Below are 140,909 nucleotides of genomic sequence, written 5' to 3'. Positions count from 1 at the left end.
GGATCTGGACAGGCTGGATCCATGGGCCAAGGCCAATTGTATGAGGTTCAACGAGGCTAAGTGCAAAGTCCTGCACTTGGGTCACACCAACCCCATGCAGCGCTACAGGCTTGGGGTAGAGGGGCTGGAAAGCTGCCTGGTGGAAAAGGACCTGGGAGTGATGGTTGACAGCCAGCTGAATATGAGGTGGCAGTGTGCCCAGGTGGCCAAGAAAGCCAATAGCATCCTGGCTTGTATCAAAAATAGTGTGGCCAGCAGGACTAGGGAAGTGGTTGTCCTCCCGTACTCAGCACTGGTGAGGCTGCACCTCGAATACTGTGTTCAGTTTTGGGCCCCTCACTCCAAGAGAGACATTGAGGTGCTGGAGCGTGTCCAGAGGAGGGCAACAAAGCTGGGGAAGGGTCTGGAGCACAAGTCTGATGAGGAGCGGCTGAGGGACCTGGGGATGTTTAGGCTGGAGAAAAGGAGGCTGAGGGGAGACCTCATCACTCTCTACAAATACCTGAAAGGAGGTTGTAAAGAGGTGGGGGTCGGTCTCTTCTCCCAGGTAACAAGCGATAGGACGAGAGGAAATGGCCTCAAGTTGTGCCAGGGGAGGTTTAGACTGGATATTAGGAAATTTTACTTCACTGAAAGGGTTGTCAAGCATTGGAACAGGCTGCCCAGGGAAGTGGTTGAGTCACCATCCCTGGAGGTATTTAAAAGACGTTTGGATGTGGTGCTCAGGGCCATGGTGTAGTGGTGGTCTTGGCAGTGTTAGGTTTACGGTTGGACTCGATGATCTTAAAGGTCTTTTCCAGCCTATACGATTCTGTGATTCTGTGATTAATGTCTCCATTTTTCATCAAAACCTTCCATTTGCCTAAAACTACAGCCCTCATGTCTGGGTTAATTCTATAGCAGTGGATCTCATTCGTACGTAAAAATATATCAAATGATGTACCACTGTTTTCAAAGAATCTTACTCTGTTTTCATCCTAACAATTTTTTCCTCCTACTGTCAGGCATCTATTATTGTAACAGTTGTTTAATGTAAGAATAAGAAGTACTGATAAATGGAAGAAAACCTGTGAAACGGCACCCTGCCAAAACCAAAACTTTGATTTTTTCCCTTCTTCTCAAACCGTTGCAAACCCAATAGTTTCTCACATACTGCCAAGCCACTACTCTAAAGGGTTTGGTGGAACACCATTACTGGTTTCTCCTGGTGTAAAAGAGCAGCTGGCCAGCACAAGAACAGGCTTTTTCAGAGTCAGGCACCAAAAGGAAGTTGTGTCGTCGAACTCTGGACATCTGTGGTACGTGTCTGAGCGTTGAGTGACTTGTCTAGTCTCCCCTTTGCAGTACCATGGAGATAAGCGGGCATTTGTAGAGCACGTGTCCTTTTTTTGAAGTCTACCTTCAGGTGAGGTGAATTGTGCCCTAGAAACATTTGACAGGAGTCACTACAAGGGGATTCACGTGTGCTTTGTGAATGTTTCATTCCCACCCTGACATCTCATTTAGGCACCTGCCTTAAGCATCTCCATCCTTGCATAACAGATGTTGGCCCAGACAGGTGAGCTGGACACACGCTGTGAAGCACCCAGAGTCGTCCTCCACTCAGTGGAGAGGTCACTGCCCACAGAGTTTCAGAAACATAAATAAGGTCTCCACTGGCTGTGCAGAAAGCTCAAGCATTTGAGTGCTCGCTAATGCCAAGGGAGGAAAGGAATAGAGGCCATAGATAGGGAAACGCCAGGGACAAATGTGAGATGGAAAAGGGCCCCTCAAGATGCAGTGCGCTGGTCTGGAAGTCACCGCTCACCAGCAATCACAGACAAAGTGTATCTGAAACCCTGCCCCTTTTCTCTAAATTCAGCACCTAAGTCCTGCCAAAACTTCTTCAGTGATCCATCCCTTGAATTTTGAATGATCTTTTAAGGCAAAATATGAGAATTTTCTCTGAAAGCAGCTGGTTAATGTTTTGCCATCCTCTTACATGAGTGTTATCTCAACTTTCCCATTAAGCAGCTAATCCTAAAATTATACTCACTATGTCTTTTTTTCTGAATCAGAGAAAATTGTTTCCCAAATGAAATAGTTCCCTAACAAATAACCACATTAAATAATGTCTTCTAATATTAATTATAAATTGGGTTGTTTGCTGAGGAGAACAGCACATACACATTTAACTGGAGACTCTTACAACCTGCATACAACAGTAAATATCCCCATAATTCAGATGAATTCACTCGTTCAACTCTTTCTGTGTGTTTGTGAGCTGAAATGATTGACCCTCTCTGCAAACATCACTGCCTGGATAGACACAACCTGGCAACCTACTGAAGTTGTCAATTGGCTCCTGTTGTGTTCACTGTCTGGGGATCTTGCAGACAAAACCTGCCAAAGTGGACAGTTTTCTGTCTTATCATAATGCCAAGATCCCACAAGGTTTTTGTGAAAGCAAAGGTTTGACTTCCATGCTTTCCCCCTCCTGTATTCTATGGTATAACTACTTCATGTTTTGGGAACTCAGCTCCTCCTTTGGAGATTTTTGAATTTGGTAGTGGTAAAAATCTAGTAAATGGTGTACCTGCTACCACGGGCCACACATCTTGGCTGATGTCAAGGCCATGATGCTTCAACTGCTTTTGGTAGAGGACAGCTGGGATGTGGAAGTTTTCAGGTATTTACATGGAAATCATACTGTGATTTCCTGATGCTAATTATAAATGCATCTTTTAAATTTGCAGATTAAATTGTTACATTTGAGCATCAGTCTTAGGCATTCAAAGGGCACAATTCTGAAGCAAGGTTTTATTAAGTCCTTACATGAAATCTTGAGACTGAGCCTGTGCAGTCCAATGGATGACTGGGAAAAAAGGATAGCTAATAATGTGGTTTTGATTGTTTGGGGAGAGGGGTTGAAGGTTATGTCTTTCTCTGGTTTATGCAACTGCCATGGGTGATTGCAAGGCAGATGGGATGACTGTAATTTCTGGAATGGATGGGTGTAAAACTTGATAAAAAGCTGACTGATTAGAGGCACTTCTCAGCTAATGACCATCAATTAATTCTAATCTCCAGTGAGCGGCAAAGAAAATAATGGATTCCTGCTGGCTACACCGTGCTGTCTGCATAGATCAAATGACTTTCCCCTCTGCATTGCTGAATAAAGCAAAGAGTGAAGAGCATCAGAGCATAATTCAGAGACAAGGCTGCTGAATCTGGAGCATCCTATTTGTGTTTACCATGAGACACTTTGTGCATACCTGGTCCTTCCACTTGCTCACCCTCTGGCAATTAGGACCCAATACTTCAGTCTTCCCAAATCACTGGTTACTACGGAAAAAAAGTCTTGGTGATACCTTCTTCCCTGCAGCATGTAACATTAGCTATGACATTGTCATCTCCTGGGATGGTGGACTTCAGATTTGCCTTTGGCCAAAGCTACTACTTTTCTTAGTAAGCCTCAGACTCCCATCAGACACTCACAGGACAACCACTTCCAAATACCTTCCAGGGGGATGGCTCTGGCACAGCAGAACAGGTCTCTACTAGACTGAGGAACAGATATTCATCTGTTTCATGGCTCTTCTGCATCCCCTTTGAAAGACAGGCAAAGCTTCAGATAAGCAATACTATCTGCCCTTGGGGCAGGCAATGGCAGGACCCTTCTGAGAAGGGGACCACAGCACTGATACCTACTTGGCATCAGTCATGCAGGGTTGACACTGCTGGGATGCCTCAGAGGTGGCTCCAGAGACTCCCAACAGACCCTAAAGCTGGACACTGGCAGGAGACTCCAATATCCAATCTCCAATACCCAGTGCAAGGGCAAAAAATGAGTCCAGGAGCTGCCCTCCTCAACTTGAGTTACTATGGGCAAACCTTTCCACAAATGGACCTTTGCTCTCACGCTATCCGGGCTTTAAGACGGGAGGAGACAAGTGTTTGGCATGTTTTCCCTAAAAAGCTCCCCTCTCTGTAGAAATGATATCTCTAGCGCTGAGAAATTTCCTTAGAGGTTTCCAGGTGAACCTCTGGAGATTTGTTGGCTGTGAGCTCAGGGAGCCTGTAAATAATAATGTCTGCACCGTCACCTCAGACGGCCCAGGCTTGACTCACCGGGGCAGAGCACCATGCAGCATCACCCTGCTCCCGCTGGTGGCTCTGGGTGGGCCAGCTGTGCCACCTGCCCAGCTGTGCCACCTTTTCAGGAGCCAGCTTGCTCCAGGATCGGTTATCGGCTGCCTTATCAGCTTCTGGGGAAAAAACCAATGTGCTATTCCCAACTGGGATCAGAGGAAATGTCAGTGCATGTGCTGTCTAGTTAGGAAGTAATTGTTCCTAACAGGGAATGTTATGTTGAGCATGTCAGCTGTGTTCATCACCCTTTTGGAGCATGGATCATGAACCCACAAAGTTTAACAAACAGCCTTTTCTCATACAAACTGGCTGGCACATGCCATTTGAAATGAGAAGGACAGAGCTGAGTAGGGATCTCTTTCTGAGAGCACCTTAGGTATATAAGGGAGGCCAGACGGAATTAAATAACTCAGAAGAGCTGGGATGTCACATACTTGGGAGTTTCTTAATTTAATTTCTTTTAGTACCATGGAAAAGTGTTTTTCAAGGCCCTTTGCTACTAATGTCTCCTTGTTGATCACACATCCTCCCAGCAGACAGTGAAAAGAATGGGGAAAAGCTTTACATTTCTTGGTCATCAGCAAACAAGCGCAGATAACCAGAATAGCTCATCTAAAAAGATTAGCACTGTACACCCCTCCCTGTATTTTCAGCCTACTAATTATCAGCTTTTTTCTCCCTGTCAGCTTACAAAAACATTCATTACCATGGGACATGGCTTTTGTTGAATGTATTAGTACGTGAATGCAGTCCAAGACAATGCAGAAAAAGTAGAGTTGGCAAGATCATGCTCTCCTCCCACACTCCTGCAATTACTGTGGGTCAAATAAAGAAATAGGAAGCAGTTGTTGCAAACATGGTTAAATGTGACTTGCAAATGCAGAAACAGAGACGTGTGGGGCTTCTGTGCAAAATGCCCAACGCTCAAAGGCTGGAACAGCTGGAGGGAGGAAAATTCAGTCAAAAGTAAATATCTGGCAAGTAGCTGTCTCCATCTGAGTTAGCCACCTTCAGATCTTCTGAAGTCAGCAGAGATCTAGTCAATTTGGTCAGGGGGTCCTGAGGCACAGTTCAGACATGAGCGAAAATAGGCCAGATGAATCACGATGTGAAAGTGACTATTTTTTCCTTTGACGACAAAGGAGTCTACAGTGATTAACTCAGCTGTACACTTGGTTAGGATGGACAGTTGCTTCCTATATATTGGTTTTATTTTACTAGTGTCTTGATTTTTCTCACTATGTTGACCACTTGATTCCTCTATGCAGTGTGACTAAACACGTCTGATGTTCCTGAGAACCTCAGTTATTCTGTTTCTCTCACTGCTACACCGCTTGAAATCACATTATTATGGGGAATCCCAAGTTTCTTTGAAAGAAAAAAAATAATGGAAAACCTTTTCTTTTGATCTTTTTAAACAGGCTTTATGATTTTAGGAAGAGGTTTAACTTAAGCTTTTAAGCTTTGGCATGTTCAACCAGCATGAGCCCAATGCGCCCAAGTCTTATTGATTTCACAGGTCCTGTTATCTTTGCTTTGGGGAAAAATAAATTCTCCACCTACTGATAAAAATATACCGAGAAATTCTAAATCCTGACAAGTATCTTCATTCCTGATTGATTTTTTTTCTCAAAAAGAGGTGAAAGTCTACAAGTTACTGAAAGAACCAGCTTAGCAGACTCTTGCCAGAAGCAATGTCCTCACTTGGGTCATCAGTGATTCCCCAGGAAAATGCTCTCTTCTGCACCTCCATCAGTGAGCAGAGAGGCCTCCAGAGTGCCCCCATATATGAGAATTACATTGTAATTACATATAATTTTTGTCCACTCCAAGGACTCAAAGGATATGCACAACACAAGTGAAAATATCCAGCTGGGAGGACTTTTGGAGCACACAGAAGTAAGGCCTATATTTTGTATATGCACACCAGATCAACACGTACACTTTTACTCATATCAAAGAAGATTGAAATTAGGGGTCTAAATGTAGGCGTTGCCTTTTGCACAGCCTTGAGGTATTCAAGATACCCACACAGGGAAGAGAGATATGAGACAGAGCCTTTGGAGACTTGTGCTTCCCTGGAGCAAAAGTTGGAACCTGCTGGGGCAGAGCATCTCAAAAGACATTAGATATTTATGTTTAATCCACAGAGACATTGCCACACTATCTTTCCACATCAGCCTCACAGACATCATTATACCCTTCGCAGACAAAGGCTAGGACTTCCTCTCACCACCCTTTGGTGGTCTAGGAGTCTAATCTAAGCTAGAAGTCCAGGGCCCCTGTATAGTAAGAGAGGAAAAAGGATGCTCTAAAGGACATCTCAGCCCACTTATCTTCAGCACATTATCTTGGGGTGGGCTAAGCCTTTATATTTTTTGTTCACAACAAACGGATGCTAAAGACTACTTAGAGCAAGACTGCCTCAAAAGTCTGAAGTTAGCTCAGGTGATCTGTATCCCAATGTGCTGCTCAGCATAAGCAAAGTTATCAGGATCTGCTCCGTAGGAAGATGCAGCAGACCTGGAAGGAGGAGCCAGGACAGCAAGAGGGAGGAATACGGAGGCAGAACCTGGAAGTAATCTACAAGTACATGGCAGGGATTGTGCCACCTCTGTGGATTGTTGTTGAATAAACAGCCCCATTTGTTTCAGAAACACCATGTTTCCACTTTGAAAAAGCAGCTTGAAATATGCTCTACTAAATAGACACAACCCAGCATCCCTCACAAAGAGAAACTTTAGGAGCTCATTACCAAGGAAAGTCTCTGGCACCTGATTGCCATTCTGTTTGCTTTGTAATTAACTTTCATTGCCCAGCCCATGATAAACCAGCAAAAAATTCCTTTGTATGAAGAGCACTGCTCTTCATGATTATACTAGCCACTCTTGCAAATAAAATTGAATCAAAGAATTGTAGAATCATTTAGCCTGGAAAAAGACCTTTAAAATCATCAAGTCCAACCGTGAACCTAACACAGCCAAATCCACCACTAAACCATGGCCCTAAGCACCTCATCCAAACGTCTTTTAAATACCTCCAGGGATGGTGACTCAACCACTTCCCTGGGCAGCCTGTTCCAATGCTTGATAACCCTTTCAGTGAAGTAAAATTTCCTAAAATCCAGTCTAAACCTCCCCTGGTGCAACTTGAGGCCATTTCCTCTTGTCCAATCGCTTGTTACCTGGGAGAAGAGACCGACCCCCACCTCTCTACACCCTCCTTTCAGGTGGTTGTAGAGAGCGATAAGGTATCCCCTCAGCCTCCTTTTCTCCAGCCTAAACAACCCCCGGTCCCTCAGCCGCTCCCCATCAGCCTTGTGCTCCAGACCCTTCACCAGCTTCGTTGCCCTTCTCTGGACACGCTCCAGCCCCTCAATGTCTCTCTTGTGGTGAGGGGCCCAAAACTGAACACAGTATTTGAAGTGCGGCCTCACCAGTGCCGAGTACAGGGGGACAATCACTTCCCTAGTCCTGCTGGCCATGCTATTTCTGATACAAGCCAGGATGCTATTCGCCTTCTTGACCACCTGGGCACACTGCTGGCTCATATTCAGCCGGCTGTCGACCAACACCCCCAGGTCCTTTTCTGCTGGGCAGCTTTCCAGTCACTCTTCCCCAAGCCTGTAGCCTTGCATGGGGTTGGTGTGACCCAAGTGCAGGACACAACACTTAGCCTTGTTGAATTTCATACAATTGGCCTTGGCCCATGGATCCAGCCTGTCCAGATCCCTCTGTAGAGCCTTCCTACCCTCAAGCAGAGCAACACTCCCGCACAACTTGGTGTCGCCTGCAAACTTACTGAGGGTGCACTCAATCCCCTCATCCAGATCATCGATAAAGATATTAAACAGAGCTGGCCCCAACACAGAGCCCTGGGGAACACCACTTGTGACCGGCCACCAACTGGAGTTAATTCCATTCACCACCACTCTTTGGGCCCGGCCATCCAGCCAGTTCTTTACCCAGCGAAGCGTATGCCTGTCCAAGCCATGAGCAGCCAGTTTCTCCAGGAGAACATTGTTGGAAACAATGTCAAAGGCTTTACTAAGGTCTAGGTAGACAACATCCACAGCCTCTCCCTCATCCACTGGGTGGGTGACCTTGTCATAGAAGGTTGATCAAGCAGGACCTGCCTTTCATAAGCCCATGCTGACTGGGCCTGGTCACCTGGTTGTCCTGTACATGCCACGTGATGGCACTCAAGATGAGCTGCTCCAGAACCTTTCCTGGCACCGAGGTCAGACTGACAGGCCTGTAGTTCCCTGGGTCCTCCTTCCGGCCCTTCTTGTAGATGGGTGTCACATTTGCTAACCTCCAGTCAGCTGGGACCTCCCCAGTTAGCCAGGACTGAAAGCGGCTTCCGTCAACTCCCTCAGTACTCTCGGGTGGATCCCATGCAGCCCCATAGACTTGTGTGTGTCTAAGTGGTGCAGCAGGTCACTAACCATTTCCCCTTGGATTGTGAGGGCTTCATTCTACTCCCCGTCCCTGTCTTCCAGCTCAGGGGGCTGGGTACCTGGAGAAAAACTGGTCTTACTATTAAAGACTGAGGTAAAGAAGGCATTAAGTACCCCAGCCTTTTCCTCATCCTTTGTGACTATGTTTCCCCCCACATCCAATAAAGGACAGACGTTCTCCTTAGCCCTCTTTTTGTTGCTAATGTATTTACAGAAACATTTTTATTGTCTTTTATGGCAGTAGCCAGATTAAGTTCTAGTGGGGCTTTGGCCCTTCTAATTTTCTCCCTGCGTAACCTCACAACATCTTTGTAGTCTTCCTGAGTTGCCTGCCCCTTCTTCCAAAGGTCATAAACTCTCCTTTTTTTCCTGAGTTCCAGCCAAAGCTCTCTTCTGGTCTTCTTCCCCGCTGGCTCATCTTTCAGCACATGGGGACAGCCTGCTCCTGCGTCTTTAAGATTTCCTTCTTGAAGAATGTCCAGCCTTCCTGGACTCCTTTGCCCTTCAGGACTGCCTCCCAAGGGACTCTGTCAACCCGTCTCCTGAACAGGCCAAAGTCTGCCCTCTGGAAGTCCAAGGCAGCTGTTCTGCTGACCCCCCTCCTTTCTTCTCCAAGAATCAAAAACTCTATCCTTTCATGATTGCTATGCCCAAGACAGCCTCCAACCATCACATCACCCACAAGTCCTTCTCTGTTCACAAACAAGAGGTCCAGCGGGGCCCCCTCCCTAGTTGGCTCACTCACCAGCTGTGTTAGGACGTTATCTTCCACACGCTCCAGGAACTTCCTAAACTATTTCCTCTCTACTGTATTGTATTTCCAGCAGACATCTAGTAAGTTGAAGTCCCCCACGAGAACAAGGGCTAGCAATTGTGAGACTTCTCCCAGCTGCTTATAGAATATTTCACCTGCCTCTTCATCCTGGTTGGGTGGTCTATAACAGACTCCCACCATGATATCTGCCTTGTTGGTCTTCCCCCGATTCTTACCCATAAACACTCAACCCTATCATCACCATCTTTAAGCTCTAGACAATCTAAACACTCCCTAACATATAGGGCTACCCCACCGCCTCTCCTTCCTTGCCTATCCCTTCTGAAGAGTTTATAGCCATCCATTGCAGCACTCCAGTTGTGCGAGTCACCCCACCATGTTTCTGTGATGGCAACTATATCATAGTTTTCCTGCTGCACAATGGCTTCCAGCTCCTCCTGCTTGTTGCCTGTGCTGCATGCGTTGGTGTAGATGCACTTCAGTTGGGCTATTGATTCCACCACCTTTTTGGGGGGAGAAGTCCTAATTCCTATGTGACCATTCTCAGGTGCTTCTGTGGTTTCTAACACATCCATAACCCTTGCGTCTTTGCTGCTGCATGGATCTCCATCGCCTACCTCCACTGAGATGGCAGACCGAAGGACCTTGCTAGCATACCATCCCTCAAGCATTGGCGTGCCACCCTCAGGCTTATCTCTAGCGAGCCTTGTTTTATCCCTTTCCCCCTTCAAATCTAGTTTAAAGCTCTTTCAATGAGTCCTGCTAACTCCTGTGCAAAGATCCTTTTCCCCCTTTGAGACAAGGGTACCCCATCTGTCGCCAGCAGGCCTGGTGTCATGTAGACAGACCCATGATCAAAGAATCCAAAATTCTGCCGATGACACCAGGCTTGGAGCCAGGTATTGATCTGCTGGCTCTTCCTGTTTCTTTCCTCATCATTCTCTGCAACTGGAAGGATAGAGTAGAACACTGCTTGTGCTCCCGATCCCTTAACCAGTCATCCCAAGACCCTGAAGTTTCTCTTGATTGCCCTCGGACTTCTAGTTGCAACTTCATCGCTGCCTACCTGGAAAAATCAATAATGGATAATAATCTGAGAGCCGTAGCAGGGTGGGAAGTTTTTTCTTCATGTCTTTTACCCAGGCCCCAGGGAGGCAGCAGACTTCCCTAAGAAGTGGGTCCGGTCTGCATATTGGGCCTTCTGTTCCCTTCAGAAGGGAGTCTCCTATCGCAATGACCCATCTCTTTTTCTTTATGGAAGCAGTTTTGACACAGGGCGTAGGCCAACTTAATCTCGGTGACACCTCCAACCTAGATGAACCATGGTCCTCATTATTGTTCGGTTCCACTTGCAGAGCCTCATACCTGTTATGCAAGGGCACCTGGGAAGGTGGTCAGGAATCACAGACTGTGAGATGCCATAGAGGCTGTGAGGTTGTATTCATCAGGAGCAACAACAGAAAAAGGGTGACACTGCATGGCTAACTACGCCATAGGATCAGAAGGGCAGGATTCACTGTGAAAAAAGCCTCTTTCAGTGGACAGGCTGAGGTGGCATTAGAAAGACTGTGGCATAAATTCTGCTTCCTCCTGAAAGAAACACTGGGATTTATTGACTGGGGAGGCTGGAGCTTCTCCATGACTGGAGGTTTTTAAGCAGGTGTTAGACAACCCAGCATAATGTGAGCAATTCATTCCACGCAAGAAAGATTTAAAGATAGGTTCATTTGTATAAAGATATCTTCATGCAAAACCCTGGAGGCAAATGAAATGTTGTGGCACTGCTTCCAGTGCAGGAATATGCCAAGGTAACATAAAAGAGAGGGATGCTCCTAGCCAGGATGAGTCACTGATTTCTATTTAGCCTTTCAGAAAGAGCTGGTCACTAGCAACAATATAAAACTCTTTTAAAATCATTCTTAGAGTGAATTAAAGCACTGTAGGTGTAGGAGGACAGGAGACCTAGGTGTCCTGCCTTCTCCCATACACACACCTAAAAAAGTGGATGGAAATTTGGGTTTAACTTCTAGCACTCCATTAGTGATTTACAACATGGAGAAAATATGTTTTCCTGCTCTGGGCTTTGGTTTCCCCACTGGTGAAAGTGGAGATACTGGCACTGACTTTCACTTCCCAATCCTCTGTCAGGGAGCAGCAAGAGTGGGGCATCCCTGCAAGGGCTTCAAGGAGGATTGAAAGCTGACTGAGGACTGCAGTGGTTTGTAGGACCACCACTTTAGTACTGCCTGCAAAGCTACCTAAGAAAGACTGAGAAGAGGGCAAGCCCATAGGGATGTTCTCCCAGGCTACAGTGATCTGCAGTGCTGGGATGCCAGAGGGCTCCTCTGTATGCAGCAGCTCTGGTTCGTATGACAGCAGGATCTCGCCTTCCTGCGTCACCATCCTGCACAAGCAGATCAGACATGGGTACTGAACCAAACCCCGTTGCAAGGATGGCGCAGCCACAAGCAGGTTCAGCTCATGCTGTGCTGACTCCAGGGGTTGGTCCCTGGATCAGGAAGGAAGAGAAACACCTGTATTTCTGGGTCTGGAGGCTGAGCAGACTCCTGCCCAGGGAGGATGCCGCATGATCCTCTTCACCCACGCTGGCTGCCTCTTGGCACCGTGCTGGGCGCAGGACTTAGCGTGGGCTGTGCATTGACACTTTGCAGGGCAGACACTTGTGCAAATGGAGGCTACCTGAAGCACAGCACAGCCACCCACACAAATTGCCATGACAGAAGAGCTCTCACCAAAGCAGATTTGGGGGACTGGAAGACCAGAGTCTCTCTTCTGCCTAAGTATATACTTCAAGATCAATGGAGAGAGCCTAGTTCCACTCCAGCAGAAGCCACTATTAAAGTTCTCATTGACTTCAATAGCAGAACAACAAAGCTCTGGTACTTCAAAGGTTTCTTTTATGGTGCTTATCCTGTTAATAAGCACCATCCGTTCCTTTCAACAGGGGAGCCATCCACTGATTTGCTAACAGCACTTCGCCCTCCAGGGACGTAGCCCGTGTTTATATATGCATGGCAGTTCGCCTATAGAGGCGGAGAGGGGACTGACAGCTTCCCACTGCACAGAAGGAGCCCTGGAGAAGCAGCAGGGGATTTAGCTTCCAACAAAGGCATCATGCTTGTGTTGAAAGTCCTCCCATTTTCAGTCCTGCAGCACAAACCGCTAACTCAGCCTAGTCCACAGAGCGGGAAATGAGTGCTTGGGTTAACACTAAATGAGACTTATTATCACACAGTTAGCATTCGTATCAGTTAGGGAGTTGGAGAAGTCCTCTGTGGAGCCCAGAATAGATTGGCTGAAGAGCATCCATTCTCACCATTTTTAAAGCTGGGACAACTCTTAGAGTGCAATAGAAATTTCTGTGGACTTAAAACTGTAGAAACTGGAGGTATTCAGAAGTCATCTGGAGATGGTCCTGGGCAACCACCTCTAGGCAGCCCTGCCTGACAGGGGGGTTGGACCAGATGACCTCCAGAGGTCCCTTCCAACCTCAACCATTCTGAGATTCTGTGAAATCCCTTTAAGTACAGGAATAAACTATCTGTTGAACTTCAGACAAAACTGGATGCCTTTCTAGGAGACAGGTGATTACCCAGAGCTTCACTTTGAGGTACATTTCTGTATTATCCATTTTACTGGAGAACAAATTTGATATCACCATGGACACCCCAGCGTTTTATATACACACACACAAAGTAAATCTACATATGACCTCTGAAAGAAGTGAAAGAAGAGGTAGAAAAACAAGACTTGCTCTGAATTCCCACCTCAACCCAGAGCAAAAACAGATTCCAGGGAAACAAGACACAGCCAGCCATCAACCATGTGCTCAGATACAACACTGCCTTACAGGGCTTCACTTAAATGAGGGGGAAGAAATATCCTTAGTACTTACGCTCACAGAGAGATGACCACTCACCACTGCAGAATCACACTGCTGTGCTCTGGCATATCCAAAGGAAGAGCTTCAGGCATGGGGAAACAGCTCTTGTGCATCACCTCTCTATGGCAAAAGTTTTTCCTAATGCCTCACCTACACTTGACAAGCTTCAATTTGTGGCCATCGCCACTGGTTATATCATCTGCTGTTGCTGAGAAGAGTCTGTGACTCCCCTGCAAGTAGTTGCAGACAGCTGTTAGATCACTCTTCAGCCTCTGCTTCACCTGGCTAAGATAAGCTTAGATCCCTCAACTTCTCTGCAGGCTTTCCAAGGTCCCTCTGGATTGCAGTTCTGTCAGGCCCTTAACTGACCTGCTGATTTTCTGAGCGTAACTCTGACATTACCTAGGTCATAGGATCTTAGGATCACAAGATGGATCAGGCTGGAAGGAATCTCAGGAGGTCTAGCGCTCAACCAGGCTCAGCTATGAGGGCAGAGCAGGTTATTCAGGGCTTTATCCAGCTGGGTCTTGAAAATCTGCAGGGATGGACACTGCACTACCTTGCTGGGCAGCCTGTTTCTTGTCTTAACTGAAGACCATGAACATGTTGGACAATATGGGACCTAGTGGTGACCCTTAGTGCACTCCGCTTATCACTAGCTGCTGGTTGGACACTAAGCCACTGATCCATACCCTTGGCTTATGATGTATGGCCTCACACTGCAGATTAGTACTAAAAACCCCCATTTATTTCTCTTGCTGTTTCTAGACGATAACAAGTCTCTTGCCTTACTCTGATGCTTACAAACAAGTTGATTCCAAGACCTTCAAATTAATTGCATAGAGAATGAAATCACATGTGCAAAGAACAATGCTACTCAAGTTGTTTTCACTTCCACTCTGCTCTTTCAAAGAATCGGTGTTGAATGTCAGCATTTTGTTAATTTTGAAAGCCGGTGCTTGCTGAAGATTTTCCTTCAAATAAAGGATTTGGCTTGCTCCAAAGAAAATGGGGAGAACATGAGATGCATGAAGGTGTTTCTAATGCTATGCAGAGCTACAGCTGCCTGACAGCATGTCATAGCCCACACTGACTGAGAGGCTAACAAGGAAACAGGGCTTTTTTCATTCCCAGCCCTGTTTTCTGACCTTTAAAGCATCCTCTCCTTTGAAGTAGCATATAAAACACAAGAACCAGGATGTCACTCATTTTCTCCACCTCTAAAAGAAGTGTAAGCAAACAAGACAACAAACCCTTAAATGTCAGAAATCTCTTCTCCCCTTAGCAGGCACCCAACAAATCCTCGTGACTACTGTAAGTTCACGCTGCAAACTCCTGCACTCTGGAAACATGGGCACTTTACCATGACTCCTCACCTGGGCAAGATGCTAAATATTTATAAACAGCTGTCAAGAGCCCTCCTTGCTGGGTCTCTCACAATGGCTAACCAGCAGCGATGTGAAGCCTTGGGGACGCAGAAGTACAAATAATGCTCTGGGTGTCTCCTTTCAGGGGGGTGGCTGAATCACTAGGAGCATGAGAGTTACTGGTCCTAAACGTCCTTGAGCAGGAGGGGTCCCAGACATTTTTCTTAAAACATTGGGTTCCACGTCCTGCTGTAACTCCACAAGACCCCATTTCTTCATCTGCAAGTTTGGTTTTTAAGGCTGCTTGGCTTGAATCGAAGGGGTTTTCTGGCTGTGTTGGCTAAAAGCATGCCCTAAACATGAGAGCAGCTAGGCTTTGAAGGACGAAGATGAAGACTTTAATTCCACTGGCCTTTCACATCTTTTAAAAGAGATAAATTTGTGAACTACTCTCTAGGCCTTTGAGGAAGTCGCAAAAGCTGATAAAAGGTCTTGGTTGGATTGTTCTCTTCACCAGCTAGTTGGTCCTCTGTAGATAAAAACACTTTGAACTTGTGAGTATTTCTACCCTCTAAAAATGACTTTATTATCCCTATTAAGTCTTGTAGACTTTATATATAGAAGTCCTGACTATCCTTTCTCAAGTGAAGGCGAGTGAATGAGTCTGAGGAGGGTGATAGAGGGGATCAGAGAGATGAAACCAAACTGCAGCTGAAAGAAGAAGAAATAACTGTCCCATGCCAAAGGAAACCCATCCTCTAAGCATAGACTGAGCGTTTCTGTATGGGGTTACTATTTTTCTTGGTTCAGGGGACTGGGTGATGCTCCTCTCTTAGGATGCATTCTTACTACATGGAGGATGTATCGAGGAAACAACGCAAGGAGGAAGGAAATATCCTCTACACTAGAAGGCAAAGAAAGAAAGATCAGTGCAGCAGGGCAGCCTAGAGGATTTAGTTACACATTTATTAGCAGCGCTTCCACAGCTGTTCACAGCTCTCAGGGCTGTATACAGCAGGGTACACTGGGGTTCCCCCGAGCCCTGCATCTTGTGACATGGGCAGCATCAGAGGAGGCATAACACCTCCTTGGCCTCCTGCAGGGTAAATTCACACCTGCCTCTTTCCTTTAGTCTCCATTGACAAATCCCAGAGAGGAGTGGGGTGGGCAAGAGTCAGGAGAAGAAGGGAGCCAGCTCATCGGGGTTCGGTCCTTCAGGCAGGCGGCTGCCAGCAGGATTTACACAGCAATATGTGCACATCTGTGCCTGAGCCAGGCTTCCTAGGTAGCATGCAGAAACCAAGTCGGGGGGCCCAGGGTATGATTCATCTCAGTCTAAGGCAGATGTCTAAATTAGAGCAGATGAATCATGCCCTTGAAATTCCTCCACTGAATATAATCTCCTCTCACTACCAGGGAGCCTAGCTCTGCTGCAGGTATTTGAAAGCAAAGGCTTCGCCTTCTCAGCAATGCCTATAGCTGAGTTTGCCCACACTGCCCTCCAGACAGGGAAACTGAGGCACCAGCACAGGCCAGGCTCATGCCCAGACTCCACTTTAATAAACTGGACTTGGAAGACACCTACCAGTCGTAGGGATAAATGCTTGGTTCCCTCTCAGTGGGATGTGGGGAATGAAAGACATTAGAGGTCAAGTAGCACTCACTACTCAAGTAGCTACAACTTCATTGCATGTGATTATGGGCAGGGAGGACCTACAGGGTTTGTCTGTGGAGGAGGGATGAGGCCAGGAGAGTAAGAGCATTGGACAGCAGGTGTTGTGTTAGAAAGGCACTGGGAAGGCTGCTCTGTTAAGCATCAGAGCCGTGCTGCCTTACACCAGCTTCTGTGATGCTTCTCTGCTCTGCTACTGATGTGCTGTTCAACCTTGGGCATGTCATTTAGACCTTACTAGTTTTTTAAGTTATCTTATGATGGGGTTGTCATTTTGGGAAATAAAGTTGCAACCAGGGTAAAGAGAGTGGGACTCAGGGGATGAAAAGGCAACTGGTGCGGGGCTAGGTCCCAAGGTCCTTGCAGCATCCCAGTTCCCTGCTCACCACATAGAAGACCTGGAGATGTTTGATCCCTCCTGCAATGCTGACAGCACTTGGAGCAGAGTGAGCAGGGCAAGGAGGGGTTTCTGATTTGGGGGCATTACAGCCATACTTCCTTCTCCCTCCCGACAGAAGCCTTGCAGTCACCAGCCCTGACTGCAGCTCTCCCCAGGAAAACAAAACCAAACAGCAACTGAGTCTTCATGTACGAGAAGCCCATTGCTTCTAGGACAGACTGGTGGATGAGTTGCTGTGATCTGGCCAGGCTTGAAATCAGTGGCGGGCCCATTTGTGCTTAAACCAGTTTTTCATTTCAAGCTCTTATCAGATGAATATGGTGAATATGCAAGCGGCCACAGACACTGCAATTATTTTCATGGCAGCAGGATGGGAAACTGTGGGCTTGGGCTGCACGATGAAGCTGTAGGAGATGTGGGCTGAAAAAATAAAAGCTTTCCTTCCTAATCAGATGCTCAAAAGCAATTAAAGAAAAGCAGGGGGGTTGGAACAGCATGGAAAATTACTTGTCATTTAAACACTTTATTCTTCTTTATCACATTTGCCTTACTGTGAGAGTTGTTTCCTAAATTAATAAAAACAATCTATAGCGTAGCAAGGCAGCTAGGGCTCTCTCAGCCTCAGCTGGCATCTATCATGTTTGCAAATCTCAGGAACAATCACAGACTCACCTGAACAAATAATTGGGCTTCCTGCTCCCTTATCTCTCCATGTCGCATTGTCCAGCTCTCCTGCATTGTGTGTACCCAGCACAACAAGCCACCTCACGCCCTCAAGCCTCCTGATGTGATTAACTGTGGCATCTTTAACAAAACCTGTGGCAATATTTCCTTCTAAAGCAGAGTGAAGATTTCATTTACCTGTCCTCCTTTATTTTGCCAAATTCCATTTTTATTTCATTGTATAATTAATCAGGCACTGGAGCATATGACAGCTCAGCTTAAATTTAGTTCTCACTTCTCCTATGCAGCCTTGTTGGATACAGTTGGCTGGTCAAACACAGAGTTGGATTTGTCTGAAAAAGAACACAGAAATCGCCAATCTGGATCAGAGCTTTACTCCATCAAGTCTAACATCTTGTCTCCAATGGCAACCAGCATCAGGCACTTCGGAGAGCGAGAGGTGCACCAGGCGCTGCAGGAGAACACTGCACCAAAACACAACTTGCCCAAAGGGGAAGGTGTTCCTAACCTCGGTGGTCCTCTGGCTCGAGAGGGTGGCTGTGCCCGGCACAGGAAGGACACACACACACACAGACACACACACAGACACACTCACACACACATCTCCCTCCTGCAGCCTGGATAGCTGCTGAGCTTTGTGTTCGCTCTGAGTGCCCGTGGGATAGTCCAATCTACTTGGACCTTGACCAGCCAGGTGAAAAAAATGGTGTGTGCAAACCCTGGAGGCTGCTCAAAAGCTTAGACCTTGCAAAAACATCAGTGGGTAACATGGGACAAATTATGTTCTGCAAAGTGCAGAACTCCAGGCACTAAAAGATAAAATGTGAGATCATTTCAGTCCTATACTGATCTCTACACCAGGGAAGTGCAGCATAGAGCTTGCTGGTGTACAGGACTATGAGTTTTATTTATTTTTTACCCTTTCCCCATATAGGGTTTCATTCCTAGTACTGCAGTGTCTACAAGTTTCATTCATTTCACCTTCCCACTAAGCACCAAACATACGCAAGCTGGTTATTGGCACTGCTGCACTAACTTGCCTCTACTCTGTGATCCCCTCCCCAGCTCCGTGCAGGTCTGTTCCTCCAGGCTATTAGTCCCATAGCTGGATAAGCTGGACCTGTGTCTTGCCTCTTGGTCACCTGATATGAGAAATCATCTCCCAGAGCAGGACAGGGCTTGGCAATGTCATGCCAGCACCTGTATGTTTCTTGGACCGACTGTCCATGTCAGGACATCAGGTTATGATGCGGTGGCTAGAAGATTTGGCAGGTGAAGCATATGGGGAGTTGGGGTGTTTAATAGGAAGGGGGATGAGGAAAGGAGCTTGGGGTGAGATCCTGGTCTGGGGAGACACTGAGAAGAAGTTTTTGTCTAAATAATAGCAAACAAAGGCAAACATATATATATATATATATATATATATATATATTTGAGAAACAGAGAGAGAAACTAAGAAAGAGAGAGAGAGAGGAGATACACCAAACACATTCACACATATATTTATACATACTACCCAAATGCAAGGAGGCCTTATTAGATCAAAAGTGAAGGATTACCTTATAAAAAATACAATAAAACTAATTAAATTGCCAAAAGTGTGAGATTTTCTAAGCGGGAGCAGGCCAGGAAGAGCTTTCACTGGCATCTAGTGGTATGTTGCAGAGGCAGAGACACTGCAGCTGATGGCACAGCTTCACTTCCAAAGTGGGTTTGCCCGGGATAGCAGAGACTGTGTTTAAACTGGGAGGTCACCACTTCCAAACTGGGCTTAGGAAGAGGCATTTTTTGCCATAGCCTAACCCTGCCCTGACAACTTTGTCTATGAAGCCCTTTTGGGGATGAGCATGAGGTGCTTTGAGTCTGGTCCTGACTGCATGAGCAAAACCATGCGGTCATACCAAGGCATATCTGATCTCTTCTTTTCTTGGACTTTGGGGCTTTGTATGAGCCTGAGGGGACAGCAGGCAGATCTGGTCTGTTTGAAGGAGAGGGTGAGCTGTGGAGGGACTCACCGGGGCAAATGCAGATGTCAAGGGAGAGAAAGAGGAGCTCTGAGGGCACAAGTCATCTGCCCTACTAGAGGCATCCGCTTTAGAATAAGGTAAATTTTGCCCCGGTGGACAAATGGACACTGACACAGCTGAAACGGCACCATCCTGGCCCCTTCCTCCAGATTGCTCTGGCAGCAAAGGATTCACACACATGGTCCCCGCAGCTGCTCCAGGTGAGCCCCTCATCCATGTCCTGTCTCAACCTCTCTCCCTCCATGGTGCCACACACCAAGATGGGGCCAGTTGATGGAGCTGCTGACTGGCACCATCCAAAGTGCTGGTAGGCAGGATTTGTGGGAAGGTATTTTGGAAAAAGGAAGGATGGAAAAGGGGGGGGCATGTTGCCTAAGGAGTCCTGCACATGAGGAATCTCACCTCAGCGTACCTGGGGTCTACTGTGGCCTAACACCATGGTCTCTCCTGTCTGTCCGGGACCTGCTGTGGCACTTTCATGCATCAAAGCAGAAGACCTTCAGTAAGGCAAACTGAATGACGCTTGTGTATCTATCTTCTGCTGTGCACGTACTGGTATAAAGATGGTTGGATTTGTATGACTTCTTCCTTCACTGGACTGGGATACAAGCTGGAATGTAGGCGCACCTTCATACTGGTGCTGCTGCCTCATACTGCTGGTTTGTATTGGGGTAGGAAACACGTCTGCAGACTTTATCCAAGGCACATACAGTGTGTAGACTAGATCTGAAGTCCCTGTAACCTTGAACTTCCCTGTGTGATCTGAGCCAGGGACCTCACCATCTCCTGCCTCAGTTTCCCTCAATCAAAGAGGAGGAGAATAGCATGTTTGCAGCCTTGTGTCATATTTAGAACAGGATTGGAGGTGCTGGCTTATGCAGGAATGAGTGTTATTGTCCAACCTCAGAGACATGGGACAGCCCCTAATAGCTGCCCCAGGGCAGAGTCATGCCGAAGCAGCTTTTCATAGTGCACATGCTCCTGAAATGCTCCCAGAGAAGCATCCTGGGCTAGAGCTTCCTGCTGAGGCTCTAAGCATCCTTGTGCAGGGCAGATCCAGGAAGGTCTGGGCGCTTTCTGTGAGGTCCTGCTGAGGCTCAGCCTCTCCCAGGTGGTGCTCATCACTCTGCTAATCAAGTCCATATGCCCCAGTGTCCACCCTTGTCAAATCTGCGCACTCCTTTTATGCTTCCACTGAGCATTAAAGGGATCCTTTGCCGGTAACTAGGCACCAGCCTCGGTTGCTGCCTCCCCCCAGGTGGATTGCAAGCTGCTACGGACACAGAAATACTCCCTGAAATGCATCTTTCCTCTCCTGACGCTTCCTGGAGCAAGTCCCAGACAATCAGCCTGGGAGGGAAGAAGGATGCTTGCAGCACTGCGGGATGTTTTCCTTCCCCCAACAAAAAACAGCAAACACTCTCAGCTGGGGCAAGAGAGAAATGGCCTGACCTGGACCCACTGGCTGCCAGGGCAGAGAGGGCAGGATGGGGGACCAGAGCTGCTGGGAAGAACTACAATTCCCAGAAGGCAGTGCGAGCCGGGGACCCTTCCAGCTCCCCACCAATATAGCGGTGCAGAAGAAAGGCACATCAGGGAGAAATTCCCCTCTTCTCCATCCCTGCGCTCCCGCTAACACCGTGGCGGTGGCGTGAAAATCCCTCCCGGCGGCACGAGTGGAGAGCATCTCCCCTGTCCTCCCCCTGCTCCTTCAACCTTTGCTCTTTGTCTTTGTTTCGCTTCACCCTTCCTCCGGTAGCTCTCACTGCACTGGCCACAGACTTCCTTTAGGTCAGCCCAGCTGCAGCTGCAACACAACTTGCAGCCAAGTCGCAAACACTGTTGTGCCACTGAGACTGCCCCGGAGGAGAGAAATGCCAGCCAGAGATTGATGGCCCGCTCAGGTAAGATGCTTTTGGCCAACCGCCCTTCGTTCGTCCGGGTAGCCCAACTAAAAGATGAAGCAACTCCCTGGGATCTGATTCTGCCCTTGATTCAAACCCGGGGGATTACGGAGCTGGAAGTAAAGGCAGGATTTGGATCTGTAGGATCCTGAAAAAAAAAAAAAAGTAGGCAGGAATTTCTTCTTTTACCCTGATCTGAATTCAGGGATTTGTTGCTTTTTGCCAAAACCCAGAGGCAATTGAAACACTGCTGCCGCTGAGTTGTTTCCTCTGAGGGACCAGCACGAGCATCCGTGGCGAGGAGAGAGGCCATGGACACCGCAGCGAGCCTGGCACCCGCTGCACCTGCGCCTGCGGCTGTGGCCGAGCGCGTCCCCTCAGCATCAGCCAGACCCGACAGGAGGGTCCTTGGTAGTGGAAGGGTAAATCCACTACCGCTCAGGGCGTTGATGACCTACCTCGGTAAAAATACGCTTTTCTGAGTCCTCTTTCCAGCCTGGCTGCTGCTGAGGCTTTGTCTGCTGAATTAAAACCTGTTGTAGGTGTCACATAGCTGCTCCCACACCTAGGGAGGGGGCCTGGCCCCCCTCGGAGTCTCCCCTCCGCTAGCAAACATTAAACCCAGTTCGTGCTCCAAGTGGGTGTGTTTTGTCTCTCCTGGGTCAGTATAATTTTGCAGGTAGTTTTTTTTTTATTTTATTTTTGTTTTTGTTTTCCTGTGGTTCCTCTGTACCAGCATGGAGAATTCAGCTTGGACAGGAGCACCATTGTGCTTCAGTGGTGGCTCTTACCAGCATCAGTGGGGATCCAGGTGGGTTGGCTGAAGGGGAACACAAGCGGCATGACTAAATCTGAAGGAACTTTCCCTGTTATAACTGTCCTCTGAAATCTGACATAGCTGCCCATTTCATGTACCACTTGGCCTCTCTCCTCTGAGGAGCGTAGCTGCAAACTCTGCATCGCAGTTGTGCTTGGATGTTTATACTCCACATCTCCCATCGCTTGTCCCCTGATCCATGGCATCCCCCCTCCCCAGCCCCCTACACCTTGGTGACAGGCTCCCCAGGGACGCATCTTCTCAGCCACAGCATTCCCAACAACCCAGACCTCCAGGGACAGATTTCAGTGACAACCCATGTCCTTGCCAGCAGCCTGCCCCATAACTGGTGATTTCAGCAGCAGCACCTTCAGCCATCGCTGCCATCGCTACCATCAGTAAAAGCCTGCCCAGCCACCTATAGTCTTGTTGACAGTCATCTCCAGCACCACTGTCTTCCTCCCCTCAGCCTTTCTGGCTCTTTTCCCTGCTGCAGTTCCGAGTCTTGATAGCAGATGTTGCTCACATCTCTGTTGGTCCTGATTTTTTTTTTCCTAATGCAAATACATAGGACCCAGACCCTGCTGTCAGTTGCACCCTCTTGAAAAGGACCAAGTCACTTAAGGTTTCCATGTCTCACTTCTCCAGCTGCCTCCTGAGGACACCACTGACCTGTCTTCTCCTGTGCATGGAGGTCTGCGAGTACAAAGCAGCACATCCCAGTTTGCAAATGCTGCCCAGTTTGGTTTTCTTCTAGGTTTTGGGGATTTTGGTTGCTGCGCAGGCACCCCTCAAAAATGGGACTAATTACAACAATTACCTCAAAGTGCATTCATTAGTTAACTTACTTACTTACAAATCTTCTTGGTCAAAGGATACAGGACTATTCTGAGAGTAAATCACTAGTGCAGCAATAATAGAGCCGAAACCTCAGCGTCATTGCAGCAGCAAGTGCATCACAGGTGCCCCATCGCCAGGGGAAATTAGCCTGTTCCTGCTCTCTCGACTGGAGTCCAGCTGAGCCCGCGGCTTCAGATTCAGTCTCCCGTGGAGCAGCCAAGGTGCCACCCGTTGTGTTTACATAGCGAACACGGGAGGTGGAGAAGAAATAATGCCTTAATAATTTTCTCTTTATTTTTTCAGTCCGGCAATCCGAGTCTCCAGGAATGCCAGGGAGACCTCTCCAGGAGATCAGAGGAGGCAGGAGATGGAGTTACAAACATTGCATCTGCATGCTGAGGTGGAAGGAGGCTGAGAAATGAGGAAGACCACACACTCCTTGTTGGCCTGGTGTACAGCAGCAGCACCCTTTCCCCTACGGGGTAGAGAGCGCATGCATTAAAGTACACTTTGATGTGTGTGTCCTGATGGTTTTTGTATCCTCCCAGACAGTCCATCCCCATAACATTCTGGCTTTTTCGTACCTGCTGGCTGCTTGGCAGCCCCATCACGCACTGCTGGGTGCAGGGCGCTGCTGCCATGAAGGACTTGGTTAAGCACGTGGTGCTAAAGACACACTCGTGCCAGGAGTGTGGCAAATCCTTCAGCAAGAAGGCAAACCTGAAGAGACACCAGCGGATCCACACAGCAGAGGACCTCTTCACTTGTGGGGAGTGTGGCAGGCGCTTCACCACCCGGGGCCACCTCACGACCCACCAGAGCATCCATACAGGAGAGAGACCCTTCTGCTGTGGGGAGTGCGGGCGCTGCTTCCGCCTGGAGATATGCCTGGCCGCCCACCAGAAGACACACGCCAAGGGTGGTCCCTACCTCTGCGCCCGCTGTGGCAAGAGCCTGAGCACAAAGATCTACTTCAATATCCACATGAGGACACACACAGAGAAGAGGCCATTCGCCTGCACTGAGTGTGGGAAAAGCTTTGTGAAGAAGGGGACCCTCACTGCCCACAAGGAGATCCACAAGAGGGAGAAGCCCTTCAAATGCCCTGACTGCAGTAGGTGCTTTGGGCAAAGTGCCACACTGCTGGCCCACCAGAAGATACACCTCCGTGGGGGCCCTTTCATTTGTACGGAGTGTGGGAAGAGTTTGAGCACCAAGCGGTATTTCAACGTCCACCAGAGGAACCATGCCAAGCAAAAGCCGCTCGAGGCACACATCAATGGTGTATCTCTCCAGGTCATCCAGATTAAAGAGGAGCCTGATTTTGCCTTCAGGTCAGAAGATAATATGTTGGAGAATATGCCCCATGAAGGAGATGTAGCCCAGGGGTGTAGCATACCTAGAAACCCATCTAATCCAAAAAGCCCTCCTTGGAAAATCCAGATGAAGGAGGAACCAGGCGCACCCACTGATGACACAGCAAACATTACTGCAATAGCCTGCCAGAAACTTTACATCAAGGAAGAGCCACCAGAAAACCCGGACTATGGAAAGCTCTTTGATCCAAAGATCCCACTGATGGCTTTACAGGGGAGACAGCTTAAAAAGGAAGAAGATGCTGATGGGCAGCATGCATGGAAAGTCAGTAACCAGGTTCTCCATGTGAAGGAAGAACCACAGGAAAGCATTGAGTTTGGGATGTATTATGGCCAGAAGCCAAACCTCAGTGCTATGCAGAGGATCCAAATTAAAGAGGAACCTGGTGTGGAGGCCAACCGCCAGGAGAGCCAGAGCCCAAAAAGGAAGCAGAAGAAACACTATCAGCCCACCAAAGAGGGGGTGGTGGAGAACCGGGAGAAATCCATGTCCAAGAAAGATCCCTCAGCAAAAGGAGGTCCCAAGGGTGAACGGATATTCCCTTGTCCCGAGTGTGGGAAGAGTTTCAATCAGAAATCAAACCTGACCAGACACAGGAAGATCCACACGAGCGAGGGGCCATACAAGTGCAGCGAGTGCGGGGAGAGCTTCCGCATGAACCGCAAGCTGGTCCGCCACCAGCGAGTCCACATGAGCGAGCCCTTCAAATGCACTGAGTGTGGGAAGAGCTTCACCCAGCGGTCGAATCTGGTTCGGCATCAGAGGATCCACACCAAGGAGGAGCCCTACAAGTGCCCTGAGTGCGAGAAGACCTTCAACCAGAAGGCCAACCTCTTTCGTCACCAAACAATCCACATCCGCATGGGGCCTTGCAAGTGCACCAAGTGTGGGAAATGCTTCCCCCAGAAACGCCACCTTATTAAACACCAGCTGCTCCACTCCCGAGGTGGGGCCTACAAGTGTGGGGTCTGTGGGAAGCGCTACCGGCTGAAGAAGTACCTGAGGAGGCACCAGAAGATCCATGCACGGGAAGGAACTGCTCCCTGTGCAAAACCGGGGGAGGCCACAAGGACCTGCAGTGGACCCCACCACGCTGAACAGAGAGCACTGGCCCCCATGAAGAGTGAAGAGGAGAGCTGAGTGGGTCTGGTGCCCGCTCCTGGGAGAAAGTCCTTTGGGAAAGGGGAGGGATGGAGATAAACTCTGCTCGCCTTACGTGTGCAGTATCTAGGGGTGGGGAGGTCAACCTGAGGCGAGAGTGAGGTTGAGGCGGCAGAGCAGTGCTGGAAACCAGTCCTCTGCAGCTTTTCTGAGGACAACCCTCAGGGTATCACCTGCTCACAGCTGTGGGATGGGGCTGGAGAGCCAAGCCTCCTCAGAGCACTTGGAGATGGAGAGACAAGAGTTTGGCATCCTTCGTAATGGTATGCTTGTGCCTCTAAAGGCTGCCAAAGTTGTGGATGTCAAAATTGTCTTGTGTGGGCAATATATAGCCAGGAGGACCAGGTAGGATTTATTTTTATTACATTACTCTGTTTCTGAGAAAGCTGAAGGGAACCTCTCCCATCTAGGCAAGGATTTAAAGCAAGGGCCAACTTTCTTCTTCCCCCTCATGTAGCTCTGATCCACACCTTGACCCTACTGGGCTGATGGACCCTAGTCAACCGGGTGGTACAGATTTGGGAGAAACTACTGCCAGCCAGACCAGGGTTTTAAGCCTTGAATCCTCCAAACCAGGCTCCCAAATTGGCTTAAGCCAGGTCCCTAAAAGTAAGTTATGCAAAATCAATGACTGTTTTTCCAAAGCTAGACCAAAGGCCAGCAGATTGTATTCTGGTTTGTGCCCCCACAACCCCACTGCATGAGTGTAAATGAGAGTGACTTTTCCTACCACTGAGTTTTACACCTCTGATGAGCAGGTGGCTTTGCCACCCCAAGTCCCAGAGGCATTGGTGACTTCATCAGCTTGAGCCAACACAGCCACCTGCTTCCCTACCTGTTACTGTGAAGCTCTTGGTGGGATATTGACTTTATTGGGCATGATTTAGGGAATTCAAACCAAGCAGCAGGAATAGTTGAAAAAGTCTTCAGACTTTATGGACTACAGAACTGGAAATTATTTTCTTGTTGGGATGTTTTCCCTTCCTCTCCCTGGTGTAAAGGGGACTCAAAAGCACGGACAGTTCAGCAGTCTTTATTGCTCACTGCTGATGATTTTGTTTGAGTGTTCCCTGGTCAGATGGATCTTTGTGTCTTGAAAGTCCCTGGTGAAGCGGAGATGTGGAGGGAATCCACAATCCCCTGAGTCACTCCCCAAGATTTCTCTGCGGTACTGCTACGTGGCCACCTGGGCACTGCAGAGCAAAGACACATATTAGGGTTCGTTGTGTTGCTGTAATACATATTGTCCAAGAGGCAAGTGGAAAAATGTTCCATGGTGAAATAGTAGCTCTACCTCTCTGGATTTGTGCAGGAAAAGAAGCCCTCTCCCATCCCCAAGGCACACACCACTTCCTTCTCCCAGGACATGTTGCAGATGGCATCCTCTTGGAGCCATCTGAAAGTCACGCAGTATGACTTTGGGCAACTACCTGCTGTGATGCTTCAGACCCAAGCTGCTGATTGTCTGCACCACCTACTCTGGAGCAGCTGTGTCTCCAGGCAGGAAAACTGAGGCATGGAGGGAAGGAAAGGAACAGGACAAATTGCACTTGAGCTTTGCCTTTACCAGCTACTTGGACACCATTGGGTTGAGGTGTTTTGATGCAGTGGCTCAAGCCCAACACTGAGTGCAGCTGCCAAACCCCAAGAGCACAGAGTAATTTTGGTGTTTAGAATCCCTCAGCCTTTGCTATAGTCAGGCCCAGGATGTGATTTCAAACAGCAAAGCAAGTCTGGCATCCTCTGAAGGAGCCTGCCTCTGTCCTCTCACCTATAAACTGTAGCCAAATTGATATGAAGCTTCCCCTCAGATCCCTCTACCCTGGTGGAGATTCATTTCTGGGACAAAAAAGGCAGACATATAGGGGAAAACAACAAGTTTAGGATGTTCTAGGGGAGTCTAAGGGACATCCTTGTTAGAGAAATGGGTCTGGGCCATGTGGTGGGTAGATACTTCCCTGCAGGACTGGGAAATTATGTTACTTGGGAAGAATATGGCTGAGCCAAACTAGCAAAGCAAAACAGCCTCTGTTAGGCTTGCTGAGGGGCAGAGGTACAGCAGGGCCCTCCAGTGGGGAGAAAGCAAGCACCAGATGGCTGTCATTTATTTCCTTTTCATTAGCCTAGCATAGGGCCGTAGAGATTTATACCAGGAAGAGGAACTGGTATGAGAGGTTTGCCAGTTGTATTACTGTGTCCTTGCACATGGAGAGGGCAGTGAGTCAACGCCAGTAGCTTTCCTGGACATCACTGGATCTTCCACCATTGACCATGGCCAGTGTAGGTGTCCCAGCTTCTGGGGAAAATCAGGGCTGATAGTTTGTAAAATCTCCTCAATAAAGTAAATGTTTAAAGAAAAAAGGAAACAAAGTTAGCCTCTTTTCTGTTTTGTTTTGTTTTGTTTTGTTTTTTATAAGCTATCACTGAGAGAACCACACTACATTCTACCCACAGTGCAGCAGGTGAACAATGCCAGAGCAAGATGCATACCAGTGGTAGCCAAATGGATGTTGTTGGTGAAGAGCCCTCCGGGCTCTGCTGACTGCGTGGACCAGCTCTCCACCAACTATTCTGAGAGCTCAGACCTCCACGTACTGGCCCCAGGGCTCCAGTCAGTGACCCACACATAGGTACCATGTGAAGTGCCCTGGGGTGTCTGCATAGGACTAGAAGGACACAAGCCTTATGGGAGGCCTTGACCTTTCTGGAATAATCCCAGCTCCATGAGAAAAAATGGATTTATCTGAGGATTGAACAAAGCCAAATCCTCATCCCCCAGTAGCAAAATAGCCCTCATCCTTTTATCCCTAAACCCATTAAAAGGGCTCCCAGATAATAATAAAATGCTCAAAATCCAAATCATTGCCTCCTTCTCCACTGCACAGATTTTATACAGAAAACCACCTCTGTAAGCATTCACTGAGCAGTTTCAGTCACCAAGTGAAAAGGATGCCCACAAGGTCTGATTTTGCCTTCAGGTCTATACAGTAAGTTCAGCATGGTCAAGCTGAAACCAATGGAGTTAAATCAAAGTAAAAGTTATGTTAACGAAGAGAGATCCAAACATTGATGACTTTTTAAAAGAAATCTTCTGGTCTTGCACAGTGGGTCAGGTAGGGCTTGTCTTGAGACAACTGCTGTCCTGTTTCTAGCCATGCACATTGTTTCTGTGGATTTCAGGAGGAATTTGGCTGTGGGACTTTTTTTGATCACCTCGTTGACTCATTGACTATCATCTGTGTGTATCATCTCAGCATCAGTTCTGTCTCCAGCATTCAGCACGGCCTGTCTGAAGGATAGATGGAGACAGGCTGTGTTGGGGAGCACTTGCACAAGAGTGCGTATTTCGTGCTTCGATGGGACACATGGAGCTGATTGGTGCTCAGCGTGTTCTGGTATGGTGGGAATGAGAGGGTCTTTGGGGCCAGAGCAAACATCTGTTCCGACATAAGTCCCCTGGGATGTTTACTTGCCCTTTGAGAATGTGATAGTTCCCATGAGAACTTCTTTGAGAATCCCAGGCCACAGGGAGCCTGGCGTCCCCACAGATGGGGAGTGAGGAGAGGAAAAAGACCAGGGTGAAAACTGGGTGAGCAGCAGCACACTCAGTATCACATCCTTCTACACATGCTTTATCTGTTCACTTTGGTCTAGCAGCCTCCATGGGGAATGAGTATTTACTTACCACCGCCACCTTAGCTACCTCTCATCCCATCCAGAGCCAAACTGATGCAACGAGGTAGCACCACACGGGACCAGGTTATCAAGCTGAACTGCCTGTAGCCAAGGCACACTTGGAGCCATTGCCTCCATCTCCTGACTCAAAGCACAATCCCTCCCTTGAAAGTGATTTCTTGTGCTGGAACAAAGCAAAGGTGAGAGATCTCCATCAAAGGACCGAAGCTTCTGACCAGTCCCCACCTGCAGATCTTCTGAACAAAGTCATAGAAAAATCTGTGATCTCCTTTGCTAGGATGAGTGTTAGCCTGAAAACAAGAGCAGCCCCTGTGGTGGGGCAGGTGATGTGGGCAGTGCTGGCCTGTGCCTCTCTGCTAATTGCACAGGAGGTGACTACAGCCCATTGCTATCCTTTGTAAAAGGACTGCTGCCCCACGGGAGACATTGCAGAGCCCCACTGCTCACTCTTTTTTTCCACCCCAAGCTGATTTCTGTCTCTTCTGCTTCTGTCTGGCCTCTTCCCTGGGGAGCTGCTGTTTAAAGGACACCAGCCTCCTCCAAGTCACTGCAAACTGAAGGCAGAAGTAGGAAGCAGAGATCTGGAGATCCTTCCCTACCAAGTCACAAGATTTTCTCTTTTTTCACCATCTGAAAAATAAGATAAGATGCTTTGCAAGTGGAATAAGATACAGACTGTTCTCATTTCTACATGTGTGTTGGCCTCTGAGGAACAAAACAGACTGAACAGTGAGGGTCTGAACGTAGAGGACAACTTCTGCTAGGAGAGTAACAGGGGTTTGAAGTCATGCGAGAACAAGCCATCGTTATACCTGTGCTGAAGTTCACTCGCCCTTAGACATGTCTGCAGAGCAGAAAACCAGTCCCTGCAGGAGAGCTGCGAACAGCACTGATGTGAGTTCACTTTGGGGAGAAAGGACTTGGGAAACCAAATGTTGATCTTGTGAACTACAAGCTAAGCAGCCCTGAAAAGTAGTTATTCCTAGTCACTGCTCAAAGCGTTGGCCTAGGGCTGCAGGCAGAGATTACTTTTGCTGCACGGATGAGCTGCAGTGCATTGTGCATAGTCAAGGGCACACGCTTATTCAGCCAGTATTGCAGGGCCCAAAACTTCCCCGTCAGAGTGGACAGACAAAGCAGCAGAAAAAAACCTTGTGCCGAAGAATGTGTTACTTCGATCAAGTTAATTTATAGAATAACTTTAACCAGCTTGGGGTAGGTTGAATAACAGAGAGAGGAGGGGGGGAATGTGAAGTATGGAAGAGGTGACTGTAAAGCCTCTGACTGGATGGCAAAAATGAGTTGTGCATCAGATCTAACAACATGAAGGAGAGACACAGAGCCTGGAAAATACCATGAAAACCTGGGTTTCACTGCAGGAAGGTGTTAGATCCAGATCAAATCTTACTTACAGCTTTGCCTGTTTGTATTAAGTTAGCTTATTTTCAATGACTTCAGGCTACATTAAAGCCCCATGTTGGCTGATGACTCCATTTGCTGCTCATGGCAGGGTGAAGGAGGAAGGAGCTTGTGGGTGCTCCTGCACCTTCCTGGGTTCTTGTTCCTCTCTTCAAAGCATCACCTGCTGTTGTTTTCCTAGGCTGACCATCAGGGTCCTGAGAGCACCAGTAAGCCTTAATGGCCCTGACCAACCCCAAATGGAGCTTCTGCCCGCTATGTCCAGCCCCTGAGAGACTGTACCCCATGGGCACTGTGTGCACGAGGGTCCCCATGGCTCCCCACCCCTCGGGGAGCAGCAAGCCCTCACTGCTCCCAGACACAGAGACAGTGTGTGTGGGGCTGTGAGAGGGAGGCAGCAGGAGAGAGAGGGGCTGCGTGGGCACACAGATACTACGGTGTTCCCAAAAGCACCCGTAAGCCTCTCTGCCTGCATCTGTGCACAAGAGCTGAAGTGCAGGAAGGAAAGATAAATCAGGAGAGCTCATTTCCTGAGCGTGAGCCCACGTATGGTCATTGTTACAAGCTGATGTTTAATTGCAAAACCCTCTAACCATCCTCTTGCATGCCTGCCTCTGTCTCCAGCTAAGGGTTCAGGTGTGACCAGAAGCTGAGGAGCTTGTGATGAATTTCCTTGGACAGACCACACAAAATCAGGTAGCTCGCACACACAGAGACACACACCAGCCCTGTGGATGTAACAGGAAAGAGTGGAAAACAAGTCACAGATCAGCATCGCTTCGCTCACTCTGCAGGCAACAGCATCGTAAAGGCACAAGTGGGGCACAGCTGATCTCTCCAAGACTTTCCTCCTGTCCATAAAGTGGTGTAGGGTAGAAATCACCCCAGACCCTATAGGTGTTCCTTATTAATTGTCTCTATAAAAGCCCAGGGGGACAGAGCATGGGGAGCACCTCTTCCAAGCAGGACCTGTAGAGGTTCATCCTTTGCTTTTTCAGCCCTCTGGCATGTCCCCATCTTATGGTCCTGGGGAAGAGGGGTGCTCTCAGGGACCACGGATGCCCCTAGCCCAGGTGGTCTGGGAGCCCTATTCCTGCAGCACTGTCTGCCTCCCTTTGAGTCCCTTTCTCTCCTTTTTTTCCTGGATAGTTTTTGCAAACCTTCGGCACAGGTTTCCTGTGGCTCAGCACTTCAGCCCCTGTGATTAGTTGTGTGTCGGAATAGGACTTCTTTTAACTCTGAAAGACTTTCTTGTTAAATATAGGACAAAGTCTGTAGCAAAGACAATAGCAGTCTACTTCTCATTTTAACGTCTCCATGCAAGTAATAAGTCTGATCTATCTTTAGCTCAACATAATGGGGCCCCTTTCTGCTCACCAAATTGCTTGCAGATGCTGGGGGCTCAGATCAGCTCAGCTGCTAATGCATAGCCTAACATTGCTTAACTCCACTCTGCTTGCTTTTCACAAACTAATCGCCAAGCACCCAGCATGGAAAGTGGCAGAGGGCTGTGAAGGTCTGTGCTGGTATTGCATGCCAGCATGGTCAGCCACGTTTGAGGAGAAAAGGCATCCTGCTGCCCTCAGCAAGACAATTCCCAGCGTTTAGCCCCAGTCTGCAGGGGAATTTTGGACAGCAGACATGTAATAGCAGCATTATACATCTGTGCAGTCTGAATATGCCCTCTATACCCACATGCTCTGGTGTGTAGCTCTGCCAAAGTGAATCCCTCATCCAGCAGTATAAAAGTATTCAATTCTGGTAAACAAGCGTCACCACAAAGAGTGGGCCAGGCTCCACCAGAGACGCTGTGCAAGGCGGCGTAGCCAAGGACTGCTGTTGAGCTCAGGCTGTGTGGGAGCATCACTGACAGCCCAGCTCTGCACGCCTTCCTGGAAATGGCTCCAGCTCCTCAGCAGCGTTAAGGCTTAGGCCACGGTGGGTTAAACTGGGGTTAAAGCACTTGTCCCCCTGTTATGGTCTCCTCTTCCCATCGGTATAATTTGGAGACACTTGAATTTAGGTGTCTCCTAATTTAACCATCCTACCTCTCAGCTGAATCCCAGCCAAGGAGTCAAAGGCCTGAATTCACCCTGGCTGACTCTGACCATGAGCTGGAAAGGGGCCAAGAAGCATTTTAATGTAAAGGAGGAAAGGAAGTTTCTGGTCCTCTGGAAGCTTTTTTTTCACTTTACTATGAATTCATGAACTCTTCAAGCTGACAAAAAAGGGGAAAATTAGGAGAACTAATTGTAAAGCCAGCAAAAACTTTTGAAAATTTTTCAATCTTCTTACTTCAAAAATAAATGCAAGCTTTACATTTTGGTAGGTTGGAAGTGCTTTTCTTTCCCTTAGAAGGAGTCAACCCTATCCTAAAAAAAAAGTTTCTTTATGGGGTGAAAGTAAAAGATATTCAAAGGTTTCTTTAGATTTGTGTTTGTTTTCCAGGAAAAAAGGTTGAAAAAAATTTTTTTAAGTTTACCTGGAACAAACTCTTGGCTTGACAGCAGATCAGATACTACCACATATTCATCCACTTCTACTTTAAATAAAGGGCTCTTCAGATTTCCTAAGTACTTAAATTAAAATGGGTGAATGAATAAGGGATGTAAGTGCTTTTGATGGAAATAACAGCATGCATGTTTCTAAGAGTGCAACAGCAAGAAAGGGTGGCGGATGTGACCAAACCTGTTGTGTTCTCTTGGTTGGCTGCAACCAGAGTTGTGGTCAGGAATGAAAGAGGGAATAAAACAAGCGATCTCCTTTCCAAATAAAGTAAATATATAGGCAAAACTTGGAAATGAACTGAAGCAGAGGCAGGGGCAGAGGGGATAACTCAATGCCAGGGCTCAGAGCTGAACGCAGGAGTCCCAATATCAACCTCTGTTTGGTGCTTTCTACATCAAGCCCCAGTTCCTGCTCTTTATTTTAGCTAGGGCAATTCAAGCACTTACTCCATAAATGACAGCTCTGGATGTGCCTTTTCTCCAGCTTTGGCACTGAGATGCAGCTTTATTTCATGTGTTGCCCAGCAGGTTTACAGTGTGGTGGTCTGAAGAAAGTAGAAGCATCATGAAAGGGACGCTAAAAATAGGAACCAGACCGGGAATTGAAATGAGGAAGGAGAAATGAGAGCTTCCCCCAAAAAAATCTCAACAAAGCTGAAAAAAGACAAGAATAAACGTATGTTGGCTGGAAACACAGTAGCTGGAAACATTCATTCCCTGGCAGCAAAGCACCTGGCTCTGCACACCGGCCCACTCTTCTGGAGAAAGCTAGGAACCAAGAACATGTCCATGTGGCCTCCAGACCCTCCAGACACCCACCTAGGACTGTACACGCCACGTGGGAAAAACAAAGGCAAGGACGCATGAAGGACACTCCACCAGCAAAACCAGTGGAGGGGAAGCAAGAAGGAGCAGAAAAAACCCCAAGCATTGTGAAGAGGTACACTGTATCAAGCCCTGAAGACACACAAGTGTATCAGTGTCGTACATGTGGGAAGAGCTTCTTGAAGAAGAGAAATCCACTGGGGGAAGGTCCAAAGTTGTCTACAGGGTTGGAAGGAGATGCACCAGGACCAAGCAGCATCCTTTGCAAGGAGCAAGACAAGCAAGGCCAAGGAGGCACGGTCCCCAGGGCAGGGAGATCCATGCCAAGCCTTATGAGACCTTCGCTGTGGTGTACCAGGTGGTGCAGGTCCCCAGATAAGAGTGGGGATATAGTGAGCTAAAATACCCGCCATGAAAGGTGGCCCAGGCTGCTCATCTCTGCAAGAGGCTGTGCTTTGTCCTCTCCATGGTCACGGTGTCTGGATGACCAGAGGGGTTGGGGATGGCCAGGGTGAATGCAAATGTAAAGGTTGCACAGGATCCCTGGCAGCCACTGTCCTGGGGTGGTGAAAATCAGTGACGCCGATGGGACTTTGCTCCCCTTCAGACCTTGAACTATGCATCCAGATTTCTTCATGTCTTCCACCACCTGTCAAAACAGAGAGAAAAGCTCTTTGAGAGGTGATTCAGGATATCTGATTAAGTTTTTTTCCCCTGAATCACCTTCTGAAGAAACTTGTCCCTCTCCGTGAACCAGAAGGGACCTAAGCTCTCAGCCTGTGTTCTGCAGTTTGGGCTGCCATCACCTCTGGGCCTCTCTTACTCCATGGATGAGAGTAACAAAAAAATCCCAGCCTTGTCCAAGACCCAGCAGAATCAGAGTCAGGCCCATCTGTATTCTTACATTATATTTTGTTTTTCTTGTGCTTGTAATAAAAACGAAGAGGACCTTGATCCATACCTTACTTTCAGTGACCATGGTTGCAAAGTCTGGAATGAATCTCTTCCCAGATGAATGGCAGCTGCAGTGTCCCCAGCCCTTGCTCCTTGTGTCTGTCTCCCCAGTTAGTTAACTGTGTCCCTGCTGCCCAGTTTTGTGGGAGGTAGACTTTAATTCATCATTTCCTCTTCCATCCCGTTCCATAAGGTCTTTACCTGTCTTAGATCTATAACATTGGCAAAAGAAATGAGAGCAGACCTTAAGAGTTTGAGGTGGGAGAGATGGAAAAGAGGACTTAGCTGCCTGGAGCAGTGGAATGCTCTTAAAGGATTTTTCTCATTTTTGTTTTTTTCAGGGTGCTTTCTGAGGTCATCCAGCTAAATTGACTCATCCTGTACCTGCAGTCTCATTCAAGGGAGCGCGGCCACAGATGGTGGCAAGAAGCAGGATCCCCCTTTCAAAGGCTCTTCACTGCTAAATGAGTGTAACAAACAGCAGCGTGAAGTTGCTACCCCCCATCCACCTGCATTAGGGCAGATGATGCCTCCACACCTGGTCTTCACAGGACACTTTGTCAACCGAGTCACCACATATCACCCCCCATTGAGTCACAGTATCACCCCCCCATCTTGTCCCCATTGAGGACAAGAAAGGTATCTGGTGCAACAGCATAAGGTCACAGATATCAGAGGACTTCACTTCTCCTTTGCCTGGGGCTTCCCCTTCAATTAGTCAACTGTTTTAATCTGCCTGCGTCACCTCACTTCCTTAACTAAAAAAACTCCAAACAAAACAAAAAGAGAACATAAAAACATCCACTTTCTCCTGGTTTTTTTCCTTCTTCTCTATTTTGTAACTGGGAAAAGAGAACCAAAGAGAATGTCAGTGTCACTCCTTTTTGTGGTCATTTGGCAAGCTGCTTGTGACCCAGGAGTGTGACATGGGGCGATGCAGAGGGACCAACTTCCTACCCAAAAGGTCCAGAAAAAATGGAGCTGGTTTTTCCAAGGTTTCAAAAATGGGATATAATAATATTATTTTTCATGAGGATACTAAATTCACGTAGAAGACAGAAATAATAGTTACAGTATTTCAGCTCAATTTTAGAGATGGGGAAACTGAGGCAAAACTTTGGATCTACACAAACTTCCACAAGCAACCTACGTCAGATGCACACTCTCATCCTTCTTTTCTGTTCCACCATGTCACGCTTTGAAACAGTTGTGGACTGATTTCATCTGAACGATGATGTCAGGAGACATTGGTTTGGCTTCCAAGCGACACCAGTGAGCACATATTTGAAATCAGAAAACACAAGGAGCACAAAACATGCGACCACCAACACAGGCTGAACTCCTTTTTTACAGTACAGTTATTTTCATTTTTTAAAAATCACTATTTCTTTTAAAAGTCCTAATTCTGAGAGTGTGTTCCCACAGCACTTTACCCTGTACTACCCAAGCTGCTGTCTGCAAGTTGCTAGTGATAAGCAGCCAGGCAAAGCGGCTGTGTCTGTATGAGTAATTCAACTGAGCCGAGGACACTTCTCCAGCCCTGAGGGCACCGAGCTGGCTTGCACCCATACAGCTAAACTCCATTCAGGATGGCATCATCCAGCTCTGCCCTGGGACTCATCCCTGGCTCCAGCTCTGACTCAGGCTAAAAGTTTCAGGTAAAGACATAAGAGTTGAGAAAATTGTGCTCTGATGCCCAGGAGCATCACCATTTGTTTCAGAGGCATGGCTTGGGTTTTCCATCACCCTGAATTAGCACATGTTCAGCAGCCACCAAATGCTCCAGGACCTGCTATGGGACCCAGACTGGCAGGACCATGGATTTGCTGTGGATTTCTGTAAGCATCAGTGCTTCTGGTTATAGCCACAGCCTCATCTAGGCAGCCTGCTAACTTGCAAAGCGCCCAGGAACAGGCAGTCTGGCCTCCCCTGGGAGCTGGAGACTCACAAGGAGACTCAGCCAAATGGAGGAAACAATTTTCTTGGACTCACTGGGTGGAGACCCCCTCCGCCATGCCTAGTAGAGGATGCAGAACTGGGCTCTGCCACTCTCTCACCAAATGTCCTCTTTCAAGTCGCCTCACTGCATTTCCCATTTGCAAAATGTTTTGAGTTCCACAGACAAAAAGGTCATGGAAGAGGAGAGTAGGATGGCTTTCCTTGCTTACACAACCCTAAGGGGGGGTCAGCCACACGAACAGAGAGTGAAAGCATCCACACAGAAGGCTCGGATGTACGTAATGGGGACTTCTAATGCAAAGCAGTTCAGTTCAGCTGCCTAAAAATAGCCATTAAAAAAGAGAACTAATGTAAATCAAAAGCTCTTTCCAGCTTGCTGCAGCGTGGGCACTGCATTTCCCTAAAACAGCCCCCCAGCCACCAAACGTAGGCATCCTCCAAAGCGAAGGGGCGAGGACTACAGCTCCCAGGAGCCTGCAGCCCAGGCAGCGCCTGTGCGGGACCGGGCGCTGGGCAGCCAGGCAGGGGTACCGGCAGGGAGGCAGCGCTGGCTGGGGATCCCCCCACCCATGCCTGAGAGGTTTTAGGGCTGCTGTTTCCTACCTCCAAGCCCCTTCTCTCCCTGACCCAGCTCCTCTTTCTCTGTCTCTCCTCCCCCGGTAGTTTTTACATCACTGACACAGACTTCCTGTGAGTCAGCACCAGCAGACATGAACGAAGTAGCTGGAAGATGAAGAAGAGCTCAAAGTGGGTAGAAATAAGAAAATTTGGCCAATGACACTTGGACACTTCCAGACCTGCGTGCTGCCGAGGGAGATGGGAGACAGGTCAGTAAATGGCTGAGCTGGGATGGCTGGGGCCAGGACGGGATGCTCAGGGCTGAACGCCTCCATGGTGTCTGCATGTGTCCCGCAGCATCCCGGGGCAGCAGCAGGACGTCTCTGGAAGATGGGGCCGCTGCTGCGAAGCCGGAGTATTGTCAAGGTTGGCTGTGGTGGAGCAAACTGCCCCGGCTGGGATAAATCGCCTCGCTTTGTCTTTCTCAGGCTGAATCCTGCCTGAGAGATCTGGCTAGCTGCCATGGCTGGAGGCGACCAGTGGAGTCAGACGTACAGCTGGTCCTGCTTGGCATGGGAGCAAATTGGCTAAACGCAGGGAGCAGGTACAGCAGCACAACACGGGAAGGGGCGTCCATCCTTTAAAATTTGGCTAAAACCAATGCTTCTGGGGCATCTGTGCGACAAGTGCTTTCAGGAGTGATGGAGGCACGGGTAGGAATGAGTTAATAGGTCCAGTCTCTGCCTTGCGAGGAGGAACTGTGCCTGCCTACCCTGTGTCTGTGTGTGTGTGCTGGTGTCGGGGGTTATTCCCAGTGAAAGGAGCAGAGCAACAGCTGAGGAGCTGCTCCCGTTCATGTGTTTCACAAGTGAAATTCAGGCAGCTGTGCTGACATGCAGCCACCTCCGGGAAAAACAGCCCAGCACATGGAACAGTCAGAGAGAAAAGTTTGCCCAGAGTCATCTCTGGGCTCGGAAAAGTTGGTCGCCGCAGAGAGTAAAAGCAACCTCCATTTCTCAGCCTAACTGAAGGGTCCCCAGAGAACATCTCATGCAACGCCCATCCTTTCTCTTGGTGAGAAAGGAGCAGAGGTGCTGCAAATGCCCTGGGTACCTGCTGGGATGGCTGGATCAGAGCTCCCTTTGCCCAGCTGAGGGGTTGGGCAGGGGATTCTCAGTATGCCTCATCACGTTGGGGCACTTGGGAGTCAAGGAGCAGGGGAGGAGAGAGTTTTGGCTGGCTGGACCACCATCAGGGCCCCCTCCCCAGGAGCTGCCCCAGATAAGTTCCCAGGGCAGTTTATTTCTGGCTCTCCCATGAAGAAAGTCTATGGCAAACGGGGTTCTTCTTCAGTCTGGACTTTTCATGTAGTTGGGTCAATAATGCTGGTGGTGGTGTGGCTGCACCCTTCATGGGTCAGGTGTGACAACCTGCAAATTGAAGCTGACACCAAGGCAAATCTGGACCTTTGGGAGTCCAACCACAGGGCAAGGCGACAGGGAAAGGAGTTGAGTCCTTGCTGGAGGACCAGGAGGTCCTACCAGGAGGACCTCACTGTCCGTTCAGACGTCTTCCTGGCCACCAGCGCCAGCAGCCTTGCACAGGCTCTGGTGTCTGCCCTGGTGCTGCACAGGTAACTGAGGACATCAGTATGCATTTCACTTCTGCCTCCAGCTGGTCTAGCTACAGCTGTGACCCAGATGTCCCTGTTCCCTCACCGAGTTGGACATGACACAAAATCTCTAGAGAAATAAATGGGCACCTGCCGAGGGACGGGAGTCCCCACAGGGTTCACACAGCCAGATGAGCCTCAGGCAATGCTCGGGCAGTTCTGTTTCACAGATGTGAGATTTCGGTGCTGCCTGGGGAGCACAACGTGGTATGTCCCAGAGATGAGCAGCTGTTTGCTCATCCTCAACATTTCCCCTTGTGGTCCCAGAAGGTCCCTCTCTGCCAGTGCACTGGAGGCACAGATGATCTCAGTGACCACTCTTCACATGGGACGTGTCAGACCAGGCCCCAGCCCCTGGTCTGAGCATCCTGGCTCAGAGCAGGGATTGCACCACCCCAGGGATCCTCCAGAAATGGGTCTGGGTGTGCCCCTCACCAAGAGGGATTTAATTCTAGAGGTGCTGATGACCATGAGTTGGTCCCTGATGGTTATGACCACCAGCATTTACCACCCCTCTGAAGGAGAAGTGATGTTGGTTCCTGCTCAGAGATCAGCACAGCAAGAGGAGCCCCCCAGACCACCAGTTCCTTGTCATGAGTACCTGGAGATGTGGAGAAACTCCAGCCTGTGCCAGATAGTTCCAGCAACCCCCTTCAATACGTTCCTAGATTTTACAGTCTCTTGGCCTTTGGTTTTACTAGAATTAACTAAGCTTGGCTGGGCTTTTATTTATGATTTTCTTTTCCACGTGACAGCTTGCCACACTAAAAGTGGTTTCTTTGTTGGTTTTTTTTTTCCTGTTGGCCTTGACAATAACACCTGCCTTGGTTTCTTCTCAGGTTCAGCCTTTGTGAAGGAAAACATAGGCTTTCATCTAAAGAAGAGTAACTCAGACCAGCACTGGCACTTTCCCATGGTCCCTACCTCCCAGCAGCCCTGGCAGGCAGGGAAAGCTGGTGGCAATGGCCAGGAGGACTCCCAGTGATGCCTCCCCTAGTGAACACCACCCAGACCCTCACCTCTGAAAAACTGGGTGATGGAACAGCCAGCCATGACACTGGAGCTCTTGGAGGTAGAGAATTTTCTCAGCCACACTCAGGAGAAGTCGTACACTTGCATGATTTGTGGGGACAGTTCTAAGCACAAGGGCATCCTGGTGGCCCACCAGAAATCCCATAAGGAGGAGATAGAGGCTGATGGTTGTAAGAAGGAGGGCAGTGCTGACCAGGCTGGAGAGCTGCATGACCAAGAAGCCATCAGAGCTGGAGGGGAGGCCAATGGGGAAGGCCATAGCAAGCACAGCACACAGAGTGTTCCTGAGAGAAGGGAGAAGCCCCATGCCTGCACCAAGTGCGGGAAGAGCTTCAGGATGAAGGTGGACCTCACCAAGCACCTCCGGACTCACACGGGTGAGAGACCATTCCCCTGCACTGACTGCGGCAAGAGGTTCACCACCAAATCACAACTCAAGGAGCACCAGAGGATCCACACGGGCGAGCGGCCGTACAAGTGCCTGGACTGTGGAAAGAACTTCACCCAGAAGTCGCAGCTCATTGTGCACCGCCGGATCCACACAGGTGAGAAGCCCTACCAGTGCAGCAGCTGCCAGAAGAGCTTCGTGGACAAGTCGCAGCTGGTGGCCCACCACCGGATCCACACAGGTGACCGTCCCTTCAAGTGTGGGGTGTGCAGCCGTTGCTTCCACCAGAAGATCACCCTCATCAAGCACCAGCGGGTCCACAGTGCCAAGGGGGCCCAGCAGGACACCACCAGGGCCATCATGGCTGGATCCACTCTGGCAGGGGAGAAGATCTTTTGCTGCAGCACCTGCGGGAAGGAGTTCAAGAAGAAGTCACTGTTGGTGACCCACCAGAGGATTCACACCGGGGAGGAGCCCTACCCCTGCCCTGCGTGCGGGCGGTGCTTCCGGCAGAAGATCCACCTCGCTCGGCATCAGCAGACCCATGAGCGGCCCGATGCCCATGTCTGTGGAGCCTGTGGGGACCACTTTGGCAGCAAGAGGGAGATGCTGCAGCACCACCAGGGCCGCCATCCCCAGCAGGCCCCCCACACCTGCACCACCTGTGGAAAACGCTTCAGCCAGAAGGTCGGCCTCATGGCCCACCGCCGTGTCCATGCACAGAAGAAGGAGACCCCCAGTGCCACAGGGGGTGGGCAGCCCCTCACCACCCTTGGTGGTACCCACGCCTGTGGGCAGTGTGGGAAGACGTTCACCAAGAAGGGCAACCTGGCCAACCACCAGCGGACTCATGCTGAGGGCCGGGGTCACCGCTGCGAGGCTTGCGGCAAGGGCTTTGCCAAGCGGGGGGAGCTAACCAAGCATGAGCGGACTCACACCGGGGAGAAGCCCTACGGGTGCGGGCAGTGCAGCAAGCGCTTTGCCCAGCGAACCCAGCTGGTCACCCACCAGCGCGTCCACACCGGCGAGCGGCCCTACCCCTGTGGTGACTGTGGCAAGCGCTTCGGTGACAAGTCACGCCTCACCGTCCACCTGCGCATCCACACCGGTGCCCGGCCCTTCCCCTGCCCCACCTGCGGCAAGGGCTTCCGCCAGAAGATCGCCTTGGTCAAGCACCGCCGTGTCCATGAGCGTGGCAGGGACAAGGGAGGCAGCAAAGACATCAGTGCCAACGCCAACGCCGATGCTGACACCGATGCCAATGCCAACGCCAACACCAATGCCAGTGTCAAGACCAACGCCAATACCAATGCCAATGCCAATGCCAGGGTGGCTGTCAAAGATGAGGAGAGCCCAGCTGTCCACTGTCAGCATCTCCCCATTGGCGAGCGGCCCTTCTCTTGCAGCGAGTGTGGGAAGGGCTTTGCCCAGAAGGCCCAGCTGGCAGTCCACCACCGCATCCACACCGGGGAGCGCCCCTTCCTCTGCGCCGACTGCCCCAAAGCCTTCATCGACAAGTCCCGCCTCATCGTCCACCGCCGAACCCACACTGGTGAGCGACCCTTCCGCTGTGCTGCCTGCAGCCGAGCCTTCACCCAAAAGGTTGCCCTCACCACCCACCAGCGGGTCCACACACGGGAGCACCAGCCACCACCAGCCCCAGTTTCCCTTGCACCCTGGGGTGAGGAGTGGCCCTTCACCTGTGCCATCTGTGGGAGGGGTTTCTGCAAGGAGATTGCCCTCATCACCCACCGGCGGGTCCACACCAAGTATGAGCCCAACCGCTGCAGCAAGTGTGGGCAGGTCTTCCCCAACAGGGCCCAGCTCCGGCTCCACCAGCCCTCCCATGCCGAGGACCGGCCATTCAAGTGTGCCACGTGTGGGAAGGACTTCAAGAGGAAAGAGATCTTAATTACCCACCAGCGGGTCCACACGGGAGAGGCACCCTTCCAGTGCTCCCAGTGCAGCAAAAGCTTCTCACAGAAGGCCAACCTCATGAAGCACCAGCTCACTCACACCCGCCGGGGCCCGTTTATCTGTTCCGACTGTGGGCAAAGCTACACCACCATTGGACATTTCAAGAGGCATCAGAGGAACCACCTCAAGAAGCAAAGCCCTCCTGGTGAGGGAGAGGAGCCCCCTGAGGACCTGGCGACCGGCCATGTGCCACCAGAGCCAGTGGGTGGCCACAGCAGCCCCATCATCGTGGTGAAGACAGAGGCTGATTCTGATGACTATGAGGTCCTACAGGTCCCATGATGGCAAGGATCAAGCACTCAGGGAGGGAAGGGCTGATGCCTGCTCACTTGGGAATGGTGATGCTGTGTCTGCCACCAAGGTCCACGATCCTGTAGGAGCTGCTCCCATGGGAACATCTCACAGTATTTGGTGGGAGCCAGGAGTGGAAAACCTGGGAGGATCTGGACTTCATCACACAGCAATCCCTGAATCAAACCTCCGTCAAAACTCTCTGACACAATGTGAAATTTGGGGGTGAGGGAGGGATATAAATACATATTTTGGCTTCTTTTTTATATCTTATACAAGAGTCCTCATTTCAAGAGGGGGTTTTTTTGTCTAACAGGAGGGCTGAGAAGCTCGGTTTTTTAAAGCAAGTAAATGAAATCTGTGATTTCAGATATATTCACATGACTTCAAGGGCTAGAGCTTTAAAAAAAAATAAAAGGACTGAAAATCTCATCAAACGTTATGAAGCCTGCCATCACCGACTTCCCGGCAGGAGACGGAGCAGATCATCGTTGGTCCCTAGCCTTCCAGCAGCTGACACCAGCACTGGCTGTCCTGCAGAGACACGTGCAGCAGCGCAGGGTCTGCTGCTGTGGAAGAATTGCAGTCAGAAATAAGGGAGGATGTCATGGCCAAAGGACTTGGGGATGGGGACCCCGCTAACACCTGGCGAAGGGCCACTGAGGTCAGTAATGCTCCTCGTGGAGGGCAAACATCCACCCACATGGCCTAGTTTGCAGAGCCAGAGTAAGAGCCCTGGCTGGGAACTAACGCAGGGTTTATATGAAGACATCATTTTTCCTAGTTTAAAATAACCTCATGCATGGGTTGATTGTTCAGGATAATCCCTGGGCATATTTATTATGGAGTTGAGGGCATTCATTGCACAGCCACAGTTTCGGAGCAGCATTTGGGAGGTTGCCAGACCTGTTTCTTGCACCACATGCTCAGTTGCAATGCCAAGATGTGGCTCCTAAACCTGAAGACCACTGGGCTGTACTGGGTACAGCCACACTGAGGTAGGAAGAAACCCTCTACAACTGTCCTCTGTGTCACACATTTGCAGTCATGACCACAGTGTGGGACCAGCAAAAGGTGCGTTTAATTGCTCTGCCAAGAAAAGGAGGTGTTAGGTTGCTCCCAGTGCCCCACCAACCCAGGTGGAGTTGGGGGTTAGCAGAGGCTGTTCCCATCATGGGAGCAGATGAACGTCCCTGCATCTGGCATGGAGATTCTGGCCCTGTGGGCTGTGCTGTCCCATTGGACCCCTCTGCTTAGTGACGCAGAGGCCACCTCCAAGGTGCACCTCCAAGGCCACCTGGCCAAGCCAACTTGCTGTTCAGAGTGGTTTTGGGGGAGAAGAAGGAAGAGCGTTGCTGGGCAATCACTTAAAGTGCCACTTCAGACTTGCTGGGGGGGTTCAGGGGCTTTTGCATCCTGGATGTGACTGCCAGAGCTCGCTTCAGCGACAGCAAGAAGGGGGTTCACCACCCCCTCCCCAGAGCTGGGTGCTCCCTATGCCCAGAGCAGCACCCTCCACCCTCCCGCTCCCTCCTTAGCTGCCAGGTTTTGCCTTCGAGGTTGCACAAAGGCAGCGAGGCACAACACCATATCCATATAATGATAATTTTCAGTAGCTGCACATGCCTTTGGAGCTCAAGCAGCCCCCCCCCCCAATTAAAATTACCCATTGTGAAATGATCCCCTCCCCTCCGTGCTTTTAGCAGCGCTCACCGTTGCTGGATTCGGCGTGCGCCCTGCGCTCCATCCCCCAGTGCAGCCCCTGCTGCTCTGCATCCTGTCCATTAAATTAATATCCTGCCATTAACTACAGCAAAGAGTTCTGATGCCACGAAGCGACAGCAGGAGCCGAAGGAAGGATTGATACACCACTATTAGCTTGCAAAAACTGGGCCAGCTTGTCTCCAAAGCCCACATGGTCACCAGATGAGCCAAATGGATAGTTACACAAAATTAAGGACAGTTTTCATTTTATTCTTTTTTTTCCCCAGTAGACCTGTTTGATTTTGAAGATTTCCTTCAGCATTTCTGTTGTTTTAATTGGCTTTTTTTTTCCTGCATTTGTTTTGCTGGCAGTAAATTCATCAGCCCTAAATAGGTAGACTGACAACAGACCATAATAATACTCTAAACTATTACATGAAAAGCAGGGAATTAAATCATTCACTGGAAAACAGGCCATGGTGTAAGACTGCTGCTTCCTGAAAGCTTTGTATCCTTTTAAGCTCGCTTTTTTGTGCAAGATGTTCTTGCTCCAGTAATCTTTGCACAGCTCTGCCCTATTTCTGCAAGCTAAAGAGACATGAGCTGGCATGTAGGCTCAGCCCTCGCTGACCAGTTGCCCCGCCTTGTCCCTTGTTTGGGGATTTTCTCTCAGGAATTAAATGACAGCAAGGAATAAATTATCCAGCTCCCCTTTTCTAACTGATCCTGATTTCTTTAACTCACATCATGTCTTGCTAATAATCCTGCTGCATATAAACAAACTTGAGCTGGGGATGATCGGAAAGCGTCTACGTACATTGCATGGCAAAACTTCTGCCCTCATTAGGTGAACGCTTTTCCAACCAGGGAGATTATGAGTGATGAGTAACAGACCATGTTACTGGAGCATGGATACCAGAAGAAAAGGCTTTGCCTAAGCATCTTTCAAATAAGACCCAGGAGGACAAATAGTAGAGCATGAGCACAGCCCGGTTGGACTCTCCTTTGGGGAACAGGAGCAGCTCTGTGTTTATGAGCTGTGGTCGGGCAGTTTTCCATTGCCTTTCTAGAAAAGTTTGACTGCTGTGGGGTGAATGAAGATGAATTCTTAGTCCAACAAAGTCTCTCACCTGCAAATCATCCCAGTGTCAAGTAAGAAAATAAAACAGATTGGGAATGTATCTATTTTTCCCTATCTCAGTGGTTGTGGGTCCACCATGCTCTGGGGCTGGCTTTGTCTCACCTGAATTCATGTCTCTACAGCACAGATGTAAACATCTGAGCCAGTCATCCCCCATGTAAAATCAAAGAAGAGAAATGGAGAGATGGAGAAAGTGATTTTTCCGCCCTATTTAGATGTCCACTCTGGGATGAGACTCCAGGACTTCATTGACTCTACTGGCTCCATCTCCATGGGCTGCAAAGGGGAGCTGGGCTCAGAGGGAGATATCCCCATCAGTTCATGGGGTTTTTAGCCCACAGCAGCCAATCTATTCAGGAAAAAAGCAGGGGCTGTAGGGACATGAGCTGCAACAGCCAGCGGTTATGAGACATAATTAGAGCATGGAGTCAGCACTGCAGATGCCTCTGTCGCAAAAACGTCCCAGCCCTTAACAATTTGTTCGCTGCGCTGCGCTGTGCTGATGAGGCTCTGCCTGCAAACGGTCCCGGCTGTGTGTGGCTTCCTGAGGGAGTGAGCTGCTGCAGACAGGGGTGCGGGAAGGCCGGAATAATCCACACAGAGGGAGGTGATTATTTCCCAGTTATATCTTTTACGACTTTGTTTTTATTTATTGGTAGGCAGAAGGTAGCCGTGCAGGAGGCGGAGGAACTAGCAGGAGTTGTGAACACCCACTGAAATATTAACATATGATCCAATGTTGTTTACTGTTTTTCCCTACGTTTCTTTTTACAAAGCAAAATAAATTACATTTTGCAATTGTCCTTCTTTTTAATATCACATCCCAGCATACTTTTGCTGTATGGGATCCTCCAGCTATAAGATTCACCTCTTTCCCCTGGATTTTTTCTGTATTTCCTCTGATTTGCAGATAGTTTGCCTCTATTTTTCTAATAAAAAGCTGTACTAAAAAAAGCTGTGCTTCAGTGCTGTTGGATTCAAGTCATCCCGAATGGGATGGAGGTGGGGGAGGTGAGAACTTGGGATGGAAGCATCCACCTGGGACCAGGACACCAGCATCCTCATCTCGATTCAACCCTTCAACCCACGGCAGGTCTGAAGGGGGGATTGTGTGAGAGTGAGGTTTTGCTACAGGAATCACTGAGAAGGAACTTTCTGAACCTTGCTATAGGAATCAGTGAGAAGAGACTTTCCAAGTCTCTCTATAAACATTTGGAAAAGTACATGCAAGGTCCTCACTCATCTTGGTGTAAATCAGTCTGCAAAGATCAGTCATAAGCAGAGACGAAATACAGGTGAAAACTGTGACTGATGAGAAATCTTGTCTCCAAGCGTATGGTGTGTCCTGGTTGTCTCCTGCTCAGATCGTTGTTTGCTGGTGACCATAGTTTTGCAAACAGGAGCTCATCAGTGGCGAATGAGCAGCAGGGCAGGAAACAAGAACAAGACCTCTCTTGCTCAGGTTCACACCTTGCATCATGAGCATCCTAAAACCACTATTCTCCATGCCAGCCCAGCGCCATGCTTCCTAGGACATGAGAAGACTCTTTTTTAAGAAGCGGGAAGTAGACCCGGTGGAAAAGATACAAACTACTTTTTTTTAACAAATCCCCTGCTGGTGCATTCAGCTAAGATGCTGGTCCGCAGGCACTCCTGTTCCCTCCCCGGGGTTTGCCCCAGACCTTAATTTTGCTTTGTGGTTTGTGATGGCACCTGGGCTACATGTTTGGGGACCTCTCTGAGCCCGACGTGTGTCACAGGCCATTTGGTGACACAACAGGATGTTTCTTTCCAGTGTCCCTTAGCTATTTTCCGAGCAACTCTCACTGAGCAGGTGAATTGGCAGATCCTCCAACCCCCATTTCTGTTTGCACCAAACAGCCGGTCGAGAGAGCAGACTTGCTCCTTCCCTCCTACAGAGGGGCATTTGTTATTCAGAAGAAAATATTATGTTGCCATGTTATTTAATCAAGTCAAAATTCATAGGCAGCATCTGTGCAGAAGATAAAATGTTTTGGGACAGTTTAGTCCTTTTCTTATCTGAGTGATTACGGTTATGTAAAGACTTCTCTTTCAAACACGGAGATGGAGTTTCATAAGCGAGGGACCAAAATAGTGCCAAGTAGCCAACCATCTCCCCTTGATCACACTGGATTAGTACAATTAATCTGTAGGTATTAGTGACCAGAAGGATTTTGCCTGGAGGATATAATATATATTTATTATTTCATATCTGATTTCCCCCAAGAGTCAGAAAATTCAATCATGGGCTTTTCATCATTGTATTTTTGCAAATGGGGTTGCAGGATTTGGAAAATCACCAGGGGGCTCCTGATCAGAGGGGGGACAGTTAGCAAAGGGAGGAATGAGACCTCTGCTCATTTTTTACATCTTCTGAGAACGACACAATTGGGAATCGCCTGCTGGATGAGCGCGAACCGGTGTGGGACCTCAGCCAGGACCTGCTGGGGTTAGTGGGAGGGTAGCAAATATCCGCCAGTATAACTGGCCCTAAAGGCACTTTCCAGACACTACTGCTATTGCTGCCTAACACTGGAGGAGAACAAAGCTCAGAAATATGGAATTATTTACCTGGGAGAGGATCGGGAATCCTTATTCTCGTGCTCCTGTTCAGTTGCTGTAACAACACGTCTCATATAAATACCCCTTTCACTAATGTGAAGCCTTTGAAGAAAGAGCAGAGCTTTGCTCTCTTCCCAGAATGAAAACCAAAAAGGAAAGTCCCTGACAAGCTTTCTTTGTTTTGGCTTTTTGGGAATAGGTGCTGAGGGTTTCTTGCTTTTCTTGCTGCAAAGCAGCTGCATTTCGCATCAATTTATAAATGAAGATGTAGGGGCTGTGCCTGTTTAACCCAATTACAGATCAGTTGGCTTAAACGCTGCTCTTAGCACTGTATCAGTTAAAGGTTGGCATAGATGGATTTAGCTTGTGTGGGTTGACTGCTGGGAAAACAACTGATTATGACTCCGGTGCCTTCTATATCTCCCAGTCTTCACAAACCATCCAAGAGCCACCAGAAGATGCAAAGAAAAGAGAGGAAGAACCGCACAAAGACACAGTGATCTTTCCTCCAAGTACCTATTTCAAAACCATCACCTGCCAATTTTATTGAGTATTCACCACTTCTTGTAGTAGAAGAGAAAATGAACCTTTCTTTCGTACTGCCCTTCTTCACACACTTCCTAAAAGTGGGGATGACTCTAAACACTGTCTAAATCCAGAGCTAGAGTCCCAGCGATGCAAGCCGAGATATTACTTAGAAAGGACCAATGGGCTTTGCCAGTGCTTTTCATTTTTCATAGCTTTCTGAAATGAATGAGCAATGTTCTCCCATCCCCTTGCAGGGGAGATAGCTGCAGATTACAGCAGCAAGCAGAGTGTTACATGATCAGCTCAGATAGGAACATGGAAATGAGTGTGGCAGAGCGATGTGGAGTTAGATTGAGGTTCAGTAGCCCCCACTTATAAATACTAAACTCTGCCTATCTGGCGCAGAAGGTGAATTGCAGGTCACAGCAAAGATAGGAATCAAAAAGGTTTAAGCTGAATTTCCAAAGTACATCTGTTGGATCTGTCTTTGTTAGGACAAGCCTGTCACCTTCAGCTTTGTTTTTTATGAGGGGCATTTTTGCCACGCGCAGGCTAGGCAAGGTTCACACCACTGCCTTCAGGCATTGGCCGTGCTCCCCCCCTCCCTGGCGTCCACCTCCATCAGCAGAGCAATACCAGCGGTTTCATGACGCCTGTTAGCAATGCCTACTTAAGACTGAGACAAATCCTGAGACAAATCCACGGAGGCTGCCTGGGAGGCTACAATCATCCGTGCTGTAAATAATTGCATTTCATCAGATGGATCCCCCCAACTCCATAAGCTTATGGCAGGGGGATCCAAACTTCACTCTTACACCCCAGCTATGCACTCTCCTGAAGATGAATGACCATGAACTACATTTCTAAGACTTACGATTGTTGTCTCACTTGCATTAAAATCCAGGCTGCAACAGCATTTTCAGCCACTGAACTAACAACAGCATTAGAGCAACGCAGTGCTGGAGGTCCAGGGCTGCAGCACCACTGAAACACCCAGAAGAGTTAAAAATAAAACATAACAGTTTCAGTGTCTAAATACCTTCCTTGCGCTTGCTATTTTCTGCCTGACAGCACCCTCTTCTGGGAAGCGGGTGCTGTTGGCTGAAGGGTGCACCCTGCTCAGCTCGCATCAGCTCCTCAGTGCCTGAGCATCAGCAAGCAAAGGGCAAAGCCCTCCAGCGTGAATTTAAGCGGAGTGGCACCAGACAGTCTCTTCTGAGCTATTTTTTGCAGTTCCCTTTGAAGGAGTTTGAAGATCGTTGCATGATCAGGTGTTGGTCAAAATCACAACACCCGGTTATTTGGTACCCACTAGGTGATGGGTGCAGCTCCCAGCAGCCAGGAATCAGCACAGTAAAACCTGCCAAATTGCTGCTTTGCATTGCTGGAGCAGCAGAGAAAATCTCCACTGTCCTAATTTTTAATTAAGTATGTCCTCAGACACATCCCAGCTTTTTTATTTGTTTGTTTGCCACACAGGTGAGCAAGCACCTTTTTGCAAAGCATGTGTATATTAGTCAGGACAAGAACACGCGTGTTCAGCTGGCTACATCTCACAGCGACACGGGCTGTGAGCTGAGAAGGGGATGAGCAGCTCAGCTGCCCAGGGACGCCAGGCAAAGCCAGGGCAGCCACCATCAGCATCCGTCTGGCTGGGCTCCAGGTTGCACCTCCTCCAAAATCATCCTCATCCCTTGCCCTCTGCAACAGCAGGAGCACCTCGCTTGTGGCTAGCGTTGGTCAAGTCTCCACTTGAACGGATTTACCATAGTGCAGCTGGTTCCAGGGCTTGTTTGTATTTTAAATAACAAGGTTTTTAACTACAAACCGTGTGCAGGGTTCACCTGCATCCTGAGCTAACACTCCCCTTTGAAGGCCAAGCAGTGAAGTTGAGACACAGTTTACTAATTAGTTCCCTAGTGATAGTTTCCCACTCATGGCTGCAAACTTTTATCTGTTCTTACATTAAGGAAATAGTGCTGCTGCGTTTGCTGGCACTGTGGAGGTGTTTAATTACCTTTTTCAAGCATGGAGAGCAGCAGGGAGATGGACAAAGAGGAGCTGACCTGAGTTTCCAGCCATTGCTCAAAAGGCAACGGTGGGCAACGGGAGCGGCTGGAAGTGACCAGGTCTGACACCTGCTTGGAGGCAGGCAGGTCCCTTGATGCAGCCCAAAACCCAAGTCATTTCAGGGTCCACTTGGATCCTCCAAAACGGGGACACCCCAAAGCACTAATCGCTTTGGAAAGCCCTGCCTGCCCTTCTGTACTCCTCTCCCTGCCCACAGGCTGCTGGCTGGGTTTGTACAGTGCCCGGCAGGCGGGCACCTTGGCTTGTCTACCCCATGTTTCACTCAAATTAATAACCAGGCTTGATTTATTACTCTGTGTGTCTTGGAGCATTTGCCAAAGATGATGCCCCTCGCTTGCCCCAGCACAGGGGAAACTGAGGCTAAGAAAGCCTCCTAGCAGGGATCCACAGGTGCACGTCTCCCCAGCTTACACGTTGCAGGCACTTGGAGCAGCCCCAGGTCGAAGAAACACCCCAGTGCCTTCGCCCTGCCTCAGGACAGGCACCTCTTTCCATTAGCCCCTTTCAGGCACAAGGCAGACCCATAAAACTGCCAGTTCAACTCAAGGATGCAGTTTGAGGAGGAAAAAGAGGTTTGAAAGCAGTGACCACGTGCCTGCTGTCACCACCACGATGAATTCATACAACCAAGCCCAGCAAAGCAAAACAAAATCAGCAGCATGGTGATTTATGGGCATGGTGAAACCACCACCCTCCCTGCCTGTGTCTGCCCCTCCCTCTCCAATGCCCCCGATCCATCTGCTTCTGCAAAAGTTTAGCTAAAACTAAACTAAATTACTCAGAAACGTTCACTAATTACTGTTTGCCTGCCAATCTGGAAAAGGTATCAGCCACTAGTGCAGAGAAAGCAGCCTCCAGTCACACGAATCAATTGATGTTTTCAAGCATCCTCTTCTGCATTCCTTTTTTTAAAGCCTTTCCTTGCTGAGTATCAGACCTCCTTAGGCAAGGCTCTAATGCAGCTAAAGCTTCTTAGAAGAGGTTTCTGCACCTGTGGCTAACAGAGCCAACGGCGGCAGATGTCTTATTTACACCAGGGCTGAAGAAAGGTGGGGATCAGGCCTCACATTTAGTTATCAGGGACAGACAGACAACAGCAGGCAGGTAAATTGCAACCTGCAACACTGCTCAGGTTCTTCCCATTGAAACACCAACTTTGCTTCTCCCCACTGGGAATTTTGGGAATTTTTTAGAGCATTAGATCAAAGCCTCTCAAGAGCATCCAATTTATTTTATATAGAATCATAGAATAGTTTGGGTTGGAAGGGACCTTTACAGGTCACCTAGTCCAACCCCCCTGCACTGAGCAGGGACACCTTCAACCAGATCAGGTTGCTCAGAGCCCTGTCCAACCTGACCTTGAATGTTTCCAGGGATGGGGCATCTACCACCTCTCCAGGCAACCTGTGCCAGTGTTTCACCACCCTCAGCGTAAAAAATTTCTTCCTTATATCCAGTCTGAATCTCCCCTTTTACTTTAAAACCATTACCCCTTGTCCTGTCGCTACAGGCCCTGCTAAAAAGTTTGTCCCCATCTTTCTTATAAGCCCCCTTTAAGGACTGAAAGGCTGCAATAAGGTCTCCCCAGGGCCTTCTCTTCTCCAGGCTGAACAACCCCAACTCTCTCAGCCTTTCCTCATAGGAGAGGTGTTCCAGCCCTCTGATCATTTTTGTGGCCCTCCTCTGGACCCGCTCCAACAGGTCCATGTCTTTCCTGTGCTGAGGGCCCCAGAGCTGGACGCAGTACTGCAGGTGGGATCTCACCAGAGCAGAGCAGAGGGGCAGAATCCCATACCCGACCTGCTGGCCACACTTCTTTTGATGCAGCCCACGATATGGTTGGCCTTCTGGGCTGCGAGCGCACATTGTCAGCTCATGCCCAGCTTTTCATCCAACAGTACCCCCTGGTCCTTCTTGGCAGGGCTGCTCTCAATCCCTTCATCCCCCAGCCTGTATTGATGCTGGGGGGTTGCCCTGACCCAGGTGCAAGACCTTGCACTTGGCCTTGTTGAACCTCATGAAGTTCACATAGGCCCACTTCTCCAGCTTGTCCAGGTCCCCCTGCATGGCATCCCATCCCTCAGGCATGTCAACCGCATCACTCAGCTTGGTGTCATCTGCAAACTTGCTGAGGGTGCACTCGATCCCACTGCCTATGTCATTGATGAAGATACTAAACAGTACTGGTCCCAATACAGACCCCTGAGGGACACCACTTGTCACCGATCTCCATCTGGACATTGAGCCGTTGACCACTACCTTCTGGATGCGACCATCCAACCAATTCCTCATCCACCGAACAGTCCACCCATCAAATCCGTATCTGTCCAATCGAGAGAGGAGAATGTTTTGGGGGACCGTGTCGAAGGCCTTACAGAAGTCCAGAGGGATGACATCCATAGCTCTTCCCTTGTACACTGATGTAGTCACTCCATCATGGAAGGCCACTAGGTTGGTCAGGCAGGACTTGCCCTTGGCGAAGCCATGCTGGCCGTCTCGAGTCACCTCCCTGTCCTCCATGTGCCTTAGCATAGCTTCTAGGAGGATCTGTTCCATGATCTTCCCAGGCACAGAGGTGAGGCTGACAGGTCGGTAGTTCCCAGGGTCTTTCTACCCTTTTTAAAGATGGGTGCGATGTTTCCCTTCTTCCAGTCACCAGGGACTTCACCTGACTGCCATGACTTTTCAAATATCATGGAGAGTGGCTTGGCAACCACATCAGCCAATTCCCTCAGGACTCTGGGATGCATCTCGTCAGGTCCCATAGGCTTATGTATGTTCAGGTTCCTCAGGTGGTCACAAACCTGAGCTTCTCTTACAGTGGGAGGGACTTTGCTCTCCCAGTCCCTGTCTTGTGGCACATCCACTCCAGAGGTGTGGGAAGAGAGGTTGCCAGTGAAGACTGAGGCAAGGAAGTTGCTGAGTACCTCAGCCTTCTCCTCGTCCATTGTTACCAGTTTGCCAGTCTTGCTCATCACGGGGGGTATGCTTTCTTTGACCTTCCTTTTCTGGCTGACATACCTGTAGAAGCCCTTCTTATTATTCTTTGCATCCCTTGCCAAGTTCAGCTCCAGCCGTGCCTTGGCCTTCCTGACCCCATCCCTACACAACCGGGCAGCATCTGTATACTTTTCCCAGGATACCTGTCCCTGCTTCCACTGCCTGTGCATTTCCTTCTTGCCCTTTAGTCTCAGCCATGCCAGTCCCTTGCCTTCCTTTCCTGATTTCTTACACCTGGGGATCGAGAGTTCTTGCGCTCTATGGAAGGTGTCCTTAAAGATCTGCCAGCTCTGTTCTGCTCCCTTGTCCCTGAGGGCAGTTTCCCAGGGGGTCCTATTGACTAATTCCTTGAAGAGCTGGAAGTTTGCTTTCCTAAAATTCAGGGTCCTGACTTTACTCTTTGCCTGACCCACATCCCTCAGGACTGCAAACTCCACCAGCGCATGATCACTACAGCCCAGGCTGCCTCCAATCTTGACGTCACCCATTAGCTCACTTGTGTTGGTGACCAATAGGTCCATATCCAAGGCTCTGTCATTCACAGGAATTTATTATTAGTTATTCTTTTGGCTAAAGCTCTCAGGTCATCATTTGATTTCATGTGCAGCATTGTCTGCTCAGTCATGTTTTAAGGAGAGCTCTTGCAGACATGCAAAAGACTCCCCTGCAGCCACATGGCAGTGGCAGAAACAGAAGCTGAGCCCTGTACAAGTCACTCCTGGGAGCCAGCTGCTAGCATATGGCAGGGAGAGGTCACGGCTGAAAGCCATGTCTGCTACCAGGGCTCCTCTAAGCTGCACGGTGCCTGCTCTGCCAGCCCAGGACATCACCTACCCTAGGCAGATCTCCAGTCACCCACATCCACCACAGCGCTACAGTTCATTTTTTCTAACCTGTCTTTAAATTAGTGTTTTAAACCCAAGCAAAAGCTTGGAGGAGGATGCTTCCCCACCCTCTGAAGGAGAGGTTTCTAGCCTAGGCATAGAAATCCCTGTGATGACAGTACCAGAGCCCTCTCCAAGGCCTAGAGGACATGTGAGTAGGCTGAGAAGAAATGACAGGGAAGGAGACAAGACCTTGCCTCTCCCCTTCTCAGTAGGATGAGAGCCTGAAACACAAGTAGGTGTGAGGCCTCTCAACTGGTCTGGGTCAGGCAGGGCTTAGCGCTCCCCAAACACTAAGGTGCCATTCCCACCTCTGGCTGCAGCAAGACACTGTCAGCACATGGGTTTGAACTTCTCCAGTGCCTGGGGAAGTCAAAGGGTACCTGGCTCTTTTCCCACCTGCTTAGGGCAATCTCTGGTTTCAGTCCGTGCTGCCAGAAGACATTTAATGAAAAAGCAACCCTGCCAGCACTCCTGCTCTCCACGCTCCTAGCTGCTCACTCCAGCAGCCAAGCAAACCAACCATGCCAAGCAAGAGCAAGAACTGGAACAGGATTTTCCACCCCCTCTCTGTTCTGCTGCATGCAAATGCTCCTAATTCTGCAGAAACAGGTATTAAACACCTGCAGCCAAAAGAAAGCACTGAACCCATCTCTTAAGGTAGCTGCTTGAAGCACTGTGCAATGGTGAAAGGAAGACTGACACTTTGATCATCCCTTCATAAACATGAGGCCGAGGAACTACGACCGTCGTCCACAAGAGTCCGCAGTGATCTGAACCCAGATGAAAGGATGTACGGTCCCTAACTTCTTGAGGGGCTGTAATAAACCTGTAAGACACACAGCCATAAGCAGGGGGCAGGGGGGAAGAAAAGACATTTCTGAAGAAAGTACAAGGCTGCACGAACACAGAGAAGCAGGCATATATAATGGCGTTTTTATTCGTAACACCTTTAACTTGGGCTGCAATTGTTTTAAGTTTTTAAAGTTAAATTTGGGCAGCAATTGAGGAAAAAAAACAAGTAGTCCCTGTGTGCACAAACAATGCAGCTTTGAATAATACATGATAAGTTTATTTCATATTAACATGAACAGTAAAAAGTGGACATTTGATGGGATTTTACTTCAGGTCCTTTTCTTTATTCCTCTATTGTGTCCTTTTTGCCAGTCTCTTGTCCCTCAAACTGTGGATACCTTGCCTCAACATCGGCCCAAGTTAGATAACCGTTCGCCAGGTCACGAATGATGGCAGGAAGTTCCGAGATCTGCAGGCAAAGTCACAAAGACATATGAAACACGAAGCCATCACAATCAAGTTGCTCTGTTGGATACTTGGGGAACATGGCTAATTTTTACATCAGCAACAGAACAGGTGCAAGATATCTTCCTGCAAGATCATTTTTGGGGAGAAAAACCATTAACTAGGATGACTTCGTAAATCACAGTCTGTCATCTCAGCAGACTGCTCAGTTATTCAGGGTGACCCATGAGGGAAATGCAACTGTCACTGTGTTGGACTTCATCCCTGGTAGTGTTATGTTACAGTTTTGGAAGGGGAAGAAAATACACACATCCAAAAAGATGTTGTAAGCCAGGATTTAGCCAGGCCCTATTTACTATAAGACCAGCATAAAAGAAGCTGCCTTTTAAAGGCAAAAAGAAAGGCAAAAAGAATTGCCTTTTCTTTGCTCCTTCATAGCACACTGTCATGGTGCAAAGGATCAGCTACAGAAACTAGAAAATTTGCAGAAACTGAAGGGTAACAAAGTTCCATCTCTGCTGTTCAGCAGTGAGGTGATCCAGGTGATACAGAGACAGACGGGTGCCCTGAGGAGCTGGCACTGTCTGTTACTCTGAACCAAACCCACAGCCAGCTCAGCAGCCCCAAGCAGTACAGAGCAGAGCTAGAACAACTCAGACTCGCAGATCAGCACTAACTCCTCCTCCTACAGGAGCCAAACTGTGTTCCTGGTGGGGCCCAGGGAAAGAAGGGCACGACAGAGGTGCCAAGACTGCATGTCCACAGCTCTGAGCAGGTTTTGCTCACAGGTGATGAGACCACCATGGGGAGGTTTGCTATTCCAGTCTCTGTATTATGGCTGTACTAGCAGAGCATGCTTAGGGCAGGTGTGGCTGTTGGGCAATGGTTCACCAGCTTCACTGGTGCTGCACAGGCAACACCAGCAAGAAGCAAGCTTTGAGGAGTTATGTCTGTGCTGTGCTCTGCCAGCCAGCCTGTACTAGGCAAAGATCTTCTGCCTTTTGGTGCCTGTGGATTCAGAGGAGCCCTGCCTTTGAAAGCCAGACACAACCCAGCAAATGCATTTACTCAGCAGCCTTCACTCGGAAAGAGGCACTCTGAAGAGCAGTGCAATCAGCACAAGGCATGGCTTTTGAGTAAGATCAACACCTCTGCATCGCAGGAGAACAAAAGCCTCTCCTCATTTTAGCAACACGGCCAACATCTTCTGCTTGACCAGTATCTCTTCCCTGGGGATTTCTCAGAATAGCTAAATTGCCTACGAGAGCTGGAGGCAGCTCCCGCATAGACCAGAGTCATTGCTGGATCAGAAATAGCAGCTAACACTCTCGCCTAGCCCATAAGAAACAGACTTGGCTCTGTCAGCAGCCAAACCCGTCTGCCTGCCCTTTACCTCGGCTCGAATCTGGCGCATCGAGTCACGGTCTCTCAGGGTGGCAGTGTGAGGCGTCCGGTTAACGGTGTCAAAGTCAATCGTGATCCCGAAGGCCACGCCAATCTCATCAGTCCTGGCGTAGCGGCGGCCGATGGATCCAGAGGAATCATCCACCTTGTGAGAGATGCCATTCCTGGTGAGTGCTTCAGCTGCAAGAAGCAGAGAAGGGGGGATCACCAGGAGTCGTTACATACTCAGAAGGCAACATGATCCTAGCAGTGGCCTCCCACATCCTCATGGCACTACCTGACGTAAGGCACCATGCGTCCTGGTCTCAAGCAGCATCAGAGACCCTCATTTTTATTTTGACAGAAGATACAATGTTCCAGTCCCTGCCAAGACTACAAGCTCAAACCCACCCCACAGGTACATCACTACTCTCACAGCTCTCCACATTGTATCACTCGACTCTCACCCAAAGAGCAAAGTCACCAACTTCTTCAACCTGTCATTACAGTCCCACAACTCTGCTTTAACTCAAAAACATGCCAGCCTTACATGTGTGCAGGGGCATGTCCAGCATGGGAAGAACTGATGCCGACAGCAAAAGGCATCGTCTGACATGCAGCTTATATTCCTATCTTTCACATATTCACTTTTAGATGGTTCCAGTGGGCATTTTGCCAGAATGCTTGGAGGCTCAGCAGCTCTGGGACTGATTCAATAAATTAGCTGGCCAACAAGAGTGAAAAGAACTTTATTTTAAAAAAAACAACCAAAAAAACCCCCCCAAAAACCCACTGCTCCCAACAGCTTCTCCTAAGCAGTGGGAAAGATTTCTTTTTGACACAGAAGGAAAAAAATAAATATCTTTTACACTGTAAATCAACACAGGGAAGGGCAGGGAGTTGTTTTTTTTTTGAGGCTAGACTGAAGAGTTCGATAGATATCCAAAGCTGACTGGTACGAACCAACTCAGCTGTTTTAGTTCAATGGCTCTCCCTCTGCATCTGTAAGAGCCCCGTCATCCCAATGCTATTTTCTCCCTACAGCACTGAGGAAGAAACCTTTCTTCCCAGCGCACATCCCCATTGGAGCCACAGCGCTTAATACACTTACATAGTTCCTTGACAAAAGGCATGAATTCCTGATTCTGGCTTAGAGGAAGAACGGAGCACTTGAACGGTGCTACAACAGCTGGGAAGCTGAAGAACTAAGAAAAAAAGAAAAAGCACAAATAAATACAAGTTTAATGGTTAGGCCAGATTCTTAGGAGCTGATAATAAGCTCTGATTGAGGTTGGAGGCAGGGTGACTGCTCCAGGGGAGTAGCTGGCCTTCTGTAAGACATTAGCATTCAGGGCTCCAGCAGCAACACCTCACACTGCTGAAGCAAGACTGATTTTCTCCAGCTGTCCTCCACTCTCCCTTCCCTCCTGAAAGCTAAACATTACCTCCCACCAAAAGACATCTAGCAGAGCCCTCCCTGAAGAAAGTGAACCTCATTTGCATTAAAGAAAAATGAAGGGTAGAGGGGTCTTTGCAGGAGATTTAGTCTTATGCACAGACTAAAGGGAGGAGTTCTCACAATCATCTCCCTGTTTGATTCCCACAGAGACTCCACACACATAGAGCATATGCAGCTCGAAGGTTTTCAGAACCCTCCACAGCACCCTCAGAAAAGAAAAATGTGCCCAAAGGGGGTGGGGAGGAATCTTTCCTGGCAATCAGCAAGGCCTGTAACGGTACAGAAGTAATGCAATTGAGATGTACCACAATACAGAGCAGCCCAGGCTACATAGAAAGTAAACGTGTACTAGAAGGAAGATAAGTCCAATATTTTAGGTTTCGTGAGCAGTTTGTGATTGAAAGTCAACTGTGGCCTACCTCTGGGCTCCTGAATCCTATTCCCCACACTCATAACTGTATCACATCCTGGGGCAACCAGAGACACTAAGGAGCGCTGTTATTTTTCTTTTCTATAAACAGTCTAGCAGTCAGAAACAATGAACAGGAACCAGCCTCAAGTTTAGAGCCAGCTTCCCATGGGCCACCAGCAACAGTGTAGAGCATCACAGTTTGGGCACTGGCTGGAACGGGCTGGCAGTCTGTATGTAACACACACTTCCCTCTGGCCCCTGCTACAGCAAAGTTTCAGGCCAAGATTTTAGGGATGCCTAGAATCAGAGCAGGCTGAATTTCATGGGGGACTGAGGAAAGAGTTAGTCTACTGTTCATCTTTTTTGGTTTTGGGGATTTTTTTTTTTGTGGTGGGTTTTTTTTAATTAAAGTTGGAAAAGACCTTTAATATCATCAAGTCTAACTGTTAACCTAGCACTACCAAGGCTACCACTAAACCATGTCTCTAAACGCCACATCTACACATCTTTTAAATACCTCCAGGGATGGTGACTCAACCACTTCCCTGGGCAGCCTGTTCCAATGGTCACAACTCTTTCAGTGAATAAATTTTTCCTAATATCCAATCTAAACCCCCCCAGCGCAACTTGAGGCCATTTTCTCTTGTCCTTGCTGCACAGAACTATGATTACAGGAAAAGCAGCAAAGAGAAAGGAAATAAAACACCGAAGAGATGCCTTTCTCTGAGTGACGGGACATTGCCAAGTGTGAATCCAGAAGGAGGAATTTCTCACCCCCTTGCCAGTAATACAGTGAGAGCCTCATGCACACACAGCCCCAGAATGCTATCAGTATGCATGTATAAATGACACGTACGCTGGCAAAAACAGCAATTCAGCAGCCCACCTGGGTTTTCCCATCTCTGCTGTGTATTGTGCAGTCTTATTTTAGTCCTTCCCGCTAGACGTTAGGGAAAGGCAAATGCTTGCAGCTGGTTTTAAGTTGAGGCCCAGCCACAGGAAAGCTCACCGTTCTCTGCTCATCTCCTTCCCGGATGTGGAACGTGTGTTCAAACACTGTGTACATGATCCTCCCAATACCAAATGAGGGTTCAATCACATTTGGGATGATTTCTTCCACTGGAATACAAAAGAACCCACATCATCATTAAAGAAGAATTTATACACAAAAAAAGATGTGTTTACCAAAGCTGCCTTCCTGCTCAGAAGTTCTGATTACATGTAGCTGAGCACATGGAAATAAAAGGTTAAATATTTCTGCTCTAAATACAAATACCTGAAGTAGAAATTTGGGCTTAGTCCACGTACAGAATGCATTTAGGCTGTAAATAACAAGTCAGGGCCCCTTCTCTGGCCCTGTGAGCAAAGCACAGCACAACTTGCATCTATGCAGATAAACCCTCTTCCATTTCACAACAGCAAAGCCTCATCCAAACTGTTCACTGGGAACAGTCCCTGCTCCACACCAAGCCACAAACTATGTCCAGGCATTGTCTGGGAGAGTGCTACTTGGCATAGACCAAAACTGTGCCAGGGAATATGCTAACAATTAAGCAGCCTGGATGATGGCAGGGTAATGCTCAATCCCTGGCCCACTTCGGTTTAATGTACAGACACAGCCTCAGTATCCAGCAGTCTGAACAGAGAAGCATGTTGCTTCAGATACAACTCAAATGCCAGCAAAGACTCCCTTTGTATTCTTTAGTCGTTCAGCTGCCTGCTTCAATGCTGCTACCCTCCCTATTCTCCATCCCCCTGCAACATATCATGAGAGTGGGAAAGAACGAGGATCAACTAGTTAGTGTTTGTAAAATTCTCATAAGACGTGATGCGCTACATTATTTTATACCCGTCATTCTCTCCAAGCCTTGCCACACATCTGTCAAAGAGGCTTTTTCCTCCTCCCCTCTGTGTATGAAAGGAGCTCAGTGGACAGCTGCCCTCCTCAGACAGTGCAGCTTTTTAGAAAAAGCCCAGATAGCAACTGGAGAAGAAACAATTATAGGCATCAGCTGCTTTTGAAAATCAAGGGTAGAATCCAGATCCCCAGCACTGCACCCTGACTTGCCTCCCACTCTATGTGCCTAGAGAGCTAATCCTCCTCAATTAAGCACCTAACCCAGGGTGGGATTTTACCTTCCAAAAGGATGGTCTTGTTTTATTTGTGCATTGACCAATCAGTTTTCAAGACAAGAGAGAGGGAAATCATAAGCTTTGCCTCCTGCTTGCAGACAGCAGCCAAACTGCCAAATGTACAAATTTAAAGGAAAACCAGCAACTGGGGTTTTACTTGCTGGCCCCCAGCAATACTACAATCACTAACAGTTACAACTCTGATTCCTTCTTTGAAGTTGTGACAAAGCAAAGCCTGGCACAGCAGCAGCATATGCTGAGTGAAAGACGCCTGGACATCTCAAAGGCTCAGCAGCTGCAAAAGCAAATATATTCTGCACATGCTACAAGTTGTTCTACTCCTTCCTAGGAGCATTTATCATGTTCCCAACCTAGGGCAGGATGATCCACTAGTTACAGTATGAACTGGGGAAAAAATCTACCTCAGTCTCCAGCTCTGTCAAAGACTTCCCAAACGACCTTGGGTGAGGTGCTTACAGAGCTGGCTGGAAAGACAAGACTTCTTTGAGGAACTAAATCCATGCATTTTAGAAAGTTACCTTCTAGGCCCATTTCCCACATCAGGACAAAAGCTCTGTGGAGATGTAGTCGCTGACCAAAGCTGATGTGATTATCGACTATGAGAGGAACTGATTGGACTTTTCAGCTTAAAGAGTCTGGTGAGCATGGCAGCCTGGTGAGCTGGCAGATGCCAGAAGGTTTCACTCCAGGCAGTAGAGTGACAACAGGAGCTCCGAGCAGAGATCTGCCTATAGCCCTACCAACAGACTGCCACAACCCATCTGCTGCACTGCAATGGACTTGAAGATGAAAGCTCCCAAAGCTGCTGCACCTTCCCCAGCTTCTCCATCACTACAGCAGCTGGTTCTTAGCACCACGTGGGACCTTACAAATCCTAGAATATGCAACTGAAGCAGCATGAATATAATACAGCACCCAAAGTCTATTAAATGGGTTACTGAACAGAGCAGGAGAGAAGCGGGCAGACAGGCCTGCATCAATGGTCACTGAAATCCCACTGCTGTGTGAAAGCTTTCCAACTCTCTTAAATTGTCGAATTTCAAGGAAATAACATTTGGCATTTTTCCTGTGCCACTGTACAATACTAAGAGGACAATGCAACTAATAAAGTTCACATTCAAAGTGTATCCTGGTGCGCCTCTTATTTTTGATGATCAAACAACAAAGATACAAATTTACCATGTAATGTTTTCTGAAATCTCTTCACAGTAACCATGTCCTTTGTTAATTTAAAAGTTTTCCCTTCAGTTTCAACAGTGAATTCCCTGCAAAGGAAAAAGAAGTCACTTAAAAGCTACAGCAATAAATAAACAAGTTCTATTTCCTTAATTGTGTCAGTTGGTTGACTTTAAGAGTGGGACAATAGAAGCCAGGGCAAATCTGAGAGATCAAAGAAACATGTGGCATACCCATTAAAAGAAATTTGCGTTAATAATAAAATTAGTACATCTACATTAAAAGCAACCATCTTCCTAATCACAGTGAACTTAGTTGTGGTTAACAGCCTGAAGCAAATTCAATTAGGAAATGGAAGAATCTCAGGATTAAACATATACACCAAAAGAAAAAAACGGAGGCACAAAAAACAGACACTTGCTGCAGACCGTACATTTTGTCGAATGCATGGACTTCTCATGAAAACTGAGTTATGTCAGAAGGTGCCGTGCATTTTCAGATACCAAACAAAGGGGAGGATATAGCACAGTTATTTTACTGCTTATTTCTAAAGCTTTTGATATATGGTCTTCTAACCACTTTCTCTTGCTCCCTGCTAACTTGCAGCTAGCACACACTCTTTGCCGAGGAGAACTTTGGCTGTGCGGACCTATCCCACTTACAGGAAGGAAAGGTCTTTATTATTATGCATCCTAACAGAAAACTGCTGCTGTAAACCTGAGGGCTTCACATCATGGATTTATACAAACATGGTCATATGAAAGGCAGGTCTAATGTACTGACACTGTCAACATGTACTCAGCAATGGTACCTTCCTTGCTGAAGCATTCAGATCAGCGTAATACAAAACCCAACATGTTTAAGAAAAGTGTGTACTTATCACCTGCATTTGGACCCAATACCAAATGGGCTGAAGTTTATAAAGGCTTTGCTCTGAATGCAGCTAAAACTGGATGCTGAGTTTAAACAGAGTCATGATTTGCAGTCCACTATCAATTAAAACCCAGGATACTGCCTATAACTCATCTGTTGAGTCATTTCAGCGGTATTCTCGATGAACTAAGTTAACTGTATTCTGGTTTTGATGTGTGTACACATCACCATATTCTGCAATAGTTTCTATCCCCATTTTGAGTGCTACTGTTTTTTCTACACTTTCACATTCATAGAAATGTAAAAGGCATAAATCTTAGCTCAGGGCAAAAAGAAAAACAAAACTAAACAAAAAGATGTAAATGTTACCGTTCTGGAACGTATTCATTGATCCTACACCCTGTACCATTTCAAGCAGGAAATAAAGTTTATTTTTTTATTATTGCACCATTAGCCTCCCTATAACATATACAGCTGTTGGCCTGCTTCAGACAAATTTGACAACTGTAGAGATCTCTTACATTTTCAATTCCTGCATGTGTTAGGAATACTGACAGACAGGTCGAGGAAATACATACAAATTGCTGCCCCCATAAGTCAAAGGCTGTAACAGGTCCTAAAGCATATCACCAAACATCGGAGGATACTCACACAAGTTTTGGTTCTCATTTAACTACTTTGTTCCATCACTCACAGAATTATTTGATTCATGTAAGTTCAAAACCATCTGCCAGCCCTGGTCAACTCTCAAACCAGAGTAGGGAAGCTGGTAAACACTTCCCATTTCAATGAGGTGTCTCTCTTCTGGGATGATCCTACTAAAGCCAGAAGCTCATTCCCACGCAAATAAACAAGTATTTGAATACCATGGTTACACATTTATGTGCATATATCAAGACATATGTTGATGGACGACCAGCAATGACTTTGCAGAAGGGACAGCACTAAAACATTTCAGCTGATCCACTCAGCCCACTCTCACGAGGAAGCTGGCTTCAGGTGGCTCAAATTAACCCAGCAGCACTTTGGGAACCCTCATCAGAGGTGTCAGACAAGGGTACCACACACACACAGCCAGCTCACCCTTTCTCGTTGAGCAGCTGCTCCATCTCAGTGATGTAACACTCATCACACATGGAAAGGTATTCCATCACCACCTTTGCGTCCTTCTTATAAGCTTTGCCAATGGCTCCCTTATTTGCCTCAAACTGAACAATGTTGACTGTTCTGTACGAGGCAGTTAAGGAGTTTGAGATGACAGAAAGCAGGGCCCATTTCTTTTGTTATGTCAAAGCTAACTGCTACACACTTTTTTTACAAATACAGCTAGCAGCAGAACCATGGAATGATATGGAGTAATGTGGGACAGTAACCCCACATTCACACTTAAACCATGCTTCACTGTCAAAACAGAGCCTAGCATTAAGCTAGAAAAAAACCAAGCACAATGGTAAATCCCCTTTGCCCACCTGAGTAAAGTCACCCACATGCTCAATTCTTTGCAGGTTACTTCCCAAAGTCATGCTGGTCTGAAGCTCTAGGTTTCCCTGATAAATTTACAGATGTAACTTAAAATAGAGCTGCACAGCTCTCCAAGACATCTCACATGTCAAACCACTTTCTACTTCAAGACAATCTGGTTTACTCTGAAAGGATATAGGTTCTTTGAGAGGCTTCTCAGCTATAAGAGGAACTTTGGTGGCACGGGCATGGCAGGAGAGGTCATAGCAGGAACGATCAGCACAGCCAACAATCTCAATCCAACCCTGAAAAAACAAAAGTGTAAGCTTTCACCAACTCACTTTTTTGTCCACTTAACCATCAAATATGTTTATTCACCCTTAAGCCCTCCCTGCTCCCATGACTGTTTTTTCTACATAATTAGCTCTGTTACAATAAGCAGCCCTCACTCACTAGTTGCTCCTTCATTTGAATGATTCCATTTGTTTCCAGAGGAAATGATCAGTTATCTAACCAGTGCCTGTGTTCAGCGCCAGGTTTTCCACATGGCTTGGCAGAACACAGCACTGTGCCAATAGCTTGGGGCTGGGGCCAGAGCACAGTCCTATCACTCACATGCTATAGGCACATGAAGACATCATGCCTTCGGGGCTTTACTGCTCCGCAAGCATGGAATAGACAGCAGGCAACCAGCCACATTAGAACGGCCAAAAGCCTGGCTTACGAGCTAGTAAGACACAGATGATATGCAAGGGAAGCACTTCTTTCAACATTTCAGCATGTATGGCAAGGAGGAATCTCAAAACACCATTCACGGACACAGAATTGATGAAGCCTTCCAACACTTGCAGCAAATACAACCACCACCTGGATTTTCTAAAAGACAATCCCATATAAGAAAAGGCATATCAGCTGCTTTGCATTCACTGGTTCACATCAGCATGGACATACAGGCAGCCAGATTCTGTATGGTTTTCCAGTCTGCAGTGATATAGCAGGGTGTCAGGAAAGGTATGTAAACAGAAGAAATCCCTGTGCTGGAAAAACCATGGTGTTCCAGAACACCCTGGGGAATTTTTACACAAATTAAACCATTAGGGTACTACAGCTACTTCTCAGAAGGTTTATGTAATAACTTTATAGCATGGATTTTAAACCATTCAGTGCAGTTTACTTCTTAACTACTGAGTGCTGCAAGTCAGTACAAACATTTTTGGTCAGAGTTAAGTGACAAACCAAAGTGTGAGTCTAGCCCACAAGGTGGTTCTGTCACGCCCCTGGGATTGCTGTCTTCACCTTTGGGTCAGGCTGTTGGACATACTGCTCTGTGAGTGTTGTCCTGATCCATGACAAGGCTTGCAAAGTTTACTAATCTTTTTTACACGGTGTGACCCACACATGTCCAGCCTGTTTTGGGCTGGCTGGGAAGAGAGGCTGTGAACTTATGGAAATCAGCTATCTACATTCAGAGGAAGCCATTCCTTCAATCATTTCTACAGGTCTTTTCTATATGAAGACAAGTCACTCATCCAAGCTGCAGGAATTTTTTTTTCCCTCATCTTAAGTTTGGTGGAATTTTACTGTCTGCTATTGCTCTAACTAGCTGTAATGAAACTTCACTAGTGATAAGCCTGTTTCAGCTCCTTAAAAGAAAAGAAAGAGAGAGAAAAAAAAACAAATCAAACAAACAAAAAACCCCACATGGACAAAAACCACCAACCACACACAACCTCCTAAGCCCTAGGTTGTAGGAGGTTCTCCCTGCCCATAAATAAGGCTGTATGAACTATCTGAAGCCTTGACCCATTCCCTGTGTTGACACCTCTGGGCTGAGCACGCTACCAGTTTGGCTATCAAACTGGTCAGGACCATGGATGGGGTCTACTCATATAAGGGTCACTGCAATGTCACAGGCTAACCCCATAGACCTCAGCAAAATCCCTTCAATCTTTCAATCCTTTACTGGAACTAGGCCACACAGAGTTCTCTAGATATTCTCAGGAATCTGCACATACCCTAGACTCCCTGGAAAGGCTAACCAGGCAGAAGAACATGTGCTTCACTACACATGAGGGAAAAATAATGGAATAATTTTTTTAACTGATTCGACCTAAAAAGTAGATTCTGTACCCTTAAAGAGGGGAATGACATCATAATCAATACAGTCTAGTTACTATGCCTTCTTCTACATTTCTTTTGAAACTATCATTCCAACTGATATACTTGGCTGAGACTTAACTGAAGAGGCTGAAAGCTCTCCAAGAGAATCTAAAAATGAGTCTAAGAGCCTTGTCCCTAACTATCTACTGCTAGTTTACCTAAAAGAAAGAGACACGCATCTTTCAAAATCCAGCCAACAATACAAGAGAAAAACAAAGCACCCAACAAGGCCTGAACTGAAAAGCTCTTAGCAACTCAGCAGGAAGATAAAAAAATGCTTGGGAAATTTTTCTCCCAGCACCAGCTGTCTGAACTTGCAGGAGTGAACTCTCATTTCTCACAGCTTGGAAGTGGGAAAGGAAGAGCAAGCATTCTAGCAGGAAGGAATCTCCCTTGGAATAACGCCTCCAGCAAAACAAATCCTTTCCCACTGCTGTTACAGGGGTTATAGCCTTGGGAAAGCACCGGGACCTTTCCTTTAATTCCAGATGAAATTAGACCAGCACAATGTCCACAGGCAACTTCAGGCTCCACCAAAGGAGTCTGAAGCACGGACCTACAAACAAGCATGAACAGTTCATAAACTTTGTGCAAGCCCACTGCAGAGAGCTGACCTGTCCCCTTAGTCCTGGCTTCAGAATATTTCCACTGCAGCGTGTTCATACCAACGTGGGGCTGGACAGAAACATCAGACTCATAGGCCTAGTTTTAAACACCAAGAAATACAACAGAGCCCCTTCCTGCACTATCAACAGATCTGATAGGGAGTGCCACTTGCTGTTTCACTTTGCCACTTACATACGATGTTTTGGACTCTGCATCCCAGCAGTCACAGGCATAATGAGCCATCTCATTCTCCATATGCTGTCGGAAGCGCAGCTTCTCCGGGGATACACCGACCTTTGTAAGGAAGAGGTAGATTCTGCCAATGAAGTAACCGAGAACGGAGTTATTGATCACACCCTGGAAAGGGAAAAAGCAGGAAGAAAAAAAAAAAATAGACATTAATTCCTAAGTAAGCAAAGTCATGATTTGTTGTACTTCTGCAGACAACCTGACACGTTATACAGAACTTCCTGCAGCTGCCTGTAAAGTACTATGTCCCCCCTGAAATGATTACATCTTTTCAAATTCACCTAGTGCCACTGGCAGTATCTCCATCTGAACAAAATAGTAAGTTATTATTACTCTAGGGCTCATCACTAACTGTCTCTAAAGATCACTGACTTGAAAATACCCTGCTTTATCCAACGGTGCAGTCACTGGTATTACAACAGTGCATGGGAATTGCAGTTATGCCTCAGCACCCCACAACAGCTGTACCCTACAGTTCACAGCTGCATACAACAGGGGGGTGGTGGGGGTTTTTTTGTTGTTTTGGTTTTGGAGGTTTTCTGTTTGGGGTTGGGGGGGGGTGTGTTTTGGTGGGTTTTTATTTTGGGTTTGGTGGGGGGGCAGGGTTGGTAAACCTACTCATTCATAATTTGAACACATGCAGAATCAGGTAGTGAAACCCCAACGTGCAAGCCACATAGTGATGGGGGCCAGCAGCTGAGTATTGGATTCCCAGTCACTGCTGAGCTTTTGAGTATTCCTTACTGTCCTCTCTCATTAGCTAAGTGTGAAGCTTAACCTCTAACCACTATCCCAGCACCCCCTGCAGCCTTTCATTGCTGAAAACAAGGGCCAGGCTTGGATCTCAGTCACACCGATTCACTGAAGAGAACTGACTCTTAAGTCTGGTAACAAACCCCAGCTAGCACCAACACGAGTTTGTAAATAAGCCTTGAGAGCAATAGTCAAAAGAGCAAGATCCATGTGCTTGCAAGTGGAACGTTACCTGTTGGACAGCATCTCCCAGCCGCATTACATGGGCAGACTGCCCGCTGACCTGGGCCTTGGAAGAGTACAGGAGGATGTTGAGATCTGCCACGTTCTGAAACTTGGCATGATTTTTCTCACTGGGATCCACAAAGTGCTCAATTTCTGCCATGGTGAATTCCCTAAAAGAAACACAACCAACCATGTATGTTAAATATTTTATGTTAGCCCCAGCCCCTTTAATAAATGATTATGCTTTAGCCTCTCACAAGAAGTCAGTAGTTTAAAAACATATGCAAACCAAAAGCCAAGACAATGTATAGACTGGAACATGAACCAGTCTCAACACTGGATTTAGTTTCATCTTCAAATTCCTAATAAAACTTTCTACAAATTCATCTAGGGATCTCCAGGCCATAGTCATCACCACTGTGATTCAGAAATACTTTGGAAATACTTCCAGAAGTTCTCTGGAGTTTTTCCAGACTGCTGTGATACCCATATTTCCTACAGGGTCATTAAAGACTAATCCACTGATTAACTCAGCAGCCTTAATTCATATTAGAGGTGCCCAAAATAGCCAGGTGAGGTGATACATTTCTTGAAGATAATGATACTGCTACATTCAGAAATGGTGTACATTCTGTTTTAAGAACTTGTCTTTAATACATCTGTACTCATACACTGATTCTTAGCCTTCTTGCTTGAAGTCACTTTACACTGAATTATCTTATTATCAAGAACCTTTAAAAAAGCTCCAGGTAATCATTAACCTTAAATCACAGGCATCAGGATGCAATTTGCTATAATAGCATAGTAACAGTCTCCAATAAATGTGCCACAGGCGTATAATTTATATTTGACTGAAAATGCATTTCAATGAGAAAGTTCTCGTTTCCATATGTGCAAGAGAGAACAGGAGGACTGAGAAAATTCCAAAGAGTTCCCTTAGTGCTAACGATACCACTGCCTCTCAGTGACATTTATGGCACCATATTAATCAATTACCAAGTTTACAACACATAATGCCTGTGTGCATGACAGATCCACACTGACTGTGCATGGGAGCTCTTGTTCCAAATTAGACAGAAGAGACTTCTGTTCAGAATAGTTCAGTTAAAATACAGATATGATCCTTAATGAAATGCAATAATCACTTTTATCCTGAGACAGAAAGCTTTGAAAGTAATTCTCAATAACCCTGAGCTATCCTGCTTGACTGACCTTGGGACACAACACATGTCCCAAGTCACCTTATGTCCCAACTTTCTCTCTGTACTAAGTTGCAGAACTGCAGAATCTGGAGAACTGAGACAAGGAAATACTGCTGCAAGGTCAAGCACAGTTTGATTCCAGGTTTCAGTTTTCAAGTAAATCACATGAACTTAATTAAACAAGCAAAGCTGCATGTCCTGTAGAGAATACAGTTACCTTTAATGTGATTTGTTTAGATTATGATGGAAGTCAAATTTTGTTAGTAAAGCTGAGTTTAATCTAGGTGTTTCTAATACAACAGCTATTTCCGAGATCCTACTTCTCACCAGCCAGGCTTAGATAGAATTCTGTAGTGAAAACCTTAACTGAGTTATTTGCCTGTGAACCCCGAGACTCACTAGACACATTAACAGGAGTCCTCTGGAAGAAAGCACTAATGTGAAACAATCATGTGCAAACACTGGAACAAAAGGAAGTTGCTACCTGCTCCCAGGTACCCTTCTGTTGAAAAAGGAAATTTGCAGTACCTCACTCTGATAAGGCCGGAGCGGGGTGAGATTTCATTTCTGAAGGAATTTCCAATCTGGGCAGCAGCAAAAGGCAGTTTGCCTTGGTTAAACTCCAGAAGACGTTTGAAGTTGAGGAATATTCCCTGTGCAGTTTCTGGCCTCAGATAGCTGAAAGGAGACAGGGGAGATGAAAATTCAGGAAGATAAAAGGGTGGAGAAAGCAGCGAGAAAAGAAAAACACAGTTACTACAAAACTTAAAGGTGGTACTTTTTCCCTTGAGTCTTTTAACTCCAGACACAAAACAATGAAGCAACATACTGAGGGGAAAAACACAAACAAACATCAGCTGCAGCTCAAACACAGCACTCCATAGTTACTCCCAAAAGTAAACTGGATGATGTGGCTGCTTTTGAGATGCAAGCATGGAATGGAAAGAGATGTTTGAATGCAATACAGTGGCCAGTTACATCATGGAGGCCAGAGGGAACCTCCTTGCCTTTCCTATGTAGGCCTGAGCTGTACCAGGCTGCTTGTGAACAAGGATTTTGCAGGCAAACTATGACTACACCTCTGCTGTTACACGAACTGTGAAGTGGCTTTAGTTTAAGGCCCCTACAACCCCTACAGTGATTTGAGACTTCCAGGGAATACCACCTATATAGACTATTTCATGTACTACACTGGAGAACACATACAACATGTATCTCTGATCCCATCCCAGAACATATGCAAGAATCATATTCTCCACTCTTCAATAGGTGTTTCAGTTTTAGTTTTGGAGACCCCAACTCAAGACAATAGCCTCCACATTCTCACATACTAACTCCAAACACCTAGTAAATGATGCTACCATCCTGCTAAGTCACTTCATCCTGAAACAGGTACACTGAAGGAGGTTCTCTATAGCCATGAAATCACTGACAGTTGGGGACCCAAAATTAACTGGCTTTACGGAAACAACTCCAACAAGCAAGGGCATAGCTGTGATCCACATAGTCTGCTGCTTCAAATATTTTTGTGATTCTGCAACAGCGCCTTGTTTCTCCCACCTTTCACCAAGAGTACAAGGAATGCTAAGCTGCCAGAGAAGACTGGGACTGAAAGGCAGGGGAAGGCTACTCAAAGAAGAAATTGCATATTTCAGTCCTTTTGAGACTTCATTTTTATTCCAAGTGATGCAGAATATGAAGAAGGGAGAGTGTAAGCAGAATGAGATTAGTACCTACCCAGGCATGTTTCCTCCAGGCCCAATGGAGGTCTTGAACATCAGATTGAAAGAAACAGGAGGGGACAGGTCATTCCCAGTGACAGGTGATTTCACATTGTAGTTTACAAAGAGATCTGCAAGTTCTTGCTGGCCATAATTGTCCAACTAATATCAAAACACAGGAGAATTATTTTAATTACTAGACAAGATAACAGGAATTAATTATGTCCTTTTCATCTTCTACTGAGCATGATCCACAGCTCTGAATCACCCACCCAAAATATTCCCTTTTAACCTAAATTTTCAAGCAAGCTAAAGTTTGAACCGATGATAGAAGAATACACTGCACATCTGCAAACCTGTTTAGTAATATAGGTCCACGACTCAGTCATACCACAGAAAGTCTGAAGTCTAGCTAGAAATGCAAGCACTGAGCATAAGCGTGGGTGTAACACAGAAGAAAAGTCATTGGGACTGCATCACCACCCACCAGTAGCTTCTTTTGAACAGTTTCAGATAAAACATGGGGAGCAGTGTGTTGGGAAGGAAAAAAATACAGCAATGAGAGAGAAGAAAGCTAAAATTTCTGCAGTGCTTTGTCTGCATTCATTTCTCTTTCTTCTGCTGCACGAAACACAATATTCAAGCTATGCATTAGATGCTCTCTTTAAGAGCAGTTCTGCATTTTAGTTAAATAGAGCAAATTTGCAGCACAGAGCTTCTTGGTGAAAGATTTTCCATTTGCTCTGAAGACAATTTGGGAATGACTGGATGCTTTCACAAGTGGGATAATGTCAGCCCCTTCCAAGACCCTACCCTCCCATTTCTCTGGAAGATGGGAATCAAGCAGTAGTAGAACAACAGATCTAACTGTAACCTAACCGCACAAAAGCCGCAATTTCTGGCATTATTTTGTGCATTTATGTACTAGCCTTTTGCATACATACAGTTAAATGTTGTTTCTAGACTTAAGTACCATAAAGGATCTACACTGAACAGTACAGTAATGATTAACACTCAAGTTTAAAATCAAATGAGCTGCTTCTAGCATTAATTGTCCTGATCCTTCATATATCAGAGAAAACTCAAGACAGGAGATAAAGAGTTTATTACTAGAGGGATTTCCACTAAAGGATGGTCAAAGTTCAGGGTTGTAGTGTGTAAAACCTAATGACAGCTGCCCAATGATGCAATACACTGAAAAAACAAAAAAAGTTGCTCTTTCTGGAAGGAAATATTCATTCTATGCATGGCTCTGGAAGCATTTATCCTAGAAGTCATGAGAAAAAACACATTAAAAACAAAGTAAGAAAAACAAATTAAAAAAATGAAGGCAAGTACAGCTGCTCAGGAATGTCAGCCTGGAGCACCAACTATTCTCACAGTCAACAAAGGAAAAATCTGTGCGGGGTGCTGGAGACAGAGGAACAAATTTCAAGTGCTTCAAAGCAGAGACAACTTTAAAACATACCAATTCAGTGGTAAGGTGATTCAGAAAAACCCTGACAAAACTTCTCATCCATCTCTGTTCCTTTGTATTATAATCCCGCAGTGAGGGATTTACAAAGGTAAAGGGGGGATTCAGAAGAAACAGGCTTTTTGCCAGGGTGTGAAGTGGAACAGAGCAGACCAGCTCCAAGGACAGAGCTTCAGCCCTACCAATCCAACATTCAAGGGACTAATATGATAGCAGTAACTCTCCAAAACAGCAGAAGGGAGATGTGATTAACCTGCAAGTTTACAGTATTTGTTAACCAGTAAGTTTTTGGTATTTAGGAGTATGTACAGCCTACAAGTATCTCTGAGGTAAAGACTCCTGAGCATCTTTAGAGACACAGAAGGGGCATTGCCTCTGGACTTGGTGCGTCGCACTTCCTCTGTTACACACACATTCCTGAAGCATTCACCTCCCCATGCAGGCACCTACCTGTGTTAGAACATTTTCCATTTCTGCCTTTTTCTCTGCTGTGCACTTCTTGTCAGACATAAGCTTTTGCAGGTGAGCTGTAAGCAAGAAAAGAATGTAGTGAGTTTATACTGCAACCCCATTACTGACCCCAATCTAAAGCTAGACAAATCAGGAGGATCCTCCAGCATGAGTATAAGTGTATGTCTACCAGTTGTCTTGCTAGCGTCTATCAGGGTAATTCCACTCACGTCATCAGGGCAACGCTGATCTACAGCTGAGGAGCTGCACCAGTTTGCTGTACTGGCACGCCACAGGGAAAACAACAGGTCCTTATCTAGTTTCTTTCCAATACTCGTTCCTCTAAACCCAAGCAATGGCTTTGTAGTCCCTTGCTCCTTATTGTCTTTCTATACAGACTGGAAATTAAAAGTAACGTCTGATCCCGAGCCAGCAAGGCTAATTTTATCCAAACGCACTCAGAGGCACGTACTGACTTGGTACAGTAGGGTCAGACTGCATTCCACTTTAAAGCACAACATCCTCCATGAGATACAAAGACAGACAGTGATGCCAAGACTTCCCACTCTAATTTGAAAAAAGCAATCTGACTTTAGTGGCAGTAACAGCAGGTGGCTGTTCACCAGTGATGGGCTGCAGAAGAGACAGGGACACTCTTGTTTATGATGCTGTTCAGTGTACAAAGTGGGCAGAGGTTAGATGGGCCTCTTTGGGGTTTTTTTAATGAAACAAAAATTCTAACTGAATATTATGAAAACAGCTTTAATGCCAACATAGATTGTTCTACATACTTAACTTCCAAGGAAAGGCTAGAAAACTAGAGAGCACAACCCACTTAAATCTAGAGTGGAACAACGCTCGCTTTCACAATTGAGCTGTACACGAAAAAGTTTTCAAATAGGCTTCTTATTTAGACTCCTTCGTGTGATTTTTTGTTTGTTTTTTTAAACAAATTTTAATCAATAACCAGAAAGAAGTGTGAGGACTTTGCAAACCTAAGAAATGCCTGAAGTCTGTTCCCAAGAAATGCCTGAAGCATTCCCAAGAGCCAGCTGAGTTCTAAGTATACAAAAGTCAGCAGCTGCTGTGTAACTGACCTTTGCATAGGGAAAGCATGCTCTGTCCCCTCATATCGTTACTATATCATTTCTCAGTTCTGAACAAAAAGCAACTGAAACTCAAGAAAACCAAGACCAGAACACGGTAGAGAACAGGAACTTTGTTATATAGGGAGTCCTCAGCTTAGACACCACAGTAATCTTTTATGGTGTTATGACACAGGATTTCATAAAAAGTGACCCAACTATGTTTTCACCAGAGTATTATAAACAAGGTTCAGGATCTAACACAACATTTGGGTGGAACTGAGAACTTACGGGATCTTTGGTATGGTAGGATTAATGAACTACAAACACAAGTAGCTACACCAACTGGCCCTCCTTGAGAAAGACGCTCTTTTTCCATGTTTGTACCACTCCAAGAAATCCCCAAGCCCACCTAGCCTTGGAACAAAATCAAACCTTTTAAGAGGTGATCAGCACGAAAACATTCCCCATTTTTCACATCTTTCACCATAAAGTCAGCAAACTTGTCTACATGGCCAGAAGTCCTAGAAAAGATGATACAAAAAAGGAACATGAAAGCTGCCACTGGACAGCCCTGAGTACTGTGTGATCCCAGTGGACAGACCATTATCAAAGAGAAGTCCTTCAAACTATGCACCCCAAGTGCAGGCTCACTCTTGCTTCAGATTATAGATTCACATTAAGCAGTACCATCCCACAGAAAATCTGAGCTGTGAGAAAGTATCAATACATCTAAATCTTAAAATGTGTCACTAAGAGGACAGTGCCTTTAGGAATGGCATCGTGATCGAAACAAGACATAGATGCAGTTGTGAGGAGTAACCAGTAGTTCAGGTGGACAGATTCCCACTATCTTATACCAGTGATCCGTGCAAGCTTCTGCCCGTTATGCCGTGACCCATACAAAGTAATGCAGCTGACTCAGCTCAGACTCTCATTTCAAAAGCTCCTGACATATTTAGCAAACCTGTGGGTAGTCTTAGCAGAGATACATGGAGGTGAAAAGGTCCAGAGCCTGAACTATGCTCTCACCCTGGAAGACGGTCCCTCTACCTGGTCTGTGGATAAAAAGAGGGCTTCAATCCCCAGGGCTACAGAAGCATCATTTGCATTCAGAGCTCAATTAACATATTGCATATTGCCATCCCTTCACAGAGGAGGGAAGGATGGTCAAGCAACCTGGCCACTAAACTATGACCCAGGTGTCCCAGATTTAGGCAAGTCACCTAATCCTTTTTCTCATCTTCTTGATCTTTTAGAAAAAGGGATAATGGCAATTTCTTACCTAATGGGACTGCTAGGAGACATTAAGACATTAGACTCTCAGACATGAGTCCCACTCCCTGATTTATGCAACAACAGCTTCTCACACTGACCTGTGCACTGATAATCTAATTATTTTGCACTGCAATGGGGTATGAAATTGGGTGACCCAGTCTCAAGATCCCTGTGGGTAATTTTACAGAAGACTGTAAAAAGCAACTATGACCAGAAATTATATGCTGCAGAAAAAGAGACTCATATTTACTTCAGAACCGGCTCTGGTGTGAGCATGGTACAGTCAATCTCCAGGATTTGCTCTTCCTGAATAAAGTGCTGTCTCCATGCCTGGATGATGTTGTTCTTCAAAGCGCACCCAACAGGCCCAAAGTCATACAGACCACTGACACCTGGAAAGAGAAAGAGGTAAAAAAATGTGGTAGGTGTGAGATTGTATGAACCTGCATTGTTTGGAGGAAATGCCCTCCATTCTCAGTGTTTCCATCAGTTGGTTTAAGCCTGAGGTCATTTTCTGAGCATGAAGCATCAGCTTCTCTGTGCTGAACAGAATATGGAATGTGTCTCACTGTGGAGAGCTTTTTACATAAAGACCCATGACATAAAGGCTGAAAGTAAACTCCACGAAGCATCTAGACAGACACTGTCCTATACACTAAGCAATACAGTTCAGTCGCAGAGCGCACCGGGGCATCAGGTGCGCACCGGGGCATCAGGTAGTGGTAGAAGCTTGAAACTGACAAATACCTGCAACCAACAACTGTAAAAGCCACACTTCCTCCACCCATGGATTATATTTTGTAGAGAGTTTTGTGGGAGCAATCTATCTGAAGGAGGAATCTGAAGAAGTGATAATGCACCTGCCAAAGCAATGTTTTTGTCAGCAATAAAGCATATCTGCCAATCAGTAGTTTAGGCACAAAGATGAAAAAAGAAAGAAAAAGCCAATAAAACAACCCAGAGTATTTATTTTAGTATCTTAGCTGAAAGAGCAGTAACCATACAGGCACTGTGCTGCCCCTGCCCACCCCAAGCTGCCTCAAATCAGCTATCTGAAGAGGTTTAACAGCCACGTTTGTTCATCTGTTCAATAAAGTTCATTGACAAAGTTCATGAAGGTAACAGGTTCTAACGTTCACAGCAGTTTTGAGCATTATCTTGCCAAGGAAAGCTCAGATAGATTAATGGTTATGAGGAAATAAGCTGATCACCCCCTTAAACACCAAAACATCCTACCCCTCTGCAAAGAAACCATCTTCTACAATGTAATGCTCAGGACTCACATCCTAAAGTCCACTCATTTGCATTCAGAAAGCAAAGGACAAATTTTGAGCCCCCTCCCCACTCAAAGACTTTAGGAATGGGGAAACTTTTGAAAGACTTAGACTCAAGCAGGACAGTTCAAAGCCAACTTCAAAAAAAATTATTTTATGTTGCACGAATATAACATTGCAAAACTACAGCATTTCACACAGCTAGAAAGACCAGAACATTAGCCTAAAGGGATTAAAACGTAAATTTCTTCAAATCTGTACCTCCATAAATAGAAAAGGCTTGATCATAGAAAAACCTCCTTTTCAGGGTGTCTTCCATTTTAACTCTGTCCACAATGTCATCTTTGGGCTGTAAGGCCAGCTCCTGTAATTCAAGCAAACCAAAACCAGTTAATAGCTCCAGTTTCTGGCAGGAGGACAAATCTTCTCCATTCGCCACTATGAGTCAAAAGTCTGTAAAGACCATTTTGAAGCAAAGGTATCCTGCCAACATGCTCATTTTCCAAAGAGGAATGGTCACACTGAGATTCAAGCACTCAGTTACGAACACGATTGTCTGAATGCAGCACTTTAGACACTCCAGGTGGACTCATCTGCCCTAACTTTCAGACAACTAAGTCTGAGCTAGTTATCCTCAGCTTTCTTTACAATTGGTGGAGAGAAATGGCAATTTCTAATGCATTTCTTCTGACCTATTTCCCTCTCCCGACTATAAAAAAAGACCTTAAAGTTACTAGCTCAGACTACAAACCTCTAACTCTCGGTATACGTGAAGCTTTCAATAAAGTGTTCCTCACATGAAAGAATTGTGACTATGAAGATTATGAACACCATCATCCTTGTGCTCTGCCAAAGGTGTGTATTTAGCTACTTGTACAAAGAATATCTATTTGCAAAATGTAGGCTTTCACAAATATGGACCCCTGCACTCAGAAAATTTAGTTACAGAGTGCCTAAATGCCCTGACTAAATTCTGTGAAAATGTTTCAGAGCAAACTCACGATTTTAGCTGAAAACCTATGATTTTTGCAACCAACTCCATTAATGAAGTCAACAGACTTTAAAGATTTTTCTTCAACAAAGACATTTTGATAATTAAAGCTGAGTTAAGACAAGAAATTAAATAAATTAATTCAGAATCTCCTAAGTGGCTAACACTATCATTTTGAACAGCCTTGCTAACAAAAAGTATTGTATGACCAATAATTTCAAACTTTTCTTTTTTTAGCATCTATAAAGACAAATAAACATGGTCTAATTTTAAAAGCACTGTACCTCTGCTGCTCCCATGAATTAGCATAAGCCAAGGAGTAACTTTGCACGAGGGACAGAAAGAGTCAAAGACAGAGAGCACACATCAGAGCAAGCACCAGAACAGTACTTTTAAAGCATGGAAAGGGAATCCATTTGGCGCTCTCTGCCTAAAAACATAGAATCCTATTTCACAATGACCAGGGTTTCTTAGAGAAAGGATGGCTTTTGCCCAGAGATGGACAGGAGGAGAGCAACAGTGACACGGCCCAGTTCTGAACTGGCAGTGAGAAATGTCCAGCAGCTCAGAAGTAACTGGAGTAGGTACAGAATTCTGTAGAGCCCCTCTTCTACCACCTAAAGAGAACAGTTAATGAACTGGTGCAGAAGTCAAAGAAACAGACTCTTCTATCTGGCATACATTAATAAACATAAATGTATTCATAAATAGAAGGCAGAAAAGTGCCTGTGTTAGCCTTCAAGGAGAAGAAAGACCCTGTATACAAGCACAATCATCTGCTGACTTAAGATATGGTTTGACGACATAAAGCCAAGGAATGTTAAACACTCAACTGCTCTGCCCTGTTCAAAGCTTCAAATTCAGAGCCACTCTGCTATCTTTAAGTAGGAATCACAGGGCTTGAAAACTGTACCAGCAGTTGCTCAAGCTAACAAGCATTCACACTGCTGCCTTCTGCAAAAGTTGCAAGCAACTGTGATGCATTGCTGGAAACACTGTCAAGAAAGACTATATTGGAGTGCTGCACTCACAAGGGCAGATGCTGCATTTGCAAGGTCACTCTTGCACTGACGGGGATACAGCCCACACAAATTGTGTAACTGGAAAGCATGCCTCTACACTGCATCCTACAGGCACTCTTCCAACAGAAAGGTGGAGCTCACAGGGATACCAAGACTCCTCACCTTCCTTGCTACATCCCTCTACATCAAGCTTCCAAGGGCTGGGAAACAGAATTGGGAAAACATTTAGAAACTATTTACTCCAGGACCACCTAGCTATCAACCCAGGTTTCGTGCAATGGTTTCAAAGCACAGTTCTATGCTGAATACTAAGTAAAAATGACATCTTTTTACTTGGGTGAAGTGTATGCAAACATGTAGTCATAACACCACACCTGACAGAGCACTAACTGTTCGCCTCACATGACTCTGTAGGACAAATAGGGTCAACTGGTTTCGATTTAGGTATTCTCACAGTACCTTAGTTGCAAGTTATTTATTCATTTATTTTTAAGAGTACCACCAAAGCACAACTACAATCATTTTTATATGAAATACAAATTAGAAAGAACCTTGCAGTTTCCTGGGTGAATCTGCACAACCTGACTGCTTTTATGCTTCAGGAGTTTTTTTGTTGTTTCAGTCTGAGAAGGGTAAGGAAGCTTGCAGGATAAGGAAGTGTATTTTTAACTTGTTTATTGATCTAGAGACAAACCAAACTTGAAGTTTCATCATTTCATTTGCAGAAAGACTTTTCAGAGCACAATTGCATTTGAAAAAGGGGGCACAATTTCAATACATTCCTCTCTTTAAGGCTGAGGAAAACCATAGGCTATTTCAAACTTCTCCAAAAACTTTGTTTAAACAGTAGCAAAGAAAATGGTTTCTAAAGAAACACGTTCTATGCCAATCTGGGAATTTAAATGCTGCACAAAGAATGTGAAGATGAAACTCACTACAGTGAACAGCATGCCCTCTCACTGTGCACAAAAAAGATCTATAAAGTAAACGAAGATTAGCGACATATCCACTGAATTTCAGCTTTGACTATGAACAATGTGAACTCATTTATTTGTTCGCACACTGTGATTTAATGCTAACATATTAATGTAACAGATAAAGAATGAAACTGCCACTAGTTGGAAACTTGCAAACTATTTCAGAAGTGATTCAGTCTACCCTGCTATGACTAGCCCAAATCAATACTGTAAAAAAGCATTAAGTAGAGATTTCAAGGCTTTTCAGACAAAACTGTGGAACTCAAATTTAATTTCCAGACTCACCTTCGCTTCTAGAACCCTCTTCCGAGCTTTGAGCTCTGCTACAGCTTTGTCTATATCCACCTGGGGAGCTTTCTCTTCCTTCAGCTTCCTTACCAGTTCTCCCTAGAAGAAGGAGACAAAAACACAAGATATAGATTCTTTCTTTGAATGCCATAGACAAGAACTCTCCTTCTTTGAGCTTCCCTAGCAATCCAAAAGGAGGGTTTTGTCCTGCCTCCCCACTCTCCACGCAGGTCTCAAGAGGCTGCTTCAACTGGTAGAAGTAAGAAACACTTATGCATTTGAGAGTTAGCAAAACTAAACATCATTACAGAAATTCAACCCCCCCCCACTATTGTTAAATCCCAGACGTGTTATTAAATCTCAGTGTGCAAACACACTCCTGTATGCACCACTTCATGGCAGACTTCCACAAATCCTCACTTTCTCTTTTGAGGATGTGGATTCTCGGATGGTTAATATAGGCTTTGTGCTCTCTTTCTTGGTAATAAGGCTTCTCTTCCTTCTACTCTTTCCCTTTTCTTCAAAATTTATGACCATTTTAGACTTCTTTTCCTCTATCAAATCTGTTCAAAAGTGGCCAATAAGCACATAGATTTTTAGAAGAAGGTCTCATAGAAGACAGACATTTTTAGCCTAACATCTAAGCAAACAAGGCATTGCATTACCTGTAAAAATAGTTATTGTTTTTAAAACCTGTCCAGTAACTTTAGGAAAGGGGGGGGGGGAGGGGATCAAAACACCCACAAAAACCACGCCCAATGCCTAAATGTTTCAGAGCAGCAAAACCCTGCAGTGGGCTTACACCAAGGTCTTGACCCGAGTCAAACCAACATCACCTTGTTATGGTTCCACAAAGGTGTCTCTGCCCCGTGAGGATGATTCTCCCCTTTCATCCTAGGGAAGTGCTCAACCCCTAAATACCCAACAGCATGCTGTTCTGAACATGATCCTCAGGAGTCATGCCCAGCTTGCTCTTGGAGATAAATTAATTAAAAGTCTTCCTTTCAGTCCACTCTTCTTCAACCAAAACCAAGGTCTATCTTGAATTACTAAGAAGAACAAAGAAACTGACCCAGAAGAAAAAGGCACATAGATGTTAATGCCTTCTCAAGTGGGATGTTCTAAGAATGGGATGCTTCAAGTTCAGCATTTTTCTTGCGTCTTGCACTCCTCCATTAAACAAAAAGGAAAAAAAAAAAGAAAAAACCCACAATCCAAAGAGATTACAACATTTCCACAAGACCAGCTTTTTCATAAATTCTGAGCTTTTCTGACATTAATATTACAGGCAACTGAGAAACCAAAGAGAAGACAATACACAGATTGCCATCCAGTAATCAGATTAGAAAAGCTAAAAGTGCTTCAGAGACTAAGAGGTTCAAAGGCTAATTTTATTAATAAAAGGAGGAAGACTCAAAAGACTGCATTAAAACAAACACACACAAAGAAAAGAAAGAAAAATAAGCATCCTGTCAGGCTCCCTAACCCCGTTGGCTACAAGAACAGAACAAATCTGCTGTTTTCTTCCTGTTAACTAGTTATACCAAAACATGAAAGTTTCACTCTAGGGCTGAGGACTTCAACTGCCATTCCTGGGTAACGTGGCAGAGGGAGGGATCTGATCTTTTTTTTTCTTTTAAAGTAGTAAGTCCAAATTGCCTTTGTTGAGCTAGGGGGTCGGCAGTGGAAAAATATCAAGGTAGCAGAAAAGCAGCTACTGCTGACTCAACAGAGCTATCACCCTGCTCATTGCTGAGCATCTAAAAGCAGCATACAGCAACTCTTTGTCCTGATCTATAAGTAAAAGAGCACTCAGACATACGCAAGTAGGAAAAAAAAAAACAAAACACAACTGAAGCAAATAATTATGTTCGCTGACAGGACTCAATCTAATTAAAGCTACGAGCTCGAGCCCAACCCAGAGGAAGAGTGCACAGCAGCACTCGATGTGGCAAATTTTGCTGCAGCTTTGTCCCATAGACCAGTAAAGCAGAGAGGGATCCACCCCTGGATCACGGCAGCTTATTGCATCAGGCACTGCTGCAGGAAGATACGCTGCTCACTTTCCTCTCCATAGGTTAAGAGTCCCTTAGGTTTAATTAAACCGCTTCTCCACAAGCTGACAGACAGGGTCCTCTGCATCGTAAGGTATCAACTACCCAATCTTCGTTACTCCCTCCCTTTCCTCTTGTGCAAAGATCTCACTGAATTACTACTGTCAGCTGTACGACACAATAGCCCTGGTCCCAGCTATACAAATTTACCCGCAAACCTTTCCTTGGCACCCCACACTCCTGTTTCAATCCCACAGGCAGCCAGAAAGAAGAGGTGCATTGATACTTTAAAGGCAAATAACAGCATCCAAGATACGGGATTTTAAAATAAATAAATTGGCTAGTTCTAGAGATCATCATTTTATTTACAAGGAGCTCTCTTGCCAAGGCATTATGCTGTGCAATGACTCATAATAAAAACTCATTGAAGTGCTGGTATAATTAGAGGGCCATAAATCCACTCATTTAATGGGAAAATACACGCACAAATCTACAAATACAGGGGACACACACGTAGCTATGTGTGCAGCTAAGCAGAAGACTATGGATTCAGCCACTTAAAGGAGGCATGCAGGGAACCCACATGCATAGGTCTTGCTGCTAAAGCAGGGAGGAAGAGGAACTTCCATGAGCTGCGAGCAGGCTCCACTGCCAGTAAGATACACAGCAAGGGAACCAAGAACAAAATTCACTTAGGAAATAAAAAGACAACCAAATCCTTCTCAGGTAAGAAGGAAGCTAAAGACAATAGTTTCATCTGCAAAAGAGATGGAAAAAGAATGCAATGCAGTCCCACCTAATAGGAGACAGCTATGTATCTAGACAAATAAGAATGATGAAATGGAAAATGTGCAAAGGAATTAATATTCCTTACTGCATCAGGCAAATATGCAACTCTAAAGACTATCATTTACCTCCAACACGCAACACAAACTCAGCTCTAAAGAGAAGTCATCGCGTGACCCTGTTGGATGAGGAAACCTATGCAGGCTGTTTTACGAAGAAAACATGAAGCTGCGGGGCCCTAAAAGCATGGCAAAGTCAGCCCTAGCTTGGGCACAGAAGACACATCAAGCCCAGGAGAGGAAAGCCAGGTAGACCGACGTACAGATCCAGTTCTGCAAGACAGCTCTAACACACACCATCACGACGGGGAGGGGAAAGGGCAGTCTACGGGAAACCTACACAGGCAGCCACCCACGCACTCCCTGCCAGCCCGCTTCTCTGGGGTAGAGCACGACCCACCCGAGGGGAGGCACCTGCAGACCCCGCACCCAAGGGAACCGACGCCGGCCAGAAGCCCCGGGCAAACCTACAGGGACCCTCTCCACTGAAGCCCGCCGGGCACCGCAGTGCCCCCGAGCACGGACCGGAAGGGTCGCAAGCAGGGCCCTGTGGGGCTGAGGGGAAGCGCTGCGTTCACTCCGCAGGGCGGGGGGCAAACACCCCCCCCGGAGCACACCCCACGCAACCCGGCAGGGCTCGGGGCTGGGGGGACGGGGGACACCTCCCCACAGACCCGAGCCGAGGCACCGGCCGGCCGCCGCGGGCCCGGAGCTCCGGGCGTGTCTGTCACACACCCGACCCCCTCAGCGAGACCCCCGTCCCCCAGCCGGGACCCCTCCTCAGGCGGGCCCTTCCCCGGCGGCCGTCCCCCCCCCCAAGCGCCACCCGCCTCAGCGGGACTCCCCTCAGCCGGGGGTCGCCCCCTCCCGCCGGGCCGAGGCGGGTTACCTGGTGCCGCACCGCCTGCCGGAGGGGCGCGAGCAGCGCCTCGGCTTGCGGACCGTCCATGGGGGTCGCGGCCGGGGCGGGCCGGGAGCGGAGCGCGGCGGCGGCGGGCAGGCAGGCGAGGCGGCGCAGGCGGCGCAGCAGGGCGGGCAGGGCGCTACGGGGCGGCAGCGGCATGGAGAGGCGCGGCGCGCCGCCCTGCCCCCCCCCGCATGATGAAATCCCGCCCGGCGTAAAGCCGGCCCGCGCCCCGCCGCCGCACTTTCCGCACGGGCAGCGGCCGCCGCGGCGCCGGCGCCGCCCGCCCCGCCGCAGATTCGGCACGGCGCGGTAGGGCGGCGGCGGGCCGGTAGGGGGCGCGCGGGAACGCGCGCGTCACGCACACCCCCCCCACCCGAGCTCCTCGGCTGGGCTGCGCATGCGCGGGCTGCGCGAGAACACCGCCCCCCCGCGCCCCGGAGTGCGCGTGCGCCGGGGAGATACTCTGTGTGTGTGTGTGTGTGTGTGTGTGTGTGTGTGTGTGTGTGTGTGTGTGTCTGTGTGTCTGTGTCTGTGTCTGTGTGTGTGTCTCTGTGTGTTTGTGTGTCTGTGTCTCTGTGTGTCTGTGTGTCTGTGTGTGTGTGTCTGTGTGTGTCTGTGTCTGTGTGTGTGTCTCTGTGTGTTTGTGTGTCTGTGTCTCTGTGTGTGTGTGTGTGTGTGTGTGTCTGTCTGTCTGTGTGTGTGTCTCTGTGTGTGTGTGTGTGTCTGTGTCTATGTGTGTGTGTGTGTGTGTGTCCCGCGGGTGTGCGTGGGACAGGGGTGATGCTGACCCCATCCCCGCGTGTGCGTGGGGCTGGGGTGATATTTACTGACCCCATCCACGGGTGTGCGTGGGGCTGGGCAATACCTGCTGCCACCCCCCAGGTGACACCCCCGGGTGACACTTGTCACCCCCAGAAGTGCAGATGACCCGGGGGGGGGGGGCCACACCCATCGCCCCTGAGCACCCTTACTGCAGCCCCGGACACCCCCCCCAGACACCCCCCCCCCACGGGGGCTCTGCACCCCTAGCACCCACCCGGGCCACCTCGACACGGTGTCCCCTTGTCCCCAGAGCCACCTCCCCAGCACGTGCCCCTGGCCGTGGGGCAGGGAAGCGCTGGGGGCTGGGGGGGGGGGGTGCGTGTGTTATTTTTTCAATCAGCTGCAGCATTTGAGCTCCAAAAGCGTTGTAGCTTTTGGGCTCGGCGGTGTTTTGCTTTGCACTGATCCACAGCCTTCCCTCCGCTGCCCGGGGACTGCGGCGGGACGGGCAGCACCCGGCTGCCGGACCCCTGGGGCTGGGTGTAGGGCAGCAGGCAGGAGGCCAAACCCTGCTTTCCCCTGCAGACACGAGTAGGGGGGCTCTTCCCTGGGAGGAAGGACAGCCCCACCTCAGAGGAGCCGTGAGGAGCAACCGGTGCCACACAGGAGAACTTCCCACCCCTGGGAATTAAAGCCCTCCATGAAGGAGAATCCAAACACCGGTCACATAAAACAAAATTTAAGACCAATTAAAAAAAATAATAACGCTTCCCACACACGCTTTCCCCATCGCCCCCATCCTCCTCCTCATCTCCCCCTCGTCCCCTCCCGCCGCCTGGGGCCGGGAGCATGGGTGCTGATGTGACGTTGGCGTAATTGGAGTATTCAGGCTGCTATTTGGTACCTGTCTGTTTATTTGAGAGACAGCCTCAACCTTGTAATGAACGCATCTGCATATTTATCTGCTGCTTCTGAATGGTATATTTGTATTTCAAATGCTTAATTGTTATTTTTATTTAGCTGCAAATTGCTGTTTTTATTTCGCTGGCGTACCTACTTGGAAACCGCTCTAGCGCGAGGTTAACGCTGAGCTTTTCTCTATTCCTGATTAGTTTTTTTAATTAATCCAATGCTGATAAGGACTCTGCAGCACCCTTCTAGCTTGTCACGACGATCTAAGATGTGAAGATAGTGGAATCAGCCCCGGAAGAAACTGGCTCGTGCGGAGGAATGGGGAGAGCTCCTGCAGTGCCAGCAGGTGAGGACAAACTGACCGGGACCACGAACGGAACCTGGGCAGGACCCAGGGAGACGGGAAACCCCAGTGATCGGAGCAGCTGGGTTCTCCTCTGCTGAACTTGGAGGACCAGGTAGCAGCGCTTCTCCAAAATGCCTTTTTTTCCCCCTCGTAGAAGATTTCCTCCCTTCCTCCGTGGCTGAGTGGGCTTGGCCCCCAGGGCAGCACCCTGCAGCCCTCCATCCGGAGGATGGAGATGGGCCAGGCTGGTGCCTCGAGCCTTTTTCCCTCAATAAAATCCTGCCTCACACACGCTGCTGACCCCAGCAACGTCTCTCCTTGGAGATGAAACCAGTTCCCAGCACCGTGCCCGGCTGGTATGGGACAACCTCAACACAAGGACCAAAAAGACCTTCTCCCTGCCCATTCCCATCTAGCTGGGGGTGCAACTCTTCACCCAAAGGACTTTAAAAAGCATCTGGCTGAGAGCACCTTCGGAGCAAGACTGAGCTGTAAGACCTGGCCTTATGAGTAAATCCTTCAGGACACATGTGATTGCCCATGCTCTGGGCTTGCACGAGGATTGGACTGTACAGTCAATTTGAACTGCTAGAATCATGCTGGTTTTTTAGATAAAGGAATGAAGCAGTAGAAGAAGAAAAAAGGGAATAAAAAGGAGGGTGGACACATTTCCTGAGCAAGGTTAGAGGAGGGTGGATAGGGAGCGCACAAGGAAACCCCGACTGCTCCTTTTGCAATGGTACTGCTGAAGACTGACAGCGTGATTTAGTGTCCTCGGACCCAAGGCACGCTGCTGGATCCTTGCTAGGTTGTGCAGGAAGGGAGAAAAATTAGTCAGTGTTTTGCACCAAACCATAGCTGCAAATAAGAGACGCTGAACAGACTGGACCCCCAGAACTTGGTCACACCCAGGGTCGGCTGGACCCCAGTTCCAAGCTGATTTCAGTGGGAAGGGCTACGTATTCCTGAGAATTATCAATAAGCTAATATCAGAGCTAAAAATAAAGCTTTACATCAGTGCAGAGCTGCGTGGAAGGGCTTCATGCATCCACTGCCGACGAAGGGTCTGTGGACCAGGGCACGGACCCAGTATGTGCCCGTGCCATCTCCCCCATCCCCTTGGGTCCCGAGGTGCTGTCAACCTGCTCAGCCCCCCTCCAGCACAGAGGATCTCCGTGGATCTGATGCTGCAGAGAGCCCTGTGCCTCGTGCTGGTTTGCTAAGAGGACCCAGCACTGGCTTCATTTTTGGCACCCTCGTGGACGGGTGAACCACCAGCGCTCTTGGGCACACCATCGCCACTGATGAACAACTCATGACTGTCCAGGGCCCAGCTTTTCCCCTCCTTTTAAATCTGATCCCAGCTCTGTGCCTCTTTGCATTGGATAAGCACCTTGGGGGGGCAGTTTGAGGATGCCCATGTTGGGTGTCTGCTCTGCAGCCCCCCCAAAAGGACCCCACAGGGCTGTGGGGCAGGATGGGATCATAGGGAGTGCGTTACTTCATCCTCTTCTGGGGTGGCCTTTGAAAAGCCATCTCCATTTCCTTCCCTGGGTGGGGATAAATGGGACGTGTCACCCCCGTGACACAGGGGAGCCCCCAGCGCAATGTTGGGGGGGATTTATTGCATGAGGAAATTTGCAGGAAGAGGCAAAGGAAGAGAAGGTTCAGGAATCCCCCCCCCTGCCTTCAGCTTGCAAACTTTTGAGTGCAGAATCAGAGAGGTATCAGCACCCCCTGGAAGGGCGGGGGGCTGTTAAGGAGAGATGGGGTCACCGAAGGGAGAACAGAGACGTGGCTGCGTCCCCCCCCCCGCTCCTCCCCTCTGGGTCCCTATCGGGGCCGGCAGCAGGGTGGGAGCGGCAAGGCCACAAAATGGGAGGCGGGAGGGAGGCTGCAGGAGATGGGAAGGGATGGAGAGGAGGGGAGAGCCCTGCTCCAGCCACGGGGGATTTCTTTTAAGGGAGGGAAAGGAGGAAAAAATCCTCTGCAGAGGCGTAAGGAGGGGAAAAGGAGCCGGGCGGGGGCGGGGGGGGAATACACACAGGCAGGAGTCCATGGCTCCTTGGTGCAGCCTGGCTCGTCGGTCTGCAAATACATTTATGCTCCACTGCACTTTACGTCTCGGTGCATTTTCCTGGCAGATGCACGACCCCGCTGGCAGACCCCCCCCCCCCGAAACCCCCCGAAACAGAAACCGATCCCCCTGCGTGCAGAGGGATGAGGGGGGGAAAGGGTGTTGCAAGGATTTGGGCTTTGCTTTGGGGTGTTTTTCTCCGCCTGGGCTGCGAGGGTGGGCACCGCGGGCCCGGGCCCGATGCCGCTAGATGGCAGGCGGCCCCGCGCCGCCGCCCGCTCCGCTCCGCTCCCCGCCGCTCCCCGCCGCTCCCCGCCGCTCTCCCCGGCCCCGCGCCGGGGCCTCCCGGCTCCCCAGCATTCCCGCTGCGTGCTTGGGAGGCGCAGCCTGGGCCAGAGTTTCCGTGCCAGGATGCTTTGCAAAACCGAGGGGCACCCGAGCCCAAGCAAAAGGGTCTTTCGCAATGCGGGGAGACGGCGAGGACGGTCCTCCGAGGCTCCGACGCCTCCGGGCTGCCTTTTCCCGAGACAAAATCCTCCCTTTTCCTTCCCTCCCGCCCCCGGTTTTGGTTTCTTTCTGCTTTTCTTTTCTGTTTTTGTTTTTTTTTTCTTTCCTCTCCCTCTCCAAAAAGCTGCTTTTCCCTAGCTTATTTCAAGCGTCAAGGTAGCAAAATCAGACAGATGCATCCCTCCGAACACAAGCTGAGCCGCAGCAATGTGCATACAAGGTTCAAGATGATTTCCCAGCACCAGGGGATTTTTAGGCTGGCAGTAAACTAAGCAGGGCCTGAGGCATGCACATAAATGGCTTAACCTGGCTTTCTTCTATAGGGCTGCATTTTTTTAGCCTCCAAAGCAGGGTGGCTGCATCCAGCCTGCTTCTGGGGTACAGCCCCAGCTCCTGGTTTCTCCCAAGTTGTGTATGGGGGCTGTCTGGGGTGAGAAATAGCTGGCCCCATCCAAAGCCGTGGCACAGAGCATGCAAATAACCATGGGATAAATCCATCCCCAGACCCTGTTTTCATCTCTGGATGTAAAGTTAGCTGCAACAACCATTTCTGCTCCTTTTGATGCATCCCTCCTCCTATGAACTGTTCAAAGCGTGATGCTGCTCTGCCCCTGGGCCCCAGGATGCTGACTGCAGGGAAGGATGCTCTGAGGGTGCATCTGCATTGTGGGGCTTCCACGTGCTTTACTTTCATCACCCCCATTCTGGATGCAAAGAATTGGGCTATCTGATGGGGGGGCAGACACCCTGGATGTTACTGAAACTCACCCCCTCATGACACAGGGCTTTTTAAGACTGAAATAGGAAGCGCAAACCTCACCCTGAGTTTCCTGTAGGGTTTGGTTCTTCCTAGAGGTTTCTCCTTGCTGGAAATTTCTTTTCTGCACCCCTGGCCCTGATCCAGCCAAATACTTAAGCACACCCTAAGCTTCAAACTGCCTAGCCCCCTGCACTCCCGCAAGTACCTTCTTGGACGGGTCCCCTCATCCCTTCTCGCCTTAGGAAAGCTCACACCCCTCCATGCTCCTGCTGTGAGCTGATGGATCTCCCCCTCTTGCTGCTGGCAGTGGGAGGCAGGAGTATCAGCTTGCTTTGCTGCACGTCAGCCACAAAACTAGCCATGTACCTATGCAGGGAGAGAGTTATCAAATCTACGGTGTATGCTGTGAGGGCATGTCAATGCTGCACATGAAGATCTGGGGTCCCCGAGCATGAGCACCCACAGCCCTGAGAGCTAAGGGCTGTGGCTCAGCTCATCCTCATCCTCATCCTCATCCTCATCCTCATCCTCTGCTCTCTTCTCGCCAGGAGACGGTCAGGTAATGCTTAAATTGCAATAGCACCCATGAATATTTGACACTGGCTGAGATGGCCAAGCAAAATTCCAGTTGCCATCACCTTCAGGGACTGCAAGACTTGCCCCCATGTCAATGATGTGCCCCAACACCAGTTCTCCAGGGACTGGGACCACCAGTTCATTTTGGCACAGGCCACCAAAAAAGTCTGATCCATTTGGTCACACCCACCCGACAGCTTGGACCCAGGCAGTCTCCCAAGTTTGGCTGTACAAGAGCTCTGATAGAAATTCAGGTTCGTTTCCTGACCCTTCCTCTGCTGTGAATTTAAATTCTGCAAACTCTAATGCAGGGAATTGAAATGCATATTGATTAAAGGCCTTTTATGGATGCCTTGCAGAGCATATTAAAAATAATTTAAAACTTGCATTACAGTATTAATGACTCGTCTCCTGCACTTTGCAGTGATTCAGTCTTGACTTTTAATTGAAACACTTCAGTTAAGACAAATTCCTTCAGCCACAGAAGATGAAGTGCCCCTTCAGGTATGTACCACCGAGGGGCTTTCGACCTCAAGGTTCCCAAATTGCAAAGCAGCTGTCACACTCCTGGAGAGGAGCTTCTGTCCTTCAAGTGGGTGCATGTGGGTTGTCCTCCAAGGAGCCATTTCTTTGGACTTTCCCTCAGGGTGCCGCTGATTTGAGCACGGGGGGCTGCAGAACAAGCTTTTTGCTGCTCCGGTGCTCAAGGCAATCACAGGGGAAAGATTAATAACCTCCCTCAGCGGCCAGTAACTGCACTCACATGCAGCACCCAGAAAATGGTGGCACCTCAGTGCTGGTGATGCTCTTACGTCCCACTTCCGATAGCACCAGTGCATATACATGAGACGAACAAATCTGAGCCAATTACTGCTGTCACCAGGTTGAACACCTCATGCCTCCTTAGTCATGTTTTCTTCTGCCTCTATATCTGATCCCAGGTGGCTTGTTCCTAGCCTTGAAACTCGGGTCTGAAAGGGGACCTTGGCTTGAAAACATCCCCCAGAGAGGATGTGGCATTTTGTAGAAGGAGCAGCAAGATATGTCACCTTGGGGCTGCCAGGATGAATACAGCTCAGCTTGGTGCAGACAGCAGCTTATTTGGTGGCTCTGTGGTGGCCAACATAGGAGACAGGTGTATGCATTGTGGTTTGGTGTAGAAGACCAGTATCTTGCATGTTACGGAGACTTATTTCAGTGTTATCCTCCTGCTCCATGACTGGAGCCTTCACCACGGCATGGGAGGGGGTTTGTCTTTGTATTCCCTTTGCCTCCAAGGAGAGACAAGCCCACAATAAGTGCAAGGCCCCAGATGGGTGGTGCGATGTCGGATCCAGTGCTCAGCCCACCTGGGGCCAATGCCTACACGGAAAGCTTGAGTCCCAGCAGTCCTCACTCTCACTTTTGTGAACAGAGAGACAACTGCATTTGTGAATCCACCTCCTCTCCTGAGCTCTTAAAGGAAATCAATATTTTCCATCCAGTCTCTGGTGGGACAGGATATTGAACAGCAGTCAGTGCCTTCACCCCTATGTATGGGTCCAGAGCCTGGGGGGGATCTCCAAGACCACAGGGATTTCCAGGCTGCGTGGCATCAGCACAGGATAGGAGGGGCTCCCCCTGCATCAGAGGGGACCTCTGACCGTAAGAGCTAGAGATTAGTGACTGGCCATGACCTATTACAGTTCTGGCTTAAAAAAACCCCTACTCCATCCGCTGATTGCATGCTAAATGATCATTTGATTTTTTATGACTGCACGTAAAACATGAACCAGCTGGGATCCGAAGTGCTTCTCTTGACCACGAGTGCCTTTCCTATAGGTCTCATCAAAGCCACCAGTCACCGGACACTTCCCCAGGGACTGAGTTGTCCATCCAGGCCAATCACACGTGCAGTACAGAAGCACTTCATATGTACATCCCGAGAGGAGTCACAACCACCAGCGCAATTCAGGTGGTGAATAACCATTACCCCATAGAAGGACATCAAGAGAAAATACTTTGCCAGATGCTGCAATTTTTTTCCCTTAAATATTCATTTTGTTCCTTCTCTGTCTTTAGCTTCTTGGTGACTTCCTTATCCCACCCATCATGAAGAAAGCCCCTTATCTTGTCAACCCAAAAATCAATTTCTTGACAACAGCTGGGATGAGCCCCCACCTTCACTGTCCGGCTCCTTGCAGGGTCTCTCCTGAGGCAATGAAAACCCTTTGCTCCCTAAATGGACCCAACCTGATCTAGCAGAGAAACTCCTGTGGGGCAGCAGGGAACCCCTAAATTTGAAGATAAGCTCCAAATCTATTTAGGCTGAATCTGCTGGAAATAAGCACTGGTTTAATTTCATATCCAAAGAGGGTCCATGGCTCCTTTCCTCCCAGGTGATAAAAATACTGGTCCATATCTGATTGTGCCATTGTGGTGTTTTACAGGGCAATTGAGTCAGGCTGTTTTTCCAAGGCTTCTTGTTGTTGTTGTTGTTGATTTTACCTTGTGAGTCACACAGTAATGGGCTTGACTCTCTGGGTCAGACGCTTGGATGGAAACCATGGGGTTCATCAGACAGCAAATCAAATGTTTGCCCATGTGGTATCAAGGAGTTAGTTAAAAATCGTGAGCTAAATCTCCAAACCCCAAGCTGAGGCATCCTCCAGAGCCAATGTCCTCATATTTGCTTAATTCTCTCAGATTTTTAACCAATAGTAAGAGCTATTAACTCCAAGGACAGGCAAGAGTGCACTCACATATGTCTTGACTATCTTAAGGAGCGTGTGCGGTGCTGTAGTTTGGGTCTACAAAGAGGACCTTGCCAAAGTCTGCCCAGACTTTCCACATTGTGGTGCTTTGTGCACATAGATCTGAACGTAGCCCTCATGAAAGAGCCCATCAAATAACTAAACACATCCTTCCCTCTTCTCCTCCCCAGGCTCCAGTGCTTGCAGATGACAACGGCATTATTGCAGGGCTTCCAGTGGGCAGTAAGTTGTGATTAAAAATGGTCGTTATTTATAACAAATAGAGCGTTCAGATGGAAAAGTCTGAGTTACTCCTCTATTCATGCCCTAGGGTGGCTGTGTGCTTGCGGACATCCGCCCCGGCACTATTGTACCACAGCACTATACACCATCTTCTGAAGTGATTTTGAAACGAAGTGACTTCAGTTTGCTTTTGCTTTGGAGTCAAGGAGTTTTGTTGTTCAAGGAGAAAGCAAGACTCTGGCCTCTTTTTTCTTTTTTTTTTTTTTTTGGTTTTAATTGAAATTAACATTTGGCATATTGAAGCAAATGAGAGTGCTGGTGGTAACCTTTGCAGAGACGGTACATGTGATGTCCGGGCAGTCAGTGCCCTCATGCCTTTCCCATCTCAGAAACACATACCCACAGGCCAGGATGCTGCTTTCCTTTTCTCTCAGGTGCTCAGCAGCAGAAGGTGGTAGGCAGTAGGCGGTAGGTGGGATGGAAATGTCCTGCAGGTGAAGGACCAGTTGGAAGATGCCGTGCCTGAAGCTGAAGAACAGCCACGCAACAACACGTGATGTCTTCATCCTAGTGATTCTGGGATTTTTTCTTAAAGTCTGGTGAAAGTTTCCTGAGTGGAGATACAGCTGCATTGCTATAATCCTAGGCTTCTTCAAAACTGAGACCTACACGCAGATCCATGTTTGCTGAAGGATCTCACTTTCCTAATGACCCACATGAAAGTACTCAACCCAGACACTCCTCACCACTTAGAGCAATTCAGAAGCCAGAAGTGAAGTGTTGTAGCTTGAACTCATCTTTAATTATCTGGAGTTCGTTCACACTAAAATCAATCAATCAAACTGAAATGTCCTACCAGCATAGCCCATAATTCATGACTGTGTTGATTTCTCTCCTAGGCTACAGTGACATCAGTAAATAACAAAATACTGGATCTTGTTAAAGAAATCAAGGAGGAGATATCAGAGGTATTGGGCAAATGCTCTCCAAGGGATGTGAAAACTATAGCAGCCTGCCATCACCCTGCAAGAAAAATAGTGAAAGCACATGAGATTTTACTCATCAAAAATGTGAGTTTCATGCAGATTTGTATTTATAAATTGTAGCATCTGGAGTTTCCAATGACTGTGACCACATCCTTCTTGAATTCAGCAAGCCTTCAAAAGTGAACCACAAAGGAAACAGAACTTATTTATTTAGGGAGAAAGAAAAGCTTTTGTTTTCTGTTATTTTACAGAATACTATTCTGACATAACCCTGCTTCTTCTGGGACCTGTTCTACGTAAGCAGATCCTTGTTGTCCCAAAGGACATACCCCAGTCTCCCATCTTTAAGACACATTCCACTCTCCTGCCTTTCAGACAAGGTAATAATATTTTCCTGACCCACCAGAATAGAGAGGAAAAATGAATAAATGTTTGTGTTATTGTACTGCTGGAGCATCTGAATAGCCTGGCAGAATAAAGAAACCAGATCTCACCTGCTCTTCTCTCTTCAAGCTAGTGACAGACCACATCAGGGCATCTTCTTTGATTTTCCATATCTCAGGCTCCAACAGCTTCTGTCAGCAGCCCATCTGTTGGAGAGAAAATCCATTTGTCTCAGCTCTGTACTTATTTAAGGAAAGGGACCACAAATGCTTACATCATTCAGGAGTCTGAGTCCCGTGGGAAACCATCAGGTTTTGATTCTTAACTCACACCATAGACAGGTAAGTCACTGAGACCAAACTTGAGCATTACCTGGTGGTACAAAGCTGGTGGGATATGTGTTCCCATGGTCCTGTGGCCATGCTTTTTCGCCAAATGCAGAGCACGTGATGCAGTGTTCGTGGCAACTGGCAGTCTGTCCATCCTACCGGCCATCGCAGCCAGCACTGCCACATTCCCTGGCACACTAGGACACGTGGGTGCTCTTGCATGGTGGAGAGGTTTGTGGAGGGCATTGCTTTGAGGATAAGGTGATGTTTCTGAGCCACTGCCTTAGCAAAAGCCTCGGAAAAAGCAACGAGGCAGGATGCCATTGCATTGCCAAGGCATGGCACGGCACCATTTCCACAGCTCCACTTCCCAGATGCCACCTTCAGCAGTGCCATATAGGAACAGCAACCCGAGAAGTGGCCTTTCCCCAGGAGACAGGGTGGTGGAGATAAACACCAAGTCTTTGTGCTGGGGATGGCTATCATGAACGGCAGATGGTGCAAGAGGAAGCAGAGCTGGCAGGATCAGCCAGCATTTTTCCTAGATGATGATGAATCAAAGCCAGCAAGCTGCTGGCTCCTGCCTTGCATGGTGTCCAGTCCAGGAGACCAGAGAGGACTGGTGGCAGAGGGTTGGGCTGCGAATGTGGGAAGATGTCTGGAGGAGGGAGAGCCTTGAAAGCAGGAAAGTGAAACTCAGGGAGACGTGCTGAACTCACTCTAGACTGGGTGGGGCAGAAGACCAAAACGTGAATCAGCTACTGAGCACTGAAACGAGGCTAGTCTTGGTCATTTGGAGTTGGCTGCCACTGACTCGCCTCGTTGCCAGTCAGGTCAACACAAGCTGGAAAGAATATGCCTGGCAAAGAGCCTGCTGAAGTTGATTAAATCACCATGCTGTTGCTGCCTGAAACCCTTCCTGTACCCCTTTCTGGAGTGGCTTGCACAGCAGTACACTAGCACCCTTGAGCATCTCCCAGACGTCTTCTCACTCCTCCTGGTTAGCTGTAGGACAAGCAATGGAGTGTGCGCTTGGTTAGCGTAAAGGAAGACGGACCATTATATTGATCGTTGCTTCTGTACTGTGATCTTTTCTGTTTTGCCCTGCAGGATGTAAAGAGCAAGAAGGACTGGAGGAAGGAACCATAGCTGAGGAGAACCAAAACACCAAGGGCTTCTGGCTCTCTCACTGCTCCATGGGAACCAGGGAATCATGAGGCGTGACAATCTCCTTGCTCATGGGACTGTGCCCCTGAATAAAGCGATGTTCCAGGGAATCCCTGGCCATACTCTGGAGCAATACATCTAGCCTAACATAGTGCTCAAGAGACCTCTCTGTGGTAGGGACAGGGCACCCCACTGGTGCCGGCATATCTCCCAGTGTCCTTGGCCTTCAGACAGATCAGCCACGACAATATGCCCCTCCAAGTCTCTAGGTCTACCCTGGAGGACATGGGTAGAGGTGCCGCAGCAGCCCCATGTTCCTAGCCTGCACCACTGACCAGTGGAGCGGTGGCCAGGAGGGACAGCTAGCTGAATCCCTGCAAGCCAGGTAGCTCTGCCTGGCTCCTAATGGGAACCTGGAGAACATCAAGGAACAAGATCTCCCTGCAAGTCCTGTCCTATTGCTCCACAGGGCCTGGCCTGGGCCTCTCGCTCAGACTTACCAGCTCTGCCTCATTTTTCTTTGTGTAGGTGAGTTGAGTTGCTCAAGAGTCAAGCGTGTGGGATGCTCTTCCAGTGAGTTTCATAGGAAGGAGCACAGGCAAGGGCAGTCCCATCCTGAATATGAGCAGAGATCTTTATTATGGCTGGTGGTTACAAAAAGTGGGGGAAATATGGCAGTAGGTCAGGAAAGGTTGGGTGAGTATCCAGCAAAAAAGGGCAAACCCAAGCCAGTTTGCAGGCAATGACAGAGTTATCTAGAGATCTGAAGTACAGAGAGCAGAAAGATAGGGAGAGGGCTTGGGGGAGATGAGTCTGGGCTAGCTGCAGGGTGTCCCAGCAGTGAGGTTAGCAGAGCAGCGGAGAGATCTTGTGGTCGCAGATCTTTCAAACCATAGAAAATCTTTCCAAATGATACAACAGAGTCACTTTATATCGGGTTAAAGGTCTGGGTCTTGTAGCCCTAGTGTGTAGGTCTGGCCGTAAAACTGAAATTACTGCACTGCCTGATGATGATGGCTTCAGGTGCTTTGAAAATCTCACTTATATTCTACAGCATAATTGGTCTAAAATGTGTTTTCCTCGTTCTTCTGGTGCTAGCGTCAGAGTCAGACCTCCTAGGTTTTGTAACCTGCTTGTTTACACTGCTTCAAGTGAGATCAGAGTCAGGCCCCTGGATGTGGTGGTGCCTTTCACCACATTCTTTCTTTAGTCTTTTTTTCTGTCTTTTCCGCCCCATCCCTGACAGGGGAAGCACTGTTCTTTCCGTGCTCCTTGTTTCTGTTTGAAGCAGTCATAGAAAAAGTGACAATTAGGAAATAAAGAACCTACAGTATCTGCTTTGGCAGGGACAGCACATCCCACTGCTGAGCAGCGCCGAGTCAAACCAGTGGCTGCCTGCCTGGGTCAGACAGAGATATTACTGCCTTATGTTCTTGGATCTGCCCGAGATAGCATGGTGCACTGCCACACTGCAGAACGAGTGCTAATCCAACGTTAAAGTCGAGCAATACGCATTTGTAGTAGTCCTGTGAGGAGCAGGGAGTTGGACTCAATGATCCGTATGGGTCCCTTCCAACTTGAGATATTCTGTGATTCTATGATTTCAGGATGCTCAGTTGCAATTCAGAAAATAATGCTGATTAGAAGCAAATGGCAAGGCCAGATAACTTATTATTTGGGAGATCAAGTAACCATCTGGGGCAGGGTAACAGATATAAACTTTGGCCTTCCCAGAATATTGTTCTCTGCCAAAATGATTAAAGGTTGCTAAGCAGTGTCAGTGTATTTCCCCCAAACTGAAGGAGCGTAACAAAAGCAAATGAGTTCACTGCAGTTGAACTGAACTTATATCAAGCCTAAATATATATAATCATTGCTAATGATGATTTCTGTTCCTCAAAGCATGCCGGGCACCTGAAAGATTTAATGAAAGCTAAGGTCCTTTCTTCATGGCATTTATAGTGCAGAAGTCTTCTGGATCAGCCAAGGTGGACCTGCAGCCCCCTCTCCAGGTCTTGTCTGGCAGTTGTAAGGCCCTGGTTCAGTGTCCAGGGCAGTTGCTAAATGCTGCCTCAAGCCCCCTTTTCATTCCCCTCTAAATCCAGGGAAAATGAAACGCAATCTCAGATCGTCCTGTGACTTCTACTTCCTCCACCCCAAATGATAAAACAGAAAATCTCACCAAAGCACAACTTTATGAAAGAGAAGGCAGACAAAGAGAGCAGGAAGAAAGAGAAGATAACATCCTAAACCATGAAAAAAACCTCATTTTCCCAAGGATCCCATGTGATAACTTCTTTCTCCTTATTTTGATGAGACAGCAACCAGCTGCTTCCTGTCAACACAGCACCTTCATATTTTGGTGGGACCTCCACCCCCTTCCCCAGGGGAGGGTGCTGGGTCGCAAGGTTCCCTGGGAGCTCCTGCTCTCTGCTAGTCCCTCCTGTCCCTGCTGGTCACCTCTCTCATCTCCACAGGACACTCTCTGGTGCCTCCATAGGACCACAAGCCTAGAGAGAACCCAAAAACCAGGATTTGCCGCGAAAGGAGGAATTTTCCGCGAAAGGAGGCTCTTGGGACTATGGGAGAGTGACCAAAGGAGTATGGGACTGCACATGGAGGTGACATGGCAAAACAGGGTTGTAGTAGGTGACGGAGGGTCCAGGGTAATAGACGAGGACCTGAAATTGTTCCGTCACCACTCGCAGGGACACAAAAAGGAGTCTGAGGTGCAGAGCAGAAAACTGTCAGTGGCACAGGGACCATCAATGCTTGCTGGAGGTTCACCTGCCCCCGCCGGGTGAGGACCAGCCGGCAGTGGAGACGTTGAGTAATGCGGGGCTGGTACGCACTCCTCCGCTGCAGCCAGCTCCGAGCAGTTCATCTCTCCAGATTTCCTAGTATTTGTTCTCTTGTTCTGGGAAGAGGAGAGATCTGCAAGAGGCCCATCTCACAGGAATGTTTAGAGAAAGGAAAGTCCATTGTGTGAAAGAATTTGGTATTTCAGGGTTTGTTTTCTTTCTGACACAGAACAAAACACCACCATGTCAAAACCCTCCGTAAGGCAAAACAGAACAGAAAACCCCCAAAAAACAACAAACAGTAGCGTTCAGTTTGGACATGGTCTGTGGAAGCATTTCTCTTTGCTTTTTGGCTTTTCAATCTCAGGATAGCTACTACTGCAGCTATTTCAGGAAAAGAAAAAAAAAGGGGGGGAAACAAAATCCATGCCAGAGCAGAGAAGGGGAGCCTTTCCCTGCACCACAGTCCAACCCCACCTCAGTGGGTTTTCTGTGCGGTGGCACCGGGATCAAAGCAACTCCCCTCTTTCTGCCCTAGGTGTGAAGCAGAGCTGCAAAGGAGTCTCCGAGTCCTAAGTGCAAAAAACAGGGAACGGGCAGTGCAGAGACTCTGGAAGACATCAGTAGAGTTATTTTGCACCAGACTTCCCTGAGCAGGAGGAATCCTGCAAAGCAGTCGAGAAATTTTAGAAAGGTTGGACAGAAGGGTTGGCTCCCAGCAATGAAACTGGGGGAAAGTCACTGATCTGTGCGGTGCTTTGGGTCAGACCCTGTGCATGTCCTTCATGTCAAGAGCTCCCAGCCCAGCTTTCCCAGACTCTCTGATGGCTCTGGATGGGCTCGAGTCTCTCATCATGCTTCCAGCCCCTGGGACTGTGACATTTTGTTGGTACTGGTGCTTGGATGAGTTTCCCCTGTGGGGCAATCCAGGATGCCGATGCCTTCAGCAGCGGCAGAGAGCAGCTCACCACCACCTCTCTCCGCAAGCGTTTTCCGAGCACTTGGCATGGCGCCCGGCCGCCTTTCACTGCTGCCTTTTCATTCGCGTTAATTCACTGCGTTTCCTTTCTTGCTCCTTGCGAGGAACAGAGGGAGAGCTTGTTCCAGCAGACGGGCCCCATCCGCTCCACCCGGCTCTGCTGGAGCAAGGGCTGGAAAAGAGGGATGGAGGCGAAGGGGTATCTCCCACCCCTCCGGGGCCCCGCGTGCTGCCTGCGTGCTGCTTCCCAGCAAATACGGTAAGCGTTCAGCCTAAAAATGTAAGTCTGATCTCATGACACAGGGTGGCCCTGCATTCCTCACCTCTGACATAACCCGCTGGGAGTGTGCTCCGCAGAAAAACACAAACAAGATGTACTCGCGGGCTGGCGGCGGGGCCCAGGCGGCTGGCAGATGTGCTCCAGAGCCCCCACGCAGCCCCCCGGGTGCGCAGCCCCGCTCCAGCACAGCCCGTTCCCTCCCAGGGAGGGTGAAACCACAGCCCTTGCTGCAAGGACAGAGCCGTCCATTGCCTCTTGCACCGGGCATGGGTGTGTGCCCCAGCCTCCCCCCCAGCCCCACGCCCCAGGGAGGGGGGCGGTGGGAAGGTAACTTGCTGTGGTTCAGTATTACGCAGGGAGGCAGCTGAGCTCCCCTGGGATTTTGCTTGGCGAGTGCCTGAGGGCGTTTTTAAGGACCTGCGGTGCTTTTGTGGTTCGTTGGTGGTTGTTATTTTTTGCCTTGTTTTTGTTTCTTTCTGCATCTGAGTCTCTCTGGGACAGGCTCTGCTCTTGGTCTGCCATGGCCGTGGCTGGTGCAACTGCCCTGGCACTGTCCTCCCGTCCCCATTAGCCTCCCACTCTTATCAGCAGCTCCACAGCGATGCCAATGGCCCCGTTTGCTCTGGGTGCATCATGCCCAGCTGCAAGCTGTGCCCCACAGAGCTTGGCACCCAAAGCCTTGGGTGTCACAGGGCGGTGATTCCTCCCTGTACCCAGACGGGGCACTGGGATTAAATGATTTGCCAGGGATCACGCGGAGAATCAGGGCAGGGTAACGATCCGAGTCCTGCTGCCATAAACACGAGGCTGACTTTCCTCCCAGCCAAACCCTCCTGCAAGTACAGCCTTGTCTTGAGCAGGGGGCAGATCCTGCTCGGCACGGAGCTGACCTCCCATCTCACCCAGCCACGCCACACCACTTGTTTACTTTCTCTTGCAAATGCCCTAAACCTTGACAACGACCTATTTTCCATTCTGTTGCGCAAAGCTTCTTTCCTAGAAAGAAGCTTTGTAACGCACAGTCCAACCAGCCCAGCTCTCCTCTATGTATGTAAAAGCAAACTTTAAATCACCGGCAGGTTTAGCTTAGCTCAAACGCACCCAAAACCCATTCGGATGAGGTGGGAGACTCGGTCAGATGCTACCTGAAACTATCCTGTGAGACTGCCAGCCCAGTTCACAGAGGAATCAGATAAGCAGTAAGTCAGCCTTCAAGTCCACTCCTCAAACTTTTTCTTAGTAGTGCTTTTCATCCGTCTGCTCCTGCTCCAGCATTCAACAAAGCTAGGAGAAAGCTTTTCTTTTCTCCAGACATTCTCCCCTGTTTCTGTCCTCACCTTTCACTGGCAGTGAAAACATCTGATTATTTTATTTATTTATTTCATATTTTAAAAAAGGGAATTTTAAAAAAAATAAATCTCCTCCTTCCTCCACAATACTTCCAAGTTTTCAGGGTTACTACTTCTCTGGCAGAGGATGGTTTGCAAGAGAAAACAAGACAAACAATGGTAACAAGAAACAATGGTAACAAGAGAAACAATGGTAACAAGAGAAACAATGGTTCAAATTTGCTTCTTCAGAGCACAAAACGTTTGATCCCAGACCAGAAGGAGAGTGCCTCTGCTCATGGCTCCAAGCCTCTTTTCAGCCACCCCTTCACCTTGGGGCTCTCCATCCTTTCCCTTTTCTCGGGGAGGTGCCCTGGCCGTGCTCAGGCTGTCAGGTGCATGGGGTTGTCTCCTTCTCCTCACACTGGTGATCACATACAGCTCCTTCTATGATTTCTTCTCCATGACTAATCTGCAGCCCAGCTTTTTAAGTTAACCCAAAGTCAGTGCTGGTTTATTTTAACAGGCCAGGCTGTAACCTGAAGCTGGACAAATAAATTCAGCCTAACAAGTTCCCTTTGGCCAGCTGAGAGCACAGGTTAGAGATTAATCCAACAGCAGCAGATGGTCTGGGTTGAACACTTGCTGCTTGCCCACGGCTGCTCCGTCCTGTTCCCTCAGTACCTGCAGCTTGGCTTGGCATCTAACCGTGCTTTCGCCTGGACGAGCTGCTCGATGCAAAAACAAAATGCACAACTTGAAGCCTGATGTGCTGGGGACAGGCGCTGGTTGTGAAACAGCTTATGCACCCACCGAAACCTATACGTGTACACACACGTGTTTTCCAACAGTTGAAGTGATCAGACTTCACATCACTGCCAGTGACTTCTAACACCTCAGTTATCTTGTCCATGCAGGACAACGATGCTGGTGAGGAGCCAGTTTAAACTGCAGAGGCTCTTCTCCAGGTCTTATTCCCAGTTCAAATGAGCCTGAGATGATACAGTGAGTGGAGACACTGGGGTAGGTAGGAGATCCCCTTGCTCCTTGGGAAGCCATGTGACTGGTGTTTAGAGGAATGAGTGATCCCATAAGTGACCTGGTCTTCCCTAGATGTAAGACTTCAGGAAAGACATGGACCTGTTGGAGTGGGTCCAGAGGAGGGCCACAAAAATGATCAGGCGGCTGGAACACCTCTCCTATGAGGAAAGGCTGAGAGACTTGGGGTTGTTCAGCCTGGAGAAGAGAAGTCTCTGGAGAGACCTTATTGTGGCCTTTCAGTCCTTAAAGGGGGCTTATAAGAAAGATGGGGACAGACTTTTTAGCAGGGCCTGTTGCGATAGGACAAGGGGTAATGGTTTGAAACCAAAAGAGGGGAGATTCAGACTGGATATAAGGAAGACATTTTTTACACTGAGGGTGGTGAAACACTGGCACAGGTTGCCCAGAGAGGTGGTAGATGCCCCATCCCTGGAAACATTCAAGGTCAGGTTGGACGGGGCTCTGAGCAACCTGATCTGGTTGAAGATGTCCCTGCTCAGTGCAGGGGGGTTGGACTAGATGACCTGTAAAGGTCCCTTCCAACCCAAACTATTCTATGATTCTGTGATTCTAGGTTGAACCCCTGAATGGCTTCTCTTGTGCCCAATAAAAAATAAATCTCCCTTTCTCTCTCTCTCTTTCCCTCCCCTCTCTACCTGGCTGCCTGTTTGCGCAAACCTTGTAGGCTTCAGCTCTCCAGGACTGCAAAGGTACCATCAAATGAGGTTGGAAATGATCACCTGGTCCACGAGCAGTGAAGAGGAGGCAGATAGAGAAATAGCCTGATCACATCTGCCTGATTTCCTGCCAAAAATGCTGGGGACTACTGGGACGGATGTTAAAAAGCCAGCAGCCTCCTATGGTGGTGATGAATACTTTAGGTATTTTACCTGTCACAGTCTATGGCAAACCTACAGTTTTCCATGCTTCTGCACCAACATGGGCACTGTGGAGGCAACTAGAAAGTCAGCATGAGTAAAAGACATAATTTTAATTTACCTGGAGAGGTATAAATCAGATGAGGAGGTGGTAGACATTTCTTCCTGCTATGGACCTGATAGGACAGTCTATGGGCTGTATAGGAGCTATGAGGACAGCTTTCCCTGGTGTGAGGGTCATGTAAGACTGACATAAGCCCTGGCATGAGGGCTGGGAATAAAATAGGGACATAATGAGGGGGATGCTGAGCTACAAGAGCAATGCAGATCAGAGCAGGTCCCAAACGTTCTTCCAAGTCTTCCTATCCTGGCTTCTGGATAGGATCCTGGCTTTCTGTAAGAAAGATGCAACACTGGGTTATGGCACTTTTCCCCCAACATCAGCTGGAGACACTCAAGAGGAGCAGCCTGGAGGGTAGCCAGATGCCTGTCACAGAGGAATAGGCCACTAAAAAAGCCACGTGCAAGAGAGCTGCAAGTATTGCGCTTAAAAGTATAGTGGATATAAGTGCACTAAGGGGCTGTACAGATCCCCTCTTCCATCTCTGCTGGAATGAAAGGCAGCAATAAATATCATGAGTAGTTCTAAAAAGGATCATGTGGGGTTTTTGCATTACTAAGGGCAAAACTTGGAGAGGGTCACCAAGGCATGGTGACTTCCCTGATGCCTCCTGCCTGGCTGAGCAGAGCTGCCCTGTTCCTCTCCTCCAGTCCTCATCCTCCAGCCCCTGACCCAGGCAGGAGGTCTCACACATGGCTGGAGAAGATGTAGTATGCTTGGAGGAGAGAGCAGCCTCCAAGATGGGTTTGTAGGAATTGTTTGACCTATTTCATCTGACTCCTTTGGGATGAGATGAGCTGTGCACTAAAAGGGTTATCTGTGGCTGTAAGGGGCACATGGGATGACTAACCAAGGGATTGCAGCTGTGACCATCTGACTTTGTGAGCTTCCTGGTGGCCTGGTAGAGCATCAGAGAGCCCATGGCAGCACCCCTCAGCATCAGGCCACTTCTGGGGGCTCCTAAGAGCTGAGAAAGTCATAGAATCATAGAATAGTTTGGGTTGGAAGGGACCTTTACAGGTCATCTAGTCCAACCCCCCTGCAATGAGCAGGGACATCTTCAACCAGATCAGGTTGCTCAGACCCCCATCCAACCTGACCTTGAATGTTTCCAGGGATGGGGCATCTACCACCTCTCCAGGCAACCTGTGCCAGTGTTTCACCATCCTCATCATAAAAAATTTCTTCCTTATATCCAGTCTGAATCTCCCCTCTTTTACTTTCAAACCATTACCCCTTGTCCTATCGCAACAGGCCCTGCTAAAAAGTCTGTCCCCATCTTTCTTATAAGCCCCCTTTAAAGACTGAAAGGCTGCAATAAGGTCTCCCAGAGACTTCTCTTCTCCAGGCTGAACAACCCCAAGTCTCTCAGCCTTTCCTCATAGGAGAGGTGTTCCAGCCCTCTGATCATTTTTGTGGCCCTCCTCTGGACCCGCTCCAACAGGTCCATGTCTTTCCTGTGCTGAGGGCTCCAGAGCTGGACGCAGTACTGCAGGTGGGATCTCACCAGAGCAGAGCAGAGGGGCAGAATCACCTCCCTCGACCTGCTGGCCACACTTCTTCTGATGCGTGGCCAGCTCTTGACTGTCTCTGTGACCAAGAAGATGCAATAGGTTCCTTGTATTTTTACATAGGGTCCCAGGGGAAAATGCCACCATCCTGCCTGGGTCCTAGTGGCAGGACACAAAACTGCTTTCAGTGTCCACCAGTTTTCCTCTCTGAAACTCTTTCCTGAAAAAATAACATGATCCCTATGTTAACTACACAAGTCCTGCCTGGAAAACCCAGGGAATAAAGGGCCCTCGAGTGGAGATATTCTATGAGCTTCAGTAGCCCTGCAAATAATTTTCCCAGGTTTGCAGGCAAGTTTTGAATGTGGTTTTAGGCTGAGGTGATATGAAATACAAGTGGTCTTCTAGAGGGTGTTATCCAGTCATGGTATTTTATTTTTTGCCTGCTTCTAAATGTGCATTGAATGCAAACAAGTAAGGAGCTGGCTGGTGGGCTGATGTCTGTGCTTGCTTATACAGGGATTATTGGGCACCTGGGATTTGCAGTGGCATGACACTGATAGGGATAACAGACAGTGAGCGTCTTTGGGGATCTTGGCTGTGAGCAGAATCAAGCCCCTGAGCCCCTGGCAATGGACTGCTGCAGTGTCCCCATCACATGCTGAAATAAAACATCTCTACAGCCAGTCAGCTGTACCGCAGCGGTATGTATTTTTTGTAGTCAATGATGTGCTGTATACAGTATTTTTGCCCATAATGATGAACAGTCAGTCCCAGCAGTCCATCTGCAGAGACAGAAGCTAAAATTTGGGTGCTATGAACAGACCAGGGCTGGGATGTTGGCAGGTACCTTTACCACTGAGACAGCACTAATATATTTCCAGTTTCATTAGTTTTCTCCATTTTAAAACTGAAACTCTTGGAGTCAGCAAGTAGGGGAACACCAATGTTAGAATAAACAAAACAAAACAAAACCAAACCTTCTTTTGAGCACTCAAAAGGCACAGCAACCAGAGGGAAAGAAACCATGTCCCAGGGTTATTATCTTGCTGTAATTTCATGCACAGCTACAGGATAAATAGCCTATTCCTGGAAGTGCTCTTTCCGTGGTTGTGTCTATGGGCTTAGATTTAAGGTCAGATTACCTGATTTAACAAATTGAGGAGTATCAGCTGATCCACGGTAACTATCAAGTTCATGCAGGAGTAATGCCGTCCCTCCTAACCTATGCCTCAGTTTCTGAAATAATCTCCCTTAAACCAGTAATTCTCAAACCCCAATGCCTGGGCTGTGACCCAGCGGTATAAGGAGCATCCTAAAAGACAGCCCCGAAAATATTCAGGCATAAGCTAAAAATCTATGCTTGGTCTCCATACCAAGCTTGACATTTCCGTTCACGTTCACTTCAAGGGTGTGAGAGAGAAAACACAACCCTGTCTACAGTTGCTGCTGGACAGAAAAGTCCCATTACTGCCTCCTCTATCAGGCAGGAAGGACCTTCAGATTGATGCTGGAAGGTCACATATTTCATTGCTATCTTGTTTTCCATGAAACTGCAGCCCTCTGCTTCCCAAGGCTGAGGACCCAGCCCCTCTGGGCTCACTTAGGAGATGTCACGGACTGGCTGCCATCCGCAGGTTTCTCTCATGAGGAGAAGTCAACTGGCAAGCTGCTGGTCCTCATATCGCTCGTGTGTTTTGAAATGTATTCAGCTTTACTAGAGGGCAGGAAACCAGCACAGCATCATGAGCCCAGGACAAAAACAGTGGCACAGCAAAGGTCTGGCATTTTTAATTTTTCACTCTGATTTCCTCTTTCTAAACCCCAAAGTGACGATGATTGGGGATTTTTCTCCCTACGTTTTTTCCGAGCAGTAGGCATGCAGCAGTGCATATGGGAATTAAGAAGGTTTGTGCCGTTACTTGATCCAGGAAAGGACTGATGTGGATAGCAAGGCAATTTTCAAGATCTGCAAGGAGAATTGCATGGCCAGTATCATTGTGTTCAAATAGTAATTTGGTTTCTAAGCCTCCTATAGAGTGCTAAAATACTACCTCGGCCATCAGAGAACGTGGGATGTATGACACAGAGGAGACCTGGAGCCAGTAATCCTGACACCCTCAGCTTGGTTGTGCCAGATGTGGCGTAGGAGGCTGGAAAACCTCAGGTAATCGCTTGGACCGCATTCAAACCACTTCCTATGGAGTCTGATAAAGCTTTAAACATCAGTGGCACTGAGGGACGGGTGCGAGCGGTATCATCCAGAACAGCGACAGACCCAGCGTGCTCTGCAGCCAGTGGGGAGCTGCAGGACCCCATTCAGACAACCCTTAGATGGTGCTTTTATTTCTTCCCACTGATGGTGTACAGAGCTAGGGGTCTGGCAGCCCTGGAAATGCAAAGTCCTGAACTAACCATGGTTTTCATGATAACAGTAGGTACCCAAGTCTGGAACAAGCTCCACAGCTGGCAGTTTGAGGAGAGCCCTTGCTTTTACAGTGCTGTATCTGGTGGGCAAATTTCTCCCAGCCCTACACGGTGACCAGTTCTCCGTGATGTTTGCAGCTGGAAAACTGCAAAGAAAAAAGCCTCATAGTGCAACATCTTAAGCCATTTGCTACAAAATAAAGCAATTAAGGACCGGAAACACTTCCAAAGTGCTACGGAGACATGATGATGTTGTTCGTTTTGTCTGGACCTCAGCCCACAGCCTGTGACTAGACCTGTCGTATATCCAGAGCCTGTGTTCTCCTATCTCAGGGTGAGAGCTTTCCTGGAGCCACCGAAAGAGCCTGAACACTTTCTTCTGTAATCTGTCATGACTGTCAGGATGCCAAGAGACATGCCAGACCTAGACCCTGGGCCAAAATAGCTATGTAGACATGCCCAGAAAGGAGAGCTGGCACAAGTTATTGTATAAAGTGAGATATGTGAAGCTGCAGGCAAATAGTTTGGTAATCACATGGGTAGGCTGGGCTTGGCAGAGGGCAGAGCAAGTCTGCTCATCAAGAAAGGAAGAGGCAAAACTTTACCAGCTTGGAAAAGGGTTGGAGTCCTTAGTGAGAGCTCAGGAGAGCTTCAAGGGGTTAAACAAAAATAATTGCCCCAGAAAGGTTGAGGTGAAGGACTCTGTGATGTCCCAGTGAGGCCACAAACACCTTTTCAGGAGAGTTTTTCCCAGAAAAAAAGATCATATTCCCGATAATGAATCTCATTTCATGATAAGGTTCAGGAGCGCCTGGAGGAAGGAGCGTCCACCTTGCTCAGCATTTGTGTAGGGGGATCCTCCATGTGTCTGTTCACCTCAGTGTTGACCTAGAAAGTTAAACCTCAAAGGGTGGGAGAGGACAATTCAGTCCCCACAGCTGGGGATAACTATGGTACAGTGAGTCAGCGAGGCAGACCATGGACACACTGCACAAAAGCATTGCACCTAATTAGCTCAGACAAGATGGGGATATATTCCTGAAGAGGTTGTTACTGGTGCTCACGGCCATCCAGTCCCCTGCTGAACATTGTTGATCAAAGTCTTTCCAAGCTGATCTATTTTCAGCCCAACCCACTCAATACCTTGATTGCTACACAGCTCTTTTAGCTGCTCTTAGGTAAACATGCTGTCGCTCCTTGGCATTTTGCCTTGCTAAGCTCAAAAATACAAGTGGCACAGAAAATAAGAGAAGCTGTTCTCCTTCACCAGGAAAAATGATGCTATTTCTGAAATAAACTGTTTGTAATACACCTCACTGGCCATGCACATAGAGACGTATGTATAAATATACTTGAACTGGAGGTCCAGCTGTTGGCATCATGTATGCCTACATGCAGACAGAAACAGAAAGGGAATTATGTACATAGAAACCGAGACAGACCTCCAGTCCAGTCTGTGTCTGAATGCAGGGTCTTGGTTATGCTGAGATATCAAGGTCTGACTCCCATTAAAACAGGCTCACATGTACTGGTCCAAGCTCAAACTAGTGGGTTGTGATCTGTTCTGGAGAGCTGCTTCTGCTGTGGCTGTCCTTTAGGGAGGGTGACCACCATGATGCCCATGCTGGGATGTGCTTTGCACCCCAGGGTGGAGCGGGGGTACAGAACAGGTACTCTGGGGACCCCTCTGAGCTAAAAAGCTGTAGCTTCACTGCTGGTGGCTGTGCAGGCCAGATCAGTGTTGTCCATTCCTGGCTCGCACCTTTGGTTCTCCATGGCCTGAGGTGGCCCCACAAGAGACGAAGCACTGCACAGCAAGCATTTCACAGGTCCTCCCTCAGTCAGCATCCCTGAGGCTGGACCACAGCAGGCTTGAGCAGATCAAAATGAAAGCTCAGTCCACAGCAGACCTTATTTTTGAGGAATGACAGTGACACTGGCCAGATCTTGAAGTCACGTTTTCAGTTTTCCCCTTAGTAAGTAAACACATAGAAGTCAACAACAGATGGAGCATCACATGGAGTTACGCAGGTCAGCACAGACTTCAGAGACCCTGCGAGTCTGAAGAAGAAATAATTTGGAGGGGGGAGCAGCTTGGAGATAATTCTGAGAGATTGAGAAAGAAAGGAAAAAATACTGACATGAGCTGCCTCCTCTGCAATGTGCAGCTGAAAGTTTTGGTTTTGTGGAAGAAGTCAAAGATGGGCAGATAACAAAGCGAGCCGACAGCTCCTGGGTAGGAAAGTTTTTTGGTTTTTTCTTTGGCTGGAGACTAGAGAATGCAAGCAAAAAGGTGTTAAACTGATAATGAAACAGGCAGGAGTAAAGCAGGCAAATGCAAAACAAAACCAGATTTTGTGTGACAAGAGCAGATTGAAGCGATGTGACAGAGAAGAAGGAGAGTTTTTTCAGTAGTTTATATAGTACTGCGGGGAGTCTGGGGTGACAAACGAGGGATTCAGGCAAGTGGAATGCTGCAGTAATGGGCTGTTAGGTGTGGAGGAAGACGGAAGGGAGGAAAGGGAGCAGAGGACACCTATTAATAAAAAACCCACATTCCATTTAAGATTTATTGATAGCTCAGAGCCAGAGAGTCTTTCATGCCTTTGCATCTTTAAGCTAACATTACCCAAGAGTGGGTAGTGGCAGGGATCCGTTATGAGCCATTGAATTCAAGCAGAGAAGAACTCCAGCCTTTAATATGCAGAAATGAAAAGACTTTGGTTAATACAGATTTCAGTCCAAGAAACCTGCGCTGTAATAGCAGAATAGCATTAGTGTTTCTAAAAACAGAGCTGGTCATTTCTGAACACGCAATATCATGCATCGAAAATGAAATCACTCAGCTGAGGACCTCAGTATGGTGACTATGGATGAATTCAATGCTGGACAAAAAATTAATGGTTGCCTTGGGACCAATGTTTACTAGCTAGTGACATTCAAAGAAAGGACAGTCCCATCTGGTCATGGGGAGAGCAGTGACAGTGCAAAAAGATAAAGTGATCACTGTGGATGGACAGCAGGCCATGAACTCACCCCAAAGGAGGGTCAGAAAGGACTGGTTTCATCTTGGAGCCAGAGGGCTGAGTCAATACAAGAGGGATGCAGAGGTAAGGTTGCTTCCACGCAAGGTGTTAATGAAACAGGTACCGCAAAGTTCCCGTTAAAAACAATGCTGGGAAGTTGGGGATGGTGAGTCACCAAAATGATCTGAGCTGGAGGTAATTATTCCAGGGAGAGGGTAACAAACACAAGCTAAAGTTGGGAGTGGACTTGATTATAGCTGAGCATTGCCTCCAAGAGGAGAGGATACAGGATATGGGGCTGCCTCATGTAGAGGAGAAAAATGCAACAATAGCAGAGAGCTGGAAAGCTGAGGTCCAGGTGAATTTGCATTAGGAAGGAGGCAGGTTTTTTTAACAGGGATGGTGACAAATGATTAGGACACACTTAAAGGTCGGCAGTATATGTTCCCCCACACCAAACCTTGTGTGCAGCTAGCAGACACCTTGGCAGGCCATGGAGGGAAAGAGGCACCTTGGAGGCACTGTAACTCATCTGGTCCATTTTGGATTTCTGCTGGAAGATGGGACAAGTGTGTCCTGGCCTCCATCAACTGATCCATCAGGATTTCAACAGATTTAGGTGGATAAATCCTGTACCTGATACTTTCAAATCAATGCTGCTCACATGGCAAATTGAGCTTTAAGCCAGAAGATGGGCTTTCCAGAGGGATAACTGGTATCTTTAATAGCCTGTGAACTGTCAGAGGCTGGGATTTTCCTGGCTCCAGCCCGTGCATTCCCACTCACGCTGTGTGAGACATGCTGGAGGTAATGCCAGGCAATTTACCTATCGACAGCTCTTCATGCTGAGCAAATATTTGTCTTATCATGGTTTGAATGCGCCCATCTCAGTGATAACTAAATGTCAACCACAAAATAAAGCAGTGCCATCTGGGAAAGACCCCACTCTCTGCCACACGTTGCTTGTGTAGCTCGAGGTTTTATTAATATGTCAGGTGCAAAGTCCAGCAGTGAAGCGACATGAAGAAACCCTCTATTTCCAAAGGTGGTGTTTGAGGGGAATTTGGGCCATTTTGGCCCATTGGGGCTGCTGTTGCAGTCCATGGAATATTAGTATGGGGTATGCTGATCGATAATGACCACTGAGACCAAGCCCCCAGCTTTGCACCCCCTCTCCCTCTTGTTCCCAGTGGCTCTGTCGTTTCTGAGACCGATTTGCTCTCTGGTGTTTGCAGCCAAGTTTCTCGTCCGGTGACGGAGTGTCCCCCTGTCCGGAAGGGGCTGCTGCGGGGAGCCACAGCTCCGCAGTGACATTTGGAGTGACCGGGAGGTCGCTCAGCCGGAAGAAAACAAAAGGCAGCGACCGTCCCGCCGTGCATGGCAGCCACAGGGCTGCCCCTGCAGAGGGGAAAACACAAGCAGTACATTTAAGACCTGCATTTTGCTTCACACCACATTCCTTCTACTTTCTGTAAAATATTTTTTAAAATTACTGGCAAATCTTTAATTTTATCTGCTCTTTTCTTTTCTTTTCTTTGCTTTGCTTTGCTTTGCTTTGCTTTTTTCTTTTCTTCTTTGCTTTTTGCTTTTCTTTGCTTTTCCTTTCCTTTCTTTTCCTTTCTTTTCCTTTTTTCTTCTTTTCTCTCTTCTCTTCTCTTCTCTTCTCTTCTCTTCTCTTCTCTTCTCTTCTCTTCTCTTCTCTTCTCTTCTCTCTTCTCTCCTCTTTTCTCTCCTCTCTCCTCTCCTCTCCTCTCCTCTCCTCTCCTCTCCTCTCCTCTCCTCTCCTCTCCTCTCCTCTCCTCTCCTCTCCTCTCCTCTCCTCTCCTCTCCTCTCCTCTCCTCTCCTCTCCTCCCTCTTTCCCTTTTCTTCTCTCATCTTTTATCCTCTCCGGTCATCTCCTTTCCTCTTTCTCTCTCCCAGGTGAAAAATAAGGACTATGAGGACTCTGCCTCCGTGGACCTGGATATGTGCTGTGGACGGAGGAGGGCTGTATTAAAAGTCTGTAGGAAGATATTCACCATGGACTGAATTAATTCGAATCTTTCCTTGCCACATCTTCTTCATCATCTTTAACGCAATACGTACAAGGACCCTGGTGAGCACATTGACTTGTGCTCACAGAATCAGAGAATAAATCAGGTTGGAAAGGACCTCAGGAGGTCACCTAAGCCAAATCTTCTGCCCAGAGCAGGAAATCACCAGGCACTCGTTTTTAGGTAGGTTTCCTCCTCTCAGTTGGCAAGAACTGCTGTATGGGTGTTCATTTTATTAACAATTTATATCTGCTGTTTTAGGCTGTACCTAGAGCTGTACAGACAGACTCTGGCCCTGACACCTTGCAAGCTGCTGTACACATTCTGCGTACTTGGGTGACTTCAAGACAGGACTATGTCATGACCCATTCTTGCATCAGTGACTTGCCATGTCCAACGCCAGCCTGCTCAGTTTGGTGGCCTTCCCGACCTCACTGCCTCTGCTCCTGCCTCCTTTCATGCTGCCCTGAAGCTCCCTCTCAGGGCTGATGATCATTCACTCTCCCTGGACTCCTAACTCAAACTGCACATCTTTATCCTCCTGCCCTGAGCTACCTTCTCCTCAACTTCTGCTTTGGTTTAAAAATGGTTTAAAAATATTTCCAAGTATTTACAATGTGTTTACAACATCCTTTGAGTTAGCATATTGTTTGTTGTTGCAACCTCTGTCCACGTTACCTTCCTCTTCCTTTGCCTCCTCTTATGCTTTCTCCCTGTGACATACTTTACTTTGGAAAAGGCTCTTCTTTGCAACTACTCAAAATAAGGAGCGGGGAAAAAAGCTTTGGTAGGTTTTACTGTTGTTTATTTCTCCAAAGTATTTGGAAGGTTTTGTGGTGGCTGTTGCCTTTTCAAACTTTAATGGCAAATTTCAATACTGAAGCTTTCCATCCTGGTAATGGGGTTTTTGCCAGAAAAAGAAGGGGAAGGGAAGCCTGAAGGAGCAGTGAAATATTCTTTTCCAACTTCATTGCATAAAGAAACCTGGACAGCTTTTACTAACATTTTCACTTGCAGAAAGACAATTTGTTAGTGATTTGTGGTGTCTGTTTTTACTTTAGATGAAGACAAATAAAAGCAAAAAGTGTTTGCTACAACACAGTGTGCTTATCTTTTCCACTACAGGCGGGAGGACACACTCCAGCCCAGAGGGCAAGGAGCCACGTGCAGGCCTGCTCCTTAGCAGTGGAGCAAGGTATTGCTTTAACACCAACAGTACTCTGAGTTCAGGTCTGTGCTCCACATCTTCCTTCGATAAGTCTAACGAAGACTACAGGCTGCCAGGAAGGAAGCAGGCACACAACAGTAGAGAGAGAAAACAGAGTTCAGGGCTTCCAGCTCCAAACTCATCAACCCAGGACCTCAAACCTGGTTCTTGGGGCTCATATGAGGATGCTCTTCCCAATGACTGACCCATCCCTATGCTGTACATCAAAAGACTTCCACCAGTTTCAGCAGACTCTGGATTAGCTCCATAGCACATTACAAGAAATACCCAGGAGAGATGCACTGCCGCTGGCACTGAAACCCTGCCAGGACCTGCTGGATGATTATGGACGTTGCCTTGAGGGACACAAAGTTCACCATGGCTCCAGCTTTTGAAATCCTAACTGTGCTCTCGCTGGGAGGTTACTTAGGCTGTGGTTTCACAGGCATCTCATGGAATCACAGAAAACAGGGTGCCTAAAGTGATACCAGATGTCTGTGAGAAGCAGCTGAACCCCACCTCTGGCTGTGAGGGTGGCACTGGAGTCACTACAGGGAAGATCATGGATCTCCATCACCAGAGGTTTCTGAGGATAAGGAGAAGAAATGCCCATCAGGAGTGACACAGGCTGAGTCAATCCTGCATGAGGACAGAAACTGAGTCATGTCCCTGCAGAGCCCGAAGGGCTGTTCGTAAGCGCAGGGTCTGCCTTCCTATGATGGTCACTGGGGACCTTGGCAGGATTCAGGGGCCCATGCATAGGCATTGAGGTCTGTTGGAGGTGCCATCACGGATCCTGCCATGACTCTAAACTGTACCCCTCTGGCCTCGGGGACACGTATCTCAGCCAGACAGGGTGACTATGCCAGTCAGCACTTGACTGTCAGGAGCTGTGGAGGAGTTTCCTGACCTGTGGCTCTTGGAGAGAATCTGGACAAGATAACGCATACCAACAGCAACCCCGTTGCTCCTGTCCAGAGGGAAATGGGAAACAGGAGGTGGCATAGGAGGAGCCCAGGATGGAAGCCCACCCAAGAACCACAGGCGAGGGCACCCATAGTAAACAGGGGGGTAGTTGGAGAAGCAGCACCCTTGGATATGGCAGTGCAGCTGTGTGTAATCTCAAACAGCGTTGTACAAGCCACGCATGGCCTCACCCAAAGCCCTTTGGAGCAAATAAGTAAGAGCGTTGCTTCCAGGAACAACCTGGGTGGGGTGCAATCAGAGAGAAGGGCAAGAAAAGTTTTGCAACCATCTGCCAAACATTTGTCTCGGAGAAAATAAATGCCATACAGTGCTTGTTCCCTCCCCTGTTCCCATCCCGTCCTTCAGGGAGATCTGCCCCAAAGGGAGAATCTGATAGTTTTGGATTGGACCTTCTGGATGGAGACTGGACTTAGTGGCAAGGCAGCCAGCCCTCTGCATGATGGCTGTGCTGGGGACGCAGCACGTGGTTAGGTTCAATTAAAATGTTTCACAGCAGCGAGACCGATAGGGATCAGAGGCACAAGAAGCAGGCTGACCTATTCGCAGACAAATTAGTCTTATAAATAAAATGAATGTGTGCAGGACAAACAGTGAGCCTGTCAACCGAGCAAGCCATGCTGGAGCGCTGGGAAATATTTTATTGGGAAATAAAGTCTTAAATGCCATTCTCCATGCATGGATGGGGGCTGTGTGGCTTTTCATCAGTGAGCCCTTGCCTGCCCGCTCTCCCCGCTGCCTGCTCCTGCATACTGATTCATGGCTGAATGGGAACCTTCAATTCCCTTTGGTGGCTTCAGAGAGCGTGATTGACACCCGCAGGACAGGGTCTGACTTCAGCTCCTCCGGTGCCCAGAAACACAGAGAGAAGAGCTCAGGGCTATAGGGACATCACTGACAGCAGCGTTGTCCTTACCAGGCCAGGCTGCAAGAGCCCTGGTTCTTCCTGTACCTCCATCACATCATCTTCTTGCCACAGATGCCATTAGCATGGGGTCAGAGGCGACAAACCCTTCCCAGACACATTTTTTCCCCCATCCATCCTCATATCCTTCCCTCCTTGGCCAGAATCAGAAAAAAAAAAAAAAAAGCTGAATTCCCATCTTTTTCCCATTGAGTTGATTCATCCTGCAAAGGGCTCAGCCCCTCTCACCCTTTCTGAGGACGTGGGGACTGGGGGTGTTCAGCAGGGTCAGCCCTAACCTGAAACCCAAACATAGGCCAGGTGGGTGTAAGAGAAGCTCTGCTGACGCCTCCAACCCCAACAGACATTTAATGGTGCTTGTACCAGTGCTAATTACATCTTAACATTTTCCCTCTGTATTTTGGTATTTATTTTGGAAAAGCTCCTCCCTGGAGTCATTTTCTTCCTCAGCTTTAAAACAACAACAATAACACCACCACACTTGCTTTTCCCTTGGCTGTTTCCCTCATTATTATAACTCTGCCATTCTGCTCCTGTACAGTCAGCAGAGGAGTTCAATCAGGCTGATGAGTAAAAGTGCATAATTTTATGGCTGCATATCAACTGCCTGTTATTAAACTAATCAATCAGCATCAGTGCAGCTACCAGTACAGCATGGAAGAGGACAAGGAAAGGAATTGCTATGCTGGTTTTTTTCCAAAAGGACAAAAAAAAAAAAAAAATCCAATCTGGCAAACCAAATTCTTCAACTTGCCCTTCTTTGCAGGGAGAAATTACTCCAGTGAGTTATGGAGTAGGTGACCTGCAGCAAGGTTGCAAGGGAGTTTGCACTAGAGTTTGCACTGCCCTTCTGCTCACCTAAGCCATAATGCTCAGCAGTTGCCATGCTCTAAAGCCCAGGAAAGTCATCAGGTGCTCTCTTATCACATCTCGCAGTGACCCACTATTGATGCCTCAGATCTCCTCCAGCAAAGCATTTAGGCATATGTTAAGTTAATCTCGTTGAAGCCAGTAAGATCTTCACTGGTACCCATTTTTGCTGCACAACGCCCAGTTTTGGCCTTAGGGTCAGCAGCCATGGAAGAAGTTAGGAAGCTGATTTCCAGTGGCCTTACTCCCAGTAGTCGTCTCCCCTGATGGCCCTAGTGAGACTTATGGGGTGGCAGAAGGAAGGAAAAGATGCATGAACTTCCTTTCCAGAAAGAAAGTAGACTCCTTTGTGTATTCGCTACCTGGAAATGCAGAACTGACTTCACCATGTTTGGGGCACAGCACAGGGGCCAAGGTCCACTTCTGAAAGGCTGCTGAGGGCACTAAGGGACAGTCTGTTCTCCATCTCCCTGAAGGGCAGGACAAGTAAGGGACATTGCACCAAGGGAAATCTAGGGTACGCATCAGGCAAAGCTTCCTGCTGGAGAGGGGTGAGCAGTCACCAGGACGCATTGCCAGGATGTTGTGGAGGTCTTTTAGAGCAAGCACTAGATGTTGCTTCTTCTATATCAACATCTGTTAGGGCTGGTCCTGGTGAGGTTCTGCTTGAAGATGGGCATGAGGACCTTGGAGGTCCCTTGCAGCTCTGAGTCCGTGGGAGAGAACAACCCATCATTCCTTGCCTTCCAAGAGGAGGAGCAGAAGGTGTAACAGGGCTTTGAACCTCAAAGCAAGTCAGTGGGATCTTCTGTGCTAATAAACATGAGCACTGGGAGGGAAGGAAAGAAGGAAGGAAGGAAGGAAGGAAGGAAGGAAGGAAGGAAGGTCAAAGACAAGCGATCACTTGCCACTTTGTCCCTCTCCCGCTGCAGCTGGCACACCTTGTGCTTCCCTCTCTCAGCCACGCTCCCTCCAACTCCTACAGATAAACTGAAAAAGTCAAGTGGAGCAAAACGGAGCAGGCAAGGCTCTCTGTGCTGTATCCTCTAAATGTTGCAAGGCTTTAGCCTGGACGTGCATCCTCAGACCCACAGAGGAAAGGAAGGATGTCCTCAGCCAGCCTGAGCATCCTTCCCCAGTTAACGGTAGTCACTTATACAGATTAGATTGCACTGGCTCCTTCTTGGCTTATTATTTATCACTTGTTTTACTGTCATATCCACAGGTGCAGACTGTTCTGTGCCGGACGCTGTGGAAGCATACAAATAAATATGGTCCCTGCGCTGGAGCTTGCAGCACCGGCTGACCGAGAGTAACTCGGTGTGGACCTGACCCAAAGGCTCCTCCTGGGCAGGGAAGGCAGCCCTGCAAGCCCCCACGCCGTCCCGTCGGCCGGGGCTTGGCAGCGGGGCCTGCGGGCTGACAGCTGACGTCTTCTTGAGTCCATTTCCTCCGGCTGCTGCCAAGCCATTCGCAGAGCACGTCTCAAAATGAATTTTCTGGAAAACAAATTAAAGGAGGGGTTACATCACGCAGCAGACAGCCCAACCAGCGCTCGGCTGCACTGACAAATCCTGCCCGTATTTTGGGCTGCGCCACACGCACCACATTGCTTGCAGCTGCTGCTGCTGCGCTGGAATTTGCAGCTCGCCATCTAAATATACTGTAACAATAAACTGATCAAAGCAGCTAAATATTATTGTCTGCTCTCTGATGGGCGGCGTGGAGTATGGTCTCCTAGAAGCCTCTGGTTACTTCATTTTTTCCCTGTGTAAAACCACAGACAAACAAAATTGGGGGGGTGGAGAGGGGGAAGCAAAGGAGACTTTCAGTGGGTGTTAAGGCAGCGTAGTCGAGGTCTCGGGAGTCAGGAAATTCCAGTCCCAGCAGGCTGCTGGTTGGAGCACATGGAGGGCGGCCGTGGGCAGGAGGGGACAGGACAAGCTGCCTGCTGGGAAAGGGTCCTGCGTTAGGCTGGGACCTCAGTGATCTGGGCTCCCTCCCCAGCACTGCCACATCCTCCTCGTGCAGCCTTGGGCATATGTCTTCAGATTGTTTTGGTAGGAATCGTCACCCCCCATCAGGTGTGCCCATCCCTCAAGAGCTTCCTTAGGAAACCCAGTTTGCTCCCAGACCCTTCCCCTATGTGGTTACTAGTAAATAAAACAAGCAGGGATGAGTTCACTGTGCCTGCCGGCACAGCACGGCCGTGTGAGAGCATGGCAGGGGCAGGACCGGCACTGGGATGGGGATGGGGTCTCCGGTCAAGCAGGGTGCACCCAGTGCCCGCTGCAAAGGGACTGTGCCAGCCCACACCTTTGCTTGTGCAAAACCTTCAGCCCTCCATTCTCCCCCATGAATCTTCATTCAGGTGAGCTCATCGGCGCTGCCATGGAAAACAAGCACTGCTGCAAATGGGTAGTCATGAATAATCATGCTGGCTATTTTGAAAAGCTTTTTATCCTTTGCATAAGAGATCCAGAGAAGTGCCGGTTTTAAAAAGACTACTCCTTTTAAATGTTTGGTCCAGTCTCCAATCAAGAGACGATCTATATAGCATCTCACCCCAGTGACAGTCGAGTCCCCTGCCACGCGCTGCGGTGGGGTCAGTCAGGGAAGAGGGAGGATGGTGCAGCGGTGACAGCACCAACTTCTGATCATGCATCTCCCTGCCATCGGCTGTCTGCGTGATGCCGGGCTTAACCTGCCCTGTCTCAGCTCTCCAACTGTAAATGGGAGAAAGAGCAACGTGCACAGAGGGTATGATTTTACAACCATTAAAAGATTATGAACTTCTCTGGTACTGTGGGGAAGAAGCTCTATAAATGGCTGAAATTGAGGAATACAAATAATTTTTTCATGAAGAAAACCCTAAACCCCAACTTCTACTTGTGCATTTAACAAGGCTCTGGTGAGAGGCTTCTTGTTGCCTGTTTCCATTCAAGCTGGGTACGGCCTACCTATTATTTATATAGAGAATTTTTTTCCCTCCTAGTTCCTCCTCTCACTGCCCAATACACCCCAACCAGGAATTAAGGATGTAAATGCAAAACTTCCCCTTCTTCTTTAATTTCCTTCTTATGAGTACTCACTCCAGCTCTCCAGCCTGCCTTTAAGTCAAACCTGGGGAAACCCGCAAAAAAGGCCTAGAGAAGCTGGCTGAGAAAAAGAGAAAAATGAAAATGGGGAAAGTGCTCGCCTTGCTGTAGTTAAGCCTGTAGCAAAATATTTCCTTTGCTACCTATTTATTAGTATTCTGGTACACCAGGGAAAGTAACTGTTATCAAAACAGTTACTGGACCATGGGAAAACTTTTTTTTGCTGAGAATAAGGGATTTTTGGAGAACATCCTCCAGTACCTTTATGCACTTCTTCTGCTTTGAAGAATATTTTCATATTCTCATTTTCGATGCAGGATGACCATCACGTTGGGCCACATGGTGCATGTCTGGTCTACGCAGAGCAGAGGCACGCAGGACATGTTCTCAGTGTGATCCTCTTTCTTTACACCTCCCCTCGAACCCAAACATCTGCCATCGCGTCCAGTGATTTGAGCCAAACAAGCCACCTTTAGAAAATAAAACCAGACCCAACTGATGTTAGTGAAAAGGAGTAAAAGCACAGGCGGTGAAATGTAAGCTGAGAGAAAGTGGGAGGAAGAAAAATGCAAAGAGCAAATAGCTGGAGAATGATCCAGTAACCACAAAGCAGCAGCCCCTTATTTGCGAATGGCAAAAAAACCCACAGTGAGCTGATAAAATTTGCAGACGGTATGAAAACGAGATTGGTGGTAAGTAGCAATGGGCACTGGCTGGTTGTGCAGGCAGGTGCTGATGGCTGAAGAGGGAACCACTGAACAACGTTTTTCAGTGTGGCCACGGGAAAAGTTAAATGTTTTGGAGCAAGGGATGTGGGTCACACCTAGGAGATGGGGAGACACATCCTGGAAAGCGGTGACTCAGAACCAAATCGAATGGTCCTGGTAGACAATTGCTTGTGTATGAACTCCCAGCAACGCCTTAGCCAAGAAGGTTGGAGTAATCCTTGGCTGCGTAGCCGGCAAATATGAAGTGGGAGTGCTGAGGTGATATTATCTCTGTAAACGGCATTAGTGAGACCATTTCTGAAAAGTTATGTCTAGTCCTGATGTTCACATGTCCAAAAAAAGATCTTAAGGAAACAGCAGAGATTTGGAGAAATCCTGCCAGAGTGATTTTAGGCATTGAAAACCTGCCTTAGAGTGAAAAAAACATATCCAAGAAAAAATGAAGAAGTGACTTTACTCCAGGTTACCAACATCTGCATGGGTATAAATGCTGGAAATGACGTCAAGAAAAATTGTAATGAGATGGAGTCTGAGAAACTCTGATTAAATCCAGGTGAGAGATCTGAAGCAGTTGTGCTGTGGTCAGGTTTCCCCAACCAAGTCCAGATGACCACCCATCATCCAACATGGCTAAAGGCTGGCAGGTTTTTAGTGCCAACTGCTCATCAACGTGGCTAAGATTATGTCTGACTGCATTTGACTCAGTAGTTTGCTGACTCCATGTTTAGAGGAGTAAATAGGACTGGCTTTTGGTGCAAAAGCTTGAGGCTACACTATTGGTATGATCCAGAGATGTGGATGGACCTACTGCTAATGCTATAGGTCATTGTTTTTGGGAGATGTGGTGGGACTGGGTGACTCACAGCAAACAAAGTCACTTTGTGTGTTGAACAGAAGGCTGACTGAGGGAGACTTTTCTTAGATTACTCAGCCAAAAAGGTAGCAACCAAGGTAATTGGGCACGAAAGCTCTTTTTTTGCTAACTGTTAAAAAACATGGAGTAAAACAGATGGATCAAAAGCTTGTTGACATTGATGGGGATCTTTCCAAGAGACTTCGGTGGGGTTTTGGCTTAGGTACATATGCTCTTGGATATCAGTAGGCTGATCTCAACAGCAAATGAAATGGCCCCTGGATGTCACTGCTGTGCTACAGTAGAGCAGCAGAAGAGTCTTATTCTATGGGATGTAAAGAAGATGGAGTTAAGACCCAGAGAAAAGGCCTGGATAACTCGAAGCATTGGCTCAGGCCTTTGGTCTGCTTCCAGCACAGATTGCAAATGACTGCAAGTTATCATCTGACAGTTGCTCCGTCATGGCTCCAGTCCATTTCCTACTGCACAAGTCTATACATCACAACCTGCACTGTCGTCAAGCCTGCGTGGTCAAACCAGCCTTGGCTGCTGATTTTTTTGCAGTTTCTCCTCTTTCCTTTTTCAAACCCCTCCTTCTCCAGTAAAAAAAAACAACAATCCACTATCCACCATAAATTTATTTCAGTATAAACTCTGAGTCTTATGGTCGCATAGAAGACGTGGGAAACCAATTCATTGATGTCTCCTTCAGTTTGCAAATTTTAGTGTGAGTGATGCTGCTATTCTTAGCAGGTTGATAACAATGAAACCTAATGATGACATGTAAACATATTATTTCTATCAACAGTTTGCCTGGGGTTCAATTTGATGACATTTAAACATATAATTTTATCAACAATTTGCCTGGGGTTCAGTTTGGTGGAAAACCTTCAGATGAGTTGCTTGCTCCTGGGAAGGCACAGGACTTGATTGTTTGGGGTGGAGGAGAGATAAGAACCCAAATTCCTCTCATTACCCCCACAATAATTCTCATAAGGGAAATATGTGTAGTCAGCACAAGAACTTGTGGGAAGTGCAAACTGTCAGGGTGGAATACAATAGTTTGAATTTAATCTCAGAATAAGCAAGATGAGGAAGAGTGGGCCGATTGCATCACTCGTTTTCCTGTTGGCTGCACTAAAAACTTTTAATTTAGCTCTGAAATTTCTGCTGAATTCTTGTCCACTGCACTAAAGTAAAATAGCCTTGCTTCAAAATTGACTTCGACTTCGCAAACAAGTCTGCAGGAATTTCTACCCAGCTGACTGCTGTCATTTATTTAAGCAGCTCAGTACAGGATTAAGTAGCTCTGGAGCCTGGGACAGCCTTTTATCTTGAAAAGTGACTGTTCCAGGTAAGAAACAGAGATGAAGCAGTGGGAGATGTGGGATTTCTCTCACCTGACTTCATATATCCACAATGCAGACATTTCCAGCAGAGCCGGTCACCCCAGGCTCTCTTTGTAGTTAGCAGAAACAGGCACTTTTAGGGTATGATTCATCTGCCCTATTTTCAACATCTGTGCCGGGTTGTGATAAATTGCAACCAGGACTCCAGAGCCTGCACAATTAAAGGCTTCATCCAACTGTCCCCAAATATACTGTATTTGGAGATGTCCTGGGTCCTCCCATCCTCCAGTTTCTGCTCCCATGTAGCTCCTCCCCAGACCCACCATTGTCCCTGCTGCGGGGGACATCTCTGGTTCCTCAAGTGGTCCGAGAGGGCACAAGATGCCTGCAAGCCTGCACGGCTTCTCATTTTTGCCTTATTAAAGTTGTGACCCCTAAAATCTCTGAGCTTTATCACCTAATACTGGTTATGAATTCTCCAAGGTGGTCAAGATTCAGCTCAGGATTGATAGAGGGGGGTATTTGGCTGCTTGTCCCCACTGTGTCTTAACCCTCTTTAGGTCAAGGGGAGGCTGTTGCTTAAGTGCCTTGGTGCTTTATTCTGTATCGAGACCCCAGGAAAAGTTTAGGAATATGCAGGACACTTTCAGGTTGACACTCAAACCAGATCATTTGGCAGAAGGAGAGGAAGATGCACCACTTTGTGGGAGAATCTATAACATGATAATCTGGCTTTAAATGGGCCATGGAACCAAACTCATCCATGGAAAGTTCTGTGGGAATTAATCATTACAAATCCACCCCAGTCTATTCTATGGGTTTTGCTCAACCAGCAGGTACCATCTTTTTTCAGGCTCAAGTACCTACTCCCTAATGAATCTGAAGCGTGTCCTTACCCATCTCTGATGGGTTTTCAGTCAGCTCCTCATATATATTCTCTGAGCAACCTGATCTGGTTGAAGATGTCCCTGCTCATTGCAGGAGGGTTGGACTAGGTGACCTTTAAAGGTCCCTTCCAACCCAAACCAGTCTATGATTCTATGATATTCCTGCCCTGGTTCTTTCCAGCCACACTGAAACTCAAACAAAAAAGAGAAACCACACACAACCACACACACTGTTTGTGAGCCTTTCTGCCTTAAATGTGGACTGCCTGCCTCACGGCACTCCCTGGACCTTCACCAGTGGCAGGAACAGTTGGTATGTGGTCTGCCCTACACTGGGGCACCTTCATCCACTCCTTTTTCCAACCCTCTCCTGGGGGACCTTCCATGACACAGGTCTTCTCCTCCAGCACTGGATTCATGGGTGCTTCCAGCAACCTCTTGCACTGGTGTAGGCTCCTTGTACAGCTCAGGCGCTTCTGAAAACCCCATCATGCATCCTACAGCCTGAGGTGGGTTTGTCCATCCGTTTGCTGCTGCCACATTTCACCGTCCCCTGCTCCACCATCTGGGATGGAGCATGCATGCCAGAGAAGACACAGAGGTAGGACAGGAGCTTTCTAAATGGCCAGCTTTGTCTATGACAGAACTGTAATTAGAGTGTAGTTATATTGCAGTTGCTATGCAAACAGCCGCTCGTTTTGCTTTTCAATATGTAATTATCACTAAATCATCAAGGTGGAGGTTTAATTACCTAATTCATTTACTTTCTTTGCCCCTTGGCACTCTCGCTACATCAGCTGTTGGGACCCGACCATCCGGCAGAGGCTGTATGCACGGTGCAACCATGTGAGGAGTGCCCCAGGTCTGCGAATAAGCAGGTGTCAAAGGAGATGATAACCACAAATGCCATTAATTGCGCTAACTTAAACCTACCATGGCTCAAAATTAAAAATGCTGTTGCTCAAAAACCCAGCCTATTTTTTCCCCTTACAAAAGCAATCGGTAACAGAGCTGGTGCACGCCCCAGCCCTCAGTCCTCCTGCTAACAAAGCATGAAGGCAGCATTTCATCTTAAGAAGAGGCTAAGCAGCGGTCAATGATCCACAGCAGTTGTCGGATGGACAATGGAAGGTCGGATTCCCCCAGGGCTGCATTAGCTGTAAGAAAATGCTTCTCCAGAGGAGACAGGATCATCCATCACCTGCACATAGCTGCGCCCATCTGGGCTCTCCATGGGGTTTGGACCTGCAACCCCCCCACACCTCTGCTGTGCACATTAATAGCAACGTCCCCTACTCTGGGGATAAGACAGAGGAGCTAAATAATTAACTTTTGCAGTGAGCTGGATGGTGGGCAACAACAAAGATCCCCTTAACCAAGGCCTTTTAGCCTGCTGCTTCTCGCTCTGGGAAGGATTCAGGTTTGTCTGCATATAAACCATTAACAAGGACGTCCAAGCGTCCGCAGCAGCATTCCTCAGCTACACGCGGCTGAGAAACCAATACCTCGTGCCCCGCACGTGTCCTCCAGCAGCACTTTAGCGTGGCATCTACCACGACAATTATTTTTGCGACACAGACACATGTTGAGCTGGCACCAAACCACCAGCTCGGAGCTGAATGAGCTCCAGAGCCATGGAGTCATGCAGCCTCCCTGCTGGCTGCCTTTTACGATCCCTTAAATTGTCAGCTAACAAGATGGTGGGGACAATGTCTGTTTAATGACGCTCTCATCATTAGCAAGACCCAATTAGCAGGGAAGTCTAATGAATCCTCAAATGCAAGCTTGCTAATTTAAATACAGATAACTCATGGCACCAGTTGAGTGCTTAAACAAAGATTTCAAAGGCCTTTCTTTGTGTCAATAAGACGACACAAGCCTGATCGATCTTCGTGAATGACAATGGATTGGACTCTTCAGCATGTTTGTGAGAAATTTAACACAAATTTGTCTGCAGCAGCAAATCCTTCAATAAAGCTCCGGTTAAGAAACAGTCAAACTCTCACAACCATTTATCAGATTATCATGCAAGAGGAAGGGAAAAAAAACGGAGAGAGGGGGACCTAAGCACAGCTGTAAAATTTATTATCTTTTTTACTCTGAAACAGTATTTCTTCTTCCTATTATGCATGTGACCAGGTTATTTTACCAGCCAATTCCTGCATCTCAAAAGCACTCAGTTTCACAAGGCGATGGGACTTGGAGTCCAGGCTGTCAGCTGAACTTGGGAAGTTAATGGGCCAGGCAGCTTGCGTTGGTGGGAAACATTCCCAGAGAAAACATCTTGATAAAAGAAAAAACATCCAAAGAGTGACATATGAGGCCAGAGAGGGAGCAAAAAACAAGACAGTGGAAAGAAAATAGCACTGGGAGGAAAAGAAAGGCACATAAAAGATATGTATTTATGTATACATATATATGTCTAATATAAAGCATGCAATAAAAACAGGCACCAGGCATGAGGGATGCAGAAGCAGCTGTGGTTTTAGACAGATTTATCGCAGAGTGGGGTTGGGCAGTTTGAAACTTGCAGGAGAAAAAAGAGAGAAGAAGAAGTTGATTTGATGAAATAATTATGAGCAGGAGAATGTGATGGAGAAGGAAAGAGAAGGCTTTACAGCTGGCAGGCAAATGAAAACGCTGAGCAGATCCTCTTGAAAAGGATGGAGATTTTAGCTCCCTTTTGTCAGCTCTTCACATCTCTCTCATGGCCTGAGTGCTGCAAGGGGCTTTGCCCCTGTGTCTCTTGCTCAGATTGGCAGGCAAGTCCCATCAAAGTGCTCCAAACCTTAGGAGGACAGCAGCTGTATCAGACATGCATGTTGCAGATCCACTGGCTATTTTGGGTAAAGTGGAGCTCTTTTGTCTCCATCCTTAGCCCCATCTGCTTTCCAGCACTGCCCTGGATGCCACACATTCCCTCCCCTCTCAAGCTGCCCTGCTGCCACCCGACTGAGGTTGTACATGTACTGAGGACCTCCCCAAGTCCCTCCTGGAGAGCACAGGAGCATGAAGGTGCAGCTCGTGAACTATGGGATGAGAGCATTTGGGATGAAATGCCTGTTACCCACAGGAGATGGTCATCGTTAAGCTCACAGAGCCCTGTCAGGGCCACGGCTGAGCTATTGGTTTCCCTTCTCACGTCTGACTGTCGAGGAAAGCTAGGCATGTCCTTCATTGCTCACACCCAGTGAATTATTGATCAAAGAGGCAAGATCTAGGGATTTCTTAGTTGTTCATACTCAATCCTGAAAGGCTGGATGGGCACAGCAAGACACAGGATAGAGGATTGCCCCTACTACCTGCAGGCAGCACATCAAGAACAGGTTGACCTTGACATGGGAGTATGATTCAGTGCCTAAACACAGACAGCCAATGCTTTTGAGCAGCTCCAGAGCATTCAAGACAGGGGCTGACAAGTCTGGCATAGGACCTGCAGGAGATCTGTGCCATTCTGGCCCAGTTGCAGGCCAGATGGGACACCCTGGGCCACCTCAAATGGCACCGGACACCTAGGGGTGGGTTGTGATCCTATCTCACATACAAGCATTTATATCATAGACATACAGCTAGATGACAAGTGAACCAGCTGAATCCCACCTCACATCTCCTGACTATTAGAGCACTCCACAGAGAGGTTAAAAATTAACTTCCCTCAGCAGTTTTGCTGACCTTGAACAGACAAAAATCAAGGGCCAGTCCTCAGTCCCACTCCACCTCCTTCTGTAAAAAAGGGTGAGATATTAAATTAGTAATTGTGACTTCTTATTAGCATCTATGCTTGCATATCTAGAAGTGACATTTAGAGCCTTTTAGCTGTAAATGGAAAGCTGTGATTCTCACATCCTCATAGGACTCCTATGGCTAGAGGTTTGTAAAAACGTTCAAGAAAAACAAGAAAAAAACTGTGACTTTCATGAAAGTCAAAGATAAAACTCCCACTGCCTTCCAGGGGACCACCATTGACTTCCCACCACCACAGTAGCATGAAACTCCAGACAAAATCAGGAGAAATGGAAGAGCCAAGTTGCAGCATCTTACCTAGCCTTGCCCCAGAACTGAGCCAAAAAAAGCTCTCTCTAAATAGCCTTAGGGATTAAGAAAATTCCATATTTTCTCCTTCCAGAGAAAGTCACACTCATTTAGTTTTCACTGACTTTGTTGGTACTCTGTTGGTCCTGTTGGCAGATCAAGCTTAGAGATCTCTGGATTGGCTTTATTCTCTGCAGTAGCACAGGTCTGTAAAAAGTCTTTTCAGACTTTTGGGGGATCAGCTCAGTTGTTCCCAGAAGTGAAGGTCTCTCATTTTCTCTAGAGACATGTGTATTCTTGCCCATTTGGAAAGCTTTTAGTTGCTCAGAGGACTAGTAAACAAGGTTTTACTGACAACACTGGTCCTGTGAGCAATGATGTATTGTCACCACAAGAGCTTAACTTCTCAATGAAATAAGTTACTATTTTGTAAATAAATGCTTCTAAGAGTGACCATCCACAGCTGATCCCAAGTCATGGGTAATCTCTTTGAAAAGGTTGGTTAAATGACAGAGCTGAACAGCATATTAATTGCCAATATCTTTATATGTACCTAATGTTACAAATACTTGATAATCTAATTAAAATTAAACTCTCTGCTTTTGAGTAGTTGTACAGTCTTGTTGGTCTGAAAGCAGAAAACTGATGCTGAAATTTAGTATCCTGGCATGTGATTTATTGGTAGAGGTGCTCAAATATGGAAACTGGGACTTTGATCTTTTAATGAGAAATAGTTTTCCCATCTGTAATGCAGGGCCATTTCTATCAGCTACTTTATAACTATGTAATAGCTGTAAAATATGAAATGAGTCTGAATAACTATTAAGGAGGTGGGATTTTCCTCTAATCAATTAACTTTTGAAAGCCCTCATCCTCCAGCAGCTCTTTTAGCACCAGTCCACAAATGGGATTGCTCATGCAAAAAAAGAACACACAGGTTTTTTTTCCACAAGTCTTGATATCATGATGGATCTTCCTTTTCAATTAATTTGAAAAAAAACCATGTGTATGTGTGTGTGTTTGGCATCACCAGGAGTAAGGATATTCCATCATTTTTTTCCTCTCATGAGCTATGTTTCATAACATGAAGAAAAATCTGCTCTTAGGGCAAATCACTTGACACAAGTGAAAGCAAAGCCTTTGATCTATGAACCTTCTGCCCCACAAGAATAGCTTCCCAAGCTTTCTTAGTCTACCGAAATGGGAGCCAAGATGGTATACAGCTGCTGTCTGCACATTCATCTCAGGGGTAAACATGAAAGATCAAGCAGAGCAAAATTAAGGGCAAATGAACTGAAAGTGAGTCAATGAAACCTAGTAGTTACAAGGAGGTTTCTGACTACCAGAGCAGTGATGTTATGGGACAGCCTCTTGGGAAAGAAGAAAGTGCCAAGAAACCTTTGCTGATTTAACACAGAGCCTGGATGTCTCTGCAAGTCCTTTCCAGCTTCCCAGCCCTTTGTTCTTCCCTTGCTGGCTCATCCGGAGGTTGGTGAATGAAGTGCAGCATCACTGTCCCTCCCAATGACCTTGGGCCCTTGCAGAGGGAGCCATCTCCCCGGGCTGGCACCTGGGAGCAGATTCGTTTCTGCGGGTGTCTAGTACTGAGCGGTTCGGTGCATGGGGAGCAGGAGCGAGGAGGCTTTCTTGCCAGCAGCTTATCTTGCCAGTTGGCCCTGTCTTCTCCTCTCCCATCCTTGCTGCTTCCTGCACGGAGCAACGGCCTTGGCCACTGAATAATGGAAGAGGGAGGAAACCTCAGAGGAATCCAAGAGAGCAGACTGAAGAGATTAAAAAGGACAGCGCAAGTCATTGAGAGTTTTAGCATCCTCTGGGGAGGGGGTTTCTGCATGGTGCTGGGGGTTGCAGGGCTGGATGAATGGATGGGGCAGGGATGGCTGTGACAGCATGGCTGGACAGGGAAGAACCTACTCGGGTGCAACACCCCAAAATACCATGACAGTTCCCAGCAGCAACAATACACTTTCCCACTGGCATCTCACAGCTATATGTTTCTCCCCTCCCAACAGCCTCAGCACTTCTTCCCCCGCGTCCAGCATTGACCCTCTGTTCAGAGGGCGGTCCTGCAGCTTTCAGAGCTGAAGCCCCTCACGTCAGCAGCATCGCCTCAAAAGCTGTACATGCCTGTGAAAGCGATCAGAGATGCTCTTTGAAGAGTCGGCAGAATTTTTCATTGCAGATTCCCAGCTGCATTTTCCTGCTAACCTTGCATTCCTGAGGATGCAAAGTGAGACAGGAACGTACGTACGGAGAACGTGTTACCCATTGCACCGGCTGCTCCCACAGCCAGGAAAATATTTCCTGTGAGTTTCCTCCCTTAAGAAGGCCAAAAATCAAACCAGTTTTTCCCCCTGAATTTTCCAAACACCCTCTGGGCTGTTCCTGACTGTGTAGAAAGCTCATGTTTCATCCCACAGCTCACAAAGGGTCTAGCATGGATATATAACGATAACATTGCCAACATCATCTCTACTGCAGTTACCATTATTTAATTCTTATTTATAGGACTCAACTCAGACAGGAGCAGCTGGCATTAGCACACACACAGACCAACTATAAATGACTGATGATAACCAGCAAGTTAAAAGTCCCTGGCAAGACTCACCACTCCTGTATTTGGGGGAAGAAACCAGCATCTTTTTCTATGTTCTTGCAGTGCCCGACACAAGGTGCACAGCAATGGATAAGGGTGGTTTTCCAGCTTTTGTTGTCAAGTTTCTCTAAGCTCTACTGAGGGGACCACAGAAGAAGATGTGTGTTGGGGCGCAGTGAGGGATGGGGCAAAGGGAACCAACCCCAGGCAGCGTAACAGGAGGAAGTGCAGGAGCCCTGGAAGATACCTTCTCCACCCCCCGTTGCTCCTAAGCTGTGGTAATACATCCATGCTCTGCCCAAACCAGAAGCCCTCACAAGTCCACGGTCCTTGAAGGTGATGCCAAGGCAAGGAAGGGAAAGAAAGGCTGGATATGGTGTCGGGAAGGTTTCCTTGGTAGGGTGCCCCAACCCGCCTCGGGGACAGCCAGGACTGATCGGTTCCCGTGACTGTCCCCAGAGCATATTCCTAATCACAGTGGTGTCAGCACTATTACTGCCTCTCAAAATACAATCCATTGTTAATTATTGTTCATTAGCAATAATATTATCATGACTAAAAGTGAATAATTAACTATTCATTTTCTTAATTAAATACTTAATGACATTAATGGTTTAAATCGGGCCATCGATTCACAAGCACTTATAGCTAGTATAAAACTCTACCAGCACTGAAAGTAGTCCCCATCCCCACCAAGACCTGTCCGTTTGCTTCTGGCCTGATCCTGCCTCTTGACTTGTGCCAGCCCAGGCATTTATGTAGCCACACCAGAAACAGAATCAGAGAAATTATTTGGATTAAAATCAGCGTGCTTAGAATCGCCACAACATAGTCTCATCACTGAGGCCTCTGTCTTGATGTGCGAAGTCATACAAACTGAAAAAAAAAAAAGGTGAGATTGACAAATGTGTTGTGGGACACATGTTCAGGGTGCACAGCTGGAGCTACTGCAGCATCCCCCCAGCCTGTGCGCATCCGATGGGGAGTGGGCACACTCAGGCTCCTGCACAGACAGTGATGCTTCCACAAGGTTACAGTTGATAGAGGAATTCATTCCATCATCAAACTGACTGAGTGGCCTGTAACATGCACATTTTTGCCTCACACTTGGGTAAGCCAGGATAGACCATGTTAATAAGTGAGGCAGCAGATCCAAAGCAACCAGCAGTTACCAAAGTGGTGAGAAGACCCAAATCCTTCTGACTTCATCTGCTGCTCCTGTGCTAATCCTCTCCCCAGATTTAGGGGCTTGATTCTGCTGCTTAAGCATAGGGTTGCAGTTGAGATGCCACCAGGGATCTGCAACACCCATGTCAGTACGATGCAAGAGCTACAGGACATCTCCAGCACCCTGGAGTTGTGGTGGGAGGTCAGGAGAGACACTCCAGGGCATCACAGCAATAAGAGATTTGTGTGTGCTTGTGTGTATGGGCAACTGTGTCCCATGCATGATGTCCAAATCTGGAGCTGAAACCTGACTTGAACATACTGTAACTAATATGCAAAAGAGACTAGAAGCAGGTGGGAATGCATCCAGCCATTTTATCACTGTTTTCTTCCATCTGTCTGCACATTGCACGGGAACTTGTTTCGCTCAGGACAGAAGTCAATCATCCAGCACCTGCTGCAGACTGGGAACTGACCCCACGACCCATCTTTGTACCTCTACAGCACTGGATTTCTACGCTGCCAGCATAAATCTGGGGATCACACCGTCTATACTCTTGAGTGCTTGTACTGTCTCCTGTGTCCCTGCCTTCCTGAGCTGTTCAGTATTGGTTTCTGTACTGACTGATTTCTGTAGCAATTCCTGTTCAGTGTTTTACAAAATGCCATGCCAAGCCATGGTGGCTGGTAGGGCAGACATGGCTGAAAACTGCAGGCTTTTTAAAGACAGTGGCATCAAAGGGAATGACCTGCTTGTACTCTGTGCTGATAGATTTAACTCTCCAGCCTACGCTGACCTCAGCACAGGGCTCAGGCTCATGCATCTGCACGTGCAATAAAATGCCTTACTATCTTTGCACCTGCAAGTTGTAGTGCCTCTGTCAGATGGCAGCATGGTTTTTACCACGGAGTGAATGCAAAAAGTTTACATGGGCTGAAAACAATGCTCAGCTAATTCATGGGAGAGAAATTCCTGAAGGGATATTAAATGTAGGAGCAGCACTGCTGGAAGTCTAAGAGCCACAAAATGAGACTAGGGACTAGTGTTCAAGGCAATACCACTGTATGTTTGCCCTGCTCTCATACTCTTCTCCAAACTTTTGATCCTTTGATCTGATCCCTTGACTCTTGATCTCTTGACTCTTGATCCCTTGGTGGAGACAGGACCTGAGCTAGATGGGCCATGAGACCAACGTGTGGATGTTCTTCACACTCCATTTACTTCAGGAGGTGTCCTTTTATGAATTATCTCAGCTTGCACCAAACCATCTGATTCCTTTGAAGTCAATGTGACTTCAGGGTGCAAGAAGCAGCCTCAAGGCACGACTGATCTCCTCTTTTATGTATCTGTGCTATCTGGACTGCACAAACCACGGTGTGGTGGAGATTGGGAAATGCACCAAGACAGAAAGTGCCATTGTATATGGGTTGGTGTCAATTAACTCCAGGAATGTTCTGAATAAATTAAATTATGCTGCAATCTGAAGCTAAACTGATTCTTAATTAAAAGATAAGATTTTTTTTAATCCTCAGATGATTTAAAGAAAAGAATAATAAAGTATGGGAAGCACAGTCACCCTCCTCAGTGGCTGAACAATTTCACAGTTAAGGCCCTGAGCAATGCAGTGTAACTTCAAAGTTGTCCACTGCTATAGCCCTGGTTTGAGCAGGGGGTTGAACAAGGTGACCTCCAGAGATCTCCTGCAACCCAAATCTTTACATGAGTTTATGATACAGCTATATTATGCCTCGTATTGTGAACCCAGCATTTGGATGCTGAACGATCAGGATCTGGTTTGGAGACCTTGGTGATGAACAAGTGCAACAATCGAATGTGAATGAGCAGGGTGCAATGTGTCAATAAAAAACCTTGAATATTTCCTTTTTTATTGTTAAGTTTCATTCTGGAGAACAGTAGGTAGCATACTCTAGTACGTGGAGAGTGGCCTCCAGAGGAGTCCTGGTTCCCGGGACCAGGAGTTTCTGCTCCTGTTTCCAGCTGAGCATGAGGACTTGGAAACCTGCATCTTACCAGCCCCCAATAAATTCTGGGAAATATGGAGAAAACCCTTATTCCAGTAGCTACAGACAAAAAAATGTTTCTATATCTCTTGAGTTCCTGATTTGTCTTATTGCTTACCAGGGGATGCATCCTGCTTGGAGCTCATACAGCACAAAGGTATAACTTATGGCTAAATAACACACTGTAAGTAAACATAAATCACTACAAAAAGCCAAGAAAGAAAGTCTTATACAGGCACAATCTAGCCCATGGGAAGCAGTGGTTTTTGAGGCTGAAAGAAATGAAATCTCAGGCCTGATACTTTCTTACAATGATTTAGTCCCACTATCACCTCATTCACTTCGCCTGAGCAACTCCCCCTTTATGTCAGTTATGCGAGCAAAGAATAAGGCTGAATGGAGTCATTTTCCCTTGACAGTCCCAATACAGCCTGTCTTTTTGTTGACTCAAACTCAGATCTTTTTTCCCCATTATTAAAATGATTCTTTTCAGTCAAGGCCTTTTATAGGATGTTCTGCTGCAGTACAATAAAGCACATATTTTAAAACATTCCCACAAAGCCTAAAGCACCGCCACGGTCTGTGGCTGGGTCTGATCCTTTGCTCCTATGCACTGTATGGAGGAAGTCCTAACATCCTGGACATCAACAGAGCTGTTCCTGATTTACGCTGGTGCAAACAAGTAAAAAAGCGTGCCTTCGCGCTTTATGGCTCATCATCTTGAGCGCCTGAAGGTTTTGTTGCTTCAACATGAGAATTAAGGCTTCTGCAGGACGTTGACTTGGACTCTTGCCTCGGCTAAGGTCCTAAAAAAGGCTGTCTCCATAAATACACTATAACAAACTGCCCCATCATGTTTCACATATTCCTCTTTGCTGGAAGTGGCTGCTTCTCGTCCTGCAATGAACTACATTGTATTTCACAGGACTGAGTTACCCATCTCTGAAAACCTGGGCATAATCATTTTAAGACAACTTCCCTTGTAAACAGCAAACTTTTATGTATTTTATAATGGCTGTCCTATTATATCCTAAAACCATAATTATTTTTCAAATTTTTTTCCTCTCAAGTCCATAATCTGTTGCGATAAACAAAATACAGTGATTAAAGAGGCTGCATTCTTTCCTTCACTAAGCATTTTTTCAGCATTTTTATTTAAAGGCCTATCTTTCCCCAGCTGTAAGGATTTTATGGGTGTACTCATAGAGAGAATCAGGATAGATATTCAAAGTTAAAGCTTTATCAGCTCACATGGAAGTTTTTATTTTTTAATTTCTACTCTGGAAATTGAAAGTCATACCATCTTCTCACAGATATGGTTAAAAATTTCCTTTTCCTTTCAGTGTGTTAGAAATTCCAAAAGGAAAATTACAAAGCTGGCCCAAAAAGTCATAAGGAACTTATTTTATATACAGCTCTCTTCCCGAGAATGCTGTAGATTTAGGGTAATTACTTGTTCTTGCAGTTTTGTGGGTTAAAAAAACCTATCACAGTAGTTTCTTTGCCTTATGGCCCAATGTTAAGGTCTTTGCATATTTGATTTTAACTGGAGTTTGGCCTGAGAAAAGGCTGAAGGATTAAGAGTTTAACATCACTTAATCTCTTCAAATTATTTTAACAGCACACTGTGTGGTTTGCAAACGGTTTTTTTTTTTGGTTTTGTGGTTTAAGCCTGGGGCTGGGAGCTGGAGATGGGAGCCCAAGTCCTGTATCACCACTTATTTCCTGGGTGGTCTTGGAGAAAACCGTCTTGAATTTCTTGTCTTGACATTTGGGTAGTGATGCTCCCCTCCCATCGCGGACCTTCACACCCGCGGGGCACTGAGCAGAGCAGCTAGCGTTGGTACTGGGTGGGAGCAGCCTGGGGGGTCTAGACCCTTCACCAGCTTCGTTGCCCTTCTCTGGACACGCTAAATGACAGCATAGCTCTTGCCCTTACACCCAACCCAGTGGATACTCACAATTACCTGCATTGGGGATGTTCCCTGTCCATGCTGGCCCCTGAGCCATGCCCAAGGTCTGTCTGGGAGATGCTGGTGATGCAGACCAGAGCCGCAACAGGGCCACAACTAACACTATGGCTGATTGAATGTAGCTCCCAGGAACATTTCCTGGCACCGCTTAATTATGAGCATGCCCATTGCCTCAGCATCTGCTTAGTGGAGGATGACTGATCTTAGAAGAGGTATTTAAGAGGCCACTTGCATGATAAGGTCTTCATCCTGCCTGGAAGAGTCAGCAAAGACCCCAAGGTAGGGAGACACGGAGCTTTGTGTCACCTAGAGCCTCCCACCTGGGTGCTGCCTGGAGAAATGGCCTCACCGTAGTGCAATTACAGCAAAAACAGTGGTTTTTTCCTCTCCTGGAAAAGCTTTAGTGGAATGTGGAAAAGCTGAATGAGGAGATGGTCCCTGCCACGGGAGAGGAAGACTTGTAAGAGAACAGGCAGGTAGGACTAAACTTGACCTTAAATAGAGAAATGGGGGTAGATTCCTCATTCCTGGACATCAGGGCAGTCTCATGAGAAGGCCAAGGGGCCAGTAGCATAACTGCCATGTGCATGGCCTGGCTACTCAGGAGGAGAGCAGCTGCAAAACCTGTCCTCCCCTGTCCTACCCCTCTGCGGGGCATCCTCTCTCCTCTGCTCACAGCCACGACCTGGGAGTCGGGCTTATTAATACACCTTCATAATGAACAATTCGCAAGCATATGCTGATGTGCAAAGCCCACCAAGCTATCAAAGTGCCAATTTATTATTATTCAGTTTGACAATGGGCGATGTCTGCCCTTTGCTAGTTGTGGTGCTACTGAAATGATGTCCATCGCTGACCCACTCCAATTGCTTTCGAGGTGCAAAACCCCCTCTGAGCACAGTGCACCCCACTTGGGTACACCCCAAGGGTGATCTTGCAGGTTGTTTGTAGCCATCCCACGTTACGGAGGATGGTGTCCCTGGCAATGACAACACTGGGGAACGCTGGGACTATGACTGCAGGAGCCAGGGGACCAGGGCAGCGTGGGAGAGCCTTGCAAGCTGATCATGATGCCTTCCCTTCCCCCTCACCTCCCCAAACATTTTATAACCCTCAAGCCCTTCCTCATCTAAGATAATTAAGGGCACAGGAGAAATTAAGCTAATTCTGTTGGGGCTGTTGCATCTCTCTTATCATCTGTTCTTACTCCCTTGCTTAGTACCCATGTGTAATTAAAGCAGGTTTGTCTGCTATAAGATGAAGCGCCTTGTTCTTCAAGATCAGTTTCGGTTACGGTGGTGCTTGGCCTGAGCTTTCAGTGCCTCTAACTTACCCGCAGGAAACTCCTCCGAACCTCAGCCAAAATGCTCAACTCGCCACGGATGCAGGCAGACATGAATCCCCCTCCCTGGTCACCCCCCACGACGTTCCTGCTGTAAAGGGCTGCCAATCCATAACGGGTCATGCCAGGTCACTGACCGACCTTCCCTGCAATCCCTACCCAGCTGGCATTAAATGACGGCCTGTGCCATTTTTAAATGCTACCGTCACAGTCACTGCAGCAACCTTAAAACAGACCCCGGTGCCAAGCCGTATAGCTGCTACGGCCATGCCGAGCCCTGGGGATGGATTTAGTAGAGGCATAAAGCAAAACAGCACCAAAGGGCACAAGGACAGCACAAGGCCTTTCCTTCCTCTGCAAGAGAGGGATGAGCCTCGTGAGATCCCCAGTGCCTTTGTGCAAGAGCCTGATAGTATAGGAAAAGGGAAAGGAGGCAGAGAGAAAGCTCTCTGCCTTCTCTGCCTGCAGGTAGCCTGAAAACAGAAGAGGCAGATCTGGCAGGGAGCAGGGAAATTCACTTGCCACCACCAAACAGTCGATGTTGCCAGTGTTCTGGGGAATAAAAATGTTGGAGCACCAGCTCAAAGACCAGGAGGGACCTCATCTGGGTGAAGGCTTGCTGCAGGTCTTAGAATGGCACTTGCAAACTCCTCAACCAGAGCCCGCCATCTGGAAGGGCATCGAGCATTGAGGTACACCCTGCCAGTGACAGTAATCCATCCAAAAGCTGTGATTACCTGCTCCACACCTTCTTGCCTTTTAGGACTCTGCTTCCCTGCTGGATTTACAAGACTCCAAACAGGCAGTGCTTTATCAAACTTGGGCTTGGATCAGTGCCACTCTCCCTTCCATTTTACCCTGCTGTCTCAGGTTCAAGGATAGAATTAATGCGGTGTAAAGAGTTACAGAGTGCTAGCTGTGCCATGGTTACTATCTTTTTTAGTGCTTGGTGTTCCTCACAAATGCAAGGTAACATATTAACTTAATTTTTTTTCATTACAGCTACAGTTGCCCATGCTCATTGTCTTTAAGGCCCATATAAGCCCAAGGATGAAAACCAAAGTTAAGGGTCATGTGAAAGGGGATCTCTCAGCATAAGGTGCAGTCACTAGCGCCTGTAGAAATAAAAGTTGCAATGATGACATTGATACTAAATCCCAAACTTGTGCTAAAACCAGGATCACCCAAGTGCCCATAAGTCAGCAGTGTGGGAAAAAAAAATGTTCTCCTAAGTGGGTTTTTATTACTTGAAAGTTCAGGTTCAGCAGGAGTGTGTGCCTCTCCCAGAGATACTGTGTCAGGTTAGACCAGGTCTGAATATGTTCCTGAAGCTGGCTTTTGTGACCACGCTCCCATAAATATGAGATGAGCAACAATTGCAGGGAATATTGTGGTTGCCTCTGCCAGCACCTTGGGGCCTTACTACAAGGTGGTTATTGATCCTAGTAGATAACAGCCTTACGAACATCCTTTAGAAACCAATAGTATCTCCCACATTTGATTAGGCTGTAAATTAATGGTGATTATTTTCATAACTTTGGAGTTGGCTTTAGTTTATTGTCTTTTTTTTTTTTTTTTAAGGAGAGAAATAATCATGGCTTATTTTCCTAAGAATGTTCTTAAGGCTTATTGATGGGAGTGAATTTCAGGGCTCATTTAAATGAAACGTGTCCTCAAAGTCTTTGCTGAATCAAAGCTTAGAGTTCTCCCAGCACATCGTACTCTTTTTTTTTTTTCCATTCACCTTTTAGTTACAAGATCCTCAGGGCAGAGATTGCTTGATACAAGTTTTGGCTGTGAGGCTGGGGGTGTTGTGATGCCAACAGGATACAGCCTTCCAATAAGGCACAGCTCTATGTGATGCGATACGTGCTACCGGTGCTTGATGCATTTGATCCTGAACCATGCAAAACAAGAAGAACATTGCATTCCTTTACCTTCTATTCACGTATTTCACCACAAGGGCTGTTATGTGGCCATTCAGCAGTGGGCGTGAAAGATTAACATCTATGATAGCAGAGCCAAACCCTGACTGGAGATAATTATGTAGAAGGTATCTCATCCTCCCTGGGGTCACTCTTCTACCGAGTGCTTTTACTCAACCTGCCACTTTTGGTGGGGGAGATAAACTCGTTTGAACATGCCTCCCCACTTGCAGAGCTGTTAATATTGAATAGAGCTGGCTGATCATTTCCTCTTCTACCTGCTATCTTTTGTGCTTTTGACGATAAGCAAAAATACATGCTTCATGCTTCTAAAACTGGAGTGAGGATGTTCCCATTGACTCATAACCTGAAAGCACCAGGGCAAAGAGAAGCTCAGCCATTAAAGCATGGTTTGGAAGCAAAGAGATGCCAAATCCAGTCTCTGCTGTCTCCAGTATTTGTCGGTTGATTAGGAGATCAAGGGAGTGATGATAAAGCCTAATGGCCTCTTCTTTGGGCTTGCCCCCTTTACCCAGTCCATAGAGGGAACTAAAGTACAGATTCAGATCCCTCCAATAAAGGGGTGAGATTCATCTCACCTAATATTTTCACAGTAGTTATCTACAGCTATGCCTCAGGCTCCCTTTAGAGCCAGTGGTGAGAAAATGGCAGTCCCTCAGGGGGATTTGTCTGACCTATTTTAAACATCAGTTTTAGGATGAAATGAATCATGTTGCAGCAGTTCCTATTGCTCTCCACTGTTATAAGCAGAGTCTTGAACATCCCAGAGGCAGAAGCCCACCACCAGTGCCTGCTTTGGGTGTTGTGGTCCCCTCTCTCAGTGAGATGTAGGCTGTGTTCATGTGTAGGCTTCTGGTATGTGAGGTGCCATAGGTGATGGGATTAGGCTGGGCAAAGGTAAGGATATATTCTTTTTCCCTCACTGTTACTCAGTGTCCCTCACTGTTTCCCTCACTGTACCCTCACTGAAGAACAAGGAAGGCTAAGATCATATGTTCCTCTGAGGATTTTTGGCTTTGTTTTTTAACTGCTTTGTTTACTAATTGATCAGATAAAGCAGCAGAAGAGGTCTTGGGCTGGGTGGCTCTACTATCCCAGCTGGTGAGCTGGGCAGACCCAAAGCAGAAAACGGGTCCTTCTCCTGCAAAGGACCCCCGTAAGATTGCCTAAAGCTGCATGAACCAACTGTTTTGTATTAAGATGACTGGGCACAGTTTGCTCAGTTGCCTCTTTTACGGAGAAGAGCAGCCTTCCTCCACAGTCTAGGCTGAAAAACATCTGCGTTTTCTAGAAGTCGGCAATAAAAAAGAACACGGAAGTAGAAAACCAACCATTTTATTATTTTTTTTTAAAATATCAAACAAAATGCAACTTTTGGGGAACTCACCCAAACCTTGCCATGCTCCAGTCACCAGAGGTGAAAATGGAAATGTAGAAACTGTGGTGTGAAATTGTAGGACCCTGTTTGCTCTGCAGCCCGCGCCTGAAAAGTGTCTTAGCGTATATCTGAAGTGCCGATTTCGTATAGCATCCTAGGAGAGTGCATTTCAGTTACTGCATTTCATTCATTTTTATGCCTTTCTAATGCAGATGCAGCTGAACTATATCATTGATTCATGTACACACCTCTTTTCCATATAGATGATGGCTGCATCAAAGAAGCCAGCGCTCTGAAATAGCACACAGTGAAATACCACAGCAATTCTCATTTGAAGTCTATAGTGGGAGAGCAATTTCCAAAAATAAAGGGCAAAGTTCCTAATCCATAGCAGCTTTTTGCCAGAGACATGTGGGAGAGAAGAAACAGGATGCATCCTGCATGAATCATCACTGTAACCACCCTGGATTTATTAACTGAAATTATGAGGAACACCAAAAATGATTAAAACCTCAAAATGTCTGGTGGAAGGCATCGCCTCAAGCACTGGCTATTGTGAGATAGTGCCATAGTCTTCCTGTTGATTTTAAAGAATCAAGGACTAAAAAGGGTCAAGTTTTCAAGACCAAATAATTCATTTTAAAAAATTATGGGACAGCTGTTGTCACCACCCATCACAGAAAGGGGTAAAGACATCCCCAAGGCCTGGGAACCTCCCTCCCTCCCCAAAACAGGGTGACTACAGCAAACCCTCTTCCTTTACACTCGCCCAGCTCATCGGTATTTGCACACAACTGCTGCCTGCCAGTCCTATGCTAGAGACCCCAAATCCACCCCTCATTACTATTACCAATCTCTTTG

General features: G+C 47.5%; 3 protein-coding genes and 2 long non-coding RNA genes across 6 annotated transcripts; 3 read left to right on the top strand and 2 right to left on the bottom strand.

The window, feature by feature from the left end:
• Positions 1 to 21,214: 21,214 nt before the first annotated feature.
• LOC140648579 (uncharacterized) lies at positions 21,215 to 27,845 on the top strand. The gene is made up of 2 exons (XM_072854821.1): positions 21,215 to 21,323; positions 23,284 to 27,845. The coding sequence occupies exon 2, from the start codon at positions 23,620 to 23,622 to the stop codon at positions 25,495 to 25,497; it is 1,878 nt and encodes a 625-aa protein (XP_072710922.1). The 5' UTR covers positions 21,215 to 21,323; positions 23,284 to 23,619; the 3' UTR covers positions 25,498 to 27,845.
• Positions 27,846 to 33,695: 5,850 nt separating this feature from the next.
• Positions 33,696 to 37,519, bottom strand: LOC140648580 (uncharacterized). The gene is made up of 3 exons (XR_012041285.1): positions 37,482 to 37,519; positions 34,927 to 35,131; positions 33,696 to 34,614 (listed from the first exon to the last, which is right to left on the bottom strand). It is a non-coding gene; the product is annotated as an uncharacterized lncRNA (long non-coding RNA).
• LOC140648578 (uncharacterized) lies at positions 37,395 to 46,745 on the top strand. Of its 2 annotated transcripts, XM_072854819.1 has the most exons (3): positions 37,395 to 37,705; positions 37,925 to 38,040; positions 39,948 to 46,745. In XM_072854819.1, the coding sequence occupies exon 3, from the start codon at positions 40,145 to 40,147 to the stop codon at positions 42,785 to 42,787; it is 2,643 nt and encodes an 880-aa protein (XP_072710920.1). In that variant the 5' UTR covers positions 37,395 to 37,705; positions 37,925 to 38,040; positions 39,948 to 40,144; the 3' UTR covers positions 42,788 to 46,745. The 2 variants fall into 2 exon arrangements, with proteins under 2 accessions (XP_072710920.1, XP_072710921.1); XM_072854820.1 differs by lacking the exon at positions 37,925 to 38,040.
• An 8,902-nt stretch (positions 46,746 to 55,647) lies between these two features.
• Positions 55,648 to 84,757, bottom strand: GARS1 (glycyl-tRNA synthetase 1). Its single transcript, XM_072854818.1, has 17 exons — positions 84,449 to 84,757; positions 80,658 to 80,759; positions 77,644 to 77,746; positions 76,359 to 76,500; positions 75,266 to 75,354; positions 73,746 to 73,822; positions 71,838 to 71,983; positions 70,629 to 70,778; positions 68,906 to 69,068; positions 67,864 to 68,028; positions 65,098 to 65,210; positions 64,528 to 64,668; positions 62,575 to 62,660; positions 60,251 to 60,360; positions 58,482 to 58,575; positions 57,381 to 57,571; positions 55,648 to 55,991 (listed from the first exon to the last, which is right to left on the bottom strand). The coding sequence occupies exons 1-17, from the start codon at positions 84,620 to 84,622 to the stop codon at positions 55,866 to 55,868; spliced, it is 2,172 nt and encodes a 723-aa protein (XP_072710919.1). The 5' UTR covers positions 84,623 to 84,757; the 3' UTR covers positions 55,648 to 55,865.
• Positions 84,758 to 100,209: 15,452 nt separating this feature from the next.
• On the top strand, positions 100,210 to 113,300 carry LOC140647188 (uncharacterized). The gene is made up of 3 exons (XR_012040693.1): positions 100,210 to 100,286; positions 112,561 to 112,856; positions 112,935 to 113,300. It is a non-coding gene; the product is annotated as an uncharacterized lncRNA (long non-coding RNA).
• Positions 113,301 to 140,909: the final 27,609 nt, after the last annotated feature.

The sequence above is a fragment of the Ciconia boyciana genome, chromosome 2 (assembly GCF_034638445.1).
Source record: "Ciconia boyciana chromosome 2, ASM3463844v1, whole genome shotgun sequence".
Taxonomy (NCBI): Eukaryota; Metazoa; Chordata; class Aves; order Ciconiiformes; family Ciconiidae; genus Ciconia; species Ciconia boyciana.
Note: the sequence above shows the minus strand (reverse complement) of the source record. Positions and strands in the feature narration are given on the sequence as shown.

Bases quoted from the DNA above. Each gene is read 5' to 3' on its own strand.
- GARS1 (XM_072854818.1), bottom strand. From the start codon at position 84,622: ATGCCGCTGCCGCCCCGTAGCGCCCTGCCCGCCCTGCTGCGCCGCCTG. The intron at 69,069-70,628 runs GTACTGCAAATT...TGTTTCTTTTAG, and splicing joins TCCGGCCTTATCAGAGTGAG to GGAATTCACCATGGCAGAAA. The intron at 68,029-68,905 runs GTAACGTTCCAC...TTCCCTTTCCAG, and splicing joins TGGGAGATGCTGTCCAACAG to GGTGTGATCAATAACTCCGT.
- LOC140648578 (XM_072854820.1), top strand. From the start codon at position 40,145: ATGGAACAGCCAGCCATGACACTGGAGCTCTTGGAGGTAGAGAATTTT.
- LOC140648579 (XM_072854821.1), top strand. From the start codon at position 23,620: ATGAAGGACTTGGTTAAGCACGTGGTGCTAAAGACACACTCGTGCCAG.